Source organism: Mustelus asterias, chromosome 17 (assembly GCF_964213995.1).
Source record: "Mustelus asterias chromosome 17, sMusAst1.hap1.1, whole genome shotgun sequence".
NCBI classification, from domain to species: Eukaryota; Metazoa; Chordata; class Chondrichthyes; order Carcharhiniformes; family Triakidae; genus Mustelus; species Mustelus asterias.
The window spans coordinates 22,919,991-23,022,826 of NC_135817.1; the positions used below are offsets into that span (position 1 = coordinate 22,919,991).

The following is a 102,836-nucleotide window of genomic DNA, read 5'->3' on the forward strand; positions in this document are numbered from 1 at the left end:
GTTACGATGAACAGTTTATCAGGATTCAGAAGTTTTAAGTTTACGTTAAGCATTTTGAATTTAAATACATTTTCAGTATTTATTCTCAGATTTAAAATGCAAAATCTCATAAATGAGTTTGAAATGAGCTCGGACTTTTTTTGGAAAAAAGGGGTTGGTTGCTAAACCCTATAATTTAAATAAGTGCTTCTTTAAATATTTGTCAAAAAAGTTTGTTGTTTCAAAAACCGTTTGCACCTATCTTTAAACAATGACAATAGTTTGTAAATTCATGCCCAGAACACAGGCTGAAAAACAAAACTGTCAATAATATCTGGTATTTGAAACGCAAGTCAATTCATAACATGTCAACTCATATATATGTAACATCTTCCACACAACTGACCCACACAGGAAAGATACCTATCCATAGTTTCCACCGTAACTTCTATCTCATAGAGTCATAGAATCATAGAAACCCTACAGTGCAGAAGGAGGCCATTCGGCCCATCGAGTCTGCACCGACCACAATCCCACCCAGGCCCTACCCCCACATATTTACCTGCTAATCCCTCTAATCTTTGCATCTCAGGACTCTAAGGGGCAATTTTTAACCTGGCCAATCAACCTAACCCGCACATCTTTGGACATCACATCTCATTTAAAAGGATAAGCAGTTTTCTGGGCAGAGTTGTATTTCTCAATACAAGATAGACCAATTTTGTTGGCAAACTCAAATGACCAGGCTAGTAGTGTTTCAGTTGCCCAGAACACTGTCTGCTACAAAATGGAAGTGTTAAAAACTTAGCAGTTTTAAAGCAAAAATATTCCATTATTCCCCACAAACTTAAGAAAAAAAAAAATCCTAATCCCTGATGGTGGTCTTGTACACTTCATCAAATTCTCAAGCAGAACTGGAAATTCTTGTGAGCAGATTTTCTGCCTATTCTCTTCTTGGGATTTAGTGTGTGGGTAAGAATAATACATTTTGCTCATTTCTGTTCTTGGTCATTTCGGCAGAGGTGTACAAAATAAGCAGAGAACATGATCCTTTCAACTGGGAGGGATGGAAAGCAGTCAGATGGCAGCAGGGAGTAAGGCATTGGGACTATTTTGCAGGGAAATGATTGATCAAATGCTGCAATGAGAAAGCAAAAGTGACAAATTTACATAGCTGTACTCGAGCTGTAACAAACCCATTACCTCAACGTAATCAATTGCTCAACTTCCAAACTCCACTTTATTACCATTTCCCATCCAGTACTGAAAAACCATAGGACCGTACCCAGTGCTACAAAACCCACATTATACCTTCCCCACATTTCAGCATCCCGTCACATCTTTAGCACACTGCAAAGTACTTTGAGGCACCTTTTTTTAAGTAGTTGGGTACTGTTATTTTGTACTTGTATGTAGCAGCCAATTGTCCTCAGCAAGGTTCAAGGCCAAAAAAAAAGATAGTGCAGGAAAATGGAATTGAAATAGAAGATCGGCCATGATCTAGTTGAATGGCAGAGCAGGTTCAAGGAGCCGAATGGCTTAACAAAGAACAAAGAACAATACAGCACAGGAACAGGCCCTTTGGCCCTCCAAGCCCGTGCCGCTCCCTGGTCCAAACTAGACCATTCTTTTGTATCCCTCCATTCCCACTCCGTTTATGTGGCTATCTAGATAAGTCTTAAATGTTCCCAGTGTGTCCGCCTCCACCACCTTGCCTGGCAGCGCATTCCAGGCCCCCACCACCCTCTGTGTAAAATATGTCCTTCTGATATCTGTGTTAAACCTCCCCCCCTTCACCTTGAACCTATGACCCCTTGTGAACTCCTATATTCTCAGTGATATTCTTTAACTGCCGATTTCAAACACTGTACAATAAGTGCAAGTTTGAATCAAAGGCAATGTTTCACAAATGTGATGAACACCATTACCTGTGGAAATCTTGTTTCACGACTCCATTGAATACTCCTGGTTAGAAAGCAGGAATAGCATGGTTATCAAATTAATGTAAATATGGGTAAATGTTATCAACTGCTGCACTGAAATGGCATTTGGAAGGAATCATCTCAAAGCCACAAAGTAAACATTTTTGATCTGAAGTGTAAATGACAAAAGGAAGCCACAAGTATTATCTATACTTATATTTGTTGATTTGCTCTGTACATGTCCTTAGTAAATAACATTTTAGATTCACATTTCAGGAATTCTACAAAATGTTTGTGAAAATTTGAAAGCAAGACCGTGCTGACCACCCGTTCAAATACTTGCCCAAATCCCTGAAAGAAAATAAAATGGATTTAAGCATCGACTATTTCTGCCTCGTATTGTTTCACAGTTATTCTCTGCCACAATCTTCAGAGGTAGATTTTTTTTTGTTCTCATCATCACCTGAGGTTTCAACCGCAACACTCCCAGCTAAATGTATAAATGCATCATCAGTACAGTATTACTTTGCCACGGCAAAACATTGATCAACAGACAGAAAACCCATTCTAATCAGGCAGTACTAGGAAGACATGCTATGCACCAAACATCTCTTCTACTTTTGCAAAATATTGGACATTCAAAGTAGAAATACAGGTCATCTGTATTTTAATCTTCTAAAAAAAATCTCAGTTGCAGTAATATCTGGATTAGAAGCTGCATCTTTATTTTTCAGCCTGACTAGGTAGGAAGACCAATATGGGAAATAGCTTTTTCAGAAACCATGTTAGATTAAACAGCAGTTTTAAGAAAACATACTGAAAGGTCCAGAGTAAAGCATTATTGTTTTCAGTACTGGAAATGGTGCCCAATCCACCTCTCCCCTCCCCTTTCAAAGCTGCAGCCTCTAACCTCTTAAGTCACTCAGTGTGATTTTTACAAGATGAATTGAACAAGTTTGTAACTGGCTCATATTAAAGCCAGTCATGTGCAAGGAACAGCAGCTTATAAATAGAACACAGTCCAGTCTCTCATTATCGTCTTACCAATTGCGAAACACTTCGAATAAAATACTCTAGAAAACATGTATATCTGTGGATTAACGCATTTCACCGCCGCCATTTTTCCCTTCCACTCTTGACTTATTTTAGGGTACAGCTTTATGAGGATTGACAGAAGCCTCTAATACCTTGCCCCAAAGTGAACATTCTTCATATTCAAGCTAAGGCAGTGTGTCTCATATTTGGCCACAGATCTTTCTGTAGCCAATATGCACTTATTCATACTTTGCAGCAAGAATTTCTCAGAGTTGTCCGTCCAACACTCTTTTTTTAAAGCCCAGGGACAATAAAGGTCAACTGTAGTGCCCCCACAACCCCATCATCACCATGACTGAGATCAAGTCAGCAGAGATGAGGGGTCGGACACAAGTACTTCTGGTCTGTGACTCAGTACAGCAGGGAGCGAAACCACCTAATAACCACTAGAGGGTGTTGAGGGAGTAGATTTAAATGTGAGCAGAATGCCGACTTCTTCATTTTCAATACATCAACAGAAGCTAAATTGCTGAAGCCATGCCAATCACAATTCTGAAAACCAAGCAACATATTACACCTCACACCAGAAGGAACAAACGAGAAGGCATACTATTTTCAATAGATTTTTTACTCCCTCAGATTAAGTCATTACAATGAGAAAAATTAAAACTGGCAAGAGTCTTACACCACACTATTTAGCACACCCCCCCCCAAAAAAAAAAGCTGCAGAAAGTAAAAACCATGTTCTTTTACGACAAGCTAGCGATCTGGTCTGTTTGCTCAATGTTATTTATGAAATCTCAAAACTTGGTTGGGTGGCTGAAGCAAAATATTTCAAATCTAATGAGCTTCTCTGAAGAGACGATTATTTAGAACTTGTCATTCATTTGCACAAAGTAATTGCTTTGTAAAAAAAAAATAATTGCAGTAAACCTCTGTTCAAAACAAAATGGTTAAAAAGGCAGTTTTTAAGTGCTATGGACAGTTTTACCATACTAACAAATAAGGGCTTGGAATTGGAATGCATCTTCTGAAGCGATTCAAGAGGATATTTAGAATAAAATGAAATGGAGTGTGAGAATTGGTCATTCAGATAGCACTGAGGAAAATCATCAACTTGATTTTCTAAATTAACTGCATTGGTCAATTGCTGCTGATTCAACAAGACCTTTAATTTAACATCTCAAAATCAATCATTTAATCAATGTAGTGCACAGTATTAGGTATGTCTTGATTTTGAGCTAGCAAAAAAGGATACAATTCAATCACAGTAGTATTTTGTTCCTGCCCAATAAACAAATGATATTGTTTTCTTGAATCTTACAGGGCTAATGATGGCAATTTTGCAAACAGAGACATTACATATCCAATCAGTGGGGTGTTTTCAGTATCCAACAGCAGGATGTGGGCTCACATTATTCTAACCCGTACCCGAATGGTTGGAGCGTTTACTTCTCCGTTGACCAGCTGAGCAGGCATTATCTACTTTCTCTGACAAGCTGCCAAACACTTTTACAATTAAGTGGATTACCTAAAGCAGGCAGTAATTCTGCTGGCCAACCTCGAATACTGTGAAGTGGGCAGCAAAACGAGGTGATCCAACTACCTAGGAGAGATTGGATTGTACTAATCCATACTTTCTATGAAAATAAGTGTTGGGATAAATTCACACCAGAATGATAGGGAGTGGGATAGCTTGATCTTGGTTTCGGACAAAGCTCGGCACAACTTCGAGGGCCGAAGGCTGTGCTGTACTGTTCTATATTTGAATAGTTTATCCCAACACATGAAAATCACGATCACAGACTTAATTGCTCAGTGTATGAATTGTAGACAAGTTGGTTACCTACCTAATGGATTGCGTTCAAAAACTGGACTTGATTTTGAGCTAGAGAAATGACTCGCTTAACCAGTGATGTAAAATAACTCTCAGTTTATCTGGTTTAGTTTAGCTAATTAGATACCACTTAAGCTTGAGGTAAGTACCACTCACTTTCACTATTTGAAATGCATGTAAAATATTCTTCTGACTGTGTGTTGGCAGTCCATCCATGCAATATTGTAGGCAATGATGCTGAAATATGGCAACTTGCCATGAGGTATGGATTAAAATTCATAGCATCAGGTACCAAAAATACCAGTTGGTGGAGAAGAGTCTGTGTTTCTACTGCCTGTTCAAAGTAAACCTTCTAACAGCGCAACAGTCCCTTTAACCAACTAGTATGTGTGAGATGCCAGACTATCTTTCTCTGTATGAAGTAGTTCCACGTGTCTACACAATAATCTGTCCTCAATCTCACTGTAACTATAAAGTGCATCCTACTGTTCCATGGTACAGAATACACTGCGCACCAATTCACTCCACAGAAACATAACATAAAATATGCTCTGAGTATAATGATTTGGAAGTTCATCGGAGGCTGCAAATATAAAGTCGAGAACAGGACTGAACAGAATGGCTCAAGATCAGCTTCAAATAAACTTGATACCTTGTCTGAAAGGTAATAATTAAACCGGTTACTGGTGAGAAAAGTGGCCACTTCACAAGCATCGTTTGAAATGAGGATTTGAGAACATTGAACTGGGGACACCTCTCAATTTGTGCATGGAGAGATTTTTTCCTGAACGCTTCTGCAGAACTGCTGTTTTTCGAACAGCATGGCAGCAATTGAACTTTAGATTCAACTGAGATCACCAGCCTATCAGATTGTAGGGCAAGCAGCCATAAGTTAATTGCTTGTGCATTAAAGAAGGAGCTCCTCATGTGTACACAGACTGGATTTTTGTTACTTTTGATGTTTCCTCCCTCTTTTGGCAATGGCAAATACACAAAACACCTCGTTCACGCTTTAAGTGAGACCTCAGTAACACAAGGTGTCTGTGCATCCAAGAGGATGGGAAACCCACTTTGCCACCGTCAGAGCTTGATTCAACACAGGCAGCTTCGAGGAGAAAAGCATCCCAAGCACACTGTATACAAAAAGATAAAATCCACTCGCTCCCAAATCTAATCTTCAGTTTTTTGTTAAGTGTCTGCACGGTTATGGTGATTACCAACATCTGATGTTGCAGAGAAGCTGTGGGATACGCAAGGGAATAGTGCGCAGTCTACCTTCTCCAGTAGAGCCCCTACTGCAATGCACTATTTGCCCTGTTTTGTAAATTCATATGTGGAAAAGCACATTCCATAGTGCAATACAATTTTCACTTGTGCTCCAGCACTTTAGAAAAGTTGGTTCTTTGCTCCATCCTCCCATAATTTCTGTCCACTCTTTATGGAACTGATTCTGGATACAGTTCCAGAGGCACCTGAACCCAAGGCCATTCCTCTTGAGTGAGGCTCAGGTAAAAGTTTTGTTCAGGCTGCTCCAGATTAATAGCTTTCTCTTGGCAAAGGTAAAATTTATCAAGCACTGAGAGCTACTGAGGTCCACACGCAAGAGCCAACAAAGGTGACTTATTGCTACATAACAGCAACTAAGAATTAATAACTGTACCCAAAGGTCTGGCATTGTGCTTGCTCTCTCTGAATCAAAAACAGTGGCTGCAAAGACTGCTGTTAATTTTGAGCTCGGGCACCCAGACGCTGCTGCCTGGATCGACCTAAACTCTCAGTGCTGGTTACTTTCATGTAATGCAAGGGAGCTACATCTCAAAATAGGAATTTATATCCGTGAGGTTTGTAGGTTCACATTTCACAACTTCTGGGAGAAAATCATGAGAATGTACAAAGAACTGAAGAAGAACAAGTGGCACATCAAATGGAATGCTTCACAGATTAAACACTATCACTGACGTGATACCTGCCAAGTAGAAAGGAAATGAATAACCACGTCACCATCTTTAGGTACTAGGTCTTTAGGCACACAGGAAACACAGCATCTTCCTCACAAGAGCGCTGTGAACCTTGCAAGAGCCAAGGATTGCTCACAGCGAAGCTTTTTGAAATGAACATCGAAGCCAAAGGAGATTTGACAAAGGTGAAAAGGAAAGCTGGCAGGAAGCAACAGTCGCTTTCATTTCCCTGTGATGTGTACCGCCTGTTTGTTGCACTGTGTGTCCCCTTTACGATACCGCGCGGCTGTGCACGCCCACATCTTAAAGGGACCGCTTACACTGGCCGTGTTTGTTCCCTGTGGGACACATTCCCGAGTGGTTTAATGGAATGCCACAAAGAGAATACATTAATTATCCAATTGATCGAAATAAACAGGAAAAGTTGAATATAACATAGCACTCGACAACCAGTAGTTCATGAGATGTTTCCATTTCTAATGAAAATATTATCGTCAGCTCCCCCAAAGAGGAAGTTAGGAATTCTTCTGCTGGACCATTTCCAAAGCTATTCTATAAATGAGTTGATAAAAAAACCACAGGATACTTTAATAAGTCATGTCCATATATATCAGGGCAAGTCAGCGCCACAGACACTAGTGAAGAATTTGATATATCAAAGGGTTGAGAGTGTGGAAGCTGGAATGCTACAGTACTTTATTTATTCCACTCGATCATAAGTGGGCTACACGTTGGAGTGGGAAAATTTGGCTGAAACCAGGATGATCAGTCGTGTCAGGTCACGGTCAGTATGGAAGAAAACAGATTTTTTAACCTTCTCCAGAAATTTGTCCAACTCGGGGGACACCGTTGAGGTTTATTTTTTGCCTCGCCCAAATAAAAAGAACAAATCAACATGCCCTGCTTTTGCAAAACTACTGGTTGCCCAATGCCATCACATCTGGTATAATCTGGGCTCACCTTCAATCCAATTCATCATGTGGATGGATTTGCAAATGGCTCAGCATAGGAATTACAATCCACATCCCTCAGTATGAGGAGTACGTATATGCTACTAGACCTATGGCTCCAACAGATTGGGGAAGAGTATTGTTCACCTACAGATCTGACAGAGCGGGAGAGAGAAGATCAATAACACGGCAAAAACTCTATCAACTGAAGTAAAATTCAGAGACAGGGAACAGACAGTTAAATATACAAAAACCTGATTAGGTGGAAAATGGCTTGAATCAGGATTTTGGAAATGGGAATTATGCATTATAGGGCACATAATAATGGGACAGTTTATAAATAACTGTGTCTATTAAAAAGCAGGAAGACTTCAGAAATCTCTCTTTTCCATTCACATCCCGGGCTCAAGTTGGTCATTTTGGTTGAAAATGTGCCAGCATACTTGAGTTGGCATCTAAAAGCTTTTGATTTAATTATCAAAGCTCAACTTTGACCAAGACACTTAATATATAGGTGAAGTGAGTGGACAAAAGAATGGCAGATAGAGTCTAACATGGCAAAATATGAAATTGTCCACTTTGGCAGGAGGAATGGAAAAGCAGTATACTATTTAAATGCAGAGAGAATGCAGAACTCAGAAGTACAGAATGATCTGGGTGTCCTGGTATATAAATCACAAAATGTTAATATGCAGGTACAGACAAAGATTAGGAAGGCAAATGGAATATTGTTGTTTATTGCAAGGGGAATGGAATATAAAAGTCAGGAAGTTTTACTGCAGCTGTGCAGGGCCTGATCTAGAATACTATGTACAGTTTTGGTCTCATTTGAAGAGGGCAAAATCACCAAAGCAGCTCAGAGAAAGTTCATTCGACTCATAAATTATGAAGAAAAGTTGGACAGGTTGAGCCTATACTCATTGGAGATGATGTTATTGAAACATACAAGATCCTGAGGGGACTTAATAGGGTGGAGGCTTCCTCTGGGTGGAGGAGGCTAGAACTCGGGGACACTGTTCACAAACAAAAGGCCTCCCTTTTAAGATGGAAATTCTCTTCCACAGAAAGCAGTGGAGGCTGGATCTCTGTATTTATTCAAGGCTGGATTAGATAGATCCTTCCTGGAAAAAGGGGTTACGGGTAATGAGGTTGGGGATGTGGACAGGAAGGTGGATCTGGGGCCACAACCAGATCAGCCATGATCTTATTGAATGGTGGAGCAGGTTCTAGGTGCCAAATGGCTCCCAGGTCCTATGTGTTTATAGAATGAAATCTATGTTTTATTCCAAATGCAGTGATGGGAATGGTATAGTTATTTATTTTTGGTACTCAGTATTTAGTACTCACTAGCCAGGCATAGCTATAGATACTAAAAGCCCCCACTATACTCCGAATGTGTCTCAGTGGTAACCTCAAAAGTGGACCCCACACCACTCCCCCAGCCGTTGTTTATTTTTCCACTTACAATGGTTCTGAGGGAGTAGGTCTATCAATGACAGCTTTGTGCTGTGGAGATACAAAATCAGAGATGAAGATTGCCAAAACTAATTTCATTTGAAACTCTTGGAGCCAGAGACACATGATTTTCTTTAAAAATCCCCTTAAGCTTTGGTCTAGGTTCAAATCCTGAGGTGAAAGGATAGTGCACAGTTAGCACGGCTACATTGAAAAAAAATTGTCTTAGGGAAAACATTCCCTTTATTCTTAAAATAAATGAAGGAAAACAATAAATAAAATGGTGGTTTTGACCAGTCTACAAAAAAAAAATTCTGGACTTTCTTAGATCACTTGCTACTAACAAATTCAGCTCAACTCCAATGGCAGGGCAACAGAACCTTCAAACTAACAAAAGCGTTGGTGTGCAAACAGCCTGCTAAATTAATCTCAATCCCAACATTCATCTATTGAGGCTAAAAACCAGGGGAAGCTTCTTTCTAACAGTAGGGGCATAGACAGTGGAAAACGGACTAGAAAACCACAGGACCGATGGCAATCCCTTATAATTCATGGGATGGCGCCAATACTTACCAGACAACAACCCCAATTCGAGAAGTGGCATAAACTAGCGATGCTTCACTTGTCCTCACAGCCTGCGTCTCTACTGAGTGGAAGGCATGGGAAGCAGCCAACACTGCCAAAACAATCTCAAAGCTCTGCCTACGAACCCTGTTTCCCATCCATTTTTGTCAATTTGAAGCAATCAATCAGAGGTGGCTCTCTGATTTTCCAGCTCTTAACATTAACTGTTGCACATCGGCTAAAAGTTCCAATCAAGAGGCAGCGCTTTATGTGGAAGGTCGAGATATGCGCCATCAGAACAGCCGATAGCAATCCCATCTGTGGAAGCGTGTCCCAACCAAGTATATCCAGTTGCACTTAAATTGCAAAAACAAGCTTGGTGTAAAAAAAAAGTTACTCAACTTGTTATTAAAATTACATGGAAATGTTTACTTTTCGGTCCAAGTATTGAGAGTCGAGGTGGGTTGCAATGTCAAAAATTTCAATTTTAAAAAGGATGAAACAAATGTAATCAATTATGAAAATTTATAAAGTAGACTAACTCGACCCACCGTACAGCTACTTGAACCACATAAATTCCTTTTTTCCCTAAGAAAATACAGATATGGTAGAAAAATGTGTAAGAAATTCTCACCACAAAGCCAATAATTACCAAGAACAAGTCAAACAATAATTACACAAAAATATATAAACTCCACACAATTCTTCTTTTAAAACAGATAATCTTAGTCAACAGAATCAATGCCCGAAGCTGCAACAGCATTTTCTAGATCTCCAGGTGAACACACTTGATCTAAAATAGCTGTCGCATGCGACTGCCTTTCTCCTTCCTCCTGGTTTGAAGTGTTCACCTCAGCCAATTCTGAAGGATCTGGGGTCTTGCACGGCCGGTACTCCTCTTCCGTCAGGTCTAAAGGCCTGTCATTTCCCGAAAGCTGACACTGAAGAAGCTGCACTTTTTTATTCAGGTCATTTCTCTCTGTCTGGAGAGCCCTGCAAAGCTTTTCCAACCGCTCCAGTTTCACCTGCAGACCCTTGTATTCCTTATCTCGAAGCGTTTTCTGTACAAAATTCAAAAGGGCAAACAAGACATATCAAGTCTCTCTTCAACATGTTACAAATTCTAGTCACTTGCTGTATGCCTGCTGCATCTACTCTTAAATTCTGAAATGCTATGATAATCACTGCAGCACCAAGGGAATGCTACACTGTCAGAGGTGCCATTTTTGGATGAGACGTTAAAAGCAAAGCCCCGCCTGCTCTCTTAAGTGGACGGGAAATCATAGAATCCCTACAGTGCAGAAGGAGGTCATTCAGCTCATCGAACCTGCACCGACAACAATCCCACCCAGCCCCTATCTCTGTAACCCCACGTTTTTACCCTGCTAATTCTCCTAACCTACACATCTTGGGACACTAAGGGGCAATTTAGCATGGCTAATCAACCTAACCCACACATCTTTGGACTGTTGGAGGAAACCCACACAGACACAGGGAGAACATGCAAACTCCACAACGTCACCCAAGGCCAGAATTAAACCCGGGTCCCTAGCACTGAGGCAGCAGTGCTAACCATGGTGCCACCATGCCACACCAAAGGCACTATTTCAGAGAGAAGGGAGGTGGCTCCAGTATCCTGGTCAATATTTACCCTTCAACTGATATTACAAAAATAGATTATCTGGTCATAGTCACATTGTTGTTTGTGGGACTGTTGCTGTGCACAATATACCCAGTGTCTTTCCCGTATTACCTACTTACTATCTGAGCACCCGAGGACCATCCATTTCCATCTTGTTTCAAAAGGTGGTTTTGTCTTCTGACAGCTCCATGCACAAGGGACAAGTGAAGATTCAAAGCTATGCCATGCTAATTCTAAGCTAAGGGAAGTCTAGAAAAGAACTGAACTGGGAGACATTATCCCTGTAGATTTCTGTGCTTTTTTTCCCTCCCCGCTCTGTCTCCCCATTACATTAAAAGTTGCAAAGGAAGAAACAGCCAAAACAAGGCTCTAATCTTACAAGGAGTTTAAAACTCTATTAAATGTCAGTATCCATTTTGAGAAACACACAGCACCTTGTCTGCTGACCCTCCTGGAGAGTGTGCACAAGTTTCACTAGCACAGACCTCGAGCTACATGTTACATATGGGAAAAAGGATATGAGGAGGGGCAGGGTAGGCAAAAGGCAGGTGAAAAAAATAATTAACACTCAAATATTTCTGGGTGCAGATCTCCAGAGAGAATATTTTGAACACAAGTAAATACAGGGGACTGTTACTGAAGACCACCAATTAACCCATCAGCTCATGCTCAACGTTTATTTTCCACACCGTAGCCGTTATAATATTTACTGGCATTACAGCTGGAGAATGTGCCTTTTCATTCCAGTCAACCCCATACTGCACTGCAACTGAAGATTCTTTTATTTAAAGGAAATAAAACAGCTGTCCCACAATTGTCAAATAATATGACAGCATGGCAACAAGGGGCTATTGCAGTTAAAAATATTTACCCCATGCTTGTAATACAACATGCAGCTAGAAGGGCTTTTCAGCGGCACAGATCCAAATAATAGCCATAATTTTAAATGCAGAAGTCATAAATTATGCAATTTTCTTACAGAGTAGTACCCATCATAAAACCTCTACAGAGTAGAAGGTCGCCATTCGGCCCATCGCATCTGCACTGGCTCTCTGAAAGAGCATCTTACCGAGGCTCATCCCCCGTCCTATCCCCACACACTTACCGTGGCTAATCCCCCTGAACCTAACACATCCCTGGACGCTAAGGGGCAATTTAGCATGGCCAATCCAGCTAAGCTGCAAATCTTTGAACTGTGGGAGGAAACCGGAGCAACCGGAGAAAACCCATGCAGACACGGGGAGAATGCGCAGATTCCGCTAAGCCAGTGCCAAAGGCGGGAATTGAGCCCGGGTCCCTGGTGCTGTGAGGGAGCAGTGCTAACCACTGTGCTGCCCTAACCACTGTGCCTTTTTATGTTGAACAAAGAATGAAAAACTTAGACAAACCTAAACAATAACCAGTTTAAAACAAAATGCACGTGTAATGTTGGAATCATAGTGTTTGAATGAATGGGAGCGTTACTGGTATGGAAGGAGCAGGCTTCTGTGCCTGAGGATTTTCACAGAGCTGTGGCCAAGAATCAAATGCAACAATTCTGCCCAAACTTCCGAGATACTTACCACCCCCATATGGAGCACAGAGTGTTCTTTCAATATCCTGCTGTTGCTCGCAAAAAGGAATTTACATTCAAACTTTCATCACTCATTGATAAATGTCAGCACAGAACACACCTCCAACCCTAGGCAATAAAGCTGCTCTTCTGCATTCTCTCTCCCAACTAGCTGCCTGCCTGCAGAAGTATTGTGAAGCCAAAAATATACCCTTCAAAAGAGGCCAATTTGAGATGTAATTTTTCAGAGCTCACTGGAACCCTTTAACATTGCATTTCCTAATCCGTGCCTCCATCCCCCCAACCTTAACAGCACTGGTTTATTTCTTCAGTAATATTTTGAATTTCACCCTTCCCACGCTTTTCGACGGTATCCTAAATAAGAAAGTTACAGAAGCTCAGTTTTGCTGAAAAAGATTTATTTTTACTGTCGATCAGTTTTGTGGATTTGCTGCAAAGCTGGTGTTTAGGAAAACCTCATGGTTACGAGTCTAGAATTAGCATTCTTCTGTGCATGCAACACATTGTTCATGTTAAAGACAACAAATTGGACAGTTAACAAAGACGTAGCACTCACCTCCTCGGCCATCTGTAAGAGTGCCTTATTATTATTCTCCCACTTAGTGCGCCACACCGTAGTTTCCTTTTCCAGTTTCTTAATTTTCTTTGTCATCTGCGGAAGGAAGAAACACAAGGCCCCATTCGGTGTGACATCAAGTTGGAACATAGAATCCCTACAGTGCAAGAGACCATTAAGCCCATCACATCTGCACCGACTCTCTTTGGATAAGAGCATCTTATCCAGGCCCACTCCCCCCTGACCTATCCCCATAACCCCGCTCATTTACCATGGCTAATCCACCTAACCTACATACTTTGACACTAAGGGGCAATTTACCATGGCAAATTCACCTAACCTGCACGTCTTTGGACCATGGGAGGAAGGCAGAGCACGCAGAGGAAAGTCATGCAGACATGGGGAGAACGTGCAAACTTCACACAGTCACTCAAGGCCAGGATCATAGAATCCCTACACTGCAGAAGGAGGCCATTCAGCCCATCAAGTCTGCACCGACAACAATCCGACCTAGGCCCTATTCCCGTAACCCCTCATATTTACCCTGCTAATCCCCGTCCCTGGGGGTTAATTTAGCATGGCCAACCCCCACATCTCTGGACTGTGGGAGGAAACCGGAGTACCCGGAGGAAACCCACGCAGACATGGGGAAAACGTGCAAACATTACACAGACAGTCACTCAAGGCCAGAATCGATCTGGGGTCCCTGGCACGGTGAGGCAGCAGTGTTAACCACTGTGCTACTCCACATATTTAACCCTCCCCAGTGGGCCAATCTTAAATATATCACAAATGTGGGTTATGGTTTCGCCTTGACTCAGTCATCTATTCTCTTGCTTCTAAAGCAACATAATTCACCTGGTTTACAAGGAGAAAGTGTGTCAACCGAACAGATCCCTTGACCAAGCTTGACGTTTCAATACCATCAAGTAGCACACATACAGAATGAAATGCCTGAATGTTCCGTTCACCAATTTCTGACAGACATGTTTTAAGTTGGCATTGTTGGGGAGGGAGGGAGAGGGGACAGTGTTGTAAAAGGATCTATTAAGTATTTTTCTGTGACTAATATTGAAGGATGCCCCAGTTTTATTTTGAAAAAAAAAGTCAGCTGTACAATGACAGTGCACAAAAGCAAGAAATGAGCTGAGTCTCGCTATTAATGTCAAACAGGAATCATACTTGGTCTCACTGCAGCGACAAACTTTACATTTGCAAGGACAAGTACTTAATAGAAATAAATCAATTTTGGGTCTGAGATTTGCTACTTTTTTTGTCAACGGAGCATCTGACACATGCAGTAACTCACCACATATGTTAAGAATCTCCAAACCAACAGACTAAGAAATCTAAAATTTAGTGCAGATATTGGAAATCCAAAATAAAAACAAAAAATGCTGGAAATACTCAGTAGGTCTGGCAGAGTCTGTAGAGAGAGAAACCGTTAATGTTTCAGGCCCACAACTTTTTCATCTGCGCTCACTGACAGAAACACTAACACTCTTTCCCTCTCCACAGATGCTGCCAGACGTGCTGAGAATTCCCAGCATTTGCTGTTTCTATTTTTATGGCTAAATGTGAGTAGTTAGTACGTGCCTGATGTGCAGCAAACTGACTGTACACCCAGAGGCACATGCTGCACCTCAGTGATTGAGCCTCAGCAATGTTTGTGGGTAGGGCTGAAGTTTAAACCAGCAAAACTGTGTCAACCACCATGAAGTAAGCTCGCCATGGTTAAACACTCAGGAACGTCCCATCATTGGCTTTTGGGGATGTTCACAGCCAACTGGAAAGAACTCCAGGATCGGCAACAGATCTAACTCTCCAGGCCCCGCTAAGCCTCAGCTGCAACCCCACCAGCTGGGAGAACTATAGATCTGCCTGGTTCTGGATTTCAATCAGAGAATCTACATGAAAGGCTATTTCATTATGTACTGTTCTCTACCTTTTATTCCTTTATTGTCTTTTTTCATTTTTCTTCCCCCCCACTCTTTCCCCCTACTTTATCCCCCCTTTCCTTACCTTTTCTTCCCCCTTTGCTTCCCCGCCCCCCTTTTCTAAATTTTACCTCTCTCCCACCCATTCTGTCCCCCCTCCCCCTACATCTTCATCTGTCAGTTTACCCTCCGATTTCAGCTTCTCTGCCATTTGGCCATTCACACCGTTTATTCTCTCTATGGGCTGCCATTAGTGCCTTTCTCCTGGTTTCTGTGGCTATGACTCATCTGTCATTCCCTCACCCTGCAGTATAAATATCTCCCCCCTTCTATGCCTTTTAGCTTTGACAAAGGGTCATCTGAACTCGAAACATAAGTTCTTTTCTTTCCTTACTGCTGCTGAGATTATCCAGCATTTTCTCTTTTGGTTTCAGATTCCAGAATCCACAATAATTTGCTTTTATATATGAAGCGCTGACCTGGTTACAGACTTCTAATTATCAAACGTCCATTTGGAACTACCTCAACACCAAAGAGGTCCCATCTACCTCCTTCACTGGCAACTGACAAATGGGAGCTATACCAAGTACAGTAGTGCAGTGTCATGTAATCTGAAGACTTGGATAAATAACCATGAGAATACAAGTTCAAATCCCGCAATAGCAATTTGAGAATTTCAATTTAATTAAAAAGATTGTTTAAAACTCAATTGGTTCATTAACGTCCTTTTTCCAAGTCTGGGCTATGTATGACACCAGGCCCACACTAATATAGTTGACCCCTGACTGCCCACTGACGTGGCAAAGCAAATCATTGCATTGCATCTCACCAGCTCCTTCTCAAGGCAACTCCAGATGAGGCAGTAAATGCCAGCCTCTCCAGCAGCACCCACATCCAGAGACTGAAACAAGGAAAATGCCATATACAGTGAGCGATTGCCCATCTGTTCTCTTGGTGGCATCATGCACATACCGTATACAGCCACAAACAATGATTACACCAGTTGGGTTGTGGTGGAGGAAGGGTTTTTCAGTGCCATTTATTTGCTATTGCAGAATACTGGTAGGCACTCAACAATGAATGGATGAACACAGCCTCTTCATCAAGCCTCCAGGACCCCAGGGAGATATCAAACTTTAATCTAGCCTAAAATAAAGGGCATTTATCAGCCACCTTGATAACATGAATCCAAGATATTTCTATTTGTGGGCTATGTCAGTGCATAGCATTGAGATTGAGGATTGATATGTGAACTTTCAATTCATTCTGCTATTAATTTACATAAATCTCAAGTTGCTGATTCTGATTTTTAGAAATTATTAAATGGACGTGGGTGTCGCTGCCTAGGCCAATATTTACTGCCCATCCCTAATTGCCCTGGAGAAGGTGGTGGCAAGCTGCCTTCTTGATCCATTGCGGTCCCTGTGGTGTAGGTAAAAACAAAGCCCCCAAATATACAAAATTCAAACAAAGGCAAACTAGTGAAGTAAGGCAGCACCAGAAAATCAGGCAGAAAAATCCAACATGGCGTTAAGAACTCAATTTTTACAGAGTTGAATTAGCAGAGAAAGGGGTACATTGGTAACTTTGCCTTTACCTTTTCCATTTCCAGCCTGAACGTTGTAAAAACTTCATTGCTTTTTGCCAGTGTGCTCTGGAATTCTTCAAACTTATCCATATATAGGGAAAGCTTCAAAACAAGAAATGCCACACATGCAATGAATGAATGAATGGAAAGTTGGACAACTTTAATGCAACAATCAATATTAAGTATTGTGCTAATTTGATCAGGTGTTGCTCACGTCAAAGGTGAGCAGGCATCACGCAATGCGTTAGTGTTTTGCTTCCAACTCTGCAAGTCTTAACATGTCATCTCTCCTCACCTGTGGTGTTTCACTTGTTTTAATTCACTTCACTTAGTTTGTTCTGCTCCCATGTTTACCTCTTGTGGTTAGATTATCTTTTGAATTAATGGGTGGGATTTTTCCGGCCGCACTCACCCCAAAACCGGAAAATCCCACCCGAGGTCACCAGGCCTTTGCATGGTCCATGAACCGCCCACTACGATTCCCGTGGTGGGCAGGCGGGAAGATTCCGCACTCCATCTCCTTCCTTCTGAACGAAGAGAGCGTTGTGGGTTATCAGGGCTAAGTGTGCAGTTGTAGCACTATTGAATAGAACTGCCACCAGTATGACCACGAGCAGTTCCACCAAACCCAACCTTTCACATCCCATGCATTCACTTAAAGCAGTACCACGTTTTGGAACAAAGACAGCAAGTAGGGTCCATGAATGGCGGAAGCAATTCTACGGAACATGACCAATAGGAGTCCAACTGCATGTCAGCTGGGATATAGGAAGAGTGGGTGGTGTGGGGGTGAATATTCACTAAAATTGTGATTACAGTTTGTTGGAACATACCTGTTGTTTCAGCTGTGCCTCCTGTTGTTTCATGAATTCACATTTGTGCCTCAATTCAGTGGCTTCTTTTAGCAGCTAGCAAAATAGAAAAAAAAATCAAAATATGACACAACACCTTAGTTTGTGGGATGGCGGAACTCCTTTCAGTTCCACCAATGGTGATGTTTCTGGACGAATGGAAATAAGAGACATCCTTTCTTAGGAATCATGTGATCTATTGGCTAAACTGATATATGCTGGAAGTAAAGGTGCTTCACACAGCTCCTGCCATATTCTAAACTGTGCTGTCCATCGGCACACACAAACCATTCAGTCCTGTGGTTTCTTCGGAACCCCAAAGTATTGGATTCCTCCAGAAAAAGAAACAAAGATATTACAAACATGTTAATACAAGATGGCGAGCCCAAATTTAGGCAAGCATACTAGATTATGCTTTTAACACTTTGTTTCAAAGAAATTTAAAAGCATTTTCAAATTTATTGGGAGTCTTAAATGCAAGGAGGAGAGTATTTCAGGATTATCGGTCCAAGCCCTCAACCGGAAACCTCAGTCACAGACCACTCCCGAGGCCAAGGAAACAGGGCACCACGATGGTATAGTGGTTATCACTGCTGCCTTACAGTGCCAGGGACCCTGGTTCGATTCCCAGCTTGGGTCACTGTCTGTGAGAAGACTGCTCATTCTCTCCTTGTCTGTGTGGGTTTCCTTTAGGTGCTCAAGTCTCCTCCCACAGTCCAAAAGACATACTGATTAGGTGCATTGGTCACGCTAAATTCTCCCTCACTGTACCCGACAGGCACTGGAACATGGCTACTGGGGCATTTTCACAGTAACTTCATTGCAGTGTTAATGTAAGCTGACTTGTGACTAATAAATAAACTTAAACTTTAAAAACACAATGTTAATCATGAATTGCACTGGTTTCTTTTTATTCACTCATGAGATGTGGGAGTCACAGGCTAGGCTGGAATTTATCATCTGTCACTAACTGCCCTCGAGAAGGTGGAGGTATGCTGCCTTCTTGAACCGCTGCAGCTGTTGTGGCATAAGAACACCCACAGCGCCCATTTTCTTCAGAGATAAAAATAATTTCTACATTTAAAAATTTCTGGCTCGTGGCTTTTGGAGTTGGCTTCATCCCCTTCCAGGCAGGCAAATGATTCCCTAGCCATTGCCCATGTTACTGTGTAACCAGCAGCACTCTGGGATAAATCCCATGGTTCATTCATTTGGTACCAATCTCAATTTCACAGAGGCATTGAAAGTGAGACAGCATCACGTGAGTCCACAAACACACTGAATCCGCGAGATGTCTTTTCATTTTAAGACTCTGGACTCAATTTGTAGAGGCGCTGCAAATAGGAAGGCATCATCAAACACATGCAGATTTAATTAACTTCACTAAAATGATTTTGTATAATTAATGGGGCGGCACGGTGGCACAGTGGTTAGCACTGCTGCCTTGCAGTGCCAAGGACCCAGGTTCGATTCCAACTGTGTGTGTGGAGTTTGCACATTCTCCCCGTGTCTGTGTGGGTCTCCTCCGGGTGCTCTGGTTTCCTCCCACAGTCCAAAGATGTGAGGGTTAGGTGGACTGGCCAGCTAAATTGCCCATGCTAAATTGCCCCTTAGTGTCAGAAGGACTGGCTAGGGTAAATGCATGGGGTTACGGGGATAGAGCCTGGGTGGAATTGTGGTCAGTGCAGACTCGATGGGCCGAATGGCCTCCTTCTGCACTGTATGATTCTATGAAACTAATTCTATTATGAATGTATGTTAAACTCTGTGAATGAAATGGGGACTCAAATCCAGGAGATAAACCAAGGGGTCTCAAACTTAAAATGGAAGGGGGGGGAATGTTTTCAGAGCTATAGAGAATGACAAAGAGCTAAACGGTGTCCAAAAGAAAAGTCACATAATAATAATACACAACTGAAAAAGTCTGGGAAGGAGGAGGCGTATGAGAGGTAAAAGAAAATGTGGAGAAGCTTCAGTTCCTTTGGGAGCGGTTTAAAACGGGGGCAATTCAAACTTGTTCAGTATGTGAGTTAACAGCAGTCTCGTAAACAAACTGGTCCTGTCTTTCAGGCTAGAGTATTTTTTTTTAACGTGTTCACACATGTACCGGACTTTGAAAAAATTGTAATGTATTACATAAATGCAGCTTCAGTGGGAGCAGGGAAAATATAAACAGCCTGTACTCACAAACTCCCTCTCTCTGTGATGTTCCTCATCCACCTCTTTCATAATCTCTGTCGTTCGCTGAAGTTTGGCATCTACCAGCTGCTGTTGTAACTCCTTGTGCTTGAACACTTTGTCAATGTGCTATGTAGGAGTGGAGAAAGGACAAGGCAAGATAAACCAACCAGGCTTCACAAACTCACTAATAACACCATTAACATGTTGCAGCATCCGTAATCAAAGTAACCAGCAGCACTGAACCATTTAAAAACTCCCCTTCATCATTGGGAAAGTGCTATTCAATTTATCAGAAGCTGACAACAGTGGAAGCCATAAAGTGATAAGCAACAAAGCAAATAACCCAATTGAAATGGATTTTCTGCCTGTTACTCAACACCCGAAACTACAGAAAGTTATATAGGTGCTATAATTGGATATGGCAAACACCATCTGCACACAAAACAAATAACTTCCTTTAAGGGGGCGGCACGGTAGCACAGTCGTTAGCACTGCTGCTTCACAGCTCCAAGGACTTGGGTCCGATTCCTGGCTTGGGTCACTGTCTGTATGGAGTTTGCACATTCTCCCCGTGTCTGCGTGGGTTTCCTCCGGGTGCTCCGGTTTCTTCCCACAGTCCAAAGATGTGCGGGTTAGGTTGATTAGCCATGATAAAATTGCCCCTTAGTGTCCTGAGATGTGTAGGTTAGAGGGATTAGCGGGTAAATATGTAGGGATATGGGGGTAGGGCCTGGGTGGGATTGTGGTTGGTGCAGACTCGATGGGACAAATGGCCTCTTTCTGCACTGTAGGGTTTCTACGATTCTAATATTCAAGGGCTGAATTTCCAGGATGGCAGGGACTTGAGCTGGCCTGATGATATTTCACGCTCTAATGGGCATTGACTATCAAAAGGCAGGACCTCCGTCCGTCACCAGGAAGATGTCCTGCCTTGGGGAGTTGCTGGCTAATCTGATTGACTGGCAGCTCTCCAGTCCCTCCAGGAACAGCGCTGCAGTGGCCAGAAGAGGCACTTCAGGGAGCTGCCTGGAATTAAGACCCAGGAACCAGAGGAGGGGCACAGGTGTCAGGGCAGGGAGGGTAGGGATGGCCTGGAAAGGTCGTGAGGGGAGCAATCAGGGTCCCAAAATATGGACATGGGAGATCCGGAGGTCACTGAGGCCTTAAATGAAAAGTTTCCCCAGTCATAAGGGAGCTTCTTATAGAGGAGCAACTGCCCACTTCCCACCCAAGAGCAAATTCTGTTTGTTTATGCCCCCCGATTCACCAGCCTAAAAATTGAGGCTGGGCAGGGAAAGTCCCTAAATTCAGGCCCAGGTCTCTTTAGGTTAAAGCCAGTCTAGAACAGCATTTGCAATTTCAATCCGTGCAGCGGCACGGTAGCACAGTGGTTAGCACTGCTGCTTCACAGCTCCAGGGACCTGGGTTCAATTCCCGGCTTGGGTCACTGTGTGGAGTTTGCACATTCTCCTCGTGTCTGCGTGGGTTTCCTCCGGGTGCTCCGGTTTCCTCCCACAGTCCAAAGATGTGCGGGTTAGGTTGATTGGCCATGCTAAAATTGCCCCTTAGTGTCCTGGGATGCGTAGGTTAGAGGGATTAGTGGGTAAAATATGTAGGGATATGGGGGTAGGGCCTGGGTGGGATTGTGGTCGGTGCAGACTCGATGGGCCAAATGGCCTCTTTCTGTACTGTAGGGTTTCTATGATTTTCTAATCAACCGCGTTAAAGAAATGTCAACTTTTTTACATTGCATGATGCACAACATTAGACTTAATAGTAATGAAAATGAAAGATCCAACTACTCCCTGTAGTAACCACTTCATTAGAACACACAGACACACCACAACATCCAAAGTGTAACCACCGCCCAACCATTCCACTCTTGGTTCGCCCCATTAAATCACATGGTCAATTTGCCAGTAGCCAAGATTACAAAGTTATGAATGAACTTGTGAAACCACAACTGAAACCCTTGCTTCTGGGAATGCAGCAAATGGCTGCCACTAGACGCTGTGTTAAAGGTATGAACAATTAGCTTACCCATTACAATACAATGTTGGCCAATGCAACCTATTAGTCACCATTAGAAAGTAAGGTAAAGAAACGTACAAATGAAAACCTTAGCTCCCGACAACACTAAGGGCCCTATTTTACCATTTGGAGCCTAAGGGCAGGATCCGGGCGTAATACGGATCCGCGCCCGGAATCCTCTTTCCAGCGCGCCCATACGCGTTTTGCCGGCTCCGGCCCGATCCGTGCTGTGGGCGGGGCTTAGCACCGGCAGACTGATCCGAGTTGCCAAAAAAATCCGAAGCAGCTCGCCCGGGCGCGAAATACAAAATAGCAGAGAGCGGCTCGGGGGGGGGGGGGGGAAAGAGTCCCGCTGAACTTTAAAATAAACAGCTTTCTTAGGCACACAGCCAGCATTCAGACACACCTGTGAGGCTTTGTTTTCCACGAGGGTGGCATTACAGAGAGTCGCATTTTCTTTAAAACATTGTAAAATGCAGATACAGCTCGAGAACAATATTCTGTTACACCAGTAGTAAAAAGTGATTTTAAAAAGTCCCCCTCCCCAAATGCTGCACATTTATACAAAGTAGCAGAAGTTTCAGAGTCCAACATTTTATACTTCATTATTTTACAATTGCACAGTAAAAGAAGCAAAGAGGAACAGACAATAGTCAAAACTACTTGTTGGGTCTCCACAGGTAACTCCTTCAATGAGACCAAGTGGTGGAACTGATATTCTTTGAAGGTCCCATTCAGTTTCATTATTATTCACAACTGCTGCTGGTCATACAGGAAGTAGTGGTCTCAATGCAAGTGTCTGCTGTATGGAACATATTGTTACCTCATTACCTGTTGCCTTGCAGCAAAACTTGGGCTGCAAACGGGGAAAGACCTATTGATTTGTCCCGTCACATCCGTAAGGTCTGGACTCGTGTCGTGGGGCGGAATCAGTAAACCATCTGTCTGCGAGCTGAAGTCCACATTCCAGGTTTGACCATTTTCAGCAACCTGAAACGGAGCAGTTGGAGAAACCGAAGGAACTCCATTCAGCTTCGATTCTGTTCATGGCTCTTCCAGGAGTTTTCGCAGTCGGCACAACTGTGACTCCAGTTGTTTGTTGTGGTCCTCCAATATCTGCATTCTGGCCTCCAGTCGTCCCTTGTGTTGCCGCAGGAGCTTAGCCTCAGCCAGGAGCTCAGCATCATGATAGTTCTGCTGGTTTGCTGAGAAGGTTGGCGACGGCAGGGGTTTTTGCAGCAGACCCTGAAACTTCTGCTACTTTGTTTAAATGTGCAGCATTTGGGGAGGGGGACTTTTTAAAATCACTTTTTACTACCGGTGTAACAGAATATTGTTCTCAAGCTGTATCTGCATTTTACAATGTTTTAAAGAAAATGCTACTCTCTGTAATGCCCTCTTGGAAAACAAAGCCTTACAGGTGTGTCTGGCTGTGTGCCTAAGAAAGTTGTTTATTTTAAAGTTCAGCGGGACCCCCCCCCCCCCCGCCAAAGGGGATGATCGGTCGCAACCCCCCCCCCCACCAATCAGAGGATGGCCTGTGTCCCGCTCCCCCCTCCGATCAGCGGATGACCTGCGTGCGTCCCCCGCCCCCTACCCACAGAGGATGGGATGTCACACACCCCCCCCCCCATCAGAGGATGACCTGCGTCCCACCCCCTCCTACCCCCCCCACAGAAGAAGGGACGTCACACCCCCCCACCAGAGGATGGCCTGTGTCCCGCTCCCCCCCAATAGAGGGTGGGACATCACACAACACCCCCCCCCCCCCCCCCCCCCCAGATCAGAGGATGACCTGCGTGCCCCTCCCCTCCCCCCCACCACAGAGGATGGGACGTCACACCCCCTCCCCGATCAGAGGATGACCTGCGTCCCGCCCCTCCCCGACCAGAGGAGGAGCTGGGTCAGAGAGCCGTTGCGGGCTCTGAACCCGGATTTTTATTTTGCAGGTCGATTAGAGCGCAGACGCGGCTTGGGCCAGACGGTGAAGTGGGATTTGGCGGTAAGTTTGGGCGCGCGGTTCATTGAGTCGATTTAAATGCATGCAAATGCATTTAAATCGGCGGGCTGCCCGATTGGTGTTGGTAAAGCCGCGCTCTGCGAGGAATCGGGTGCGCACCGCGGTATAGGCCCGACGCCCAACTTTACCGCGACGGGCGCGAAGGTTTGGTAAAATCGGGCCAAGTGTCCTTCAAAAAAAGCGTGTAAATCTAAACGGTGAAACTGGAAAACCTCTGGTACTTAGGATCTGCAATTCTCCATTACAAGCAAAACGCAAGGCTCCAAAAACAACCCCCAATCACCTCCTCTCGCAGCTCGTACTGTTCTATTAGTTTCTTCAGTTGCTCAGCAAGCTCAATGTTTTCCTGCCGCAACTTGGTATTGTGCAGGTTATGCTGATCCATCTGGGCCTGGATTTCATTGAGGGTCATCTGAAAATGGGCCGTCACTTCCTTGCGGCGCTCTTCTTCCTCCCGGGCTCGCTGCATGTTTTCCTCCTGCGCAATTTAAAAAAAGCATTGGTGGTAAGTTCAATACCCCAAGTGAATTTCTGCCAGGAAAACCATTCACAAAAGTAAAAAGCAGGTCAGGGCATTTGTCCGTTTAGCAGACTGCAGCACTGAAGACTCCAAATAGCTGCTATGGATTTTATTTGGCAGGGTTGGTGACCACCAAAACCCCCAACTTTTTGCTGTGACAGGGTATTTAACAGCATCTACCATTATTTAGGTTTGCCCATTCATGTTGAGGATTTTACGATGTTTGCGTAACTAGTGAGATTGCTAGTCAGCAGCACTGCAACGAGGGAAATGGGATTTCTGGATCCCAATGAACGGGGACAGCAACGTACATCTCTCTCAGCAATTGGATTGACGGCTGTGACATTAACGGCACCGGGGCCGAGAAAGAAGTACAAATTTGAGTTGGTGAATTCAATGCTAAATCAGGGCCAGAAAGGGAAATAAAGCGAGGGAAAAGCAGATCGATTCAAGAGATGTTGGGATACAAAGTAAACATTTTACACTTTGAAGTCTACAGTAACTAAAATGTGAAACAGTGAGACACTTTGATTTTCTGTTTTAGGGGCATTGTTTGACAATAACCCACCCTAAAAATTAAACAATGTCATCATTCAATGCTTTTGAATGAGCGAGCAAGCAAGGTGGCGTTTTCGCCAATGTTTTGGATATTCACGTTCAACTGCACACTCCCCTTGCCTGAAGCACCTGTGCTATTTACCTCTAAAGAATGGTGAGCACTTTTTGGTCTCTTTGTTATTCTGACAATTAATACAATGGGAGTTGGCAAAGTGGGAGTGGGACAGCAAGCAGGTCCAGGGAGAACTTACATAGACTCCTGAGCCAGGTAAGTCCTAGGGTTTTTAGGGTGGGGAGGGATTGGGCAGCCCAAGGGGGTTCAGACTGATGTTCTCCCCAACCAGCTTGGTACCAAACTCAATTGACTGTTAATTATTCATTTAAAACGGTGGGCAGGCTGCCGATTTTGGCACTCATCCACTCACCCTATTGTGGAGGACAGCTTGGTGGGGCGGGCAAGAAGCTGGTGGGTTTGCCAACACTCATATTTTATGCGACCTCTACCAAAAAGAATACCCGGCAGAGGGGTGAAAAATCCAGCTCAATATCTCTTCGCATCTTAAGATAATTATTGTAACATTAACAATGAGTACCACTGAAATAGAAGAAAGTTTCGGAAGATGTAATGGAATTCCAAACATTGAACAGAATCTTATTTTTAGGTGAAAAGTGTCCAATGAAGGGAAACGGTGTGAATTCTGGACAATGCAACATTTCTCAATCAGTTTTCGGCACAGACTATATAAGGGATGGGGTGCCTGGTAAGATGTGCTGTTGAGTGGCACGGCCATTTCCAATTGCAGTCTAAAAATTAATTGGGACTTATTTTGAAACATTCAACTTGTGTTTTAAAATGGCGTTGAGATAAATTATTAACTGAAGTTAGGTGGAGGGACCACTTATGGATCCACGCAGTACAGAGCACTGAGGCTGAAAGAACGCAATGAAAGCCAGTAAATGATAAGAGGAATGAGACAGGGTCTGGGAAAGCCGTGTGTGACACTGCGATTATTCCTAGGAACACAATAAAAGGACATTATTGCATTGTTCAGTTCTGGAATATGGGGGCAGCGGGGGTCACTGGCATTTATTGTACATTCCTGGTTTGACTTGAAAAGGCAGTCATGTGCTTCCTTCTTGAACCACTGCAGTTCAACTGGTGAAGGCTCTCCCGCATTGTTGTTGGGTAGGAAATGCTAATTTGACTGCTCAATACATCACAATTAATTAGGTTCACATGCATTACATATAACTAAAATGTCTCTCCATTCCAAAAGGTCAAGGCAGCAGAATATGTAAGAGCAGAGGCAGGCCTTCAGCCCCTTAAGCCTGCACTGTCATTCAGTTAAACGTGATGTGGAGATGCCGGCGTTGGACTGGGGTGAACACAGGAAGAAGTCTCACAACACCAGGTTAAAGTCCAACAGGTTTATTTGGTAGCAAATACCATTAGCTTTCAGAGCGCTGCTCCTTCGTCAGATGGAGTTTGAGAGCACATTTCCACTCCATCTGACGAAGGAGCAGCGCTCCGAAAGCTTATGGTATTTGCTACCAAATAAACCTGTTGGACTTTAACCTGGTGTTGTGAGACTTCTTCCTGTATTCAGTTAAACTACAGCTGATCTGTAAGTCAACTTCATTTACCTGCTTTTGTTCCATATGCTTCAACGTCATTAGCTAACAAAATTCTATCAATTGCAGACTTTAAAATAGTCACTCAGCATCTATACCTTTCTGTGGGACAAGTCCAAAGATGTGGTTCGGTGGATTACCCATGAGAAATTGCCCCTTAGTCTCCAAAGTGTCACGGTTAGGGGGATAAGCAGGGTAAATGTGTGGGGTTACGGGTGGACCTAGATAAAGATACTCTGTCGGAGACTCGGTGCAGACTTGATGGGTCGGACGGCTTCCTTCTGCGATGTAGGGATTCTATGATTCCATATGGTTATGAATAGCTTGATTTTACGCCCAAAAGGCTAACTGTAACTTATGATGCCCTTCTTATTCTGAACTAGTTTCTCTGTACCTATCATTATAAATCTCTTCATCATTTTAAACGTTTGAGGCTCATGGAATAGGAGGGTCAGTGTCAGCCTGGTTGGCGGTGCCAACCTTCATGAGTGCTTTTGGAGCTGCACTCATCCAGGCAAAAAGCTGCTACGGTTACGTCAGTTGAAAATCTCAACGAATTTTGAAGGATGCTTTTGTTAGCTAAGGACATTAAGGGTGAGAGAACCAAGGTGCGTAAACAGAATTAAGATGCAGCTTCACCACAATCTAACTGAATGGAGGTTCAATGGCTTATGACTGTCCTTATGTTCCTCGCTTCATCTGTCAGAGTTTTGCCCATTCAGTAATCAATGTCCCTTTGTAACATTCTGCTCCCAGCTGCACCATTTACCAGGCTTCCTAACTTAGTTCACCCGCAAATATGGATCCAGGAACCTTTTTTCCTCCATTCAAATAACTACTTTGCATCAGATCACCTGTCACATACCCCAATCAGAGAACGCTCCTTTATACCCACTCTCGTTTCTTGCCTTGCAACCCATTGCTGACCCATCTCATGAGCTTACCTCCAATTTCATGTGCTTTCATTTCTGTTCATCTCTTGCACAGAACCGCAGCAAATGCCTTCTGCAAGAACGTATAAACAATGCCCCGAAACACTTACTCTAGTGGCCACCTCAAAAGAATTTAACCAGGTTAGACAGGTGTGATATAGCCATTGCAAATCCATAATGATGCATACCTGTAGTTAAACACTTAATGTACAAAATATCAATATCACAACTACTCCCGTAATAAAATGCTGTAATTCCACCGCATCACAAGTGATTGGGTTGTATAACACTTTTAATCTTCACTTCATCAGGGGCTGAACGCTCTCACCTTTAACGTTTTATTATGACGCTGAAGTTCACGGCAAAGACTCTCCAGTTTACTGCGAGCCAGGATGGCCTTACTGTGCTCACTCTGCAGGTGAACCTTCTCCTTCACTACCTGTGCCTGTTTCTTCTGAAGCAGTTTAATTTGCTTCTGGACGCTTCGATTCTCTTCCAACTAGGAATAAACAACGAGCAAATTAAGATGCTAAAAGACCGCGGCAACAATGTTTCAGGCCAAGGTGTTCATATTAGAAGAATTATGAATCAGACGCACAAACTTTTGCATTGTACATGCATACTTCCAACAATGAGGAGACACTCGGTGGCGCTGTTAGAATTTGTCTAACCAAACTAGGGTTGTGCACAATAATTTTTTTTTTGAGTTTCACAAAACTGGAGTAAAATACAGTACTTGCAGGTTTGATTGTGTGAAGAGCAATTAGAGGTGAATTAATATCATAAACCGCATATGACTAAAGCGTAGAGATTTGAGTTGGCACTTTTATTTCATTAGCCTAAAATGTACAGAGTGACAAAAGTGACTCTTTCCCAAAGCAAACCAATTGGAAAATAGATTATCTAGCAAGCCAGTCAGGGGGGCCAGCAGGGTAAATAGGTGGGGTTAAAGGGATAGCGTCTGGTTGGAGTTGTGGTCTCGATGGGCCAAATGGCATCCATCTGCACTGTAGGGATTCTATGATTTTAAGATCACCCCACTGTAAACATTTTATTCCTTCACTGTATAACCAGAATAATTAAGGACTTAATACTCATGACAAATACGAAAGCTATAATGATCTCCCAAATCCCGATCACTGCTTCTCAGACTTGAGCGATTCAAATCGCAAGAACCGGCTGCATCTCACTGCCGGTCAAAACATACGTGCCAACAAAATGAAACAAGAAAACAACTTGAAAGGAGCAAGATCAGAGAGACTGGGCAACATATAAACCTTCAAAAAGTGAGGAAAACAAGATGACAAAGTTGTAACTAGAATTTTAGACTCCGTAAGTAGGGATGAAGAGTACAAAAACAAAGAAGCAATGTTTAACTTATGCAAATACCAGATTTAAGAGGCTTTAGCAAAAACAGAAACTAGAGACACAGAATCCTTTCACCAGAAAACAGAAGACCAAGAAAAATTCTGAAAACTTTACAGCGGAAAATTACTTCCATCAGCGAATGAGTTGGTAGCTCAAGGCATAAATAACCTGTTCTTGAACAACAATGCTACAGCCACCAAGATGGCCCTGGGTTATATCCCCAGGTTGTTCTGTGGTTACTGATCTCAGTTGTAATAAGAGTAGGCACTTAAATTGACCTCAATTTCCCATGGTAAATCCATCACAGTTCCCTCTCTTAGTCACTACCATGTTAGAAAGAACCCAGTGGGAAGTATCCACTGACAGAGGAGTGGACAGGATCAGGTTTGCCTGTGATGCTTTAAGATTGAATAGCTTTCTGAGACTCGCTGCCTTGACTCACACAAAGGCAACTGGTGGACACCAGAAGCATTTGGGAGGTTAGGTTCATCGCTGCCAGACTACAATGAGCCAGGGTGATGGTAAGGCTCTACAGCCAATCTCAATCTCTTGCATTAGAGAGGGAACAGAACAATAAGCAACAAAAATGCCCCAGGTTCCCTTTGCTGCTTTAAATGCTTTTGCATGAATGGCAAGCCAAGACAAGATCAGGGTGCTGCAGCATATGAAAGAAGGAAAAGCTCAAATTACAGTCAGGACTCACACTAGCGTTGCTATTTGGATGAGGCACTGGAGCACAATTTCTCCTCGTTCCGCAGGGGGAAAAACTTGGGACAAACAAAAAGGCTTCTTATAATCCATGTCTTCAGATAATTGCATTTTCCAAAAGGCATCAAGTGTCTGATGAGGGATGGTTGCTTATCAAACTGGGTTAAAAACTTTTTCAATCTTTGGTGGACCTGATCTGTGACTGGCTCCGGTTCCCTCACATGGTGAGACTGACAGGGGCCCTGGAAAAGGTCGAGGTGACCGCTACTACATCAATGCCTAGTTTTAAAGGCCTTAGTTCTCACATAAGAAACAGAACCGAAAGTAGGTCATCCGGCCCTTTAAATCTACTTCGTCATTCAGTACGATTATGGCGGATCCTCTACCTCAACTCCACCTTCCTGCGCTATGCCCAGATCGCTGGATTTTCTTCCTACCCAAAAATCATTCGACCTCCACCATGAAAGGACATAGGAGTGGGACTAGCTGAGCCACTTTCGCAGAGTGCAAGCATGGACATGAGGTGCCGAACGGCCTCCTTCTGTACTGTAACCATTCTATGAATATACTCAATGACTGAGCTCCCTGGGGGGAGGGAATTCCAAGGACATCTAACATTGAGTGAAAAAAAGTCTCACCTCAAACCTAAACGGCCAGCCTTGTATTTGGAGGCTGCAATCCTTAGTTCCAGCACCACAACCCCCCCAGTCCCGCTCATGCCAAAAGAAATACTCTGCCTTACTCCAACCTACTCCCCCAAGCCCTTTAGGAATTTTACAAGTTTCAATGAGATTGCCCCTTGAGCTTCTAAACTCTTGGGAACACAGGCCACGTCTACTCAATCATGATAAGCTCAGTGACCTGACTGATAAAAAATAAAGTAAAATAAGAAAATGATGCCACAAACTACAGCTACCCTATTTCTCTCTTTTCTCTCTCCAGTTTGCCATGTGTGGAGTTATAGCATAAGTGAGAATGTTTTCTTGTCCCATTTATACAACATACCAAGTCCGCGTACTTCTTGCACAAAGCTGCCAACTTCTCCTCTGGAGTGCTGAGCGTGTTCAGTGCTTGCATCAGCAACATCACTTCTTTCCCTGCAATGAGAGAATCAATGGTCATTTTTAATTTTGGATACAAGCTTTACACCTCCATTTCACCCCATGGTTAATGAATCAGTCTCTGGATGTTTTCACAGCTTCACTGAAAGTGTTAACAAACGCAAAGAGTCCTCTGACCATAATAAAATAATTCCACTCCATAGAAGTTCGGACTGACTGCAACAAAAAAAATACAAAGCACCCCTGCTGTCAAAACTGGACCTTAATATCACTGAAGCGGAAAGCAAACGTTAAATGTCAAATCCCATGTTCAGTGTACTAGAAGAAATACTAGAATCAGCAATCATTTCGAGTATTTGATCAACAAAATATTGATCACCTACAATTAGTGAAACCAATCATGCGAGTGATCAGCAAACCCATTGGATGAACTCACCAATCAATGACAAGAGTCCAGTTCATTGCTACAGTCAGGTTCATAGGCATGTGCTACTTTCTGCAAATTATGGTCATCAGCGCTCCAGTCAAATGGGCGGCAGAGTGGTTAGCACTGCTGCCTCACAGAGCCGGGGACCCAGGTTCAATCCTGGCATGGGGTCACTATCTGTGTGGAGTTTGCACATTCTCCCCTTGTCTGCGTGGGTTTCCTCCGGGTGCTCCGGTTTCCTCCCACACTCCAAAGATGTGTGGGTTAGGTTGATTGGCCATGTGAAGTTGACCCTCGTGTCAGGGGGATTAGCAGGGTAAATGTCTGGGGTTACAGGAATAGGGCCTGGGTGGAATTGTGGTCGGTATACTCGATGGACCGAATGGCCTCCTCCTGTACTATAGGGATCCTATGAAAACAGCTAAAAACACTCTCTCAAATTAATCATTTTGAAAATACTTTCTCAAATCAATCACTTTAAACCGTGTCAAAACTTCTGGATCAGCTGAACAGTAGCTGTTCCTCTCCTGTTGGCTCGTTTTAGGTGACATATTCCTCCCAGCAACCAGCATTTAAAGAACGTGAGATTCTGTTCATACTTGAGTTGATTAATTGTGAACTGTAAGACCAGCAAAACTTCTAACCACTACCATCGATTTTTTTTTGCCCACTCAATCCTTCAATCCAGTCATGGTTGCAAATATTGGTGCTGGAGAATGGAATATGACACTATTGTGGGTACCTTCACTGAGCATCAAGCATTGCAGGTGAGGGATCAATAGCCTACAACTTTCCTTAGCCCATCCTTATAACAGCTCTCCTTAGTACAATATGACAATTTTTCATTTGCTACAACTATTATCTTTACAATTGCAGACATTTCGTAATGTCATCGAATCCCTACAGTGCAAAAGAGGCCGTCTGGCCCATCGTGTCTGCACCGACTTTCTAACAGGGCATCGTAGCCAGGCCCTTTATCCACCCCCCCCGCACCTTCCAATATCCCCACACATTTCCCATGGCTAATCCATCTAACCCACACATCTTGAGACACTAAGGGGTAAGTTCGCATGACCAATCCACCTGACCTGCACACCTTTAGACTCTGTGTTGAAACCATAGCACCTAGAAAAAACCCACACAGGCACACAGCCCAAGGTTGGAATTGAACACAGGTCGCTGGAGCTGCGAAGCAGCAGTGCTAACTACTGTGCCACCGTGCCACTCAAACAGGTTAGAAACTTAGTTCTCTTCAGGGTATCACAGTCAACTAAAGATGAAAACTTTTAATTAGTCAACCACAGCTGGATATGAACTTATACATAGATTGAAGCAGTTTGTTAATATTGTGCTTCGTCATTCACTGCGAATTACTTGATCGGTGTTGGAGGAGCACAGTGCTCAATGGCTGGTACACGTTGCAGAGCAGGGGCACCATGATAGACATGTGTAAACAGGGCAAGCATTGGAGAGGAGTGCTAGTGGAGTTTGCTGATAGTGTTTTGCTCGTCCACCTTCCCTAAGTGGGTGATGGATTTTTGAGCAAGTTGGACTTTGTGTAGGGTGGAAATCAGGACAAGGCGAGGGCAACGTTACAAAGTAGAATCTCAGTAATTCGATCATAGATAAGGGCCTCATCAACAGCAGTGCAGGAGAAATCAGAATGAGACAGCACAAGAGTCATCTTTCAGCCCATTGTGCTTGTGCCAGCCCTTTGAAAGAGCAATTCAGTTTGTCCTGCTCTCTGCTCATTCTCTGTAGCCCTGCAAATTTTTCCACTTTGTAAAGTTATTATTGAATCTACCTCCATTACAGGCAATGCATTCCAAGTTGTGACAACTCGTGTTAAGAAACTTTTTCTCATGTCCCTCTTGTTTTTCTTTAAAGTTTATTTGTTAGTCACAAGTAGGCTTACATTAACACTGCAATGAAGTTACTATGAGAATCCCCTAGTCACCTCCTGTTCGAGTACACTGAGGGAGAATTTAGCACGGCCAATGCACCCAACCAGCACATCTTTCAGATTTTTCTCCTTATTTCCCTTAAGTTTCTCCTTATTGATTCAATCAAATCCCTTTGTGACATCAGACAAGTTTAACAAATCTCCCATTAACCTTCTCTGCTTCAAGTTGGACAACTCCAGTTTTTCTATCTCCTCTACATTAACAAAGCCTTTATAGCTGGTACCATTCTGGTAACTTTTCTCTGCATCCTCTCAAAGGCCTTCACCATCCTTCCGAAAGCAGTGCCAAGAATTGGCCACAATGACTCCAGCTGGAACCTGGCCAGTGATTTTGCAGAATGATTTATGCAAAACTTGGCTTTGTACACTATGCCTCTATTTGTAATGTCAAGGAGATACATGGTGGGAAGGCAATGTTTTAGGGATGCTAAGATGTGGAGTTTGAAGCTCGGCTCAAGATTGAACAAGAAATGGAGGATCCACACAGGGAGGAAGTACCACAATTTTAAAATAAGGGGTCGTCCTTTTAGGACAGAGATGATGAAAACTTTTTTCACTTAGAGGGTTGTGTGATGTTACTCTGCCTCAGAAGAGAGTAGAGGCAGGGTCATTGAATATTTTTAAAGTGGAGGTGAATTCTTGAGGCAAGGGAATCAAAGGTTATTGAGGATAGATGGTAACATGCAATTTGAAACACAAACAGATCAGCCATGATCTGACTGAATGGTGGAGCTGACTTAAGGGGCCGAATGGCCTACTTCTGCTCCTATTTCTTATTTTTGTTTACATGTACCAAGGCCACAGAATGCATTTTGCACGAGACTTCAATGCCCATCACCAGGTGTAACTTTCCATTAACACAACTGGTCAAGCTGGCTGAGTCCTGAACGACTTTGATGTGAGACGAGGTAGCAGGTGGTGAGGGGTAATAACCTACCTGACCTTGACTTCACTGCTTAGTAGCCGCAGAGGTTAAATAGAAATGCTAGAGGTGACCCATTGCACAAATCTTTGTGTAGACTAAGTCACATCTTCAAAGCGAGGGCACTGTCCATATGACACTGCCACGGTGTGAAATTAGAACAGATCTGGCAGCTCAAAAGTGGGCAATTGTGAGATGCTTAGGCCATCAGAAGTAGCAGAATTCCACAACAATCTGGAAGCTCAGTCAGAACTATCCCTCACTTCTCCACTACCATCAATCCAGTTGACCAATTCTAGGTGAATGTGGAGTTTGGAAGAACTTGCTGGCGGATCAGGTCAAAGCTTGAAATTCTTACCATGCCTGGTTGTGAGTGGACAATTGGGCAACTAACAGGAGGAGGCGACGCATTTTAATATTCCCATCATCAACCCGATTGTAAAACACAGTGAAGACCACAGGGCCTCATAAGTCTTTAGCATCATAGCTGGGAAGTTGAGTTCCAGATTCACTGGACGAGCTGCTTCAGCACAGCTACAACATTGGCATCTACCCAATAATGTGGAAAATTGACCACAAAAAGCAGGACAAATCCAATCCAGCCATCAGTCCATTCCCAATCAGCAAAAAGATTGGCTGAATCATCAACTAAGCTATCAAGTAGCTTTTGGGTTTGGGTTAAGCTACGATCACTGGGCTCCAGAATTCATGGGTCCAAATATGAAAATGAGAGCTTTATTCCAGATATAATTTGACAGCAAATGCCCTTGATACCAAAGCAACATTCAACCAAATATGACAAGAGCCCCAGTAAAACTGAACCGAATGGGGATCAGGAGAAACTTTCCCAAGGCTGGAGTCGCATGTAACACAGGGGAAGATAGTTGTATTTAATGGGAGGCAATTTTCTCAGCCCCAGAATATTTCTGCAGAGTTCCTCAGGGCAGCAGCCCAGACCCAGCTGCTTCAGCAATGACCTTCATCATGACTCAAGGTCAGAAGTGGAGTTGGTTGTTGATGGTTACAGATGTTCAGCTCCATTCATAAGTCTACAGATAGCGAAGTAATCCGTGCCCACATGCAGCAAGACCTGCACAATATCCAGACTTGGGTTTGTAAGTAGCAAGTAATACTTGCACTAAACAAGGGCCCAGTGAGCACTTCCAACAAGAGATAGTATAAGCATCTCTCCATGACATCCAATGGCATCATCATTACCAGGTCCCTCACTATTAACATCCTGGAGGCTCACCATTGACCGGGACCTCAACTGGAGCCATTTAAATCAGCCATATAAATGTAGTAATTACTGCAGTAAGTTGGAAGCCGGTATTCTGCAGAAAGTTGCTCACATCTTGACCTTGCAAAGCACATGTCACAAGCGTGATGGAATTCTCTCCACTTGCTGGGACAAGTGTTGCTGCAACAATTGTCCAAGAGAATTAAAAGTTATGGAGTGAAGGCTAAGAGTTTATAATTATAAGAATTATAAGAATTTATAAGAGTTAATCCACAGATCAGTCATGCTCAAATTGAATGGTGCAGCAGGCTAAAGGGACTGAATAGCACACTTCCATTCCTAGGCAACAATACTAATGAAGCTTGATGCCATTGCAAGAAAAAGCTGTCCATCTGATTGGCACCTCGTCCACTAGCTTAAAACACCCAGCTATTCCACTGTATTGTGGCTGAAGTGGGTACTATCTATAGGAGGCATTTTCAACAGAACAACATCATCTCCAAGTTCTCCTCCACATCACACATCATCCTGAATGCCACAAATATCGTCGTTCCTTCCTTGGGATTGGGTCAAAAGTCTGGAACTATTTACCTAATAATATTATGACAGCCTCTTGACCACAGGGATTGCAGCATTTCAAGAAGGCAATCAGGGCTGAGCAGTAAATGCCAGCACTGCCCAAATTCCCAGCACTAAGATTTTTAAAAATCTGTTTGAGCCTCAGTAATCCACGGATTGGAATCAGGGCCTGGAAATTTTGACCAGAGCAAAATATGAGGTTTTGATTATCCAAATGATAAGGTTGGTTTTGAAGGATTGAGGGAACCCTAAATTGACCATAGAATTGAAATGGAGGCTTAATCAAGCCATTGGTCTGCAATCTCAGACCTCAATTAGCCTTCTGCAAGGTGGTGTGTGGGAGAAAGGTAAAAGAATGGAGAACTGGCATTGGATTGATAATTTCTGCACCCTTCTTTGCTTAAGAGTGCAATTGCAAAGGCCATGCAGGTTAGCTGCCCTCCTGACATAGCTAGCGTATGGCCCAGGAATATCTGAGTGAAAGAAAGGCCAATGATTTTAAATGAAGCAAAGTAAATCTCCAAGGCTGGAATTTACTACTCTGCGGACAATTTGCTTTTTATTCTCTCCCACTGTGAATCTCCCAACAATCTTGTGCACTGATTTCTAAATCTGTGTCTTCATCAATAATCTTTTCAGCTCTGCAATCTCTTCCGATATCCACTCCCAAACTTTCTATTTCTCCCTGTTCAATGGCTTCTGTGCACTCCTTCACCTCACCATTCACATCAAAGCTTCCCGCTGCCTGTGTTATATACTCTGCGGAATTACGCTCCTTAGACACTTTGTCCTTCACCCCACTTTCTAAGAAGCAATCACACACGCCCTGAAGATAGCTCTCCCTTTCTGGCCTGGTGCCAATTTTCCTTCAACCTATTTCTGGAAGCACCTTGGCAAGTTCTATTAGGTGGTAGACACATTCAAGATCCAAGCTATTACTGTCACTACTCTGCTCGCCCCCGTTTCTTTCTTTCTTGGATTAAATCCCTGTCTAATCTTTCATTACATTATGCAGGCCTCCAACCTAATTATAACCTTCAGTTCATTCAGTTGCCTTGCTCCTTCCAGTTAGCACCTCAGTAAGATCAGCAACATTTTGCTTGGCAAAGTCCTGGTTTTGATTGAACTGCAGGAATACTCACCCAGGGCTTTCTCTTTGCTTTTATCCAAAAGCAGATGGTGCTCTCCCCCGGCAGGGTCCATCCGCATATCCTCGCTGCCAGGGATCTCTCCTCTCGTTTCCAACATGACACACGCGGACTCAACGGACAACAGCCCGCTCTCCCGGGTGTAGCAGGCTGGATGCAAGTTGCACGCATTCCCAATGATTTCAGCAGTGGCGTCCACTGGCTGAAGGACTGCAGTGGAGTCAGTGCAGGCTGCGCCGACCAGCAAGCCTCTGGAAGCCACGTGCAGTCCACAAACCTCCTGGGTTTCCATGGTTTCGCCTCTAAACTGCAAGCAAAACATTGAGAAAAATACATCAATTATGAAGCCGGGGAGGCAATGTTGCTCTTGATGAACTAAATTTAGTTTGTACAGCACAATGGAACAAATGTTTTCAATGTCAAAAACTTTGCATAGCGCATTACAAGAAAGAAACAAAAAAAGAAAAGAATGGAAGAGGTGGTTGGGTGGTGATTGGCGGCGGGGGGGGGGGGGGGGGGGGGGGGGGGGGAAGAGAGAGAGAGAGAGAGCGGGAGGCGGACAGAAGGAAAGGTAGAGAATTTTAAGTAATATTAAGAGTATCTTGAGCACTGCTAGTAAATGCAGAGCTTCACTGACTGGGATAATCCTTTCTGCCCACGATAATCAATGTCATGCAAGTCAATCTCAAATTAGGATGACATTTGGTATACTATGCTACTACCAGTATATCTGCACGCGGGAGGCAGGCTTGGGAGAACAGCATAAAAGACTAGGTCAGCGCCAAGCTCCTGAGCAACTAACCAGAAACCTTTGCTGCAAGGTACAGCTGGGCAAGTATGAATTTGCCGCAGCCACGATATTGGTAGTTTAGACAACGATTTTGCTAGATCCTCCATTAAATATACTGGAATTAGTGTTATGAAATTTAATAGCGGGGCTATTAGAAAACCTTCAGTAAAGATAACCACGACCTTGAGTTTTGGGCAACATGGTGACACAGTGGTTAGCACTGCTGCCTCACAGCACCAGGGACCCGGGTTCAATTCCAGCCTTGGGTCACTGTCTGTGTGGAGTTTGCACGTTCTCTCCATGTCTATGCGAGTTTCCTCCGGGTGCTCCAATTTCCTTTCACAGTCCAAAGATGTGTAGGTTAGGTAGATTGGCCATGCTAAATTGACCCTAGTGTCAGGAGATTAACAGAGCAAATGCATGGGGTTACGGGAATAGGGCCTGGGCGGGATTGTGGTCACTGCAGGCTTGATGGGCCAAATAGCCTTCTTCTGCACTGTAGGGATTCTGTGATTCTACAAGTCTAACAGCAAAAGGCTCGAGAATGTTAGCTGGGTACCTCATCCTGGCTTTACAAATTGCAGGAGCCTCATCAGTTCCAAGTTTCCTTTCATCCACTAGTCCATTTTGTGTGTAAAAATAACACGCAAAACATTCCAGCCTTGGGTGACTGTTCTCCTGTGTCTGCGTGGGTTTCCTCCGGGTGCTCATATTTCTTCCCACAGTCTAAAGTTGTGCAGGTTAGGTGGATTAGCCATGGTAAACAAGCAAGGTTACAGTGATAGGGGTGGGTGGGTGGGGGAGGGGGGTGGATCTTGGTAAGATTCTATCGGAGGGTTGGTGTAGACTTGATGAGCCAAATGGCCTTCTGCACTGTAGGGATTGTATGGTTCTAACTGATCAATAATTACATTCCCCTACCCAGCAAAAATAATATTGCGTGTTAATTTATGAATGAATTGCAAACTAATTTATTTGTGCTTTTTAATTTATAAAAGCAACAAATGAATAGGAGTCATATACAGGAGTAATGATGAAATAATATAAACTGGCACAACCACACAGGCAAAAATTAGCTTTTGTATCTTTAAAGCAAATATTTGGAGCAAATTTATCATTTGACTTTATCAAATTTATCATCTGAGACATTGAGACATGTATTTAACTGCCATATAAAAGGTGGGGTTTTCTGTACAGAAGCTCTCTCTCTTTCTCATGGTCAAATCAAATCTCCTGCCCTTCTCCATTGCTGCCTCAATTCACATATGTTGTGATTCTTGAACAGGAGAATGTTTTCTTTTTAAAAATTCTTTCATTGAATGTGAGCTAGCATTTATTGCATATCCCTAATTGCCTTTGAACTGAATGGTTTGCTGGGCCATTTCAGAGGGCAGTTAACCACAATGCTGTGGGTCTGGGGTCAAAGTGTTGGCTAGACCAGGTAAGGATGTCAGATTTCATAGAAGAAATCATAGAAACCCTACAGTGTAGAAAGAGGCCATTCGGCCCATCGAGTCTACACCGACCACAATCCCACCCAGGCCCTACCCCCATATCCCTACATATTTACCCGCTAATCCCTCTAACCTACCCATCTCAAGACACTCAGGGGCAATTTTAGCACAGCCAATCAACCTAACCCGCACATCTTTGGACTGTGGGAGGAAACCGGAGCACCCGGAGGAAACCCACGCAGACACGAGGAGAATGTGCAAACTCCACACAGACAGTGACCCAAGCCAGGAATTGAACCCAGGTCCCTGGAGCTGTGAAGCAGCAGTGCTAACCACTGTGCTACCGTGCCGCCCTTTCATTCCCTAAAAAGGACATCAGTGAACAAGATGGGTTTTTCCCGAAAATTGATGACATTTTCATGGTCACTTTCAGCAGCTTTTCAATTCCAGATTTTATTAATTGAATTTAAATTCTAGCAGCTGCCATGGCGAGATATGACCCTGTGTCCTCAAAAGTATGAGCCTGGGCCTCTGGATTACAATCCCAGTGACATTATCACTATGTGACCATTTCTTTCCATTCCTTCCCCATGGTCGCAGATCGCCAACATTCCCTTTAAATCTACAAAGCTGACATCCCCCAATGTCAAATTTGATGTTTACCCCATCAAACATCAAATTAAAATACGGCCAAATGAATTACAAATGCACAAAGGGATATTGGAACATAAAAGCTGTTTGTTCATTGCCTCAGGATCAAACACAATTGCACCTTCAAAAGCACATGTTTTTGGTACTTTATGTTCTAATATAGCTTAAATTAAAAACATAGCTGAATATAAAATTGGTTATTTGTGCACAGTGATTCTTTTTTTTAAAGAAAAAGGAAAAATATTTGATTCTTCAGTTCCTTCTAGAAAAGTGTTGTTGCAGTGAAAAGCTAAACTCTCAGTGGAATGAAAATGATGAATTTAAAACAGCAACAAATGTTTAAATCAGTAACTTCTCCAGCACCACTTTTCTTTTCAACGGTCTAAGTGCATCACTTATTTAATTACCAGTGTCACAAGTAGGCTTACATTAACGCTGCAATGAAGTTACTGTGAAAATCCCCGAGTCCCCACACTCCGGCACCTGTTCGGGTACACTGAGGGTGAATTTAGCATGGCCAATGCACCTAACCTGCACATCTTTGGGCTGTGGGAAGAAACTGGAGCACCCGGAGGAAACCCACGCAGACACAGGAGAATGTGCAAACTCCACACAGACAGTGACCCAATCAAACCCGGGTCTTTGGCGCTGTGAGGCAGCAGTGCTAACCACTGTGCCACCTTATCGCTGGAGCTTGCAATCACCTTTGATTTAATTGGGAGAGAGCTAGGGAAAAACTTGGCATCAAAAGTCCCAGGAAACTCTGATGTGGCCCAAGTCAACTTGCACCATGATTACCCGAGACCATTATGTCATAAAATGGCTCTTCGACACAGATCCCCAGCAATGTTCCGTGCTGATGGCTCAGAAATATCAAGATTCATATACAAGATCAAGTCGACAAGGTCCTTTGGGTCGTCTGTAACCATTAAACTGCACCCCATCGGGATAATGGAAGAACAAAAATGAAAGGTGATCCCAGGCCCAGTCCATCAACATGACCTTGATCTCAGAATAAGAAGTCACCTTTTTCAATCACAAGAATGCTATTTAAAAGATTCTCTTTTTTTGATGCACCTGTCTGAAAGATATGCTGGTTAGGTGCATTGACCATGCTAAATTCTCCCTCAGTGTACTCGAACAGGCGCCAGAGTGTGGCAACTAGAGGATTTTCACAGTAACTTCGCTGCAGTGTTAATGTAAGCCTACTTGTGACACTAATAACTAAACTAAATCTTGGGCACCTAACTGGATGGTGAACTTTACACTGAGATTAACCTACTGTGCAAGGAATGTGCAGGTAACAAACACCAAGACTGAATAGGCAAATAGGCACTTCCGATTCGGCATATTACAGCCCTCAGGCCTCAACAACTTCAGAGTGGGACCTTTCTCCTCCAACTTAATCTCTTTTTAAAAAATTCCCATACATTTTGCATCTCAATCTTCCCCCCCAACCTCCCCCTCTGAGCTATCTGTCTCGTTAAGTTTGCTACATCTTTATTGCAACCTCGCCCAGCTTCCACTCTCCACTGTTCCACCCCTCTTGTACAGTATAATATCCAACACATTTTTCTTCCCTTTTAGTTCTGACCAAGAGTCAAATGGACTCAAAACATTTACTCTGTTTCTCTCCCTACAGATGCTGCCATGATCTGCTGAGTTTTTCCAGAATTCTCTGCTTTTGTTTCAGATTCCAGCATCCACAGCATTTTGCTTTTATTTTCCCAAGACTGAAAATATCCTGTTTCACTTACTGAGTGACACTGCTGACCAGTGTTGAGCTGCTTCAGAACGTTGAACAGGAAATGGTTGAACAGGAAATGTGCCTCTTCAAAATCGGGCCGTGCGATCTGTTACATCCAGCCGAACGACTGCTGACAAATGGAGGCTGGCTCTATTGTCTCGCCAGAACATGGTGCTTCTCATAATACGGGTTCACCTTTCTTATTGGGTTGTGTAGTGCCACAACAAATAATCCACCGCCATCTGATATTATTTTCCAAATAAGTACTTACATACTGGGCAGTGCATGGCCTACTTGACAACTTCCAAAATGCGTCAAAAAGATAGGTGCTTATTTTAGTCCACAACCCCAACCGCAAGTACCTTTTAACACACGACTGCCTTAGGTCCATTCGTTGTGGTGTACTTGTCAACAGTGCAGTTTGTCAAACTCTCTGCTGCCGATCCTGTCAGCACCCCCGATTCAATTGAACCCCTCTCTGGGTGTCGATCTCACCTCCACCCTCACTGTATGGGTGGCACGGTGATACAGTGGTTAGCACTGCTTCCTCACAACGCCAGGGACGTGGGTTCGATTCCCGGCTTGGGTCACTGCCTGTGCGGAGTCTGCACGCTCTCCCCGTATCTGCGTGGGTTTCCTCCGGGTGCTCTGGTTTCCTCCCACAGTCTGAAAGACGTGCTGGTTAGGTGCATTGGCCATGCTAAATTCTCCTTCAGTGTATCCGAACAGGCACTGGAGTGTGGCAACTCGGGGATTTTCACAGTAACTCCATTGCAGTGTTAATGTGAGCCTACTTGTGACACCAATAAATAAACTTAATCTAAAAAACTTTATTACTTTTGCAAAAAGGCTTGGAAAGGATTCATATCTGTACCTTCATAAAGGCCCTGCCTTCTCAACCTTGCCCCTCGCCTGAGGTATGGTGAACAGCAGGTTAAATCACCACCAGTCAGCTCTTCTCTCTCAAAGGAGAAAGAAGCCTAGGTCACCTGGGACTATGGCGAATTTACCTTTTCCTATATTAGTACTGCACACTGCAATCGGTCCTGGATACCACAATAGTCTATGTATCTAAACAAAGTGGTTTAAAACCCACCACAGTTTACAATGCACAATGGAAGCTTGATATTTACTTTGATGACTGTCATCCTGAATGTGTTTTAATATTCACATATTTTTAATTCAATGCCAAGAGCTGTAAGGCAGTGGTGGGAGCAGTTACTGTTGATTTGGCAGTAACAGGGAAGTTAATATGTATACACCGATATGCTAATTCTGCCTTTGAACAGAATGCTAAGACAGAAATACTCACGATAAGGCTCCCACAAACTGAATTAAGCTCTGAACTCAGGCCGTTCATTTCAATATCAAATCCAGCAGGTGAGTCAATCAAGCCACTTTGGTCCCCCCCCTCCGGAGTGTCGGCAAAGGCCTGGGGGCCGCTGTCTTCCCATCCTCTCGGGAAAGGGACTGCTGGGCATCATTTGAGAGAAATATTAAGCTGGGAACAGTAGCTCACATTTTTTGTTAAAGATGCACATACGTGCAGAGCTAACCCCAGCAAGGTCCACAAGTGCAAAAACAGAAAGCATAAGGTGATAAGGAACATAGCTGTTTTCGAAAGGGTGGTCGGGGTGGAAATGGGTGGATGAACAGAACAGATAAAGGAAGAATTGTTCCTGTACTGTGCAAACATACACCAACTCTGCTGTCAACTCAGAGGCAGAGTAACAGTGACACTGGGATGGGTGTGGAAGGGATTTCCCCACATGTTGTGCAGTTCATGGCTTACAGCCTTGGGTCCCACTGGGCTCTCCACCTGGATGTTAGCCTGTTTGGAGGTCCTGGCTGCAGATGGAGACAGTAAGAAGTCTCACAACACCAGGTTAAAGTCCAACAGGTTTATTTGGTAGCACAAGCCACAAGCTTTCGGAGAGCTGCCCCTTCATCACTCACCTGATGAAGGAGCAGTGCTCCGAAAGCTTGTGGCTTGTGCTACCAAATAAACCTGTTGGACTTTAACCTGGTGTTGTGAGACTTCTTACTGTGCTTAGCCCAGTCCAACGCCGACATCTCCACATGTAGGTGGAGAGGCAGGACTTTGAATGCAGCCATAGGACCAGGGAGATCTGATCCTAAGAAAGCACAGTTGTGCCTCCTGGCCTGCATTCACCTTCCCTCCATCATAAGGTCAGAGGAAGGATGTTTACTGATGATTGTACAGTGTTCGATATGGTGTCACAGTGGGGGTTAGCATTGCTGACTCTCAGCGCCAGGGATTCGGGTTCAATTCCCGGCTTGGGCAACTGTCTGCGTGGAGTTTGCACATTCTCCCCATGTCTGCGTGGGTTTCCACCGGGTGCTCCAATTTCCTCTCTCAGAGCAAAGATGCGTGGATTAGATGGATTGGCCAGGGTAAATTGCCCCTTAGTGTCAGGGTGATTAGCTGGGGTAAATGTATGGGGTTATGGGTATAGGGTCTGGGTGGGATTGTGGTCGGTGTTGACTCAATGGACCAAATGGCCTCCTTCTGCATTGTAGGGATTCTATGATACCATTCGCAAGTCCTCAGATATTGAAGCAGTTTGTGCTTGCATGCCCTGGACAACATTCGGGTTTGGGCTAATAAGTAAAAAGTAACATTCATGCCACACAAGTGACAGGTGCTCCCCATCCCCAACAAGGGAGAATCTAACTACTTCTCCTTAATATTCAACAGCATTACTGTTGCAGAATCCCCCATTATCAACATCCTGGGGATACCACTGGTGAGAAACTGAAATGAAACAGCCATATAGATACTGTGGCTGTGAATTCTGTGGAAAGTAACTCACCCCCTGACTCCCCAAAGCCTGTTCACCATCTACAAGGCACAGGTCAGGAGTGTCTCTCCACATGTCTGGATGAGTGCAGCTCCAACAACACTCAAGAAGGTCATCATCATCCAGGACAAAGCAGTTCACTTGTCCGGACTCCATCCATCAACTTAAAAATCCACTCCTTCCACCACAGTGGCAGCAGGATATAGCATCCACAAGATGTACTGCAAAAGTTCACCAAGCCTCCTTTGACAGCACCTCTAAACCCACAATCTTTAGCATCTAAAAGGTCAAGGACAGCAGATGCATGGGAACACCATCACCTGCAAGTTCCCCCCTCCAAGTCACTCACCATCCTGACTTGGAACTACAGTGGAGCCCCGTTATAACACGATGGTTGGGGTCCATAAAAGCGGGGTCGCGCAAAATTTGCCAATTATTAACGGAAAAAAATGGCTCCGATGACACCACCGAATTATATCCGATTTCGCGCTAAATCGGGGCGCGTTAAATCGGAGCTCCACTGTATATCGCCATTCCTTCACTGTCACTGAATCAAAATCCTGGAATTCATTCCTCACAGAATTGTGAGTGAACCTACACCAAATGACCTACAAGGAGATGGTGGCTCACCATCACCTTCTCGGGGGAATTAGGGATGGACAATAAATATTGGCCTTGCCAGCGATAATCATGCCCCAAGGACGAATAAGGCATGCTGTGAAGACCTTATTCTTGAAGTTGTTTTTGCACTGCTGCAGCTGCCAGGTTTCTGAAGCATGACCGGACCCAATTAATACAGTAAAGCAGGTTAAAACGTGGGGCTTGCACAGCCTCATTAACATACTTGAAATGTCAACCTGCCTCCGGGGAACATGTTGTTTGGCCACCCTTGTACCCTCTCACCAAAACCGAGAAGGTTGGAGCAGACTTCCCGACTCACTCTGGCCGTTTGACCCCCGCCCACTCAGCCATGTCAGAATTCCCCACCTCCATCTCCCTTTCTCTTCCTGTCACTCACTCCTCCCTCCTGAAGTGAATGGCTCCAGAAAGCCACCAGGAATGGCCCAAACTGGGTCTAGGCACTGAAGTGAGATACAATACCCAAACAAGTCACCAGTATCCAGTGATCCTACTGGCATGACAAGATCAGCAAAAACGTGGATCGACAGCACCTGTAATTATCTGTTGGCAACAGCTTTTAAAAACACTTGTGGACGTGCAGTGGAATTTGTCACCATGCATTTACCAACCTCCTCCACGATCACCGGTGCCTCACAAGGCTGTGTCCTCAGCCCCTTATTATACCCCCTATACACCTATGACTGTGTGGCCAAATTCCCCTCTAACTCGATTTTCAAGATTGCTGATGACATCATCACAGTGGGTTGGTTCTCAAACAATGATGAGACGAAGTACAGGAAAGGGATAGAGAATCTAGTGAGCTGATACGACGACAATAATTTCTCCCTCAATGTCAACAAAATGAAGGAGACAGTCATCGACTTCAGGAAGCATAGTGAAGAATGTGCCATGTCTACGTCAAGGGGACAAAGCAGAAATGGTCGAAAGCTTCAAGTTTTTAGGTGTCCAGATCACCAACAACCTGTCCTGGTCCCCCCATTCCGACACTATAGTTAAGGAAGCCCACCAACACCTTTACCTCCTCAGGAGACTAAGGAAATATGTCTACAACTCTCACCAACTTTTACAAATGCGCCATAGAAAGCATTCTCTCTGATGGTATCACAACTTGGTATGGCTCCTGCTCTGTCCAAGACCACAAGAAAATACAAAGGGCTGTGAACGAAGCCCAGTCTATCACTCAAGTCCAGCCTTCCACCCACTGACACTGTCCACACTTACCGCTACCTCGTAAAAGCAGCCAGTATAATTAAGAGCCCCACAAACCTCGAACAAGCTCTCTTCCACTTTCTTCCATCAGGAAAAAGATACAAAAGTCTGAGGACACTTGCCAACTAACTCAAGAACAACTTCTTCCCTGCTGCCATCAGACTTTTGAATGGACCTATCTCGCACTAAGTTGATCTTTCTCTACACCCCAGCTATGCCTGTAACACTATTTTCTGCACTCTCTCCTTTCCTTCTCTATGAACGGTATACTTTGTATAGCGTGCAAGAAACAATACTTTTCACTGTATACTAATACATGTAACAATAATAAATCAAATCAAATCAAAACCATGCTCCCAATTAAAGACTCCAACTGTAAATGGACAAGACTCAGTCTTAGTGGGTAATGGTTATGTCATGCAGGTTACTCACAATTGAAAGGCCTTAATGCTAGGGGGGCAAGAGGAGCCTTCAGCTTAATCTAATGAATTTAGCAGCCATTTAACCCGCATTTAGAGGCAAAAACACAACATTCTTTGTTGTTCAGAATTGAGAGAGAGTTATTTTCTTCGGATTGCATCTTGCGATATGAAACTAGCTTCTCTCTCTCTCTCTCTCAAGCAGCATTCAGTAACAATCACAGCCAGACTCATCCAGAGGCCAGTATACAAACCACCATATCAGATGCAAAGACCATCTATTATTAACTAGCATCTCCTATTTCCTGGTAAGCAAATATCCTCCTGAGTAAATTTTATTCCAACATTTAGCAACGTTAAACATTATAAATTAACCAACGTAAAGTACCTCCTAACTAGCAAGCTTAATCGACAACAAATACATTTGTGGTTGAGAATAGTTAATGGATTATGCATTAAACTACGAATATTATTGGATAAATTAAGCACATTTCTCAACAGTCAAGAGTTCAAAATCGCTACTAGTATCGATTATCCTGGACTATGGATGTCACCATATAGCACTGAAGGCACCTGGCCCACACTAAGAACTGCAGGTCAATAAAGGCACACCCAAAAGCTATAAACCTTCACAGCAGAGGATGAGGACAGAAGTATTATTCTGATTAATTGAGCAGATTCTCTGCCAACAAACGAAAAACATCGAAATTGATAGCACATGTCCAAGACTAGGCGATGGCCTAGTGGTATTATCGCTCGAGTATTAATCCAGAAATTCAGCTCATGTTCTGGGGACCCGGGTTCAAATCCCGCCACATCAGATGGTGGAATTTGAAGTCAATAAAAAATATCTGGAATTAAGAATCTACTGATGATCATGAAACCATTGTCGATTGTCGGAAAAACCCATTTGGCTCACTAACGTCCTTTAGGGAAGGAAATCTGCCATCCTTACTTGGTCTGGCCTACATGTTAAACCAGAGCCTCAGCAATCTTGTTGACTCTCAACTGCCCTCCAAGGGCAACTAGGGATGGGCAATAAATGCTGGCCAGCCAGTGACACCCATGTCCCATGAATGAATTTTTAAAAATTAGAAGCTTCAAATAAAACAGCGATGCAACAGGTTAAGCTGACAGTAAAATCTGGTCTACTCATATTGACCTCAATGATGTACTACAATAGAGCCTCGGCCTTTTCAATTAAAATGGTGAACAGCAAAAGAACCAAAGGCAGTGTGAGGAGAAACCTTTTTCACACAGTGCGTGGTTCAGGGCTTTCAAAATTTCAGGGCTTTCTTTGAATACTCCTAAGGCAGAGCTAGATAGATTTTTGATTAGCAAGAGGGTGAAAAGTTATGAGGGGGAGGCAGGAATGTGGGGTTGAGGTTACAATCAGATCAGCTGTGATCTTATTGTTTGGTAGAGTAGGCTCAAGGGGCCTACTCCTGATCCTGATCTGAATTCACATGTTCGAATGGGGTAAATATTGGGCATGGCCAGCACACTGGTAAAAATTCCACTGCTCTTCTTCAAAGTAGTGTCACGGGATCCTTACCATCCACCTGAGGGGGCAGACAGGATCTTGGTTGAATGTCTTATCATGCATTCCCTCAAAACGGCACTCGAGCGAGAAACCAGACTGAGCCTGCAAGTCTCTGGAGTGCAACTTGAACCCACAATCTTCTGGTTCAGGTGAGAATGCTACCGACTGAATCACTGTGAAAACTGTCTGATCTGATGCATATTCACGTTTACACAAAGACAGATTTGAATCGTTCACCCACACTACCAACTACTAATACTGCAACCCTTTCAAATATTGTTGCAAAGTGGCAGCTGTGGTCAAGATCTGCTGAAATGCTTCAATTAAAAGGCATGAAAAATGTGAATAACAGCCAGTTCTTTGTGCAGGTAAACAGGTGCTTCAGGCTGACAAGCTAGGGCTTCTATCAGTGTAATCTCTTTCACATCAGCACCAGCTGATCTTCCATCCACACGCCAGACTTACTGCTTTAGACACCCAGCCTTTCATTAAGTGATGCAATTGCTTACAAGGGTTAGGCCGGAGAAGTTGGGCTTGGCCTCCTTGGGGCAATTGAGGGGAGATTCAATAAAGGAGTGCAACAAGATGATGACAGCTTTAGATAGGGGTAGACAAAGAAAAGCTGTTCCCATTAGCCAATGGTGGAAGGGCTATGGAACACATTTAAGGTTCAGGGCAAGAGTTGTTTGGGGGGAGGGGAGGGCGGGAAGGGGGGGGGGAGGGGAGGGCGGGAAGGGGGGGGGAAGGGGAACTTTTTATTTTACACTCATTGCTCACGTGAGAGGTGGAATTGGAGACGTAATAATTTTAAAAGGAAACTCGAATGGCGTTTGGGGAAAATAAACTTACGAAGCGATGGGCCAGAACAGGGCAATAGGACTGACCGGATTGTTCGATGGAAAGTCGTGGCCAAATAACCTCCTCCTCTGCTGTAACGGCTCCAAGATAGAAACTAGAAGCAGGAGTAGGCCATTTGGCCCTTCGAGCCTGTTCCACCATTCATTTTGATCATGGCTGATCATCGAATTCAACATCCTGATTCCCCCTCCCCCCATATCCCCTGATCCCTTTAACCCCAAGAGCTATATCTAATATCTTCTTGAAATCACACGTTTTGATCTCATCTACATTCGATGGGAGCGAATTCCACAGATTCACCACCCTCTGGGTGAAGGAATTTCTCCTCATCTCAGTCCTAAAAAAATTATCCCTTATCCTCAACCTATGACCCCTAGTTTTGAGCATCGGGAACACTCTTTCTGCATCTACCCTGTTAGAATTTTACAAGTTTCTTATCCATCGTTAGCAAACATCCCTCAGCTGACTCAGCATCAGTAATGATCACATCTCGTGAAGTTCTCTGCTTCATAGCCAGTCTGTCCCATCAATGCCAAAGAACTGATCAGCAAGTACAGAATGGAGAACAGCTTTAAACTTGATCACTGTACCCGTGTTGGCATTCCCAGCTCGTGTTGAGTATCTCTGGCACTGCTCCCGGTAACACCAGTATCAACTTGGCAGATTTGTTGAGGCCAGGTAGGCACAGTGTTTTCTTTTCCCTTAAACGTTGACCTTGACAAATCCACACCTTTACTTTGGGGTCACTGCCAGCTTTGTAAGATGGGAGATGCCAGATCCAAACCAGTAAAGGGTAAATATGGGGAAGAGACACCAAGCCAACAGAGGTCATTAATACCAAACTGAGACCTTTTTTTAAAAAATAGCCTTGAGAAGATGATGCAGCTAAAAATATTGTAAATATAATTATTGTCCTGATTAACTCACGCATCTTGCTGAAGGCATTTTGGGGAACGTACAAGTCACACAAGTCTCTGCACACAAAATAGGCTGGATCCCTCCTCAAAGCTCGACCTCTCTCTAAGGCACTTCATTGGTTTGGTTCTTTAACCAAGGTATTGGTCACGTCTTAATTTTGAGCGCAGTGTCAAACTTTATTTGATTACTTTCCTATAAAGTGCCTTGGGACGTTTCACTGTGTCATGGGTGCTACATAAATGCAAGCGGCTGTGGTGTCACGCACTGCTGGTGAGGGTGCTCAAGTCAGATATGCGTTCACGAGAGGAGGCAGAGGGAGTAGGTGGCACGGAGAGGGAGGCTGGTCAGGACAGGGCAGGAATGGGAAGGCTGGAGAATTGAGTCAGGTTGAAAACGAAAACGGTCACGCTGAGATGGAGAGGAGGTGATATGCTGCCTTGTGTTCCATTACAGAAAGCCAGTCAGTCAAGGACAGAATTGGGGCCAATCTTTACTCACACTTCTACATTTATTTACGGAGTAACATATTGCAAGCAGATATCTGCTAAGCCAGCAACCACAGTTTTAGTTTGTCTCTATTTGTATCTCCTATCCTCCAACCAGACAATGGTCACCGGCCCTTTGGGAGCGGACGTAACTAGCGGTCCCCTTATTTGCGGAAGGATATATTGGCCTTGGAGGGAGTGCAGAGAAGGTTCACCAGGTTGATACCAGAGATGAGGGGTGTTGATTAGGAGGAGAGACTGAGCAGATTGGGTTTGTACTCATTGGAATTTAGAAGGCTGAGGGGGGATCTTATTGAGACCTATAAGATAATGAAGGGGCTGGATAGGGTAGAGGTGGAGAGATTCTTTCCACTTAGAAAGGAAGCTAGAACTAGAGGGCACAGCCTCAAAATAAAGGGGGGTCAGTTTAGGACAGTGTTGAGGAGGAACTTCTTCTCTCAGAGGGTGGTGAATCTCTGGAATTCTCTGCCCACTGAAGTGGTGGAGGCTACCTCGTTGAATATGTTTAAATCACGGATAGATGGATTCCTGATCGGTAAGGGAATTTGGGGTTATAGGGATCAGGCGGGTAAGTGGAACTGATCCACTTCAGATCAGCCATGATCTTATTGAATGGCGGGGCAGGCTCGAGGGGCTAGATGGCCTACTCCTGCTCCTATTTCTTATGTTCTTAACAAAAAAACAGAAACCTTAAAGGAAACTTATCAAAATAACGGTGATATTTCCCAGGATGATGATGTATTCCAGTCCTCTTGGTGGCCACTAGTTGGAGAAGGCCTCAGACATACCCTTGAGCATTGCATGTTCCCTCTCCCAGGTACACCCTGTATGGAGAGTCAGCCAGAGCGACTCCCTGCTTCTTGGGCCTGACCTTGGCCATGTTGGCAAGGCTCAGGAGCTGGCCCACAAGGAGGTCCCTGATTTGCTCGCTCCCCTCTGTACTGGGTGCCAAAGATCGAGAGATCAGAACTGAAGCGCAGCTAAACCTTGAGGGGAAACTCTCTCAGATAATGAAAGAGGGCTGACAACCTCAAACATTCCACACAAATCTCCCCCACCACCCAGGCCACAGAAATTACAGGAGGCCCAAGAGGCTGCAAATCAACAACACACTTTTGCACAGGCCTGATGTGTACAGCACCCTCTATGCCAAAACCCTGATGGACAATGTGAGAACTCCCTCGAAAGGAACCTCTCACTGGAGGCCCCACCTCCTCGGAGTGGTAGGATGGAATATCATAGAATCCCTACAGTACAGAAGGAGGTCATTCGGCCCATCGAGCCTCCACTGACCACAATCCTGCCCAGGCCCTATCCCCTTAACCCCATGTATTTACCCTGCTAGTCCTCCTGACACTATGGGACTATTTATCATAGCCAATCAACCTAACCGGACATTAAGAGCCTAGATGGCTGACATGGATGAGGTAGTGGAGGGTGAGCAAAAGCAGCCCCTACAGGAAACCCCTCCTTGCAAAGCGTACAGCACCAAAAGTATTTCTGAGAGACAGCTCAGATTGTGGGGATGAGGTCCCCGAGGGAAGATTCAGGGCCCGGCACAGATGAGAAATTCCATCTGAGTCAATCTAACCAGGGCAGGACCTACTCAGTTAATGGTAGGGTGTTGGGGAGAGCTATAGAACAAAGAGATCTAGAGGTACAGGTTCATAGCGCCTTGAAAGTGGAGTCACAGGTGAACAGGGTAAATACGTGAGGTTAAGGGGATAGGGCCTGGGCGGGATTGTGGTTGGTGCAGGCTCGCTGAAGGCGGCATTAGGCATGCTTGGTTTCATTGGTCAGAATATTGAATACAGGAGTTGGGACGTCTTTTTGAAGTTTTACAAGACATTGGTAAGGCCACACTTGGAATACGGTGTACAGTTCTGGTCATCCCATCATAGAAAGGATATTATTTAACTAGAAAGAGTACAGAAAAGATTTATGAGGATGTTTCTGGGACTTGATGGTTTGAGTTATAAGGAGAGGCTGGATAGACTGGGACTTTTTTCTCTGGAGCATAGAAGGCTGAGGGGTGATCTTATAGAGGTCTATAAAATAATGAGGGGCACAGATCAGCTTGACTGTCAATATCTTTTTCCAAAGGTAGGGGAGTCTAAAACTAGAGGGCATAGGTTTAAGGTGAGAGGGGAGAGATACAAAAGGGGATGGTTTTTTCACATAGAGGGTGGTGAGTGTCTGGAACGAGCTACCAGAGATAGTAGTAGAGGCGGGTACAATTTTGACTTTTAAAAAGCATTTAGAGAGTTACATCGGTAAGATGGGTATAGAGGGATATGAGCCAAACATGGGCAATTGGGACGAGCTGAGTGGTTAACAAAAAAAAGGGCGGCATGGACAAGTTGGGCCTAAGGGCCTGTTTCCATGCTATAAAACTCTTTGACTCTGTTTCCCCTCTGCCATCCAGTACATCCTGACTCTAGTCAGCTTGGCAGCCCATGCCCTCTCCTCCACCAGTCACGAGGCTAATGGAGGTATGGATTCCTGAGCAGCAGGTCTCAAGACGATAGTCGCCACTTCTGATACAGACGAGCTCCATCTGTTCCAGACCCCAAATAGTTCCTGGTAAAATCAGACAACTCACGCAGGGAGGCACAAAGACCCTCCCAGGTTTATAAACAGCAATTGCGTATCGTATCTGAGGCAGACTAGATACATCAGGTTGGTAACCATCTCGGAGGATCCCCGACATACTGGTGTATCTGAAGGATCTAAAGGCAAAAGTCATTGCCTGTGTGCGAAGGCACAGCAGCACCTAACCGCCCTTCCCAAACAGGAGTGTGTGTGCACTGTAGCAGAGGCTCAGTGTGGCCTTTCATCCCAGAAGGCAAAAACAAATTCATTCACATCTTGACAACAAAACTGGGGAGGGATCAAAATGACCAAGGGGCAGCCGTCAGGTGCTTCATGAGCAGCACTCAGCCCCTAGGGGACAGTGCTGGGAGCAGACCTGCACAGCATCCTGGGATAAAGAGAGGATCTTCTCGGCCTTTTGGCTCAGATCAAGTGTAGTTATGCGGATGCTGCACTTGGTTGAGGTCATTGGGTTGCATTTAAGCTTCATATGTTTCATATGAAGCAATTTTTAAAAGCGGTATCTCGGCCTTTTGGCTAAGATGCAAATGAGATCAAGCCTTGGAGGAGGAATTCTCCGCCTACTCCAATCAGCTTGGCTCATGCAGATCAGGTCCAAGTCAGGGTAGAGGATTGCATGCCCTGTCTTGTCAGCCTGGATCGGAAATGTCTCAACTTGTTGAGACTCTGAATTGGACTTGATTTGATTGAATTGGAAAAGTATAAAAAAAAGAGCGGAATGTTTTAGATGTTATTCGCTGCACAGTGCCTGGAGACACCCCTCCGGTAGGAAGGCCCCACTCACACGAGTCCCCTCTCGAGGCCCAGGTACACTTCAGGAACACTGACTTCCCGTAGAGTGTCAAGGTGGCTACAATGGCTGAAGAGATCATGCCTCCACCATCACATTGATGTGAGTCCAGCTCATCACTCCATTCACTTTTTTCATGAATGGTGACAGGACTGCAGGAGCAACAGCAATGGCAACAGCAGGGGCAGTCACAGATCCCGCCATAAAGATGGAGTCACCATCCATACTCTGCAAACTATAACTAGCCCGAGTCTCAGGCCTTATCTTTCTGATGGTCTTTGTCTATACAGGATACTGAAAAAGAAAGAAAGCTTCACCCACGCAGCTGCACCTGCCCTGGGCCAGGCAATAGGGAGTGAGAGCGCACTCACGCCCCTCATCATCTTCTAACCATCTTCTGCTCTATGCCCACCTCCAAGAAACAGGCCTGACAGGTCCACCAAGTACCCACCTCTTACTATTGAAGATGGTCTCTCACTTTCAGAAGTTATGAAAATCTTCTCCTAGTTGTTAATGACACTTCCTTTCTCCTCCCAAAACAGGGAGTCAGCAGTAAAGTAAATTGAAATGCTGTCCGCTCATAAGCGCCTTCACACACCCTCCCCACAGCAACGTTAGCAATAATACATTTCCTCACCAGCCAGCAATGCCTGCTCTCTCCCAGAAAGAAGTCTCACAACACCAGGTTAAAGTCCAACAGGTTTATTTGGTAGCAAATACCATAAGCTTTCGGAGCGCTGCCCCTTCGTCAGATGGAGTGGATATCTGTTCTCCAACAGTGCACAGACACAGAAATCAAGTTACAGAATACTAATTAGAATGCAAATCTCTACAGCCAGCCAGGTCTTAAAGGTACAGATAATGTGGGTGGAGGGAACATTAAACACAGGTTAAAGAGATGTGTCTTGTCACCAGACAGAACAGCTAGTAAGATTCTGCAAGATCAGGGGGAAAGCTGTGGGGGTTGCTGATAATGTGACATAAATCCAACATCCCGGTTTAGGCCGTCCTCATGTGTGTGGAACTTGGCTATCAGTTTCTGCTCAGCGACTCTGCGCTGTCGTGTGTCGTGAAGGCCGCCTTGGAGAACGCTTACCTGAAGATCCAAGGCTGAATGCCCGTGACTGCTGAAGTACTGCTGAAGTCTGATCTTGCAGAATCTTACTAGCTGTTCTGTCTGGAGACAATACACATCTCTTTAACCTGTGTTTAATGTTCCCTCCACCCATATTATCTGTACCTTTAAGACCTGGCGGGCTGTAGAGATTTGCATTCTAATTAGTATTCTGTAACTTGATTTCTGTGTCTGTGCACTGTTGGAGAACAGAGACCACTCCATCTGACAAAGGGGCAGCGCTCCTGGTGCTGTGAGGCAGTAGTGCTAGCCATTGTGGCACCGGTCCGTCTTTTATGACTTAGGCTGAATGGTCACCTCCTATCATGTTTGTACTGGCCGGAACAAAAAGTAATCTAGCTTAATCCCACCGTCCAGGTCTTCTTCCATAACACCGTAGGTTAGTATCTCGATTGTGAGTCCAGTTATTTTTAAATGCAATTAGAGTTAGTTTCAGACCCCCACCATCTTCTGATTGGAAAAAATAACTCGCCAACTCCCTCTAGTCCTTAATTTAAATCCATGCCCCTTGGTCACTGATTCCTCTTCTAATGGAAACACTTAATGGAAATAAGTGTTTCCAACCATTGTATCGAGCTGGCTCATAATTTTATGGTATTTGCTACCAAATAAACCTGTTGGACTTTAACCTGGTGTTGTGAGACTTCTTACTGTGCTTACCCCAGTCCAACACCGGCATCTCCACATCATCTCTCCCAGAAAGCCAGTTGGTGGAGGATAGAACAGACACAATCTCCCACACATTTATATTTACAGAGTTACATTACAAGCAGATACCTGCTAACCCCCAACAACTGTTGTTTAATCTGCTTCTATTATGAAGGCTCAAAATTAGTTTCCAGTTATTGACCAATGCCTGCAGACAATGAAACACAATTAATATACTATTAACATGCTATGGATGTCCAAGAGTCAGTATAATGGTAAAAAAATGCGATACAGAAGATATTCAAACTCTACCTGTCAGTCAGCTAATCAGCATATACTTAGTAAAAAGAAAATGACAGCAGTGACAATCATAGAGTTTTGGCCCATCGTGTCTGTACCAGCTATCAATCACCTATCTATTCTATTGAGAGGGGGGGGAGGGGGGTGTGTGTGTGCGTGTGCGTGTGTGTGTGTGTGTGCTTTCCAAAGAGAGGCAGTTAGAGCCTCAGAGACAAATCCAAATTCACCCAACCTCAGATGGAGCCTTATATTCATGGAGACGTGACTCAAATATATTTCTAACAGATAAGTGAGCAGGAGCAGGCCACTCCACCCAAGGACTGCTCTGCCATTAAATTAGATTATTGTTAAATTACACTTCAACTCCATACCCTCTGACACTCTGAAAACTCCGATTGTGCCATCATTCATTCTCCCAACTTACTAGGAACAGTAATGCACAGAAATATCATTTGTTTGTTAAGTTTAGCAGCTGTGTTCTTTATTTTCCAATAAGCAGCGGTTCCTTCCCACTCTCATATAACATAAGGCATTTGCATCTCTAACATGCTCAGAGAAAGCACCATGGCTGGCAGTTTAACAACTCCAGAAGCCCAATTCAAATCAGAGAGAGGAGGGGAGCGCGAAAGAGAGAGCAAGAGGGCGACACACAGTTCTGGTCACCGTGGCCCAAAGAGGATCTGCTGATGAACGACTGTCAGCCCAAAGAGTCAGCAGCTTCCCCCGAGGCACCATCAGCATCGCATTCTTGTATTACGTGACTTGATTTTTATGGTAAGAAGTCTCACAACACCCGGTTAAAGTCCAACAGGTTTATTTGGTAGCAAAAGCCACTAGCTTTCGGAGCACTGCTCCTTCGTCAGGTGAGTGGGAATTCTGTTCACAAACAGGGCATATAAAGACACACTCAATTTACAAAATAATGATTGGAATGAGAGTCTTTACAGGTAATCAAGTCTTAAAGGTACAGACAATGTAAGTGGAGAGAGGGTAAAGCACAGGTTAAAGAGATGTGTATTGTCTCCAGACAGAACAGTTAGTGAGATTTTGCAAGTCCAGGCAAATCATGGGGGTTACAGATAGTGTGACATGAACCCAAGATCCCGGTTGAGGCTGTCCTTGTGTGCGGAACTTGGCTATCAGTCTCTGCTCAGCGACTCTGCGCTGTCATGTGTCGTGAAGGCTGCCTTGGAGAACGCTTACCCGAAGATCAGAGGCCAAATGCCCATGACTGCTGAAGTGTTCCCCAACAGGAAGAGAACACTCTTGCCTGGTGATTGCCTGGTGTTCATTCATCCGTTGTCGTAGCGTCTGCATGGTCTCCCCAATGTACCATGCCTTGGGACATCCTTTCCTGCAGCGTATCAGGTAGACAACATTGGCCGGGTTGCAAGAGTATGTACCGTGTATCTGGTGGATGGTGTTCTCACGTGAGATGATGGCATCCATGTCGATGATCCGGCACGTCTTGCCGGCAACCTCAAACAGACCACTGTCCGCAGCAAACTACCCAGCCTTCAGGAGAACAGTGACCACGACACCACACAACCCTGCCGCAGCAACCTCTGCAAGATGTGCCGGATCATCGACACGGATGCCATCATCTCACGTGACAATGCCATCCACCAGGTACACGTGAGAGTACCATCCACCAGGTACACGGTACATTTCTAGCTCGCTTCTTCTCAGATTCTGATTTCTTTCTCCTGATTATTTAATTCCTGATTATAATAATTCTTTCAGTTATTCTCAGCCGTTCTCCAAGTTCTGATCGAACATCTAACCTGCCACTCATCCTGGCGCAGTTATGTGGAAAAGAGGAGGTGGAAGAAAGATTTAATCGAGGTCTATAAAATTATGAGCCAGCTCGATACAATGGTTGGAAACACTTATTTCCATTAGAAGAGGAATCAGTGACCAAGGGGCATGGATTTAAATTAAGGACTAGAGGGAGTTGGCGAGTTATTTTTTCCAATCAGAAGATGGTGGGAGTCTGAAACTAACTCTAATTGCATTTAAAAATAACTGGACTCACAATCGAGATACTAACCTACGGGGTTATGGAAGAAGACCTGGATGGTGGGATTAAGCTAATTACTTTTTGTTCCGGCCAGTACAAACATGATAGGAGGTGACCATTCAGCCTAAGTCATAAAAGACGGACCGGTGCCACAATGGCTAGCACTACTGCCTCACAGCACCAGGGACCTAGTTTCAATTCCCAGTTTGGGTCGCTGTCTGTGCAGAGTCTGTACGTTCTCCCTGTGTCTGCATAGGTTTCCTCCGGGTGCTCCTGTTTCCTCCCACAGTCCAAAGACGTGCTGGTTAGGTGCACTGGCTGTGCTAAAATTCTCCCTCAGTGTACCCGAACAGTCACCGGAGTGTGGCAACTAGGGGATTTTCACGGTAACTTCATTGCAGTGCCTGTAAGCCTACATGTGACACTAATAAATAAAAAAACTTTTAAAAAAGCAGTGGCATAGTGGTATTTTCATTGGAGCAGTAATCCAGAGACCCAGAGTAATCCTCTGGGGACCTGGGTTCAAATCCCATTAGAAGTCTAACACCACCAGGTTAAAGTCCAACAGGTTTATTTGGTAGCAAAAGCCACGAGCATTCGGAACAGGCTGTCCCTTCGTCAGGTGGGTGGGAGTTCTTACTTCTTACTGTGTTTACCCCAGTCCAACGCCAGGATCATTCAAATCCCATGACAGATGGTGAAATTTGACTTCTTTTTAAAGATGTCTAATGGTGACCTTGAAACCATTGTCATCATAAAAAACCCAGCTGGTTCATTAATGTTCTTTAGGGAAGGAAATCTGCCATTCTTACCTGATTTGGCCTACATGTGACTCCAGACCCAGAGCAATGTGACTGACTGTTACATACCACTCAGCTCAAGAGCAACTAGGGATGAGCAATAAATGCTGGCCCAGCCAGCGATGCCCACATCCCATGAAAGAATTTTAAAATCTTTCCATGTTTCTAACGTTAATGCAAACACCCATACTCCAGACTGGCATATTCCACGCAGATTGCTAATACTGATTCTAAGGCTTGAAATGTACTATGGACTCATCATAATGTAGTTACACTTGCCTCGTGCAGATTGATGACGTGCAACAGTGCTTATGCAATGCACCAGTTGTGAGATCCGTCACTTAAATGAGTCTGAACACAAAGGTTCCCCATTTGCTTCTCAAAATATTAAAACCCAATCACTTCAAGGATAATTGATGACAGCCTAACTCACTTCATATAACTATACACACAGTGGGTGCACAATTTGTTTATTGATGGTTGTATGTTGGACTCCAGCCTGTTTTCACATCACTTGACAGAGGTGCTTTTAACAGAATTAACACAAGCTGTCGCATAAAATAATGAGTTAGTGTCGCAAAAACATGAAGCAACACCGGATTAGATATGATGCACAAATCTTCTCTTTAAAAATAGAATACGAGTGAGGAAATTAAGGTAGCAATACCATTAAACTTAACCCTGATTGGTTATTAACATGTACCCACCCCCAATTACAGTTCATTTCCAGCTGTTTTTGACTGTTAAGCATTACTTATCGTAAAGGCTACACAGCATTGCCTTTTCAGCGAACCAAATGTGTTTGAAATTTCAACAGGTGCTATTATAATGAATGTTCCCCTCCCCTCACCACTCATCATCCTTACAAAAGAATGAATTACAAGTTCAGAGTCTAGAGAGCGATCACTCATGGTGTACGTCACAAAATCACACACGCCAGCCCACTACTGTGTGGCCAGAATCTGGGAGTACATGATATTGCAATCTGTGTTCTTGGCTAATACCTGAATTGCAGGAGAACATTTAACTCTTTAAATACCAAGGAATTTCAGTATCATGCACCATAATCATTAGGAACGACATCCAAGGTGTTCAAGTGGATGAAACTATAAAAGTGCAGGTAAAAGTAGCTATCCATGCAGATAGACAAGAATTCACATCAAGTCTACATGGTCACTGCATAAGGTACTGGTTAGATCCACATCTGGAGTATTATGTGCAGTTTTCTTTGCCTAAGCATAGGAAGAACAGTAAGTGAAAACAGTGACAAGGAACAAAGATTATTCCAGAAATCAGGAATTAACATGAAGTTACATTTATAGAACACCTTTAATCCAAGGCGCTTTAGAGTTTAATCGAACAAAAGTGGAGACTGTGGCATTAGACAGTATTAAGAATGACGACTAAGAGCTTGGTCTTAGCTAGGTTTTAAGGGGTACCTTAAAAGGAAAGAGTGATGGTGAGACCTGGAGGAAATTCCTGATCTGCAGGCCAGGACAGTTGAAGGCACAGCTGTTCATGGTGGAGTGAAGGGAATAAGGATGCACATAAGGCCAGAGTAGAAGGAGCACAGAACTTTCAGAGTGTTGCATGGCTGAAAAGTTTACACAGATAGAGAAGGGACGAGACCATGGAGCGATTTGAACACAAGGATGGGAATTTAAAATTCAGGGCACTGGAGGACCAGGAGCCCACATAGGTCAGTGAGCACAGGGGTGATGCGTGAGCGGGATACAACGCGGGTTACGATACAAGCAGCAGAACATTGTGAAAGATGGGAGACTGACTGGGGAAAGCAATGGAACAGTAGAACCTGAAGATGACTACAGCGTGGATGACGGTTTCAATGACTGTTGAGCTAAGGCAGAGGCAACTGCAGGGCAGTGAAAGTAGGTGGTGTTTGCAATCGAGAGGATAGAGATTTGGAAACTCAGATCAGGACCAAATACTCTGAGGTTGCAAAGTGTTCCTGTCAGAGCACCAGGGAGGAGGATGGAATCAGAAGCAAGACAGCAAATTTTAAATGGTGGGAAAGTCAAAGATAATGGTTTTAGTTTTCCCAACACAAAGTGGAGGCTGACAGGACCGAGGCTGTGGACAAATCAGAATAGGTGGTGGTGAGATTGAGCTGAGAATTGTCAACGTTCACATGAAAACCAACATCTTATCTCTTGAATTGTGCCACTGAGGGGCAGCGTGCAGATGAGGAATTAGAGGGCAGCCAAGGTAACAGTGTGGATAAAGGAAGATTAACTAAGTCAAGCTTCTTTTCTTTGACTTGAGATGACCTTATTGAAATCTTCAATTAACGACAAAGATGTTTTGAAAAGATGACTCAAGGAAGCTATCCACTTGTTGCCCTTTGGGACAAAATAAAATGCCAGCACTAATTACCCGCTCTAGACCTGAACCTGATCTTGAATCCACAACCTTCTACATAAGAGCAGGTTATCAATAGAACTAAATTAACAATTCAGGTTATGTCCTTAAATGATCAACTATTTACACAAGCTTGTAGAATTGTAATTTCCTTCATATCCCAGTCATGTATAATTGAATCATGCCTTTGTTTGGAAATACTGGGGTTACACTGTTACATCTCGGAACATGATCAGAGAATTGCGAGTCATTTGAATTTTTAAATGTACACCACTGAAAGCAAACTACTGTACAATAAAAATAGTAGCCACCTTTTACCACTGAGTCATTGAGGTTTACAGCATGGAAACAGGCCGTTCGGCCCAACTTGTCCATGCCGCCCTTTTTTAAAAAAAAACCCCTAAGCAGGCAGCACAGTGGTTAGCACTGCTGCTTCACAGCTCCAGGGACCTGGGTTCGATTCCCGGCTTGGGTCACGGTGTGGAGTTTGCACATTCTCCTCGTGTCTGTGTGGGTTTCCTCCGGGTGCTCCGGTTTCCTCCCATAGTCCAAAGATGTGCGGGTCAGGCTGATTGGCCGTGCTAAAAAAAAATTGCCCCTTAGTGTCCTGAGATGCGTAGGTTAGAGGGATTAGCGGGTAAATATGTAGGGATATGGGGGTAGGGCCTGGGTGGGATGGTGGTTAGTGCAGACTCGATGGGCCAAATGGCCTCTTTCTGCACTGTAGGGTTTCTATGATTCTAATCCTAATTGCCCGCATTTGGCCCATATCCCTCTATACCCATCGTACCCATGTAACTCTCTAAATGCTTTTCAAAAGACAAAATTGTACCTGCCTCTACTACTACCTCTGGCAGCTTGTTCCAGACACTCACCACCCTCTGTGTGAAAAAATTTCCCCTCTGGACACTTTTGTATCTCTTCCCTCTCACCTTAAACCTATGCCCTCTAGTTTTAGACTCCCCTCCCTTTGGGAAAAGATATTGACTATCTAGCTGATCTGTGCCCCTCATTATTTTATAGCATAATTCTGGGAATCAGTGTACAGTCATTGCTGTTCTATGACCTTGTTTTAATATGCATAATTATACTGATAAAATACATTTGAAAATCTTACAACACTCTTCCAAGAATCACATATCTTAATCCTTCAGGAATTGCAGCACAAGTGAGAACACCCGTTCACATCACTTCTGTTGCTGTTTCTGTAATTATTGTCCAGTTCCATGACAAGAAATGTCAACTGCTACAGTAATAGCATGAAAAGTTGCCCGCCTACTTTCTTGTCTTATGATTCAGACATTAGGATGGCTCACTTGAATTATTGCCAGCTACACATACCACCCAAAATTGTTTAATACACAAGTTTCAACCAATTATTGTATAGTTCATAAATGACGAGACCAGATGCCAACTTATCAAACAGGCATGTTTGAGAGCATTATTCAGGCAAACAACATCGAACCTGGAGTACTGATTTCCTTTTTCAACACACTTGTGGACCTCTTCAAGGATCAACAGTTAAGAGGTGTACACTTACTCCTCCTCCTGTTTATGCTTGGATTCCAATCCTATCTGGATTAAAGAGATAAATGTAAATGTCTCCATAGTCTCAGTTGACCATAGGCTACTTTCCCCTTTTGAGGGGAAGAGGTGACTGGTGCTGATTTCACCTGAGGATCAACGTAGCTCGGGCAAGGCCTTCATGAATGACCTCAACTGGTACAGGAATTGAACCCATGCTGTTGGCATCACACCCCATCACAAAACCAGTTGTCCAGCCAACAAGAGAACAGGTCAATTAAAAGGACATGGTCAAACTGCCTTGTGCTTTCTGAATGCAAAGCTACCACACATCTCAACACCCACAGCATGGAGCTGGGAGGCACAGAATGACTTCAGTCTTCTTTATTGCTTCCATATTTCTTGGTCAGATTCTGGGCTTTGTTGAAACAAGTCCCATAAACTGCCAACTGGATGTTCAGCTCAGGCAGGATCAAGAGGAGACTGGCCCAATCTACAAAAAGCAGCAAGCGATCAGTAATTTAGGAAAAAGCAATTAAGAAATGTAATCATATGATATGCAACTGCAGTTCTTTGTAGTTTTTGTCCTCTGTTCCAGTGCATTCAGAAAGGCCAAGTGGTTAAATAGATTTTGTAGCATGTATTTGGGTCTTAAGTCTGATTATGACCGACCTCAATTATGTAAATCACATGAATGGGCAGCTTCACCCACTCGGTCCATGCAGCCCACAAGTCCCTTCCCACCCCTCTTCATCTAACTCCATCACCATAACCCTCTCCCCCTTGTTTATCTAATGTCACCTTATATGCATGCATGCTAATCACCTGCTAGGGGAGTGATAACACTATCAACATCCTGGGGGATTACCATTGACAAGAAACTAAACCGGACAAGTCATATAAATATTGTGGCTACAAGAGCAGGTCAGAGGCTAGGAATCCTGTAGTGAGTAACTCACTTCCTGACTCCCCAAAGCCTGTCCACCATCTACAAGGCAAAAGTCAGAGTGTGACGGAATACTCCCCACTTGCCTGGATGAATGCAGCTCCAACAACACTAAAGAAGCTTAACACCATCCTGGACAAAGCAGCCGGCTTAAGTGGCACCACACGTACAAACATTCACTTCCTCCACCATCGAACCACAGTGCTAGCAGTGTGTACCATCTACAAAAAGCACTGCAGGAACACACCAACGGTCCTTCAAAAGCACCTTCCAAACCCACAACCAATGCATCTAGAAGGACAGGTACAGCAGATGCATGGGAACATCATCAGCTGGAAGTTCCCCTCCATATGACTCACCAATCCAACTTGGAAATATCTCATCATTCCTTCTTTGTCACTGGATCAAAATTCTGGATTACCCTCCCTAACAGCACTGTGGGTGTACCTACACCATGTGGACTGTGGCAGTTCATGAAGGCAGTTCACCACCACCTTTTCAAAGGCAATTAGGAATGGGCATTAAATGCTGGCCTAGCCAATGACACCCACATCCCTTGAATGAATTTAAAAAAGCACAACTGGCCTCGTGTCTTTTGAGAGGGGACCTATTTCCACACATAAGCATATCCACTGACCCCTGCTGGAAGTGTGCAATGTGCAGAAATCAGATGAACCAGAAAAGCAAAAACGTGCTCTGACAAAGGGTGAACACTCTATAAGGCATCAGCTCACATGTTCCCTCCACAGGAGCTGAATGACTTGGGATGTTTCTAGAATTGTTTGCTGTAGATGGGAAACTGATAGTCCCTGGACTGTAATATTTTTCAAATTCGCGACTTGTCAACAGTTACTGTCCAGGTTTTTACACTTACATACACACACGGTTGTTCCAGGGCCATTACTCCTTCTGGACATTCGCTCCAGTATTAGTGACAACATGGTGGTGGTGGTGGGGGGAGGGGGGGGATGAAATTAGACATTCTGTCTTCCATATGCTTTCACTCAGGCCATTTTTGACATTTACATTTTGTAAATTTACATTTACGTGAAAAAAAGATGTTGCATGGCATACAAACAAATTAAGATACTTAATATATTGGCTAAAAGAGAATCTTTCACTGTTCTCCAATAACTGCTGCTGACAGGCAATATCTGCGACTGATATAATCGGGTTATAAGACTCAAGACTATTAATACTTGCTGATATCCAAGCATAACAAACTTTCAAGTCTACACATCCTATTTACTCTCCTTAGGAGTCCCAAGATCTGCTGTGGTCCTTCAGTGTTTTGATACAAATCCCAGATCCCCATCATGTCCTACATCTCCACAGTGTATACATGCCCTGACTCAAATGCATCAGGCGGCACTGCTTTGAAATCAAGCACAAGAGCTAGGATTTCATAGAATACTTATTTGTCAGGTAAACTATTACACAGGGGTGACAGCCTACCTCAGATCGCAGCACCAACGCCAGTATCATTGTTCAAAGCACGTTGTGCTCCTACATCTGTGCGTACAGCATTAATTTTGGAACCAGAATGCGTTTTCCACGTGCACCGCGCCTGCTGCAACTGTAACTAATTTGTATCTCTAACTTTAACTGACAGGTATGTTAACACCCAAACCCGGTTCCGGAGTGAATTTAAAGGGTGAAAGAACAAGAATGGTTTTAAAAAGGGATCCACGAACATGAAAACCACTAATGGGGCAAAAAACCCTGACATTCGCACGCCTTTACTGCAAACCCCCGCGCCAAGGCCAATATTTATGCCAGCATCAAATACAAACCTGCGTGCAATTTTTACTCTTTCAAAACACACGCACACACCAGAAAAACGTGTTTTGCGAACTTGCAGCGTCGCTGTGTTACTCCCCATGTGCTCATCCACTGCAGCACCAGCCACCCGGAGGACTGTCAGTCCCGGGCCACGTTCTCACCACAGCAAGAGCCGCCCGGGCTACGTTCCATTTGCAGCACCAGCCGCCCGGACGACTGTCAGTCCCGGGCCATGTTCTAACTACAGCAATAGCCGCCCGGGCTACGTTCCATTTGCAGCACCAGCCGCCTGGGGACGGTCAATCTCGGGCCACGTTCTAACCACTACATCAGCCGCCCGGGCAACGTTCCATCTGCAGCACCAGCCGCCTAGGTAACGTTCCATCTGCAGCAACTTCCTCTCCAGCTGTGCAGCCCGGTCAAGCCAACCTCCCAGTCCATTCAGAGACAAAAATGCACATTCAAATAAAGCGGCAATGCCCTGGCGTTGGCACTTGACTGCCCAACGTCGCCGGTTAAGAACAAAAAGCAACCCCCCCACCCCCACAATTGACCTAGACACACGTTCTGAATGCAAAAAAAGCTCCCAACTACACACCCGGCAAATCGTTGGTGGTGCATAGCTTTGGAAAGGACGGCTGCACGGACTTTTTTTTAATGCTATCAACTACGCAATAAAAGTGAAGGAGACTCTTAGGCCTCAACACTGAGCTGGTGCATCCTGCGCTAGCTCGGGGGGAGGGTAGTGCTGCTGAATCTCTCTCAGTTGCCCGGTTATGGAGGAGGGTGAGTGACTGAACTGCAAAGTAAACCGGGGGGGAAGGGGGCTGGAGACTGCGGGACACCTGCTCTCTGTTGGAGGACAGCCTCTCCATACATTGCTCTGTGCGTGCGAGAAAGAGAGAGCGGCCCTCCCCGCTCCATTTAAATCCCGCCTTCCACTCTCTGTCGGGCCTGAATCACAAGGCGCCAGTTTCGTCCTCGCCTTTTTAAAAAAATAAACATGACTGAAAATAAACCTGGGCTGGAAAGTTGGATTTGCTCTTCCCTTGAAGGGCTGGCTTTATTTTGATTATTTCTCTTTAAATGGTGTTACCATCCCCGCTTTGTGGCATCTCTCTCCCCTGTTTTTTTGAGGGTTGTTTTGCTCCATGTGGAGCCGGCGCTCAGTCCCCGGGTTCTCTCTCCTCACAAACCCCGCCGAGCTCTGCCTCGGCAACAGGACCCGCCGCTGCCTCTCCCTCCCTCACACACAAAGCCCCCCCCCGCCTTTACCTCTCTGTCCTCAGCTGTTAAATCCAGTCTGTTCGTCTCCTGTACAATCCGTGCCGCCATGATGTGACGGAAGTGAATCTGACAGAGGAAGGAGGGAGGGAGAACAGCCCAGAGAGGGTGGAGGGAGAGAGAGAACTGAGTGTCCAGAACAGCAACACACACACAGCCCCTCTACACTGTTACACAGGACATTATTACCCTTCTTTCCATCTTTCCTGTGAAACAAACATGACAGCATCAAGCAGAGAATTGATAAAACGCTGTCGAGCATTTTAAAGTTTATTTATTAGTGTCACAAGTAGGCTTACATTAACACTGCAATTAAGTTACTGTGAAAATCTCCCAGTCGCCACAATCTGGCAGTTGCTCAGGTAGAATCATAGAATCCCACAGTGCAGAAGGGAAGGGAAAAGGTCAAGATATTCAAGCGAAGGGGTGGCACGGGCCACTGTGCCGTTGCCCATGGGTTTCCTCCAGGTGCTCTGGTTTCCTCCCATAGTCCAAAGATGTACGGAGGTGAATTGGCCATGCTAAATTGCCCCTTTAGCGTCAGGAGGATTAGCTAGGGTAAATGCATGGGATTATGGAGATTGGGATTGTGGTCGGTGCAGACTCAATGGGCCGAACCCACACACAGACGGGGAGAATGTGCAAACTCCCCACAGATAGTGACCCAAGCCGGAAATCGAACCCGGGTCCCTGGCACTGTGAGGCAGCAGTGCCAACCACAAGTGGTCAGGGGAACTGAGAGAAGCTGGGAAAGGGGTGAAATGTGCCAGCACAAACTGAGAGGGCAAAATATGCCACAGAGTGAAAATGGTCAACATAGGCCAAGGGAAGACGAAAAACACTAAGGGAGAGAGTCCAGTTTGTGGGAAATGAAACATAAGAATGGGGATGGATATTGATTGAGTCAGTGGCAGTAATCAAGAGAACTGTTCTTGTCCTACAAGATGTTGAACCCCTTGAGTGTTGTTGCAGCTATGACTCCAGGGAAGTGGTGAGCATTGCATTGCGGCCTTGACTTGAGCAGTGTAGATAATGCAGAGTCTTTGAAGAGTCAGAAGGTCAGACATTTGTCAGGGAGTATCCAGCTCCTTCCCTGTTACTGTGTTGATATGGCTGGACCAGTTAAGCTTTTAGTTGGTGGTGACCCACCCTCAAGAATGATGATGGATGACTCAGCAATGGTAGTGCAGTTGAGGTTCAGGGGAGCTGATTTAACTTTTATATTTTAGAAATCGTCACTACATTCCTTGTCAGCCCAAGTTTGGATGCTCTCCAGGTCCTGCAGTAGGCTGGTATAGTCTTTTCATTATCGGAAAAGTTGTGAATGGAGGTGACTAGTGTGGGGTCTTTAGTAACAGGGTGCCTTTTTTTCCCAAAATTTTAGATTGAACATTTCATAGAATCCCTACAGTACAGAAAGAGGCCATTCGGCCCATCGAGTCTGCACCGACCACAATCCCACCCAGGCCCTACCCCCGTATCCCTACATATTTTACTAGTCCCTCTAACCTACGCATCTCAGGACAAGGGGCAATTTTGGCATGGCCAATCAACCTAACCCGCACATCTTTGGACTGTGGGAGGAAACCGGAGCACCCGGATTTATCTTAAGGCAATTTTATATTAAGTTATATATTAAGTAGATCAGAATGAATTCTTTTTAAGGTAAAGATTGAAATGTTTTCAGAGGGAGTATGCTCCAAAACCTCTCAAATTTGTGAACTAGTGGCTGTGGGGGAGTTTTGCATTTTTAAATTCATTTGTGGGACATAGGCATCGCTTGCTGGCCAGCATTTATTACTCATCCCTAGTTGCCCTTGAGAAGGTGGTGGTGAGCTGCCTTCTTGAAACTCTGCAGTCCACGTGCTGTGGGTTGACCTACAATGCCTTTAGGGAGGGAATTCCAGGACTTTGACCCAGCAACTGCGAAGGAACGGCGATATATTTCCAAGTCAGGATGCTGAGTGGCTTGGATGGGAATTTGCAGGCGGTGGTGTTCCCATGTATCTGCTGCCCTTCTCCTTCTAGATGGAAGCCGTTGTGGGTTTGGAAGGTGCTGCCTAAGGATCTTTGGTGAATTGTTGCAATGCATCTTGTAGATAATACACAATGCTGCTTGCTACTGAGTGTTGGTGGTGGAGAGAGTGGATATTTGTGAATGTGGTGCAAATCAAGCGGGCTGCTTTGTCCTGGATGGTGTAAAGCTTCTAGAGTGTTGTTGGAGCTGCACCCATCCAGGCAAGTGGGGAGTATCCCATCACAGTCCTGACTTTGCCTTGTAGATGGGAGACATAAGAACATAAGAAATAGGAGCAGGAGTAGGCCATCTAGCCCCTCGAGCCTGCCCCGCCATTCAATAAGATCATGGCTGATCAGATAGTGGTTTAGTTCCACTTACCCGCCCGCTCCCCATAACCCTTAATTCCCTTATTGATCAGAAATCTATCTACCTGTGACTTAAACATATTTAACAAGGTAGCCTCCACTGCTTCAATGGGATAGGCTTTGGGGAGTCAGGAGGTGAGTTACTTGCTGCAATATTCCTAGCGTCTAACCTGCTCTTGTAGCCACTGTGTTTATATAATGAGTCCAGTTGAATTTCTGGTCAATGGTAACCCCAAGGATGTTGACAATGGGGGATTCAGTGATGATAACACCATTGAATGTCAAGGGGCGGTAGTTAGAGTGTCTCTTATTGATGGTGGTGATTGCCTAGCCTTTTGGTGGCGCAAATGTTACTTGCCACTTATCAGCCCTAGCCTGGATATTGTCCAGATTTTGTTGCATTTGAAAGTGGACCTCTTCAGTACCTGAGGAGTCGCGAATGGCGCTGAACATTGTGCAATCATCAGCGAACATCTTCTGACGCTATGACAGAGGGAAGGTCGTTGATGAAGCAGCTGAATATGGTTGGGCCTAGGACACTACCCCGAGGGACTCCTGCAGAGATGTCCTGGAGCTGAAATGACTGACCTTCCACAACCACAATCATCTTCCCATATGCGAGGTATGAATCCAACCTGTGGAGAGTTTGCCCCCGATATCCATTGATTACAGTTTTGCTAGGGCTCCTTGATGCTACCCTCGGTCGAATGCAGCATTTTTAAAGTGTATGTAATTTTTTTTGTCTACATCCCTGAGGACTGGCTTAAGCTGTCTGTAAATTCTACTGCTTCAGGGTCTCCCAAGGCAAAGGACCCTTAATGTTTGGCTTCAAAATTCTTGTTCAACTCATCAATTTAAATTGCTGAAGCTTTATGAGGCTCTGGTCAGACCACATTTGGAATATTGTAAGCAATTTTGAGCCCCGTATCTAAGGAAGGCTGTGCTGGCCTTGGAGGAGGTTCATAAGAATAATTTAGGGAATGAAAATCTTGACATATGAGGAGTGTTTGAGGACTTTGGGTCTGTACTCGATGGAATTTAGAAGGATGAGGGGGGGATCTCATTGAAATTTACAGAATACTGAAAGGCCTGGATAGAGTGAACATGGTGAAGATGTTTCCATTAATAGGGGAGACTAGAATTCATGGGCACAGCCTCAGAGTAAAGGGACAACCCTTTAGAACCGAGATGAGGAGGAATTTCTTTAGCCAGAGGTTAGTGAATCTATGGAATTCATTGCCACAGAAGGCTGAGGAGGCCAGGTCATTAAGTATATTTAAGACAAAGATAGATAGGTCTTTGATTGGTAAGGGGATCAAAGGTCGGAGAATGGGATTGAGAAATTTATCAGCCATGGCTGAATGGTGGAACAGACTTCATGGGCAGAAGGACCAACTTCTGCTCCTATATCTTCTGGTCATCTGGAAAGAGCTATCCAATTAGACCCATTTCTCTGATATTTTACCACTGTCTTGCATTTCTTTCCCCTTTCCAACTAAATTATCTTTCCAGTCTTCTAACCTCTTAAAAAAAATAACAGAACTGATGTTCTGTCTAATTGGAATCTCACTGACTGCAGTGCATGAGAGATATTCACCTTGCTTGAATATAATTGGAATCCTTCCTTCCCCCATTATGCTGTGCCCTGAAGCAAACATAAACATATGAATCAAACATAATAGAATAGGGAAATCTATCAGATTGTATAATTTTATATTTACCTGTCTGGAACTTTCCAGTTGAATACATGTCCTGGACTGCCTAGTATAGCTGCCCACACCTTCAATGCTTGACTAAGTCTGATGTGGAGATGCCGGCGTTGGACTGGGGTAAGCACAGTAAGAAGTCTCACAACACCAGGTTAAAGTCCAACAGGTTTAGTTGGTAGCACATCTTCTTGGAGATCCTCTTATTGGCTACCAAATAAACCTGTTGGACATTAACCTGGTGTTGTGAGGCTTCTTACTGACTAAGTCTGGGCAGGGCACAGATTAATAGTTGCAAGCAATATCCACTTCTCAGGATATAGCTTTAACTTGATGTAATCAGTGCATGCAATGCATTTCATACCAGGGCAGAAGAAACAAAAATCCAGAGTCATTGAATAACCTGCTGGATGCAGTGATGGGGAAGGCTATAAGTTTATCCTGGTTAACAGATAAAGAAAATGGGTTAAACAATCATTCTCATAAGGGTTTACCTTATGGCCTTGTGATTTTTAGGATAAACAATTCCAGCAACAAAAGCAATCAACAATGGAAAAAGTGAAAAATGTAAGGAGTAACGTAGGTCACAGCCCTATTTAATATTGTGGAGCTGTGATGTAGAATTAAAATGAGTTATATATTGAAATGATAATGAGTGATGCTTGCTGTGACATAAACAGCATACTTGGATGAAGACTTCACTCTGTCGAGAATTAAGTTTCTCTTTCATTTGGATCCTTCACATAATGTAGGTAAACAACAACTAATGTAACATCTTGGGCAATTTATAAATGTAAAAATGGAATCCCTGCAAAGTCCTTGAACAGTTTTTCATCTCCCAAAACCGTGCCCACCTTCCCCCCTCGCTCCAAGTTTGAATCCCTCCAATTAAATTTCCCTTTCTGCCACAATATCCAAACAACTTTTAAATGACATTCAAAGATCAAAGATCAAAGAACAATACAGCACAGGAAGAGGCCCTTCGGCCCTCCAAGCCCGCGCCGCTCCCTGGTCCAAACTAGACCATTCTTTTGTATCCCTCCATTCCCACTCCGTTCATATGGCTGTCTAGATAAGTCTTAAACGTTCCCAGAGTGTCCGCCTCCACCACCTTGCCTGGCAGCACATTCCAGGCCCCCACCACCCTCTGTGTAAAATATGTCCTTCTGATATCTGTGTTAAACCTCCCCCCCTTCACCTTGAACCTATGACCCCTCGTGAACGTCACCACCGACCTGGGGAAAAGCTTCCCACCGTTCACCCTATCTATGCCTTTCATAATTTTATACACCTCTATTAAGTCTCCCCTCATCCTCCGTCTTTCCAGGGAGAACAACCCCAGTTTACCCAATCTCTCCTCATAACTAAGCCCCTCCATACCAGGTAACATCCTGGTAAACCTCCTCTGTACTCTCTCCAAAGCCTCCACGTCCTTCTGGTAGTGTGGCGACCAGAACTGGACGCAGTATTCCAGATGCGGCCGAACCAACGTTCTATACATCTGCAACATCAGACCCCAACTTTTATACTCTATGCCCCGCCCTATAAAGGCAAGCATGCTATATTCCTTCTTCACCACCTTCTCCACCTGTGACGTCACTTTCAAGGATCTGTGGACTTGCACACCCAGGTCTCTCTGCGTATCTACACCCTTTATGGTTCTGCCATTTATCATATAGCTCCTCCCTACATTATTTCTACCAAAATGCATCACTTCGCATTTATCAGGATTGAACTCCATCTGCCATTTCTTTGCCCAAATTTCCAGCCTATCTATATCCTTCTGTAGCCTCTGACAATGCTCCTCACTATCTGCAAGTCCTGCCAATTTTGTGTCGTCCGCAAACTTACTGATCACCCCAGTTACACCTTCTTCCAGATCATTTATATAAATCACAAACAGCAGAGGTCCCAATACAGAGCCCTGCGGAACACCACTAGTCACAGGCCTCCAGCCGGAAAAAGACCCTTCCACTACCACCCTCTGTCTTCTGTGACCAAGCCAGTTCTCTACCCATCTAGCCACCTCCCCCTTTATCCCATGAGATCCAACCTTTTTCACCAGCCTACCATGAGGGACTTTGTCAAACGCTTTACTAAAGTCCATATAGACGACATCCACGGCCCTTCCCTCGTCAACCATTTTGGTCACTTCTTCAAAAAACTCCACCAGGTTAGTGAGGCATGACCTCCCTCTCACAAAACCATGCTGACTATCGTTAATAAGTTTATTCCTTTCTAAATGCGCATACATCCTATCTCTAAGAATCTTCTCCAACAACTTCCCCACCACAGACGTCAAGCTCACCGACCTATAATTTCCCGGGTTATCCTTCCTACCCTTCTTAAATAACGGGACCACATTAGCTATCCTCCAATCCTCTGGGACCTCACCTGCGTCCAGTGACGAGACAAAGATTTGCGTCAGAGGCCCAGCGATTTCATCTCTCGTCTCCCTGATAGATTCCATCAGGCCCTGGGGATTTGTCATTCTTTAAATTCTCTAACAAACCTAACACTTCCTCCTTTGTAATGGAGATTTTCTCCAACGGTTCAACACTCCCCTCCGAGACACACCCAGTCAACACATCCCTCTCCTTTGTGAATACCGACGCAAAGTATTCATTTAGGATCTCCCCTACTTCTTTGGGCTCCAAGCATAATTCCCCACTTTTGTCCCTGAGAGGTCCGATTTTTTCCCTGACAACCCTTTTGTTCCTAACGTATGAATAAAATGCCTTGGGATTCTCCTTAATCCTGTCTGCCAAGAACATTTCGTGACCCCTTTTTGCTCTTCTAATTCCCCGTTTGAGTTCTTTCCTACTTTCTTTGTACTCCTCCCGAGCTCCCTCCGTTTTTAGCTGCCTGGACCTACCATACGCCTCTCTTTTCTTTTTGACCAGTCCCTCAATTTCCCTGGTTATCCACATTCTACCAAACTGTGTCAACAACAACAACATGGTGCATTTAATGTTATGAAACATCCCAAGGCACTTCACTGGGACATCATAAAACAAAAAAACGACACCAAGTCCATAAGAAGATATTAGGTCAGCTGACCAACAGCTTGGTCAAGGTATTTTAAGGAGCTTCTTTAAAGACACATTTACACGGACAATAACATTGTCTCCTATTATATTCTATATATAAGTTGCATTACCTTGGAGAAAGCCTGAGAAATGTTTATCTTTAACAGCTATTGCTTGTGAGGATACATCATTGAGTTAAGTCCAACCCATGGGAGATCCATCAGGTCAGTCTCCAAGGAGGAGAAAGAATTGAATATCCCAAATTGAGAATCAGTCTGTTAAGAACAAGTTAACTAAGTGTTGGGATCGACATTGCCTCCCAATAGCACCCACTGTTTGTTTGTATAAAAGCTGGGTCAGAAGTGTGTCATATTGCTTTACAAAGACAGATATATCGTGGCACAACAAGTGCACAGACAGGTAGAAGGAACTTGTTGACATATAGATTAGCAGTGTACGAGGCATGACGAAGGCAGCAAAATGATTGTTGTTGGTGCAGGCTCGAAGGGCCAAATGGCCTCCTTCTGCACTGTAGGGATTCTATGGTTAGCCTGCAAACATTACCTTGGTGCCGAAGACATATGGATTTCCATTAATATTCAGTGCTGTTAAATGCAGTTTTATCTCCATTTTCCAATCCCACCAGGTGAGAATGAGCAGATTGCCACATTGAGAGGCTCAGTCCCTGTGGCTTTCTGATGAGGAATCAAAAAAGGCTCAACATTTTAGGTACAAAATGTATCTAAAAGCAACTATCCAAGCTCTTCTATTGTGTTACTGTATCTTGATGAGGTTTTGCTTCTTCCGTGAGTGATTTGAGATAGTTAGTATATAGTTTTTCTTGAAATGATTTATTAAGAACAACTTACAAAAACATCACTATAAGCACATGTTTCTGCGTCCTGGTCTCTTGGAGCCTCTCCAGTGCCTTGCTTACATTATCATTACCATCATTAACCCTTTACTCCACACAGGCACAAATCACAACAAGCCATACTTGCTTGGCAAATCTTATATGTCAGATAGAAAATAATGTCATGTCCCTGTACAGATTCATGAGGGTGATGTCCTTGCCAATGATACAAAATATCATAAGACTTTGGCAATATAATGTGAGAGCAAAACTCTCCTCTCAGGCTGTGCAACCTGTCCAACCTTTTCTGGTGAGGGGCGGGGGGTGGGGGGGGCACAGGTAAATTTTTCTCAAACTCGGGGGGCCAAGGGGAAATTTCAGAAAGTTAACGTTTAGTACGACATTAAACATTTTTTTAAAAAAGCTGATGTATAAAATGAAACAACTTGCTGAGCAAAAAAAAACCCAAAACGATAAGTTGATCATTTAAAAAATGAGTAATAAATAAAGCCGACCATTTGAGTGTGAAAGGGCGAGAGTGCGTGTGTGCCCAGCTCCCAGTCTCAGGTGCTTACTCACTCACCCTTATCCACTGAGAGTGCCTGTTAATAAGAGTGAATGAGAACCCTGAGACTGGGAGTGAGCCAGACAAACACCAAACACTCCCCCCTCCCTCTCACTCCCCCCTCCCTCTCACTCCCCCCTCCCTCTCACTCCCCCCTCCCTCTCACTCTCCCCTCCCTCTCACTCTCCCCTCCCTCTCACTCTCCCCTCCCTCTCACTCTCCCCTCCCTCTCACTCTCCCCTCCCTCTCACTCTCCCCTCCCTCTCACTCTCCCCTCCCTCTCACTCTCCTCTCCCTCTCACACATACACACGTGTGCATGTGCTCAGTCTCTCCCATATATGGTCCTACGCTCACTCACACATGCCCCCATGCTCACTCACCCACCCTTACACACACTCACTCACCCATCCACCCTTACTCACACTCATTCACCCACCCTCACTCACTCACTCACTCACTCACTCACTCACTCACTCACCCTCACATTCACTCACTCACCCTCACACTCACTCACCCACCCACTCATCACACTCACTCATGCATCCTCACACTCACCCACCCACACACTTGCTCACTCATCCCCTTTATTCACCCATCCTTACACTCACTTACCCACCCTTGTTAGCAAAATCAGGTGGGAGCAGGATGGGGTGGTGATGAGTGCGATGAAAGCAGGAGTGAGACCTGGAGTGAAGCTAACTGAGCTAATGGACTCAAATGTGAACCAATCGACAGCAAGCACAGCAGAAAAGCAGGCTGATTGGGGGAACAACCCCTTGAAGAATCTTCAAGCTCACTGAGCCGTCTCATCAGCATGTGGCCCATGGACTGTGGGTTGGACAATCCTGAGTAATGCTTCTCAAAATATCTGATTGGGAACATCGGCGACACTGCAGATAGATAACAAATTGTAATTTAACTGTAGGTCCAACTTTGTTATCAAACCTGCCAATAATTGTGGTGTTGTTATCTGGTGTAATGACCTCTACCTCACAAAGACTGAGCGTCAATGCTCAGACACTCCATCCTACTTCCCCCTGGACCATGACACCACTACCAGGACTGTCAGTAATCTCATTGTCTCTGGAGATCTTCCCTCATAGCCTGCAACTTATAGTCATGGCAACCCCACACAGCCTGCTTCTGCCTGCTTCCCAAAATCCACCAACAGGACTGTATTGGTAGATCCATCATATCAGTCTGTTTCTGTCCCGTTGAACTCGACTCTATCGTCTCTCCCCTTGTCCAGTCTCTTCCCAGCTACATTCATGATTCCTTTGATGCCTGACGTCACATCAACGATTTCCAGTTTCCTGGCTCTAACTGCCATTTTTTCACCATGGACATCCAATCCCTCTACACCTCTATCGGCCACCAGGGTTGCCTGAGGGCTCTCTGCTTCAACAGTGGCCTGAACTATCCCCGCCCACCCATACTGTCTCCATCTAGCTGAATTTGTTCTCTCACTCAACAATTTCCCCTTTATCTTGTTGCAATTCCTGCAAATAAAAGCCATGGCTTTAGGTACCTGAATGGGTCCCCAGTTATGCCTGTCTTTTTGTGGGGTATGTGGAACATTCCTTGTTCCAGTTCAACTCAGGCCCCCTCACACAACTGTTCTTTTGGTACATTGATGACTGTATCGAACCTGGGAAGATTTATCGATGTTTGCTTTTAATTTCCACCACGCTCACCCCTTCACATGGTCCTTCTCTGTAACTTCCCTTTCCTTTACCGACTCCCACAGCTATCTCGACTATAGGTCCCCACACCCTTCATCTCATTCTCCTAGTTTCATGGCCTCTGTCGCATCAGTTCCAAAGATGCCACCTTTGAAAATGGCACTTCTAACTTGTCTGCCTTTTTCCTCAACTGAGGTTTTCCCCCCACTGTGGTTGGCAGGGCACTCAGCATGTCCGACCCATCTCCCGTGCCTCTGCCTCACCCCTTCCCCTCCCTCCCAGAACCAATGGGGCTCCTCTTGTTCTCATTTTTCACTTCACCAGCCTCCAAATTCAAATTCCCTTCTGCCAGCTCCGGCATGATGCTACTATGAAACACATCGTCCCCTCATCCACCCTGTCAGCATTCTGCAGAGACTGCTCCTTTCGTGACACCCTGGTCCACTCCTCATCACTTTCCCAAGACACCTTCCCTTGCAATTGCAGAAGATGTAACACCTGCCCCTTTATCTCCACCTTGGTATCGTCCAGGGCCCCAAACACTCCTTTCAGGTGAAGCAACATTTCATTTGAACCTCCTTCAATTTGGTCTACTGTATTTGCTGATCCCAATGCAGCCTCCTTGACATTGGGAGCCTGAATGCAGATTGGGTGACCAATTTGCGGAACACCTCCGTTCAGCCTGCAAGTATGACCCCAACCTCCTCGCCACTTGCCATTTCAACTCAGCATCGTACTCTCATGCCCACATGTCCTTGGTCTGCTGCAAGGCTCCAATTAGGCATGTTACAGCCCTCCGGACTGATCATTGAGTTCAAAAACTTTAGACTGTGAAATGTCTCTTCCATCTTGACCCTTCTTTTAATCTTCAACTTTTTTTTTGTCCGAATCCAAACTGCCCCCACCCACCCACAGGGCCATTTGTCACTTGTTTGTAAGTTTTGTTTTCACTGAGCACACTGACTTTTATTCTCCCATTAACACATTCTGCTATGTTACTTTTATGTCACTGTGAGCACGTTCTATAGTCCTACACACTGCCATTAACACTTCCTCTGTCTTTGCTCTACACAACTCGTGCAATCTCTCCTATTGCTGACCTACTTTGCTCCTCCTGCTCTACCCCGCTTAATCATCCTGGTCACCGCACTACCAGAAGGACGTGGAGGCGTTAGAGAGAGTGCAGAGAAGGTTTACCAGGATGTTGCCTGGTATGGAGGGTCTTAGCTATGAGGAGAGATTGGGTAAACTGGGGTTGTTCTCCCTGGAAAGACGGAGAATGAGGGGAGATCTGATAGAGGTGTACAAGATTATGAAGGGGATAGATAGGGTGAACAGTGGGAAGCCTTTTCCCAGATCAGAAGTGACGTTCACGAGGGTTCACGGGCTACAAGGTGAGAGGGGCGAAGTATAACTCAGATATTAGAGGGATGTTTTTTACACAGAGGGTGGTGGGGGCCTGGAATGCGCTGCCAAGTAGGGTGGTGGAGGCAGGCACGCTGACATCGTTTAAGGCTTACCTGGATAGTCACATGAGCAGCCTGGGAATGGAGGGATACAAACGATTGGTCTAGTTGGACCAAGGAGCGGCACAGGCTTGTAGGGCCGAAGGGCCTGTTTCCTGTGCTGTACTGTTCTTTGTTCTTTGTTAACAATATAAAATCTATCACATTTCTCCCTCCCTTTAACTCTAGAATCATACAGACTCAATATTAACTCTGTTTCTCACTCCACTGCTGCTGCCAGACCTGCTGAGTTTTTCCAGTGTTTTCTGTTTTTATAACAAATTGCAATTGCCTAAACTTCCATAATAAGGCTTGCATTTATATTGTGGCTTTGACTACTCCCAGGTATTTTAAAGTGCTTTACCCAGTGAAGTACCTCTGAAGTGTAGCCACAGTTGTAATGAAGGAAATGCAGCACCCAACGTGTACACAGCAAACTCCCAGAAACAGCAATGTGATAATGATCAGATACTCTATTTTTTGTGGTGTTGATTGAAGGATAAATATTGGTCAGGATACCAGGAATAACCTTTCTGCTCTTCCTTGAAATAATGCCACAGGGTCTTTTATCTCCATCTGAGGGTACAGATGGGCTTTGGTTTAATGTCACATCACAAAAGACAGCACCTCTGACAATGCAGTATTTGTTGTGCCATCCATGGATTTTGTGTTCAAGCCCTGGAGTGGGATTTGAACCCAGAACCTTGTGACTTGGATGTGAGCGCAACAGAACCGCAGCTGACATGGACAGTGTGTGCTTACGGAAAAATATTCAAGGGAGCTAAGGTTAAATAGAACCCACATCAAACAAAAGCTACCTAACATTCACTCCAAATATAGTCCACAGTTCTGGAGCCAAAATTACCACAACTTGAACTTGAAATAACAACCCTTTTGGCACTTCTAAAATTTCTTTTAGGCAGAATTCATGAACTTTCACTATGCCAATGCCCAAGCCCATAAAATATCTGCAAGAATCCATCGATTAAAGCCGCAGTATTGCTAAATCTCCCAATGAAGCCAGTCCTGTTCTTGTTTTTCTATCCCTGCTGAGCCCAATAGAATGGGACTGAAAAAGTTCACAAGAATATGGCAGAGGGTTAATTCAGGGAAGGGGAATCTGTCTTGACTCACACTAAAACATACCTTTCTCTCAGCTCTATCCTATGTCGGGTAGAGGGAAAGTCCAATCTAGCAATAGCGACCAGTAGGACTATCAACATTATGGCGTTTGGGGGAAGGCTTTTCTCACGCTGCAAATGGCTATGCAGAGGCAATAAATTGGATTTGATTTTGCAGCTTCCCACTTGACTTGAATAGAAAAATGCTTCCATTACATGGATGTAATAGCTTCAAGGAAGAATGTGTGATCTCTTCATTTTAATAGTCAATATTACTGAATAATATTAATTATAAATTAATTAATATTAATTGATTAAATTGTTGGAAGGAAATCCCTTTCTTTCTAATGGGATTGTGCATGCGCATGGCCTGTGTTCATGTAGTGGGTATAGAAGGCCCATGAAGTAGCTTCCCAAAGAGCAAGTGGCAGCCGTGGCTGGCACAGCGGCAGCACTGTCATGTCTTGAGTTTACCCCAGTCCAACGCCGACATCTCCACATCATGTCTTGAGTCAGCAGGCTATGGGTTCAATCCCAGAATGTGAGTAAGTAACCTAAGCTGACACTACATGAAGCACTGACAGGAGTGCTGCATTGTTGGAGGTTCCATTTTTCAGATGACAATTCAAATGACCGACCTGAGGCAAGTATAAATAACATGACACTATTTGAAAAGCAGGAGCATTGCGCTGGCATGTATTCATCCCTCAGCTAAAAACACCAGAAATAATTTGACTGGTTATATATCTCATTGTGAGATCTTGCTGTGAATGTAAACTGTGCTCTATAAATCAACCAAAGTAGTTTTGGTTGCAAAAAGAATTATGAAAATATTATTTCACTTAATCTTCTCTCCATTTGAGACCTTTGAAGGAAAGAGAAGGGGGTGAATGCAAGGGAGATTTGTTTGCAGCAAGGTTACTGGGAAAATCGGACTTGGTGTGGACTAGGATAGAGGCAGCAGAGACCTGGATGAGCTGAAGAATATGGAAGATGGAAGGCCAGTCGAGAGAGCATTGGAATAAGCAAAATACTGCAGATATAAAAATCTGAAAAAAGAACAGAGGCCCTGGAAAAACTCAATGGGTTAGCCAACATTTATTAGGAGAGAAACAGACTTAACGTTTCAAGTCCATAGACTCTTCGTCAGAATGGAAGGAAGAGAGTTTGTGTTAGACTGTACAAACTGCAACAAAAAGTGGCAACTTTAAGAAAACAAAAGACAGATCGCCTAGTTTGATTTGATTTATTATTGTCACATGTATTAGTATACAGTGAAAAGTATTGTTTCTTGCGCACTATACAGACAAAACATAACTTACATAGAGAAGGAAAGGAGTGCAGAATGTAATGTTACAGTCATAGCTGAGGTGTAGAGAAAGATCAACCTAGTACGAGGTAGGTCTGTTTTAAAAATCTGATGGCAGCAGGGAAGAAGCGGTTCTTGAGTCGTTTGGTATGTGACCTCAGACTTTTGTATCTTTTTCCCAATGGAAGAAGGTGGAAAAGAGTGTCTGGGGTGCATGGGGGCCTTAATTATGCTGGCTGCTTTTCTGAGGCAGCGGGAAGTGTAGCCAGAGTCAATAGATGGGGCGGCACGGTAGCACAGTGGTTAGCACTGCTGCTTCACAGCTCCAGGGACCTGGGTTCGATTTCTGGCTTGGGTCACTGTGCAAGCTCCACGCAGACATTCTCCTCGTGTCTGCGTGGGTTTCCTCCAGGTGCTCCGGTTTCCTCCCACAGTCCAAAGATGTGCGGGTTAGGTTGATTGGCCATGCTAAAATTGCCCTTAGTGTCCTGGGATGCGTAGGTTAGAGGGATTAGTGGGTGGATATGTAGGGATATGGGTGTAGGGCCTGGGTGGTCGGTGCAGACTCGATGGGCCGAATGGCCTCTTTCTGTGCTGTAGGGTTTCTAAGATTCTAAGATGGAAGGCATGTTTGCGTGATGGACTGAGCTTCATTCATGACCCTTTGTAGTTTTTTGCAGACTTGGACAGAGCAGGAGCCATACCAAGTTGTGATACAGCCAGAAAGAATGCTTTCTAAGGTGCATCTGTAATAGTCGTAGCAGTCATGCCAAATTTTCTTAGCCTCCTGAGAAAGTAGTGGGGGGGGGGGGGGGGGGAATGTTGTATTGAGGCAATACATATGGGATATTTTAAAAAGAAGTTTAAGATGGAAAAAGGTCAAAATCTAAAGTTGCCGAACTTAATGTTGAGTCCCAAGGGCTGCAATGTGCCAAATTGGATGCTGGCAGATCTGCTGAACATTGGAATGCCTTAGTTTTGAGATGGCAAAAGCACAGATGAGTGTTTCAGTCTAAAATAGGCTGAGGAGGCAAGTTTGTAAAAGTGAAAGGAGGCAGGTCTTTATGATGGAGAGTTTGAGGTCAGAAACGCAGCACTCACCGAGACATTGCGACAGCACCAGCTGTCACTCAATCTTTGGAACTCAGAGCTAGAATGCTGCAGCTGATGACATTTCCTGCACATATTTGTCTGAGTCACAAATAATATCCTAGAGTTCCCACAGGGAACAGGATGCACACTTCACAAGACTGAGGAATGCTGTCTTGCCTATAATTCTTAGAATAACTAAGCAGAAATGAACTAAGGACTTATTAAAATATTTGTTAAAACTTGACAGCTACTCACCAATTCATAGCTTCAACTGTTAGTTTTTAAAAATCTTGATCTCTGACATTTGCACTCTTCTGGCCTATCCCCAAACTCCTTCAGATATATCCTCCTTACCTCCAGGCTCCCTGCACAACCAACCACCGACCTGCTGTCGGCACGGTAGCACAGTGGTTAGCACTGCTGCTTCACAGCTCCAGGGTCCCGGGTTCGATTCCCGGCTCGGGTCACTGTCTGTGTGGAGTTTGCACATTCTCCTCGTGTCTGCGTGGGTTTCCTCCGGGTGCTCCGGTTTCCTCCCACAGTCCAAAGATGTGCGGGTTAGGTTGATTGGCCATGTTAAATTGCCCCTTAGTGTCCTGGGATGCGTAGGTTAGAGGGATTAGCGGGTAAAATATGTAGGGGTAGGGCCTGGGTGGGATTGTGGTCGGTGCAGACCCGATGGGCCGAATGGCCTCCTTCTGCACTGTAGGGTTTCTATGATTTCTATGATTTCTATGATTTCTATGCTGTTACGTGATATCACTGCTTGTAATCTCTTCTTGTTGGTTATTTATTCTAGCTTTGCTCTCTCCACTGGGATGAACATAACATAGAGATTGTGGAAAATCTGGTTGAACTTAAGACAACCATTTATTGTGTGGAAATCCCAGGAAATCATGGTTTGTGACTCATGCCACTGCATAAGACACACCTTAATTTGCTGAAATTTTTGCACTGCTCTGCAGGAAACATGCCAAGAATTGCTGAATGGCTAATTATCAAAGCTCTGACCCCATTAAAATCTACGGTGAGATCAAGTTTGTGAACTGATACCACAGTCATCATCACAGACACTTAGGCCATTAAAAAAACAATGTTGGAGGGCTCAGAATCAGTGACTATTCAATTGCCCTGGATATTTTGATGTGGTTTGCACAAAGTTCGTATTAAAACATATTCCCTGGGTTTAAAATGTTGTGGGAAAATCATATTCCACTGCACCTCTTTAGGAACAACCTGATTAAATGTTGAGGGATCATCAAGATTTACTTAAAAGTGTATGGAGAAGATAGAAGTTTTAGTCCTATTCTATTGAAGCAGCCTTTCTTTAATGCCACAACTGTTTAAAATGAAGCCATACGCTTACTGACAAGCAGACTGTCAGAAGGGAAAGTCGATTTGAAACAGCAATGTCAGACTAGTGCCCTTTTACACCGTCCCAAATATAAGCGACAAGAATTAATCACAAAATAAGTAATAGCTCCATTTATTCCAATCTATTTGTAAACTATGAAAAAAGGAGACTTGCATCAGGGCGGCACGGTAGCACAGTGGTTAGCACTGCTGCTTCACAGCTCCAGGGACCTGGGTTCGATTCCCGGCTTGGGTCACTGTCTGTGTGGAGTTTGCACATTCTCCTCGTGTCTGCGTGGGTTTCCTCCGGGTGCTCCGGTTTCCTCCCACAGCCCAAAGATGTGCGGGTTAGGTTGATTGGCCATGCTAAAAATTGCCCCTTAGTGTCCTGGGATGCGTAGATTAGAGGGATTAGCGGGTAAAATATGTAGGGATATGGGGGTAGGGCCTGGGTGGGATTGTCGTCAGTGCAGACTCGATGGGCCGAATGGCCTCTTTCTGTGTTGTAGGGTTTTTATGATTTCTATGATGATTTCAATCAGTCTACAGTTGTGGAATCATTAAATAACTTGTTATCCTATTCTTTTTCAGAGTCTAGCACCTTGTATATGCAGTGATCATTAGTTGTGTTGCTCCTGAACCACCGCTATACACTGTAGTGTCTTTCCAGCAAATTGTGGTGTGAATTCATTCGTAGCGGATCAGAGAGTGTACAGTAAAGGGTTAACATTAGAAGCACACATGCTGCTGATGTGACAATAATGTCAGATCACATGACTGAGAAGTAAGGGACACCTCATTGAAACATATAGGATTATTAAGGGACTTGACTGGGTAAATGCTGAGAGGATGTTCTACTCATGGGAGAGTCTAGGACCAGAGAGCATCGTCTCAGAATAAAGGGACACCAATTTAAGGCTGAGATGAGAAGGAATTTCTTTTCTCAGAGGGTTGTGGGTCTTTGCAACTCCCTGCCCAGGGAGCTATGAGGGCAGAGTCATTGGCTAGAACTTTACCGCACCACTCGACATGTGAATTGGAGTGGGTGAGGGGTGGACAATGCGAAGGTCCATTGACCTTGGGTGGGATTTTACAGTTTTGGGACGAACAAAGCTGTGAAATCCTGCCCATTGTGTGTATTTAAGGCTGAAATAGATAGAATTTTGACCAGTAAGGGAATCAAGGGTCATGGGAAAGGACAGAAGAGTGGACATGAGGAATGTCCGATCCGTCATGATCTTACTGAATGGCAGAGCAGGCTCAAGGGGATGAATGGCCTTCTTCTGTTCCTATTTCTTCTGGGCTCATGCAAGGAGAAGAAGCTCCAACCTCGTGAGGAGGTCCAAATGTGTAAATACTTACTGTAAATAAAGTGTAATGATGTTGAGAAACTACAGACTTGAGCAGGATACTAAGGGAATCTTGCAAACCCCAGTCTAGACCCTGACCACACAATGAAACATGATGGCAGTGAGTAAAAAACCCAGCAGACCTTAAAAAGATAAAAGGTTGGAAAGAAAGGAGATCCTTGAAGGAAGAGCAAAAGAAGATATTTAAGACTCCCCAAGATGTCAGAACATCATGGGAGCAGCAGGTACAAGCTGAGATAGACGCCCGAGTCTGGACAGCAGTGAACACAGACACAAGCAGCAAACAGCAGAGTATGAGCAAGAACAGTTCCAAGGCTCGGCAGAAGCATGGAATCCCCAGCTACACTCCCAGAATAATTTGAGTGCAGAAAGCCCACAACAGACCCAGAATTGAGACAACTAGAGAAAGAGGTTCTCTACAGAACTGCTTCAGGATTACACAAAAAAACCAGGTCAGTACACTTTATGCACTGGTACCTATCTTAGATGATGTGATAGCAAGGCAGGGGGTTGATGAGACTTCAACTCTTATTTCAGCATCCATTGGAATTTATTAATAAATTTCATCAACAATATGTTTGGCCTGACGGGGAACTGCAATTATGGAATCTCAATGAGCTGATTTACAACAGAATCGTAGTTGAGGTCCTTGATGAAGCATCAAGAGAGGATTTAACACGAGTGAAAACAATGCAGATTGCGAAGCAAACAGAATTCAGGAAACAGAATTGGGCGTTTGTTTGCAGGAAAGGAGAAGTCCATGAGGAAGATTAAGTGAGACCATTCAGTTTGTCAACCATAAAAGAACGTGCAAAAGCCTAGGCCTAAGCCAAAATAAGGAAAAGTGTACCAAACACCATTTTGAAATGTCTTTGGTGTGGCGGGAACAAACCATGTAAGCAAGAATGTCAAACGGGGGAACAGGGGCAGTGCTACAACTCTGGATAAATAGGGAACTTCAAAACTATTTGTGGCTCAAAAACATTGATAAACTGTAAAAAGAGGGAGAAAATTTTAAAACAGAGCCACTGGCAAGAAGAAACACAAGCAATGAAACAAAACTTTCTGGGGGAGGTAAATGATACAGAAAACAAGTATTGGGGTATTTAACTCTGTTATGAAAACCAAAATTACTTCATTCAAGAGTGCAAAGGTTGGGAACTTCAACTCCCAATGGGCTTCAGAGCTTTTGAGCATGTGCAGATCAGTGTTTTTATGGCTCATAAGGAAACAGCACAAAAACACAGGTCAGGTGACCGGGAGTGGAGCATCATTGAGAAGATGGTTCGAAAGGGAAAAGAATCAGGGAAAGATTCCAATTCAGTTAAAAAGAGAGGAGCAGAGAGGTTTCAAATAGGATAAGGGTTATGGGGAGCAGATTTTAAATAAAGATGGCTTGGGGTGGTGCGGTGGCACAGTGGTTAGCACTGCTGCCTCACAGTGCTAGGGACCCGGATTCAATTCCTGGTTTGGGTCACTGTCTGTGTGGAGTTTGCGCATTCTCCCGTGCCTGCGTGTGTTTCCTCCCACAGTGCAAAGATGCTCGGGTTAGGTGGATTGGCCATGCTAAATTGCCCCTTTAATGTCAGCGGGATTAACTAGAGTAAATGCATGGGGTTGTGGGGATAGGGCCTGGGTGGGATTGTGGTCGGTGCAGACTTGATGGACTGAATGGCCTCCATCTGCGCTGTACGGATTCTATGATTCTATAGTGGATAGAAAGATCTTATAATTAAAGAGGGCTCCAAAGAAGCCATGAAGATCCATGAAGCTAGCCAACATATGATGCAGGCTGTTGAGGCAAAGGTATCCCGTTGGAGCAGGAGTGTTCTGCGTGGCTGAAGATCTGAAATTGTGCTTGTGAGTTGACACTTGATATACTCGGGAATGCAGGGCAACAAAATCTCAGGAAAAGAGATTGAAACTCTGTGAAGTGGGCCGTCATGGATATTGTCTGAGTTGCAGAGACTTTTGGAGAGAATTCCAAGGTTTAATCTTCGAAGGTGAAGACTGGAATCCAATGTGAGGGAGATAGAGTTTCAGTGGATTGGCTGACTCATTAGTGTTTACCGACATCTGGATGGGTTGTTGAGCAATCCATGGATCCTATTTTGGCCACATCTGCCATTTATTGTGAAGTGTGATGTGTTTGACCATAATTACCTTGTTCATTGACATGTACCTCATATTTCCCCCGAATGCTAAAGTGTTAGATATTGAGGATTGTTTTATCTTTCCGACCTTGTGTCGTAAAGTTTATTTTTGTTTGTTCAGAATCCGTGGGATCTTATGGCTTTCTTCACTAAGTGTCTTGAATCTCAAACTTAGTTTACTTTAAACGAAACATTGTCGGTTCCTAACTGGATTTTACCAGCAACTTGGAGGTCTGGCCTAGAATCATAACATAAATTGGCAGCTCTTGTGGGCTTTTGAATCCATAGATAAATATGAGTGCTAGTACTGGTTGATGGTCTAGATCCTGACTACACAATGAAACAGGGAGCGCAACAGTCTAATTTATGATATTTGTCTAGCTAATTTCAGAGCCAAGGCTGGAGGAAATTGCAGTTCATCCAAGATTGCATATTGGAGAAGTAGTCTGACAGCACAAGCTGTGCTGGACTTGAAAGGGGCAATGGGAAGAGAGAACCAGCGGTCATCAACATGTATAAAATGTTCCTGTGCCTTTAAATGATGATGTAGCATGTAGATAAGGAAGAAAAGGTAGGCCAAGGATGGATCCTTGGAGGAATCCAGTGGTCACAAGGTGGGAAGGGGGGCCATTGCTAAATGTAATTTTTCAACAACAGGTTAGGCTATAATAGTGGAACCAAGTGAGGACAGAGATACTGGGCTGGAGAACAAAGAAGAAGTGTTGGAGGAAGATTCAACATGTAAAGGCTGCAGAGAGGTTGAGAAAGATGAGGAGGGATTGTGTACCATTCACAGTCACAGAGGTGTATTTGTGACTTTGATTAGAGCTAATTCATAGAATCATTACAGTACAGAAGGAAGCCATTCAGCCCATCAAATCTGTATCAACAACAATCCCACCCAGGCTCTATTCCCATAACCCCACGCATTTACCCTCATAATCCCCCTGACTCTAGGGTAAATTTAGCACAGCCAATCAACCTAACCCGTACATCTTTGGACTTGTGGGAGGAAACCGGAGCACCCGGAGGAAACCCACGCAGACACGGGGAGAATGTGGAAACTCCACACAGACAATGACCTGAGGTTGGGACATGAGACTCAGCGCAGCCATCGCCTGCAGCTGGATGAAGTGAGGAGCTTACAACTTCCAGAATGCATGAGTGGAATTCTGTGCGAGCAATCATCTCCCATGGGTTCCCGAACTCAGCTTAAAGCCATTTTCTAGCAACAGCAGAAACCGCCACAGCATTTTTGAGCTGTGGGAAGGCCACAGCCAGTTTTTTTAAAGGTATGATTTGACAACTTGTTAGTACACAAATTGGGTATTGCTGAACAAAGATAAATTGTTGTTTCCTTTGAGATCTGGTATTTTTGAGAATCTGTCCTAAAGCTTCAACAGCAAGCCCTTTTTTCAATGAGACCTGACAACTGTTTGAGGGTAAATCAACACCTGACATGTGGAGTCTCTCAAATGTCAGTTGATTGGAATTCAGGACCAGCATGTACCTGTGAGGATGAAGGATAAGTGTGGCAAGTATCGGGAACCCTGAATAACGAGGGATATTATGAGCCTTGTCCACAAAAAAAGGAAGCATCCGTAAGGTCTAAAAAGCTTAGGACAGATGAAGCCCTTGAAAAATATAAAGAACGTAGGAAGGATCTTAAGGAAGGAATTAGGAGGGCTAAAATGGATCATGAAAAGTTCTTGGCAAATAGGATTAAGGAAAATCCTAAGGCATTTTATACATATGTAAAGAGCAAGAAAGTACCCAGGGAAAGGGTTGGTCCACTCAAGGATAGTGGAGGGAATCTATGCATGGAACCAGAGGAAATGGGAAAGATACTAAATGAATACTTTGCCTCAGTATTCATCAAAGAGAGGGACTTGATGGATGAGGAGCCTGGGGTAGAGTGTGTAGATATTCTGGGTCATGTCGATATCAAAAAGGAGGTATTGGGCGTCTTAAAAAGCATTAAAGTAGAAAAGTCCCCAGGGCCTGATGGGATCTACCGCAGAATACTGAGGGAGGCAAGGACGGAAATTGCTGGGGCCTTGACAGAAATCTTTGTATCCTCATTGGCTACAGGTGAAGTTCCAGAGGACTGGAGGATAGCCAATGTTGTTCCATTGTTTAAGAAGGGCAGCAGGAATAATCCAGGAAATTATAAACCGGTGAGCTTTATGTCAGTGGTAGGGAAATTATTGGAAAAGATTCTTAGGGACAGGATTTACTCACCTTTGAAAACAAATGGACTTATTAGTGATAGGCAGCATGGTTTTGTGAAGGGGAGGTCGTACCTCACTAATTTGATCGAGTTTTTTGAGGAAGTGTTGAAGATGATTGATGAGGGAAAGGCAGTGGATGTTGTATACATGGACTTCTGTAAAGCCTTTGACAAGGTACCTCATGGTAGACTGGTATGAAAGGTGAAGTCACACGGGATCAGAGGAGAGCTGGCAAGTTGGATACAGAACTGGCTTGCCATAGAAGACAAAGGGTAGCAGTAGAGGGGTGCCTTTCTGAATAGAAGGCTGTGACTAGTGGTGGGATCAGTTCTGGGACCTTCGTTGTTCATAGTATATATAAATGACTTGGAGGAAAATGTAGTAAGTACGCAGATGACACAATAATTGGTGGAGTTGCGGATAGTGAAGAGGATTGTCAGAGAATACAGCAAGATATAGACCGGCTATTTCTCCAACTTGGGCGGAGAAATGGCAGATGGAGTTTAATCCGGACAAGTGTGAGATAATGCCTTTTAGAAGGTTCAGTGCATATAGGAATTATACAATAAATGGTAGAACCCTTAGGAGTATTGACAAGCAGAGAGATCTGGGCATACATGTCCACCAATCACTGAAAGTGGCAACGCAGGTGGATAAGCTAGTCAAGAAGGCATATGGCATGCTTGCGTTCATCGGTCGGGGCATTGAATATAAAAATTCGCAGGTCATGCTGCAGCTGTACAGAGCCTTAGTTAGACCTCATTTAGAATATTGCGTACAATTCTGGTCGCCACACTACCAGAAAGATGTGGATGTTTTGGAGAGGGTACAAAAGAGGTTTACCAGGATGTTACCTGGTCTGGAGGGTATTAGCTATGAGGAGAGGTTTGATAGGCAAGTTTCTTTTCCCCAGAGGGTAGTGAATGTCTAGAACGCGCTGCCCAAGGAGGTGGTGGGAGCAGGTGTGGTAAACCACTGTTAAGCTTATTGCCTGTGTGTGTGTGTGTGACATGCCTGGGCATGCCCCTGCTGGCCCTGCCTGAGACTCCTCCCGCCCTGGTCCAGGTATAAAGGTGACTGCTCCCAACCCCCCTGCCTCAGTCGCTGGACCAGTTCATCAGCATGGGTGTGCTCCAAGTCTTTTGCGAATAAAAGCTATTTGTTCTTGCATATGACCTCGGCCACTGTCGTCAGGGCCCTGCACAGCCTCTTCACCCTGTTCGGTTTCCCTAGCTATATCCATAGCGACCGGGGATCCTCCTTTATGAGTGATGAGCTGCGACAGTACCTGCTCTCCAAAGGCATGGCCTCGAGTAGGACCACCAGCTACCACCCCAGGGGGAATGGACAGGTAGAGAGGGAAAACGCGACAGTCTGGAAGGCCGTTTTACTAGCTCTGAGGTCTAAAGGTCTTCCAGTCACCCGCTGGCAAGAGGTCCTCCCTGATGCACTATACTCGATTAGATCACTCCTTTGCACAGCTACCAATGCTACCCCTCACGAAAGAATGTTTGTTTTCCCCAGGAAGCCGGGGACCTCACTACCGTTGTGGCTGACGTCCCCAGGCCCTGTCCTGTTTTGGAAGCATGTGAGGACCCATAAGTCGGACCCCTGGTCGAAAGGGTCCAGCTCCTCCACGCCAACCCCCAATATGCTTATGTGGCGTAACCCAACGGGCGGGAGGACACGGTCTCTATTCGAGACCTGGCACCCGCAGGTGCCCCAGGGACCACGACGACCCACAACCCCACACCCCCAACCCCCGTATACAGCATGCCTGAGCCCCAGGAGCCGCCACCATGCACCCGACAATCGGAAGGGACGACGGACAACTCGAACGACTACTGCCTGGCGCCTGAACCAACACCGCGGTCACCGGAACCGACACCACAACCGGCACTACGGCGGTCGCAGCGGCAGATCGAGCCCCCAGAGAGACTGAATTTGTAAATTTGTAATTCTGTAAATATCGTTCCACCCACCTCACCCCCGCCGGACTCTTTTTTAAAAGCAGGGAATGTGGTAAACCACTGTTAAGCTTATTGCCTGTGTGTGTGTGTGTGTGTGACATGGTTGGGCATGCCCGTGCCGGCCCTGCCTAATACTCCTCCCCCCCTGGTCCAGGTATAAAGGTGACTGCTCCCAACCTGGCCTGTTCTGTGCTGTACTGTTCTATGTTCTATATCTTGGTTTCAGATAAAGCTCGGCACAACATCGTGGGCCGAAGGGCCTGTTCTGTGCTGTACTGTTCTAACCCCCCTGCCTCAGTCTCTGGACCAGTTCATCAGCATGGGTGTGCTCCAAGTCTTTTGCGAATAAAAGCCTATTTGTTCTTGCATACAAACTAGTCTTTGCTTGATTGATAGTTCATCAGCAGGTACGATAGCGGCATTTAAGGGGCAACTAGACGAATACATGAATAGGATGGGAATGGAAGGATATGGACTCTAAGTGCATACGGTTTTAGTTAAGGCAGGCATCATGATCAGCACAGGTTTGATGGGCCGAAGGGCCTGTCCCTGTGCTGTACTTTTCCTTGTTCTTTGTTCTTTAACTATCATAATTTCCAGAATGCTGCATTTACCCCCAATTCGAATATCATATTTTTGATCCATTCCTCAACAGGCACCCATTCGTTGGCTTCACTTTTTTTTTCTTCATTTGATTTCTCTGACTTGAATATTTTTTCCTGGATGTATACATGATTCAGCCTCTTGTTCTGATTATTCTCCAAGCTGTTGTTCTCCTTCAATCAAAATACAAACTTTAGTATACATTCATCACACTTCAGGTGTCACTTTTGTCATGCTTGCACTTTTTAAAAATTTGATTTATTATTGTCACATGTACAAGGATGTCCTTGCTATAGAGGGAGTACAGTGAAGGTTTACCAGGCTGATTCCTGGAATGGCAGGTCTGTCATATGAGCAGAGACCAAGTTGGTTAGGATTATATTCACTGAAGTTTAGAAGAGTGAGAGAGGATCTCATAGAAACTTACAAAATTCTAACAGGGTTAGACAGGGTAGATTCAGAAAGAATGTTCGCAATGGTGGGGGAGTCCGCAACTGGTCGTCATAGTTTGAGGATAAAGAGTAAAACTTTTAGAACTGAGATGAGTAGAAATTTCTTCACCCAGAGGGTGGTGAATATGTGAAATTCATCATCTCAGAATGTAGTTGAGGCAAAAACATTGTCTGATTTGAAGAAGGAATTAGATATAGCTCTTGGGGGTAAAGGGATCAAGGGATATGGGAGGAAGGGGGGGATCAGGATATTGAATTCGATGATCAGCCATGATCAAGATGGATGGCGGAACAGGCTCGAAGGGCCGAACGGCCTACTCCTGCTTCTAGTTTCTATGTTTCTATTAATATACAGTGAAAAGTATTGTTTCCTGCACACGAGACAGACAAAGCATACAGTACATAGAGAAGGAAAGGAGAGGGTGCAGAATGTAGTGTTACAGTCATGGCTAGGGTGTAGAGAAAGATCAACTTAATATGAAGTAGGTCGATTCAAAAGTCTGATGGCAGCAGGAAGAAGCCGTTCTTGAGTCGGTTAGAACGTGACCTCAGACTTTTGTATCTTTTTCCTAATGGTAGAAGGTGGAAGAGAGTATGTCAGAGATGCATGGGGTCCTTGATTATGCTAGCTGCTTTTCCGAGACAGTGGGAAGTGTAGACAGAGTCAATGGATGGGAGGCTGGTTTGTGTGATGGACTGGGCTTTGTTCACAATGCTTTGTACTTTCTTATGGTCTTGGACAGAGCAGGAGCCATGCCAAGCTGTGATACAGCCAGAAAGGATGCTTTCTATGGTGCATCTGTAAATGTTGGTGAGAATCGTGGCGGACATGCTGAATATCCTTAGCCTCCTGAGAAAGTAGAGGCGTTGGTGGGCTCCCTTAACCATAGTGTCGGTCTGGAGGGACCAGGACAGGATGTTGGTGATCTGGACACCTAGAAACATAAAACTCTTGACCATTTACACTTCATCTCCATTGATGTAGACAGGGGCATGTACTCCACTATGCTTCCTGAAGTCAGTGACTATCTGCTTCATTTTACTGACATTGAGAGAGAGATTATTGTCGTTGCATCAATTCACCAGATTTTCCCTCTCTTTCCGGTACTCCGTCTCATTGTCTGAGTGCCAACCCACTGTGGTGGTGTCATCAGCAAACCTGAAAATCGAGTTGGAGTTGTGGCTTAAGAGAAACAAAGCTTGCCATTTCTTGTTGTTTCCTCAATGCTGAGGAGGAGCCAGGGCCTATTAAGTAGCTGCTATTCTCCAAAGCACCAATGAAGTGGGTAGTTTATCATTTGGGCAGTTGACTGGCAGCAGACAAGGGTTGATCCCCAGGGTGGGCGGTGGGGGGGGGGATTGCATCATATAGCCTGAACCATTCTGAGGAATGAGCCTCACACAATTAGAACATGCAAGCTGACTGCCTCAAACATGCATTCCAACACGGCGTGTTGCACAAAAGCCCACCTAATTCTGGGCAACCTGGAGACCAAAAGGTAAGTCCTAGGATTGGGGGGTTCTGCTGTGGAGACAGCAACTGGAGTAGCAATCTTGCTCATTCCACCAAAATAAATATTTCAAATTTCTTTGACAGTGTCCAATATTTGACCAACGGCCCTACCAGATGGACCTGGAAGGCCATAAAAATCGGCATTGCCATTTTACCTGTGTATAGAACCCCGATGTAAATGTATCTTTAATAACTCCAGGAGTCGGCTGTGAAGGAGCGGTGCTTTTATTGCACAAAATGAAAATAAACAATAACGAAGAGATGAACACAACAGTCCCAACCAGGACTAAAAAGATAATGGACCCACTCAAGGTCTTGCTTTATATAGCGCTTGGTATATGAGCTCCATCTGGTTGGCTAATTACCAATCCCCAGGGAGCTCGTATTCAACGAGCCCAACTGGGAGATCAATTAGTGATTCCCCATGCAGATCATGGGGGTTATCACACCATGCACGGGGCGGCATGGTAGCACAGTGGTCAGCATTGCTGCTTCACAGCTCCAGGGACCTGGGTTCGATTCCCGGCTTGGGTCACTGCCTGTGTGGAGTTTGCACATTCTCCTCGTGTCTGCGTGGGTTTCCTCCAGGTGCTCCGGTTTCCTCCCACAGTCCAAAGATGTGCCAGTTAGGTGGATTGGCCATGCTAAAATTGCCCCTTAGTGTCCTGAGATGCGTAGGTTAGAGGGATTAGCGGGTAAATATGTAGGGATATGGGGGTAGAGCCTGGGTGGGATTGTGGTCGGTGCAGACCCGATGGGCCAGATGGCCTCTTTCTGCACTCTAGGATTTCTATGGTTTCTATGGTTTTCTATGCACAAAATTCACAGCTGAATGTAATGGCTGCTACAGCCATCTATTGAACTAGTGGTGGGAAGATGGGAGCTGGTAATGCATTGCTTTGCTTTAAACTCTCGTACTGCTTTTATCTGCTGCGCAGAGGAAGTTCAAATTGCTCATTTGCCCTCTAAGTGACCCCAAAATGCGCCTGAGAATGGAATGGTTACTATAGATAAAGCTCTTTCTTTGCAGCAGAATTATGCTTTGTAAAATGCATCTTTCATTATTAACCAACACATGCTGCTCCTCCAGCAATGCTACAGGGGCATTTGTTCAACTATAAATTCTTATCTCTTTTCCTTTGCTATCTAGTCTAAATGGCAATTCCTGTTCTATGTTAAGTAATAGTCTTTCTGAGCCTGTTTAAATGCAGCCCATTTCTTCTTTCACGCCAAAAACATTTTCAATTGTTTGTAAAACTTGATTAGTATAAATTGTCAAACTACTTTTTGAATTCAAATTCAATCCCTGCAGTGCAGAAGGAGGCCATTCAGCCCATCGAGTCTGCACCCACTCTGTGACAGAGCATCTTACCCAGGCCTGCTCCTCCACCTTCTCTCCGTAACCCCACATATTTACAATCCATCTAACACTCAGTGAACTCTCCTTTTCTTCAACATGCAAAGTACACAACCTTGCACCTTCTTGCTCTCTCTCTGTCTAAGGTTTCATTGCTCTGTTTAAACTTACACTCAGCTGCTATTTTTCTCTGTTTTGCTCTCTGCATTAGTCCATCCATTCCCACCTTAATATCTGCAGTTTAGTTTTTGGTAGCCAAATCACCATAGTAATAACTTATGATAGAAGAAATTGTCCACAATTCATACATATTACAATAACCACAATTTCTGTTGATTTCATTTTATGTAGCTGCTGGGCTGATCTCACTTTTAATTCCTCTTCCTTTTCCTAAGTAGCAATTGCAGCGCTGGCCAGTGTCTGAAAACTATGTCAGCTGCACTTCTCTTGATGTCTTGTTGCTTTTCTACCTGTTTGTTCTTACCTTACTGTAACCGAGTCTCTGCTTCAACTGCGATGAGTCAGTTCTTACTGTTCAGTATGGTCACCCTTCGGCTTCGAAAGAAGTATTGAGAGGAAGAGAGAAAAAAAGATTGACCCAGTTTAGCCTTAGAACGTTCAGGTAGCAATATCAACTGTTTGTTTCAGGAGATAGATCAGGGGTTTACGACCTCTCAATAGGAGAGGGGAGCACCTGACATTCCAAATCATGATATTAATATAGACATTGTGGCACTGAAACCAACCATTCAGCCCATCAGATCTATGCTGGTGTTTATGCTCTACATGAACCCCAAGTTCACCTCACCCTTTCACTATATATCTGCTATTCCTTTTTCCCTCATGAACTTGTCTAACTTCCCCTTAGATACATCTTAAGTTTAAAGTTTATTTATTAGTGTCATAAGTGGGCTTACATTAACACCACAATGAAATTACTGTGAAAATCCCCTAGTCGCCACACACCAGTGCCTGTTGGGGTACACTGAGGGAGAATTTAGCATCGCCAGTGCACCTAACTCTCTCGGACTCTGTGTTATTCATCTCAACTACTCCATTTGGTAGCAAGTTCCACAATCTCACCACTGAGTAAAGACATTCCTCTTGAATTCTTTACTGGATTTATTACTAATTTATATTTGTGGTGACCCACTGTAATTACATGTTATATGCCTGGACACACCCCTGCTGCGCCTGACCCGAGACTCCTCCCTTTCCACCTAATCGAGGTATAAAGGTAATGGTTCCTCCCCTCTGCCTCAGTCTGGGCCAGGCTGACTACAAGGGTGTGTTCCAGTTCTTTGCGATTAAAAGCCTGTTGTATTTCACTCACTCGCTGGAGTCCTCGTAAATTGATGGTGTATCAATATTTATAGCCTCTAGTTTTGGATACTCCCACAAATTGAAACATGTTCTCTCAGTCTACCTTATCAACCTACGTCATAATTTTAAAGACTTCTCCTCTTGGTCTTCTCCTTTCTATAGAAAACAGCCCCAGATTGTTCAGTCTTTCAGCTCTGCAAATACATCGCCAAACAAAGACTGAAAATACCTCACCCATTTGGTTAGTCAGTAATACCTATCTATCATTAATCCCCCAGCCTGCAGCATTAGACATACTTATATTTTTAATATTTCCTCATCTTGCTGAACTGTGTTTGCTTTTTGAAATAAGTACCAAAGGAAATGAGCATCTTGATTTTCTCCCCCTCCAGAGGGTAAGATGGTGATGCTCCTTGCTGGAGTATCCCTCCAGTATTTCTCCCCACGTGATCAGCCTTGCCAGTGACAGTCAGTAGCTTATTTGATCCAGAGAGCATCAGATTTGAACTCAACCCTGTCATCGCTTAATGCCCACTTTGAGCAGGAGATGCCCGATGTTATTGAGGAGTTGCAACCTTATTGATTTTCATGATCATCGTCCAGGGAGACTGGAGCCAATTAAAGCATACATCCAATCATTCTGACTGACATCACTGGGGACTCAACTTGGAATCAACTGCTCTCTATCAGTGCTGATCGGATACACTTAAAGAACAATTAGGGGAGTGAAAAATCTTGTGTGTCCACCTTTCCATAGCTCATGTTGAAAGATAAGATATTGAATGATAGGGTGGCACAGTGGTTGGCACTGCTGCTTCACAGCTGCAGGGACCCGGGTTCAGTTCCAGCCTTGGGTGACTGTGTGGAGCTTATATGTTCTTCCCGTGTCTGTGTGGGTTTCCTCTGGGTTTTCTGGTTTCCTTTCACAGTTCAAAGATGTAAAGGTTAGGTGGACTGGCCATGCTAAATTTCCCCTTAGTGTCCAAAGACACTAGGTTAGATGGATTAGCCATGGGAAATGTGTGGGTTATGGGGATAGGGCAGGGAAGAGGGCCTGGATAAAATACTCTGTCAGAGAGTCAGTGCAGACCAGATGGGCCAAATGGCCTCTTCTGCACTGTAGGGATTTTATGATTCTTTTCATACCTTGCAAAGGTAAAGTTAACCTAACCCAGATGCTTTTTCCTTTAAGAACAGTTTAATTTATTTAATGATGTAGCATTTTCACTTCAGTGGTTTTGAACCCAACATTATTAAAGATAACTTATTTTAACTGAGTGCTTTCCCACTGCATGTTTCAGCTCCTGTCAGTTGAGGGAACAAACACCAGTTGAGGGAACAAAAGGCCAGCCTTTCTGTGGGCTTAAGGTGTTATATAAATATATGTTGTTGTTGTAAGAATCCTTAATTTAATGATCTGTCTTTTCAGCCATGGTAATCCTCTGCTACCTCTCAGAAGATTTCAAAACTGACCAATCTGACTAGCCCGGAGACTGGACTTACCTACTCTGTCTTTATGGCCGTCACAATTTTCAGAGTCTGCTACACTCTGCCTGATCATTCGGCTTACTGTTTCTGCGGTAAAATTTTATATTCAAAATAGAGGGAAGCAGGGCCACAAGCTGCACTAAGCCCACTTTGATTGTTCTGGAAATAGCCCATTTTGGAACCAGCTTTTTTAATTTCTTGTCTCTGTTTTCACTGAAGTTTCTCCATCTTGTACACTTTCCTGGTGGAAAGATAAGTTGGAATCCCGTTCTCAGGCATGGTGGCCTATAACAGATATATTTTCCTTTGCCATCTGCTGGAGAATACTTGGCCTCTCCTTGGCAGCAGAGAGAGGTCAGGAACACATGCATCGTTTTGACACCATTTAATAGACTTTGCAATGTAGTGCATCATGAGAAACCTCAAAACATGTTCCATTTATTAATGGTTAAAATGGTTTTTATCTACTCCCCCATCACGTTACACGTGGCGAATCACAGAATGGTCCCAGCACAGAATGAGGCCATTCAGCCCATTGAGTCAAGGTTGGCTCTCTGAAAAGCAATTTAGCTGGTTCTAGCTAGGGGCCACATTGTATGATGCCAGTAGTGTGATATCATGTACCACACAATGTTTTATCAAATATTTAATTTCCTGTGATATTGTTCACAAACAAAAACAGTCTCTCTTCCTGTTTATATATATTTAAAATAATCAGTCTTTACCTTCTACTTCTATTTTACTCTATATTCTATGGCTGTCTCACACGTTTCACACAGAGACCTGAATCGCTGTATCTATCAGGTTTTCTTACTGTTATAATACTGCTACTATTTGCACAAGTTACTTCAGCTCCTGTCTCTGTTGTATGTCTTCAATACTAGAATGTGGTTTCTTATACTGATGCTAAGAACTTGAATTGGGGGTGACGTGTTGTAAATGATGCTGCCAGACCCAAGAGCCCACCTTCTTCTATCTGGTTGCAAAACCCTAGGGCCTCTCGCCCTTCCCTCGGTCTCTGGAGTTTTAAAGTTTATTTATTAGTGTTGCAAGTAGCTTACGTTAACACTGCAATTAAGTTACTGTGAAAATCTCCCAGTCGCCACACTCCGGTGCCTGTTTGGGTACACTGCACGAGAATTTAGCATGGCCAATGCACCTAACCAACACACCTTTTGAACTGTGGGAAGAAACCAGACGAAACCCATGCAAATGCAGGTAGAACGTGCAAATTCCGCACGGACAGTGATATGTGGCACATCCCTGTCGGTTCCGCCCAAGACTCCTCCCTCTGGTCCGGGTATAAAGGCGGTGGCTCCTCCCCCTCACCTTCAGTACAGACCAGATCTCCGACAGGGATGGCTCCAAGTTTTTGCTAATAAAAGCCTATTTGTCTTGCTCACAACTAGTCTTGACTCGATTGATAGTGCATCAATTTTATTAGCAAGTTTTTAAAAAATGGAGCAGTTACTAAAACCCGACAGACTGAATCTGGACCCGCACACTGCTGGAGCGTCAAACATGTTTGATCACTGGCTGAAATGCTTCGAAGATTACATCGAAGCCTCCACTGCTGTCCGTACAGATGCTGACAAACTACGGGTGCTCCACGGCTGGGTAAGCGACGTAGTATATTCTACGATCCGAGACGCGGAAAATTACACAGCTGCTATTGAACGTTTAAAGGGCCAGTATAATAAACGGCCTAATGAAGTCTACGCGAGACACCTCCTCGCTACGCGCAGACGGCAGCCAGGTGAATCAGTTGACCAGTTCCTGCGCACGTTGCGACTGCTTGCCCGGAACTGCAACTGTAAGACTGTGACTGCCACCCAATATACAGAGGACTTAATCAGGGATGCCTTTGTCACAGGCATCGGAACTACTTATATCCGACAACGGCTACTGGAACAGGGTGCGCTGGACTTAAAGAAAACGGTGGAACTCGCTGAATCCTTAGAGGTGACCTCCCAATACCTCGAAGCCTACTCACCTGACCACGTGGCGCATCGTGGACACCGCAGCCGTCGCGACCGGGAGGACCACAGACCTACGCCGCCCCACGCCTCACCGGTGACCTGACCACTGCAGCAGCCTCTGGAGGCCCGAAATGCTACTTCTGCGGCCTGGGTAAGCACCCCCGACAACGCTGCCCAGCGAGGGAGTCGTTCTGCTCCGCGTGTGGGAAGAAGGGGCACTACGCCAAAGTCTGCCGTAAGTCTACCTCCAAATCCACGAGCACCGCGTGTGACCCGCGTGGGCCGCCATCTTGGACAACCCCAGCCACGTGCGACTTGCGGGGGCCGCCATCTTGGATGACCCCGGCCGCGTGTGACCTGCGGGGGCCGCCATCTTGGACGACTCCAGCCGCGGGGTCCACCATCTTGGATGACGTCATCAGCTGCCGGCGACCCGCGGGGGCCGCCATCTTGGACGACTCCGGCCGCGTGTGACCCGCGGGGGGCGCCATCTTGGATGACGTCATCGGCCACCGGCGAGCCGCGGGGGCCGCCATCTTGGATGACTTCGACCACGAGTGACCAGCAGGGGCCGCCATCTCCTACCTCATTAGCTCCCTACGGCTATCTGCAGGATTCAATGGTGGCATCGGTTACCCTGGACCAGACCAAGCCTCATCGTCTCGCCAAGTCCACGATGGACATTGAGGTAAACGGGCACAGGGAGCATTGTTTGTTTGACAGCAGGAGTACGGAGAGCTTCATTCACCCTGATACGGTGCGCCGATACGCCTTTTCCGTGTGGCCCGTCAAGCAAATGATCTCCATGGCATCGCAGTCTCGCTCTGTAAATGTCCTCGGCTGCTGTGTGGTGACCCTGAAGGTGCGGGCACAGTATACGATAACTTCAGGCTCCTCAGCGCGAAATGGACCGAATGGTAGACCAGAACGGGCTGCGGGCCACCTTCCCGTACCTGGATAACGTCACCATCTGCGGCCATGACCAGCAGGACCACGATGCCAACCTCCACAGATTCCTGCACACGGCTAGTCTCCTTAACCTGACTTACAATAAGGAGAAGTGTGTATTCAGTTACGCACCGCCTCGCCATCCTCGGGTACGTAGTGGAGAATGGGGTCATCGGCCCCGATCCCAACTGTACGCGTCCCCTCCTGGAACTTCCCCTCCCCACTAGCCTCAAAGCACTGAGAAGATGCCTGGGTTTCTTCTCGTATTACGCCCAGTGGGTCCCCAACTATGCGGATAAAGCCCGTCCGCTTATAAAATCCACCCTTTTTCCCTTGACGGCGGAGTCTGTCTGGCCTTCGACCGCATCAAAGCTGACATCGCGAAGGCCACGATGCACGCTATAGACTAATCCATCCCGTTCCAGGTGGAGAGCGATGCGTCTGACTTCGCCCTAGCCGCCACCCTTAACCAGGCGGGCAGACCCATGGCCTTCTTTTCACGAACCCTCCAAGGCCCCGAAACTCGACACTCCTCTGTCGAAAAGGAAGCCCAAGCCATAGTGGAAGCTGTACGGCACTGGCGCCACCATTTAGCTGGTAAATGGTTCACCCTACTCACGGACCAACGATCCGTTGCCTTCATGTTCAACAATACGCAGCGGGGCAAGATCAAGAACAACAAGATATTACGGTGGAGGATCGAACTCTCCACCTACAACTATGATATCTTGTAGCGGCCCGGGAAGCTCAATTAGACACCTGACGCCTTGTCCCGTGGAACATGTGCCAGTGCACAGGTGGACCGGTTACAGGCTCTCCACAACGACCTCTGCCACCCGGGGGTCACCAGGTTTTTTCACTTCATTAGAGCCCGGAACCTGCCCTACTCAGTTGAGGATGTCAGGTCTATAACTCGAAATTGCCAGGTCTGCACAGAATGCAAGCCGCACTTCTACTGACCAGACAGGGCACACCTCATAAAAGCCACCCGCCCCTTTGAACGCCTAAGCATCGACTTCAAAGGCCCCCTCCCCTCATCTGATCGCAACATATATTTCCTCAATGTCATTGACGAGTACTCACGTTTCCCCTTTGCGATTCCCTGCCCAGATATGTCCTCGGCCACAGTCATCAGGGCCCTGCACAGCCTCTTCACTCTGTTCGGTTTCCCCAGCTACATCCATAGCGACCGGGGGTCGTCCTTCACGGGTGATGAACTGCGATGGTACCTGCTCTCCAAAGGCATAGCCTCAAGTAGGACTACTAGCTACAACCCCTGGGGTAACGGGCAGGTGGAGAGAGAGAACGCCACAGTCTGGAAGACCATTTTACTAGCACTACGGTCTAAAGGCCTTCCAGTCACCCGCTGGCAAGAGGTCCTACTGGAGGCACTACACTCCATTAGGTCCCTCCTGTGCACGGCAACCAATGCCACCCCCCACGAACGGATGTTCGTGTTCCCCAGGAAGTCTTCCTCAGGGACTTCACTACCGTCGTGGCTGGCCTCGAAAGCATGCCAGGACCCGTAAGTCTGACCCGCCTGGTTGAAAGGGTTCAACTCCTCCGTGCCAACCCCCAGTACGCCTATGTGGCGCACCCCGATGGGCGGGAGGACACGGGTATCTATCTGTGACCTAGAGCCCGCAGGTGACTCAGGGACCACTATAACCCCCAACCCCCAACTTTGTCCCTACCACATCAGAACCACTATTCACTCCTCTCCCCCGTATACAGCTTGCCTGAGCCCCAGGAGTCGTCACCACGCACCCGACGGGCGGACGAGACTACGGATGACAGTAACGTTCCAGTGCTTGAAACGACACCACGACCTGAAACTACATCGGAACCGGCACTATGGCGATCGCAGCGGCAGAGCAAGCCTCCGGATAAACTGAATCTGTAAATATTGTAAATATTGTTCACTGTGCCT

The 102,836-nt window shown here is 44.8% G+C and overlaps 1 protein-coding gene across 3 annotated transcripts; it reads right to left on the reverse strand.

The window, feature by feature from the left end:
• Nucleotides 1-1,859: 1,859 nt before the first annotated feature.
• LOC144506371 (gamma-taxilin-like) lies at nt 1,860-66,989 on the reverse strand. 3 transcript variants are annotated; one of them, XM_078232393.1, is made up of 11 exons: nt 66,909-66,961; nt 62,847-62,956; nt 37,132-37,444; nt 30,803-30,894; nt 28,050-28,220; nt 24,363-24,557; nt 20,035-20,154; nt 17,830-17,904; nt 17,006-17,098; nt 13,472-13,567; nt 1,860-10,761 (listed from the first exon to the last, which is right to left on the reverse strand). In XM_078232393.1, exons 3-11 carry the CDS (start codon nt 37,427-37,429, stop codon nt 10,426-10,428), a joined length of 1,476 nt encoding a protein of 491 aa, XP_078088519.1. In that variant the 5' UTR covers nt 37,430-37,444; nt 62,847-62,956; nt 66,909-66,961; the 3' UTR covers nt 1,860-10,425. The 3 variants fall into 3 exon arrangements, with proteins under 3 accessions (XP_078088519.1, XP_078088517.1, XP_078088518.1); XM_078232391.1 differs by lacking the exon at nt 62,847-62,956 and having other exon boundaries at nt 66,909-66,989; XM_078232392.1 differs by lacking the exons at nt 62,847-62,956; nt 66,909-66,961 and adding an exon at nt 66,730-66,867.
• Between the last annotated feature and the right edge of the window lie 35,847 nt (nt 66,990-102,836).

Excerpts from the sequence above, each read along its gene's own strand:
- LOC144506371 (XM_078232391.1), bottom strand. The coding sequence starts at position 66,968 with ATGGCGGCACGGATTGTACAGGAGACGAACAGACTGGATTTAACAGCT. Across the intron at positions 17,905-20,034 it reads ATCACAGAGAGAGGGAGTTT|CTGCTAAAAGAAGCCACTGA; the intron begins GTGAGTACAGGC and ends CTATTTTGCTAG. Across the intron at positions 13,568-17,005 it reads TCAGGCTGGAAATGGAAAAG|ATGACAAAGAAAATTAAGAA; the intron begins GTAAAGGCAAAG and ends TTCCTTCCGCAG.